Below are 137,102 nucleotides of genomic sequence, written 5' to 3' on the forward strand. Positions count from 1 at the left end.
GGCTCAGAGTTTACCCCAACCACTGCTGTTTTGTGTGCTTCTGACCCTTCCTGCCTCACAGGAAGGCCGCTGAGGACTGCAAAGGACTAAAGCATGCTGAGAGAGCATCTGTCAATGACTTAGATGTCAAGCTACCTAACAAACTCCACCTGGTACAAGCCGCAGATGCCACAGTGAGAATGTCACCTCACTCCTGTGTGGTGGCCAGGTATTGGCACTGTCTATTTGATAGGCTGTGAACAGAGTGGGAAGACTCACAATGCAGGTCTATCAAAATCGAAGATGTGTTTTGTAAGTAAAGATGAAAGGAATTCTGGTGGTAGAGAGAGGCTGGTAAAACAAAACGAAGATCAGCTCTTTAGAGTTTCTGTTTTCCTTTCTTCCCAGAAGATATACCACCATTCCATTTAACCTGCTCATTTAACTCAAAATCACTTCAAATGCACGACCAATTTCATTAAGTATGAAGGAATTTAGTAATAAACAAAACTAAGAGGAAAAAAGTTATAATTGTGGGCTAATAAATTTTTTTTCACTACAGTCCAAACAGTATACCATTTCCAGTGGCTTTGTTGGTCTTTTATTTATAGATGATTAAGAACCTTCTCAACCTAAAATTTTATTTCCAGTTTTCTCTTGGGGTTATTTCCTTTTGGAAAAGGTGGATAGGATTTGTTTACCTAGTTGAGGATCTGAGGCCAGCTAAAGTTCCTGTGTAACAGTTTCCTCTAAGATTGAAACATACTATCACACAGGGAAGCTCCTTAAGCATCTCAAAATAGCTTCAGGAAATCCCAGAAACTGACCAAATTCACTAGCCCTTCACTCCCTTCCAGAGTAAGCATTAAAGCTGCTGAGCAGTTACTCTCAGACAAGCCACGCTGGGGAAAAAAGACTCTCAGAACAGACTACCTGCCTGGAAGAAACAGAAACCAGCTTAGCTGCCGGAAGAGGTTCAGACGAGCTTAGGTACCTGAAAAGGACCGCAGGCCTCCAACATGTTGAGCTCCCTGCAGACCCAATATAATCCAGATTCCCAGGTTTTGTGAGCTGTCACCTATGCTGGGGTTGACTTTGGTGGCACAGCTGTTGTTGGGACACTTCTGTTCCTCTGAGTAACCCCTTACTCATATTCCTGTAAGTAACCCCAGTAAAACTCATGGTCTACCAAGCTGGACTTTGGTTGTGTTCATAGTTTGCTCTATCATGGGATTCCTATCTGGGGTGAAGGCAAATAGACAAGTGTGTTGTATCACTCCAGGTAAAGTCTTCTCTCTCTCTCTCTCTCTCTCTCTCTCTCTCTCTCTCTCTCTCTCTCTCACACACACACACACACACACACACACACACACACACAAACACACACACACACACACACACACACACACGAGAGAGAGAGAGAGAGAGAGAGAGAGAGAGGAGGAGGAGGAGGAGGAGGAAGGGGAAGGGGAGAGAGGAAGATGGACAGACAGAAACATACATAGAGAGTCAAGTATGCCTTTGTTTCGTTTTATTCCCACTTCTCAGTCCAAGAATCATTTCTTTCCTTTGAGACACTTCCAGCTTTTGGAAGATGAAAGCCCTTCTCCAAACCGATCCTAACTCCAGACTGATCCAGTCTAATTTCAAACAAACTCCTAGTCAAACTGGATCTGGTCACCTGCTGCATTTTTTTCTCTCTACCATGACCTTCCAAAGCACTGCCTCAGCTCTTGCTTCTCTGGCTCCCCATTCTGAGGTGGTGCTGAAGTGGAGGACTGGGTTCTTGCTCCCCTCTGCAGGAAGTGGATCTGGACCACACTTGGGAGTTTAGTTCCCCACCTTTCAATGCTCCTGTGGGAAAGCCAAAGACACGGTGGTAAAGTCTCCCAGTCTTGGCTCACAGTGTTTCTAAGCGCTGCAAGCTAGTGCATTTACATTGTAACACAAGAGTCTTTAGTTCATGGATGGAGAAAGCTTTGCTGTTCAGTGCACACTCTGATTTTTTAGCAGCAGGGAACATCTCATCAGAATCTTAGACAGAGGAGACAAAGTATGGCTTAATGGCTCTGCCTACATATGTGTTTCACCAGAAACTATTCTCTTTTCAGAAGAAAAAACCTTCATATATTATTTTAATAACTTGAAAATTATTCAAATAAGCATATTTCCTTATCTTACCAATTCACAAAAGCCAAGATCTGTATATGAAACTCCAAAGCCCATTTGCCTTTTTTCTTAAAGCTTTGTGGAGAAATAATTAAAAATTGATTGAAGTTACATTGCACAAACATGCCTTATATTTATGGCAATTAAATTTAGTTATAAATGTAACTACAAATAGTTATATATTTAATTGAAAATAAAACCCTCCTTAAAGACAAGATAAATTAGAACAATTTAAATTAATGACTGAGCTGATTTTCAGTTTATTGTGTTTATATTTTGTGATTGTTCCTTTTTTTGTTCTTCCTTTTCCTCTGCATGTTCCTTAAAATATATTTGGCCCAGAAGTAATGACGTGTCTATTCTAAATAGACACTGTGTCTCTCAATCTGACTATCAGAGGATTGAAATAGGCCCAAAAGAGATGGGATTTCTGCCAAAATTCACTTGAGGAGTACACTAGGTTTTGGGGAAGAAGAAAATGAGAGATAGGGGTGAGTGTCTCCAGGCTCCTAAAGCTTGGGGGAGCCATACACTCAGTAGAAACTTGGGAGGTTCCTGGGAACTCCAGGATTTTATGATCTGGAGGAGTGAGGGTCCTGGAGCTTCTGTGTCTGTTTTGGGCACTTCTAATTCAGAGGCAGCTAGAAGGTCACCTCCCCCGGCAGGACTTGGATGTGGATGGCAGCAATCTAAAAGGCCAAGGGCCTCTTAGATCAGAAAGTCTGGGAGGAAAAGATTAGAGAAGGAGTCAGAGGAAGATGGATGAGGAAGACTTGGAGGAGAGCAAAAGGAATTGGTGTCAAATTGCGTTTACACAGAGCACCAATAAAGTCTCAACAACAGGGTCCTCCGACCATGAGCCTTGCACTGCTCAGGGAGACAGAGGTCACAAAAGAACAGAGGTCTTAGTCAGACTGTTGGCTCTTTCACCTGTATAACTTAGAGGGTGTCCATGCTCCCAGATGCATGACTTCAGGGAAGGGGGAGGAGGGATCTCTGCCCAGAAGACCTTAAAAGGCAAACAGAGGAAGAGAGGAAGGCAGACTGTCACAACAGGATGAGACTGCCTTACTGGAACAGCAAGAGGTCTCAATGGGATGAAGATTGAGCATGTTTAGAGGGGCTGGGGATATACACACACACACACACACACACACACACACACACACACACACACCCCATACATATCATACACACCACACACATATCACACACACACACACACACACAAACACACACACACACCATACATATCATACACACCACACACAAATCACACACACATCACACACACACCACATTTTACACACACCATACACATATCACACACACATACACACCACAAACACACCACACACCACACATCACACCACACATACACACAAACTACACACAAAACACCTTCCCCAATACACATACCACATATCACACCACACACACACCACACCACACATCACACAACACACACACTATATACAACACACACACATACCACACACACATACACACACACACCCACTACATACAACACAGCCACATATACACACATACCACACATCACTCACCACACATCACACACCACACACATACCACACATCACCCATACACACCACACATCACACACCAAACACACACCACATACACACACACACTCTACACATAACACATACACACACTACACACAACACAAACACAAACCACATATCATACCCACCCACACACATACCACATATCACACCACATACACACCACACACACACATACTACACACAACACACACAGACACACACACACACACTACGAAGTTATATCCATGTTTTGTGGTTTGACTGGAAGCAGCCTAGGTGGTTTTGATACACAATGATATTGTTTCTGCGGGTGGAGCTGTCCTGTCAGGCTGGGGCTAAGCCATGTATGGCTGGGGCTTACTATCTCACTCAGTTCCTCATGAGCTGAGGTTAGTACCTAATATTGTGTACTGAAAATTATGATTAGTGGATGTGAGTCCTCATGTGAGATGGGTCTCTGGTTGTTTAAAGGTCTCAGAGACACAGGAGCACAGTACGGTTCCTTCTGCTTTTTAAAAAAATAATAGTAATGATGGAGGGAGAGAGGGAGGGAAAAGAAGGGAGAGGAAGAGAGGGAAAGGGTGCCCCAAACATATATATATGTGTGACATAAATATGACTATTATGATCTTCTGACAGTTTAAAACTTAATTAATATAATTCATATAGTAGGAACTTTATTTATAAAGTTTATTCTGTCTTTAACACACATTTTGAGCAAAGCTAAAAATAAAGAAATTAGTAACTTACCCTAACTATAAAAATCTACAGTTTAAGAACAAATAAAATATACCCATTTCAAAATTGTTAATGTCCTAATATAAAGATACCAATGAAAACTAGGAGCTAATCCTATGTCTAAAGCAGCATGATGTTCTTAAAGAGATTGTTTACTCTGAATAACATTTACTTGAGACAAGATTTATGTTTTGTCAGAAAGATTGTTTTATGTTTTCTGCTGTTTGTGTTTTCCAGTTTTGGCTACTCGGGAGACTGTCTTAACAAAATCAGAAGTCAGTTAGGAATCAGTCTGTGTTGACATATTCCTGTACATAACTGTTTTGTAAGTGTGAGGGTTTGCATATGCTTGGCCCAGGGAGTGGCACTATTAGAAGGTGTGGCCTTCTTGGAGGAAGTGTGTCACTGTGGGGGTGGGCTTGGAGACCCTCCTCCTAGCTGCCTGAGGATGCTCAATCTGCTCCTGGCTTTCTTCTGGTAAAGATGTAGAACTCAGCTCCTTCCGCACCACGCCTACCTGGATGCTGCAATGCTCCCACCTTGATGATACTGGACTGAACCTCTGAACCTGTAAGCCAGCCCCAGTTAAATGTTGCTCCTTGTAAGAGCTGCCTTGGTCATGGTGTCTGTTCACAGCAGTAAAACCCTAACTATGACAGTAAGTAACAATTTTAAGCTGATTTTAATACATTTAATGCTCTGTATATCTGTGGCTAAAAACATGTATAACCATGTATCTAAAGGTTGTATTATGCAAAAGTCACAGATTTGAAAGCGTGTTAGGTTCATACATACAAAGTTATCAACAGGTGGTATTACTCAGTGCTGTGTATTCTTCGCAGTCTGAGGTACTCCAGGAAAGAAACAGGATAATGGCATTAGGAGTCCATAGTTGCAGCCAGAGCCAGTCTGAGAATGGGCAGAACAGATCTAGCCCTGGGCCAGGTTGATGAGTTTAAGTAACACCACTCAGTATAAGAAATAAAAAAAACCCTAAAAAAACATGATAGCACCCTGAGGAGTAAGAAAAAGATAACTCACGGTGACTGGTGACTGTGAATTTGGAGAGGTAACAGCAATGGTCTTCCTATCCACATAGCTAACTTTGCACGTTTGAAGGAAAAGCTGGTACAAATGCTGGACTCTGCTTGTCCTGTATTGGACCTTGCCTACAGTTGCCTTTGGTTCCCCTGGATTCTATCTCCTGAAACCAGTGCTACCTGCTTAAAATGGACAGTGATGGACCTTCAGAGATGTACAGTTGATCTCTTAGTGTCTTAACAGGTGTGAAAAGGTATCTAAAACTTTTGCCATCCATACAATCTTACTATTTAAAACCTAGGTATATATCAATTCACTCTGACAAAATAGGTATTTTGCTAATATATACATAATATATACATATTCTTGTAAATACTCTATACTAAATAGCAATGTTCACAGAAACATAGCTTCTGACAAAGAAACCTGAACACTGTTTCTGAAATGCTAGAACATCACCCACAGGAAAAACAGAATATATTTCAAGTGTGTCTGACTTAAGTGCTACTCCTTCTATACCCTAGCTGCTTAAAACTGGGCCTAAGTGGCTTGTTGGCATGAACTTTTGACACTTGTCTCCTGCCCAGCCATAATATGGGATTGAATCAGACCAATCAGGATCAATACCTTTTCCTAGCATAATGGGGCAATGGAGAACACATCACCAGATAGTAAATCACTGATGTCTTTAGAGAATGTTGTTCAGAGGCAAGGGGGGAAGCTGTCAGAATTGATGCAAAGTCACACTGGGCATGGTAGTGTTCGCCTTTAATCCCAGGGAAGCCAAAGCAGGAGAGTCGTAAGTTCGAGGACAACTTCGGTTTCATGATGAGATGCTGTCTTGAAACATCAAGGGGCATTTACTGTGCCAGCTCTTCCCAAAGCAAAGCCGCGAGTTTATTAAAAATGGTTCTTTTTCTTTTTTTCTTTTCATCTCAGTATATCAATCCTGGAAAAGCCTAGACTCAAAATTTTAAATGCTATATTTTGCTGGTTTTAAGACATCGCTAGTAATAGATACACCATTATTTTATGAATGGCAATGGTAGGGAAATCTCAGCCCAACAAATTATGATGACTTCCTATAGGCAGTAAGCAGCATTTTATTTCACCTTGCTTTTTATTGGTTCTTTGTGAATTTCCATATCATGTACCCCAATCCCACTCATCTCCCCAGATCCACACACCTGCCCTCCACTCTTACAAATAAATAAATAAAGAAGGAAATATTATTGTGGAGCTTGTTGTGTGTCCCACAGTCTACCCTTTATCCACACTTCTTGGCTTGCAAATGTCAATCTCAATGAGTCATTGGTTTGAAGACCTCAGGCTTCTGCTACACTATCAGTTTTGGAAACTCATTGGGACTTCTCTTAGATATCCTGTTGTCCTGCATCATGGAGGTCTTATAGTTTTGGATCTGTAGGGCCAACCCCTTCAATGCAGTTCATTGAAGGGATAGATGTTGGGTTGGGGGCCAACTCAGATCCTGGATCTGGGCCCGAGAGGCATTTGAGCTGCCCAGCCTTTCAGTCCTCTTATACTCATATCAGCAGAGTGAGCTCAGACCTACCTCAGCTAGGTCATCCACTGCTGCAGCTAGCAAGGGGCAGAGGCCATGGGTGAGGCTGGCAGGCTCCTCTGCTGTCATGCTCTCTGAGCTGATTCACTGCTAACCTCTACAACCAGGGCCAGGTCTACTTTACTGCCCAGGTGAGGTACAGGGCCTACTCTCCCGAGTCCTGTAGACACGGAGGGACAGGGACAGTTCTCCTGCTCTCATGACCCCAGGGCCAGCTCTTCCACCTGCTGCAGGTCGTGAGGGGTGAGGTAGGTAGGCATTTTCCTCATCCTTGCTTCCACATGAGTGGCTGGGCCAGCTCTCCCACACACACCATCTGGCTGGCTCACCCTCAGTTCCTGCACCCAGGGCCAGCTCTACTGTGCTTTCTGGGTAGTGTGCTCCCAAGTACTGAAGCTGGCATGAGGTAGAGTCAACTCTCATTAAACAAACAAACAAAAACATGAATGCATATATATATATATACATATATACATATATACATATATATATATATATATATATATATATATATATATATATATATATATATATATATATGGTTCTTATGCATGGCTGCCTGGCATTAACTAAAAGGTGTTTTCACCTTGGCCCCAACTTCCATCCTGTTTATTATACTTGTTTCAGACACCAGCATGCTTCACTTCAAGGTTATGGTGTGAAAACAGAATGTGGGGAACTGTAACAGGCTTGACAGAAACGAAGACAATTCTAAGTAGACACTTCACCATCTCATTCTGACTAGCAGACTCTTGAAACAATAGACCCAAAGACATGGAAAAATTCTCCCAAGAATCTCTTGGTAGGAGAAAGAACAGGCATCAGCCAGAAGGGCAAGTTGTCTCCTAGAAAGAGAAGTCACACAGCTCTAACAATGAGTCAGACCACCTTACGGTTGAACCTAAAGCCCAGACAAGGATGGGTCAGTGTAGGTAGGACCACACTTTCCCTGGCACTGCTTAAACACATATATCTTTGGTCCTCTGTTTAAACTTTACCATCACTCCCGAACCCCAAAGACTGACCTAGGGGATTCATTGGGTCTCTTTCCAACATGGCTACATTGAATGAATCTCCTCTTTCTGCTTTCCACAATAGTTTGGCTCCTTTGATTTAGGATGAGTGACTGACTCTGGCTTGGGGCACGGTCTGCGGCCCCATAGGATTATTAAGAATGTCTACTAAAATGTGTCCTCTTTAAAAAACAAAATCGGGCTGGGGATTTAGCTCAGTGGTAGAGCGCTTACCTAGGAAGCGCAAGGCCCTGGGTTCGGTCCCCAGCTCCGAAAAAAAGAACCAAAAAAAAAAAAAAAAAAAAAAAAAGCAAAATCACCCTGGCACATTAGAGTAGTGTGGCATGCTTTATCGGACCTATTTTTGCTAAGTTTGGGAGTTATTTCTAATGAAGTCTTTGCAGCAAAGAAGTAGATGGGGTGTAACTCAGCACAGAAGAGCAAAGATGGGAGTCAGCGGTGGGAAAATGACTAAGAGGCTGGACGAATTCTTCACTAACCAGACCTTACAATGAAGGTGGACCGGAATGATCTTATCCAGGAAGCTGGCAGCGGGGAGTGCCCAGCATGATTCAGTATTGGGGTGGGCTGTGAACTCTGACTAAACTGCATAGGTAGGATCCCCATAGAGCTGGGTTCTTCAAGAACAGAGGTAGAAGCCCGAGTTGGGTCTCGGAGAGCTGAGGGCTGAGAGACCTGATCAAAGGAGAGGATCTTGGTCAGTCAATGCATAGGCTTTTTACACAGAATGACTCGGAGGAGACTGTGTATCTTTATTTGATTAGGTAATTTTAAAGTTAGATTTTTTTGATAAAACATTTAATCTGTAGCTCGCTACGTCCCTGGGAAAATGAGTGTTCCCACACTATTTCTCTTGCTGTGATCTAGCACAGATGAACACGGATGAAAATGGCCGCCAAGGCAGCTTTCAACAGCAGAGCTTTGTGGGTAGGAATCTGATAGCTTTCAGATAGCGAACCCTACTGTCTAACACTTTGGCGTTGAGGAGATACTGGGTATCTTCAGTTTTCTCCTGCCCTTCTGCCCCACTCTAAAACATGAAGAGGAAATTTCTGGTCTTCTCTGGGAATTATAAACCTCTTTGACCTCAGGATACACTTGCAAGCCTTCTGAGTTCCTCTTTGTTTAATGATAGCCTCTGTGCAACTGCTTCATCAGACTTAGCAGAAAAGCACAGCCTGTTTCCTGTTTCACTTCTAAAGCCTCCTGTGCCACTAAATACTAATTAAATAAGTGTGTGTGATTAGTGTGCTCTGTTGTAGAGGCTTCCCCCACAAACCCCACTGAGAAATCAGTTCTTCTACTTTTTCATTAGCAAGGTTGCTTCTGTGAAATCTAGTAGTGACACATCATTTAGAGTCCATCTCATGGTAACAGCAAAGTTCTGAGGGTAAGACACCCTAAATGTTGTGATCAGCACAGCGACTCAACTCTATCCTAGCCCATGAGTGGGTATCAGCCCACTCCTGTATTGGTCAGGTAAGGCCGGCCCCTCTTACCTCCGTGCACAGCTCTAGCAAAAGCTGCCTTAAATCTGCTCACTTGTAACCTCCCTGCATGTAGGTTGCATGAAATCGCATGTTTTGTTGGTTTTTGTTTCCCTGGTACTAGATGACAAATGTAATTAATTCAGGTATGATGCCCTGTGAAGTTTTTTGTAGGCCTTTGAGATGTGCGATCTTTGTTACTCAACTTGGTGTGACTGTCTACCTCAAAAAGTCAAAATTAGTAGTGGAAATCAGAAGAGGAGATTTATTTGATGTGATTTGGAAGAGGGACAAAAGATACAGTCATCCAAAGTAAGGGGTCCTGAGTTAGGATCACAGTTTGAATAGAAGACTAATGTGGTGTAAATGTAAGCCTTCCTAGTCAAGGTATGGTCCTGCCCACTATTGTCCCATCATTGCCTGGGCTTCGATTTCAATCTGTGAGGGGCTCTGACAAATTAGACCTGAGTGAGATCTCTTTCTGAGAGACAAATTGTTCTCTGGATGGGACTTTCTCCTTCTCCCAGCATGAGATTCCTAGAGAAATTCTTGTTTCAATAGTCTATCTAGCAGATTAAGAGACACCAGTGTCTTTTCAGAATAGGTTCACTAGACTCTAACATTGAGATTTCCAGGCAAACCACACATCCATGAACTCTGCATTAGCTTGTCCAACATTATCCCCAGGATACCTCTTGAGCATTTTTGCCAGATATATAGTCACTTGTCCCTCAGGATAGCCCACTTTGTTCTCTTGTGAGGCCTCCCTATGCCACTTTGTGCTTCTGCTTCCACAGCCATTTCAAGGCTCTAGCAAACCAGATGACTTCAAAGTGAAGACGCCTGGAATGGAGAAAAATAAATCCTGCCTCAGCTTCCTTTATCAGACAAGAATGAAGAGCCAGATGCCACAAAACACTTCCGGGATGCTGACCACAGGCAACTGAACAATAACAAAAAGCAGTGTGTGAAGAACCCTCACCAGAGACTTCCTTGTGTGGCCCTTTCCTCTGTCCCTCCTGCAGGCTGCTATACAAACCTTACCCAAAACTCTTCTGGGTATTCCTGCATCATTTTTTTCTATTAGCCTGTCCCTTGTCAATTAACTTACAGCTTCACAGCCCTGCAACCAGTAGAGTCTAAATTGCTAGAGAAATCTCAGCACTGTTTATTACAAATTGATTTTTTTAAAAGCATGATTGTAAGTCAGGGAGCCGAGTAAAGGTCTCCGTCTTGTACTCCCTAACTCTCCAGAAGTCTGCTAGCTTAGGCCTGGCCTTGACGGTGTGACTGTTTTCATTTCATTTGCACATACACCAGTTTAATTGAATATAGAATTCCTATACCAAAACATTTTCCCTCCCAAGGCTAGCTGGATATTTCTCAGTTGTACTTCTTTGATTATTGGTGTGTTACCAATTATTCTCTTTATATAAGTCCCTGGCCTACCTTCCTGATCTGTTTCAGATCCTCCCCCCACCCCTCAGATCCTCTAGAGGACTGAGGACTAATCTCTGTCTTTGGTGGCTCCATTGCTGGATGCCTCCTGGTTTAATTAGCCTATGGGAGGTACAGCAGGAGGGGGAGGGACCCATGATGCCTATCCTCACTGGTTCCCTGAGCAACAGCATCTCTGGCAGTGCCAGAGAAGTGCAGCTCCAGGCCCAGCACCCTTCCAGGCCCGCCTTCTCTGCTCTCCCTTGCTTTTTCAGCTCCAGCAACAACACCAACTGGTTCCCATTGTTGATAACCTCTGGCTTCCTTACTCTCCTTGTTTGTACTTCTAATCCTTTCATTAAGTACTAGACTCATTGAACCATCAGAGATTACCATCTGCAGAGTAACCTTGATCGGGGCTTTGTGACAGTCATTAGGGACAGCTGTAGCTAACAAGAATTGTTACGGGTTCACATCTCTTTCTTTTCGATAGCCAGCGAGTTCCCAGGACCCTAGCTCCCCAAGAAAGGCTTAAAAGCCACAATATTCTCCTATTTCTCACTTCCTGTTTCTGGAAGAGCCAAAGGGCTGTTTCTGGTTTGCCGTGTATGAGGCAGGACAGAATGGGGCCGGGAGCATCTAGGATCACTGTATTCTCATTGTTATTTCCTTACCCCGTTTGCCTGGGAATTGTAACTATTCTTTTAACTTTTGAATGTTAGGCTGAATTTCTTTGGACCAGCAAAAGTTTTCTTCTGATTAACACTTGGCTCTTTGTTTCTGACCCCTTAGGAGACGTAGGCTTTTTTATTGGATATCTGTAACACTCCGCATGTACATGTCCCCGAGTACTTCCATTATTTTAACGATTTTTTCAATGTCCTAGGAATTTTGATCATTTGTAACAGAGTCTTTTTTTTTCAACATCTATTGTCTGCTTGGCTGTTCCCAATTCTATTTTTTAAACTTGGTGTTCATGTTTTTTAAATTAAGCCATCTTCCACTACTTACTTAATTATTTATTCAAGTTATACAATCCTTGAATGCCTCTTGAATTGTCACTAGAAAACAAGTTAGTTTTTCAAAGTCTACTCAAAATGGCTGTTCTGGGCCAGATCACCCTTTACCCATAGGGTTGTTCTTTTTTACTTTTTTTTCTGTTGTCTTTTTTCTTTTATTTGCTTTGGTTTAAAGCTATATTTGTACATGATGTGATTTTTCTTTTCTTTTTTTTATTAACTTGAGTATTTCTTATATACATTTCAAGTGTTATTCCCTTTCCCGGTATCCGGGCAAACATCCCCCTCCCCCCTCCCCTTTGTTATGTTTCTGTTTACCTATCATTCATAGGATGCTATTTACTTTCCAGTGTTTGCTTATAATTAAGTAAAACTTGACAAGGATTGGTGTGTCTGTACAAAGCCTTCCTTTTAGAAAGGGTTGGGGGTCTTGGTAAAAAAGGAAATGAGAGAACAATTCAGAAGATATGAGATGCTGGATCCACCGTGGAGGAGCCAGGCGATCTTGAGTCTGAGTTGTTGACAGAAACTATATTTTATTCTTTTCCTTGTATTCACAATATAATGTTGTTTCAAAAATAAATAAATAAGTCTCTCTTGAATTGTCACTGGAAAACAAGTTAGTTTTCCAAAGTCTACTGAAAATGGATGTTCTGGGGCAGATCACCCTGTATCTTTAAAGTTGAAGAAGAGGTTGTTGGATGGGCAGATAAAGGAATGAATTAGTTCAAAGTTCGAGTCTTTAAAGTCATCTTCAAAAGAAAATTTCCATTAAGGCGAAGGTCAATTTTTAAAATATTCCTTTTTTTAAAACACACTGTCAACTCAACACAATTGTAAACGTGAGATCAATTTAATTTTTTTTAAGTAACAAAGTACCATTTATATTAAAATGCCAATTTTTTTTTAAAAAGTTCTGAACCAATACTCTTTCTCTCTGCAGATGTGGACTGAAAAAATATGCAGATGAGTCATCTGAATTGCAAATGGTCCATGGGAAGCATAGAGTGTCAAGGAAAGAGCAGACCACTTAGTGAGGACCAAAGTCCCAGTTCACCGTTTTTGCTGTACGACGTGCACATGCCATTGGAAGAAAGTCTCTAATTTCCTATGCGAAAATCTGCTCTACCTACTTCAAAAGAAGAGGACTGGTGTGCATATTAACTAGGAAGCACCATGCAATCTTAATTGTGGCTTTTATTATAACTTCATGAGTTGATTTGTAAGCACAATGTTCCAGTTAAAAGATAAAGAATAGGACTGACTAAAAATGGAGGGAGAATAAATCAAACAGACAAACAAATGGAACCCCCAATTGATCTGCATACTAAACATAGGACAAAAAAAGTAAGTTTAATGGAAGACTCGGAAGTTAAGAGAAATCACCTTCAGAATGACTAACACCTGAACCTGTGTCACCTTTGAAGTCAGGAAACTCTCAAATGAGAATTTCTCTGCTGATTGAAGTGAGGCAAGCAGATTCATGGAGTGAATTTGCTATATGGATAAACTTTATTTCTACAATGGAGAAGCCATGTTTTAAATGTTGAATTGCATTAAGAACAGTTTTCTAGTGATTGCTGTCTAATAACTTTCTGTGGTCTGCTGTCCCTTCACTTCATTCAATGCACCGTCTGTGCAGTATGTTCAAGCACTGTTGTCTCCTAGGTCATGGGGGTTTTCCCAGCAACCGAAGGCCATTGTTGAAAGATGAGGCACTGGCCATCTCTCCCTAACACTTTGCTAGAAGTGTGCAAATGATCTCTGTCTTCAGCCTGTCCTTTCTGCAATCTATCCTCTACTATAACGATTTTGTCACTTCTTTAAATCCAAGTTTCTAATGAGTTTCCAAATGTCCTTGTTTGGTTTCAACGGTTACATTTTCTAGCCTTCCACCTGTTAAGTATTCTAAGATCCTCGATTGCTGTTTGCCATTCTTTAAACTTCTGAGGAGCACATGTTGCGTACCTATGCCTAGAATGTTTGTTAAATTGTCTTTTATTCTTTTAGGCAATAGCAAGTCTCATTCCAGTGCATCCTTCCCTAATGGTCTCCGAGAATGTTAACTCTTATTCTAGGAAGAATGAGTTACTCCCCCTCTTCTGTTTCCACAGCATTCTGTACTTCAATGGCATCTGCTACGTGCATAGATCAGCACTGCTGTCTATCTCCCTACCACACTGTAAAATCCCCAAGCCCAGTGACCTCATCTTAAGCCCAGGGACCTCATCTTTTTGTTTTTGTATCAACCTCATTCCTCAACACGAATTGCTCTATCATGATGCAACTGGGCAAGGCTTGAAAGATATACAATTTCAGGGGATATTTGCCAAAAGTGGGTAAGTAGAGAAACACACAAAGAGCATCCATGATTCCCCGTTTCTTTAGTCTCAATCGGTCTTCTTGTGTTCATCTTTCTGATTAAGCGGTGATTTTATGGGATATGTTACTAGCTCTGGAGCCGGACAACCAGCATTTCAAGCATGTGCCTTGGGAAAGGCAGAAAAGGCTGGGAATGGTGCCAAGTCATCTGTTGCTGCCTGTGGTCTCCTTCCCTATATAAAACTGCCAACACGTACCACTTGCAGCACATGGTGCAGGGAAATGGCTGAAACACTCTGCGGCATCCCACGAGTGAGCGCTGTCTGATGAAACCTTCTCTCCATACACTGTGTGGCAGCCTTATCCATGTCATCAAGCAGGACCGGCACCTCACCTTTCAGTGCTGTTAGAAAGAAACAAAATAATAAATTTTATTTTGCAAAACATAAAGAATGAAAAACAGACATGAAAACAAAGCACATGGCAGAAGGAGAAAACTCTGACCTCTACAAATGTGTGCCCAAACACACACACACACACACACACACACACACACACACACACACACACACACACCTCTCACTTACACATATGGATAATGGATATAATTTTTAAAAAACTAAGGAAAATGAGCTGCCTTTGGAAGAATTTCCTCATTTCTCGATCATCAAATATGGGCAGAATTCCTAGCTGACAAGATCCAGTACAATGCTAGTTCTTAGTGATCAATTGAGTAGATTAGTGGCTGAGTTCAGTGGAGTTGGAACAAAGATTTCTGGTCTTTGAGATCTGAGTAAAGTTACATGATAAGCATTGGGGTAACTTCTATAACCCGAAAATATAAAGGGAGTGTATTTTTGTTTTTCCAGGATTCATTAATGCAGTCGGTGATTTGAAGAGTGAATTAGGCACTGTTCTAAGTGCTCAGCCTAAAAAGGACAAAGCAGAGAGCTCAGGAAGGGGTGGGGCTGATGTCTTAGCGATGACTTCAGACTCCAATCCTCTCTGAGTGCCGGTCTTGTAATGCAGACCACACTGCGGAGAAAGGATTTTCATGTACTGTAAACTTAAAGTCAGAAAAAAATGTTAAGTCACCTTAGGAGGAGAAGAGATACTGAAAAATAGTCTAAAATGTAATGGATATTTTAGTTATGAAATTAAGTTTGTCCTGAAAATATGGAAGTCCAACTCTTGTTATCACAATGTACAATAAGACACACACACACACTTACACACACACACACAGAGAGAGAGAGAGAGAGAGAGAGAGAGAGAGAGAGAGAGAATTTGCAAATATACTTTCTACTTCTGAATCTAAATCTTCCACAAAATATCAGCTAAAGAGCATAGGCAGAGGGTAGGTACGTGCTTCTTACTTCTCATCATTGGGCTTCACAGTCACTACACTGACTGAACTGAAAAAAATGCTAGGTAGAGAAGCTCTTCAGATCACCAACTGCCCATTTGAATTGTGTTCTCTGCTGATGTTGTGTAAGACTGGAAAAATCCTCTGGGTTCTTGCTCTTGTCAAGAGCAAGAGGAGCCAGAGAACCAAGGGTCACGCAAATTAGTTGGTATCCTGATGAGAAGAGCACACTCTACAACAGCAGGTCTCAAGCCTACCACACTCTAATCCCTCTTTCTCCAACAAGTTCATTGTAGTGTAATTCTGAGTGTGATAAAATGGATAGATAACACAATTCACTTCATGCATAGTTTTTCTGTAACAGATTTTCTGTAATACTCCAAATAATAATAATATACAAATTGGTAAAGAAGAAAGTTTCTATATACTACCTGTATCACTATGTATAAAATTACATATATGATGGTGGCCTGGCCAACGTATACATAGAATCATGCATAGTACATCCACTAGGAATAAAAATAGATTGAAGATGTATCATGGTTACATATCACAACAATTCAGCTTTCCAAAGTGTTTAAATCATAATTGCATTCTGGTTATATGCCTGGAATTACAATGTATATTAAATCTACAACCAACCAACCAACCAAAACACAATTATACCTATAGGCAAAATGTAGTCAGGTTCTCAGATTAGATGATGACGAGCAGTCTCTCAGAAACATGAATGTCAAGACATCTGAAAGTTCTGTGAGATGCAGGACATGTTTTAATTGAGTGGAACTGCCCTGCCTGCTGTAATACATTCTATTTTAGCTCCTAATTTCACTCACCCCATTACAATAGCAAAGCTTTTCTCCTGGTCCCTCACACTTGCAAAGTCTGTGGCAGATGGCACTTGTCCATGGTCTACCATTTTTAAGCTAGCTGAACACTGTCCTGGAGATGGGACCAGCTCAGGATTTCATTTAAATCCAGATGTGTGCTTAGTCAATCAGATCTATTTAAAGCACTGGGTTTGCAATAGGTATTTTCCGTCAATATCTGTAAGGAAGAGAAGTTTGACTAAAGACTTCCACTTCCAGGAATGCATTCCACTGATTATGTCTGCACATATTCTATAAACAGTTGCATGATAGGAGAATAGGGTAGAACTTTGATTTAAATGTCTACAGTTGCTTTTCTTTATAACAAGCATGTTTTAATGTTTCTTGTTCTAAATGTTACACTTACTCAATAAAAACTAATAAAAGCGACACCCGCGGATCCCGGCCCGCAGCAGCTCTCTGCTCCCAGACCCGGTGAGAGAGAGACCCAACCGCCTGGTCAGGTGGGCACTCCTGAGGCTGCAGAGCGGAAGAGACCACCAACTCTGCTCACCCCTGCCCACATCCCTGGCCCACGAGGAAACTGTATAAGGCCTCTGGGCTCCCGTGGGGGAGGGCCCAGGAGCGGCAGGACCCCTGCCTGAGACACCGCGGGAACCTGAATGAAACAGACCGGAAACAGTTCTCTGCACCCAAATCCCGTGGGAGGGAGAGCTAAACCTTCACAGAGGCAGACAAGCCTGGGAAACCAGAAGAGACTGCTCCCTGCACACACATCTCGGATGCCAGAGGAAAAAGCCAAAGACCATCTGGAACCCTGGTGCACTGAAGCTCCTGGAAGGGGCGGCACAGGTCTTCCTGGTTGCTGCCTCTGCAGAGAGCCCGTGGGCAGCACCCCACGAGCGAACTTGAGCCTCAGGACCACAGGTAAGACCAAATTTTCTGCTGCAAGAAAGCTGCCTGGTGAACTCAAGACACAGGCCCACAGGAACAGCTGAAGACCTGTAGAGAGGAAAAACTACACGCCCGAAAGCAGAACACTCTGTCCCCAGAACTGACTGAAAGAGAGGAAAACAGGTCTACAGCACTCCTGACACACAGGCTTATAGGACAGTCTAGCCACTGTCAGAAATAGCAGAACAAAGTAACACTAGAGATAATCTGATGGCGAGAGGCAAGCGCAGGAACCCAAGCAACAGAAACCAAGACTACATGGCACCATCGGAGCCCAATTCTCCCATCAAAACAAACATGGAATATCCAAACACACCAGAAAAGCAAGATCTATTTTCAAAATCATATTTGATCATGATGCTGGAGGACTTCAAGAAAGACATGAAGAACTCCCTTAGAGAACAAGTAGAAGCCTACAGAGAGGAATCGCAAAAATGCCTGAAAGAATCGCAAAAATCCATGAAAGAATTCCAGGAAAACATAAATAAACAAGTAGAAGCCCATAGAGAGGAGACACAAAAATCCCTGAAAGAATTCCAGGAAAACACAATCAAACAGTTGAAGGAATTAAAAATGGAAATAGAAGCAATCAAGAAAGAACACATGGAAACAACCCTGGATGTAGAAAACCAAAAGAAGAGACAAGGAGCTGTAGATACAAGCTTCACCAACAGAATACAAGAGATGGAAGAGAGAATCTCAGGAGCAGAAGATTCCATAGAAATCATTGACTCAACTGTCAAAGATAATGTAAAGCAGAAAAAGCTACTGGTCCAAAACATACAGGAAATCCAGGACTCAATGAGAAGATCAAACCTAAGGATAATAGGTATAGAAGAGAGTGAAGACTCCCAGCTCAAAGGACCAGTAAATATCTTCAACAAAATCATAGAAGAAAACTTCCCTAACCTAAAAAAAGAGATACCCATAGACATACAAGAAGCCTACAGAACTCCAAATAGATTGGACCAGAAAAGAAACACCTCCCGTCACATAATAGTCAAAACACCAAACGCACAAAATAAAGAAAGAATATTAAAAGCAGTAAGGGAAAAAGGTCAAGTACCATATAAAGGGAGACCTATCAGAATCACACCAGACTTCTCGCCAGAACCTATGAAGACCAGAAGATCCTGGACTGATGTCATACAGACCCTAAGAGAACACAAATGCCAGCCCAGGTTACTGTATCCAGCAAAACTCTCAATTAACATTGATGGAGAAACCAAGATATTCCATGACAAAACCAAATTTACACAATATCTTTCTACAAATCCAGCACTACAAAGGATAATAAATGGTAAATCCCAACATAAGGAGGCAAGCTATACCCTAGAAGAAGCAAGAAACTAATCGTCTTGGCAACAAAACAAAGAGAATGAAAGCACACAAACATAACCTCACATCCAAATATGAATATAAAGGGAAGCAATAATCACTATTCCTTAATATCTCTCAATATCAATGGCCTCAACTCCCCAATAAAAAGACATAGATTAACAAACTGGATACGCAACGAGGACCCTGCATTCTGCTGCCTACAGGAAACACACCTCAGAGACAAAGACAGACACTACCTCAGAGTGAAAGGCTGGAAAACAACTTTCCAAGCAAATGGTCAGAAGAAGCAAGCTGGAGTAGCCATTCTAATATCAAATAAAATCAATTTCCAACTAAAAGTCATCAAAAAAGATAAGGAAGGACACTTCATATTCATCAAAGGAAAAATCCACCAAGATGAACTCTCAATCCTAAATATCTATGCCCCAAATACAAGGGCACCTACATACGTAAAAGAAACCTTACTAAAGCTCAAAACACACATTGCACCTCACACAATAATAGTGAGAGATTTCAACACACCACTCTCATCAATGGACAGATCATGGAAACAGAAATTAAACAGTGATGTCGACAGACTAAGAGAAGTCATGAGCCAAATGGACTTAACGGATATTTATAGAACATTCTATCCTAAAGCAAAAGGATATACCTTCTTCTCAGCTCCTCATGGTACTTTCTCCAAAATTGACCATATAATTGGTCAAAAAACGGGCCTCAACAGGTACAGAAAGATAGAAATAATCCCATGCGTGCTATCGGACCACCACGGCCTAAAACTGGTCTTCAATAACAATAAGGGAAGAATGCCCACATATACGTGGAAATTGAACAATGCTCTACTCAATGATAACCTGGTCAAGGAAGAAATAAAGAAAGAAATTAAAAACGTTTTAGAATTTAATGAAAATGAAGATACAACATACCCAAACTTATGGGACACAATGAAAGCTGTGCTAAGAGGAAAACTCATAGCGCTGAGTGCCTGCAGAAAGAAACAGGAAAGAGCATATGTCAGCAGCTTGACAGCACACCTAAAAGCTCTAGAACAAAAAGAAGCAAATACACCCAGGAGGAGTAGAAGGCAGGAAATAATCAAACTCAGAGCTGAAATCAACCAAGTAGAAACAAAGAGGACCATAGAAAGAATCAACAGAACCAAAAGTTGGTTCTTTGAGAAAATCAACAAGATAGATAAACCCTTAGCCAGACTAACGAGAGGACACAGAGAGTGCGTCCAAATTAACAAAATCAGAAATGAAAAGGGAGACATAACTACAGATTCAGAGGAAATTCAAAAAATCATCAGATCTTACTATAAAAACCTATATTCAACAAAATTTGAAAATCTTCAGGAAATGGACAATTTCCTAGACAGATACCAGGTATCGAAGTTAAATCAGGAACAGATAAACCAGTTAAACAACCCCATAACTCCTAAGGAAATAGAAGCAGTCATTAAAGGTCTCCCAACCAAAAAGAGCCCAGGTCCAGACGGGTTTAATGCAGAATTCTATCAAACCTTCATAGAAGACCTCATACCAATATTATCCAAACTATTCCACAAAATTGAAACAGATGGAGCACTACCGAATTCCTTCTACGAAGCCACAATTACTCTTATACCTAAACCACACAAAGACACAACAAAGAAAGAGAACTTCAGACCAATTTCCCTTATAAATATCGACGCAAAAATACTCAATAAAATTCTGGCAAACCGAATTCAAGAGCACATCAAAACAATCATCCACCATGATCAAGTAGGCTTCATCCCAGGCATGCAGGGATGGTTTAATATACGGAAAACCATCAACGTGATCCATTATATAAACAAACTGAAAGAACAAAACCACATGATCATTTCATTAGATGCTGAGAAAGCATTTGACAAAATTCAACACCCCTTCATGATAAAAGTCCTGGAAAGAATAGGATTTCAAGGCCCATACCTAAACATAGTAAAAGCCATATACAGCAAACCAGTTGCTAACATTAAACTAAATGGAGAGAAACTTGAAGCAATCCCACTAAAATCAGGGACTAGACAAGGCTGCCCACTCTCTCCCTACTTATTCAATATAGTTCTTGAAGTTCTAGCCAGAGCAATCAGACAACAAAAGGAGATCAAGGGGATACAAATCGGAAAAGAAGAGGTCAAAATATCACTATTTGCAGATGACATGATAGTATATTTAAGTGATCCCAAAAGTTCCACCAGAGAACTACTAAAGCTGATAAACAACTTCATCAAAGTGGCTGGGTATAAAATTAACTCAAATAAATCAGTTGCCTTCCTCTATACAAAAGAGAAACAAGCCGAGAAAGAAATTAGGGAAACGACACCCTTCATAATAGACCCAAATAATATAAAGTACCTCGGTGTGACTTTAACCAAGCAAGTAAAAGATCTGTACAATAAGAACTTCAAGACACTGAGGAAAGAAATTGAAGAAGACCTCAGACGATGGAAAGATCTCCCATGCTCATGGATTGGCAGGATTAATATAGTAAAAATGGCCATTTTACCAAAAGCAATCTACAGATTCAATGCAATCCCCATCAAAATACCAATCCAATTCTTCAAAGAGTTAGACAGAACAATTTGCAAATTCATCTGGAATAACAAAAAACCCAGGATAGCTAAAGCTATCCTCAACAATAAAAGGACTTCAGGGGGAATCACTATCCCTGAACTCAAGCAGTATTACAGAGCAATAGTGATAAAAACTGCATGGTATTGGTACAGAGACAGACAGATAGACCAATGGAATAGAATTGAAGACCCAGAAATGAACCCACACACCTATGGTCACTTGATTTTTGACAAAGGAGCCAAAACCATCCAATGGAAAAAAGATAGCATTTTCAGCAAATGGTGCTGGTTCAACTGGAGGGCAACATGTAGAAGATCCATGCTTATCACCCTGTACAAAGCTTAAGTCCAAGTGGATCAAGGACCTCCACATCAAACCAGACACACTCAAACTAATAGAAGAAAAACTAGGGAAGCATCTGGAAAACATAGGCACTGGAAAAAATTTCCTGAACAAAACACCAATGGCTTATGCTCTAAGATCAAGAATCGACAAATGGGATCTCATAAAACTGCAAAGCTTCTGTAAGGCAAAGGACACTGTGGTTAGGACAAAACGGCAACCAACAGATTGGGAAAAGATCTTTACCAATCCTACAACAGATAGAGGCCTTATATCCAAAATATACAAAGAACTCAAGAAGTTAGACCGCAGGGAAACAAATAACCCTATTAAAAAATGGGGTTCAGAGCTAAACAAAGAATTCACAGCTGAGGAATGCCGAATGGCTGAGAAACACCTAAAGAAATGTTCAACATCTTTAGTCATAAGGGAAATGCAAATCAAAACAACCCTGAGATTTCACCTCACACCAGTGAGAATGGCTAAGATCAAAAACTCAGGTGACAGCAGATGCTGGCGAGGATGTGGAGAAAGAGGAACACTCCTCCATTGTTGGTGGGATTGCAGACTGGTAAAACCATTCTGGAAATCAGTCTGGAGGTTCCTCAGAAAATTGGACATTGAACTGCCTGAGGATCCAGCTATACCTCTCTTGGGCATATACCCAAAAGATGCCTCAACATATAAAAGAGACACGTGCTCCACTATGTTCATCGCAGCCTTATTTATAATAGCCAGAAGCTGGAAAGAACCCAGATGCCCTTCAACAGAGGAATGGATACAGAAAATGTGGTACATCTACACAATGGAATATTACTCAGCTATCAAAAACAACGACTTTATGAAATTCGTAGGCAAATGGTTGGAACTGGAAAATATCATCCTGAGTGAGCTAACCCAATCACAGAAAGACATACATGGTATGCACTCATTGATAAGTGGCTATTAGCCCAAATGCTTGAATTACCCTAGATCCCTAGAACAAACGAAACTCAAGACGGATGATCAAAATGTGAATGCTTCACTCCTTCTTTAAATGAGGAAAAAGAATACCCTTGGCAGGGAAGGGAGAGGCAAAGATTAAAACAGAGACTGAAGGAACACCCATTCAGAGCCTGCCCCACATGTGGCCCATACATATACAGCCACCCAATTAGACAAGATGGATGAAGCAAAGAAGTGCAGACCGACAGGAGCCGGATGTAGATCGCTCCTGAGAGACACAGCCAGAATACAGCAAATACAGAGGCGAATGCCAGCAGCAAACCACTGAACTGAGAATAGGTCCCCCGTTGAAGGAATCAGAGAAAGATCTGGAAGAGCTTGAAGGGGCTCGAGACCCCAAAAGTACAACAATGCCAAGCAACCAGAGCTTCCAGGGACTAAGCCACTACCTAAAGACTATACATGGACTGACCCTGGACTCTGACCCCATAGGTAGCAATGAATATCCTAGTAAGAGCACCAGTGGAAGGGGAAGCCCTGGGTCCTGCTAAGACTGAACCCCCAGTGAACTAGTCTATGGGGGGAGGGCGGCAATGGGGGGAGGGTTGGGAGGGGAACACCCATAAGGAAGGGGAGGGGGGAGGGGGATGTTGCCCGGAAACCGGGAAAGGGAATAACACTCGAAATGTATATAAGAAATACTCAAGTTAATAAAAAAAAAAAAGAAAAAAAACTAATAAAAGCCTTAAAGATGACATCGATGACTTGAATTTTAAGCTCGGTGTATTGTTGCCATGACACTGAACTTGCTATCTTGACATCATATTATCTGTGAACCACTTTAGAAAGGAAAATGTTAAATATTCTGTCTGTGTCAGCATATTCAAGCTTTCAGGCCATTTCCTACACTCATCCATATCTTTGAAATATTTTTGGGCAGAAATGAATTAACCAGAGGTTTTCCCTCTCTAAATGTGCGGGGAATTATTTAAAGTCAGACCTTCATGACTGTCTGCAAGAGTCCACACCACCATTGCTTCATATCATGCAAGGCGTCAGGTCAAAGATTTCACACACCAACCTAAGCTCTTTTTCAGCATTTGAGAGGCACATGAGATAAATATTCTGGAAATCCTACCTTCTTGTTTTCCTCCTGTTTCTTCTTTTTTCTTTTTTTCTTCTCTTTTTCCTTCCCCCTCTCCATAGAAGTAAAAGGTACTGGGAAAGGGAAGAGGACTTTCTCTGGAGAATGCAGAGTAGGGTAGAAATCAGAGCATTGAGGGCATAGTTGTAACACTGTACGACAGAAAATCTGAGACTCAAAGATTTTCTAAAATGACATTTGGCAATGGTCCATTTTCCCCATGTGCTCTCTTATAACTTTCACACTAAGAAACTGTCACCTCAATTTTTTCTACATGAGATCTTATTGGAGAAATTATGACTATCTTCTAAATTGATTTAGGCACTGAACTTTTATATTTAAGCCATCTTTCCAATACCTGGGAACCATATACAATACAGAAAGGAAGTTGCCATCATTTAACTCAATTCTCATACAGACATATAAGTTGTGCAGTCTTAAATACTAAGTATTCAGCTTTGAGAAATGTATTTTAAGAAGTAATCGATCACATGCCTTCTTGATTTTTATGAGCAAGCTACGTCCCCTTGAGTTGAAAACTTAGCATTCAGTAGGCAATAGTCTGTAGCATAGCACATAATAGCAATAACCATAGACGGATGGGCACTCAGAGAAAGGGGAGGATGCCATAGCCTCACAAGGTAGAGGGGCAAGGCAATATTTCTCAATCTGTTCTACAAAAGCAGGGCCACCAAGACCGACTCCACAGACATTCTTGCTTTTTAATGTCCTACCTTGAGCGTTAGCTCTTAAGACGTGGACTTTGAGAGACATTATCAATGACACCATAATAATCGTTTTCCCCACCCTGAGGAGTGATACCCCTTGGGCCATAAACTGATACTCCTTTCCATATATTTAGCCAACTGTTAAATACAGCCCATATTGTTGCCGAAGAGTTGATTATTCATACATCACAACCTCTTCTTTGGTCTTCATAAAAGTCACCCCAGCTCAAAGAGTCACAATTTATTTTTTGTTCTTTCTTGAAGTAAGCACAATAATTAAAATAGCCTGTGTGATTTCTTTTCCAAGAAGAAATCACTCGACAGTTAAGAATTTCCCCAGAGTTCTTTCCCAATGATTCCTGTGTTTATTATATTACTCAACACTGTCAGTGACAATAAGGGAAGCAGGGAAGATTAGTGTGAGCTCTACCTCTTCGAAAAGATAGGTCTGTACATGGTGAGCAAAAGTCTGGGCCATCATCAGCACAGAGAAGGTGTAGAATATCCTGAATTTCACCTACCTCTGCCTAAATTTATAGTTTTTTAAACAAAAACTTAAGGCAACCATTTTTATATCTAGTCCTTCATAAGGCCTGAACTAGAACTGTTTTCTTTAATGACAGATAAACTAGACAAAGCAATGTAATCACACACACCATTGGCTTTTGCAAATTCTCAATTTTTACTGAGAGCCCAAGTTCCAGATACCAGATTGGGGAGGGGGGGTGCTAGATCTGTTACTGCATGTACTCCTTTTTGCTCAAGACAGTCGTTGTCTTCTCTTTTTTAGGTTTCTACTCAAAATTGTAAAAACAAAATGAAGAAACAAAGAAATCACAAAGAACACGAGTGTGGTGGTTTGAATGAGATCAGCCTCCATAGGTGCTTAGGTTTGAAGACTCATTCCTCATTTGGTGGAACTGTTTGGGGAGGACTAGGAGGCATGGCCTTGTTGGAGGAGGTGCGTCACTGGCAGCTGGAATTGAGGTTTCAGAAGCTCACAGCAGTCCTGCTGTCTCTTCTTCTGCCTCATGACTGTGTTTCAGGTGGTAAACTCTCCACCATTGCTCGGTGCGCCACCTGGTTGCCTGACACCATGCTTCCTGCCATGTCCACCGTGCCTTGGAAATCTAAAGCCCCAAATAAACTCTTCCTTTTTAACGCGTTGCCTTGGTGTCTTACTACAACAATAGAAAAGTAACTAAGACAGTCTATTCAAGGAGGACTATGCATGACTAAGAAGTGTCTGTCTTCACTACCGGCTATAGTTTGCTGTTTTGACAGTGCTATCCTGCTGCTTATCCCAAGATTTTAGACTATAAATATTTAGATATATTTTTTTAGTCTTTTTAATTATAGAGTTTTGCTGACAGGTTTGTACTCATTTTATCAAGGGGAATAAAGGCTGTATTTACCTGGTTCCTTGCTGCTATATTTTTACACCCTTTGCTTGTTTATTCTGTTAGAACATGCTTCTCACACGGTTCGAAGGTACGGATGCTCCATCTCCTCATTACTGATCTTCTGCCTGGCAACAAAACCACAACAGAACACATTAGCAAAAGAAAATGCCTTCCTGTCATTTCTTGGCTTTCCTTGCCACTGCTCATCTGGTGTGTTAATGAAAGAAGGTGAGAAGGCGAAAAGGAAAGAAAAAAAATTTTCCCTAAGTAACACGGGTTTAGTTGTATGGAAAGATCACCAAGAAGCCACAGCTACAGTCTCCGCATCTAATAGAGTATCCTGAGGTGAAGGAGGTCCTCATCCTTCCTTCTCCATTCCTTCTTTTCTTTCCTGTCTCAGCCTGACGACCAGCTTCCCCATTGAAGGCAGCCTCAGGATGCAAACACCTTCTGATGGTGGCACGACCAAGAGCCTCCTGTTTCAGCAGCAGTTCGTGGTTCTGAGGCGCAGGCAGAGTCGATGTGGGTGGTTCTTTAGCCTGCCACATCACTGGCAGAACATGACACACCAGCAGGCATTTCAGACCGCACACTGCAGCTGCTAGAGCCTGGACTGCAGGGCTGCAGGCCTCCACGCAAGGCAGAGCCACTGCTGCGATACAAAACGCTTTAACACTTCCGAGGAGAGACAGCAACAGCTGGTGGAATTCTAAAGCTACCCTCTGAATTAAAATGAAATCCTGTCACCAGATCATTCCCTAAATATCTTTAATCATCCAGCATTCCAGCCCTATGTGAACGATTATCACCCCGCACACACCGAATTGACGTGGGGGCCAAACTTGGGCCCCAAACCCCAAACTCTAAAAGATGGTGGTGCTTTTGCTTTGCAGTCCCCGAATAAGGGGACCGCTGTCCATCACCTTGGAAGTGGAGGGGAGGCGTCTGGTGAGCCACAGCAAGTTGAAGGAGAAACCTCCATGTGTGTCCTCTTTGGGATCCACGGTTGTGTCAGAGACAGCCATTGCTTCTTGAATGCTCTGTGCCTAGTGTAAGTAGGAGCACATGGACTGTTGCAAATTGAGATCTTTCTTTGAAGTTTAAATATGCCACTTTAACTGTGTTCTCATCTTCTACATCCCACTGAATGAATAACCCAAATTACACAGAACAGCGGCAAATTGGCTCATCATAGCCCTGTTATAATTTTAAAAGAATAAAAGATCTGAAAAGCCAGAAAGCCTGAAGGAAGTAGTGACGCCTGCTAAGGAGTTGACAGGTCTTTCCTCAGAAGGACATGGGTTCTACATTCAACCTTGGTTTGTAGAGATCAAGGACCATTTACATTTCGCGTCATGTTTACACGTGTCCTTAGCGTAGTGTCCCTAATAGGAATGCTGACAGCTTTGCCTTTGCCGTCCCTGCTGTCTCCTCTGGGAGCACAGGACACACTCAGGGCGCGTGGGCTGTAAATCATTTCCTCCCATATAAAAGGGATCTCTGCAAACTGAAGTCCGAGGCATCAGAGAATACCTGGCCTTTCCCTGGTCAGATGCTTGCCTCTCTTTTGGCTTCCCAACTCAGAAGGAAACAGAACAGCTCACTACTGCCTGGCTGATGAGCTTGGGGCAGACAGAACTTGAAAAACACATATGCATACTCCCCCCCCCCCAAGAAGAGCACTTTCCAAACACCGTGATTCTCTCCATTTTAACAGAGCATCCCTTTGTGGTAATAAAACACCAGGTCACAAGTCAACGTTTGATTCCATTATCGAATGTTATCTTTAAACTCTGAATACAGTTGGTACAATTTACCAGCTGTCAGACTCTAGGCCTCTCATTCTGAACAGAAGAATAACTAACTAAACAGTAATAGCTTCTGTAATCTCTCTCTGATTAGATTAATACTAATGGTTCCCATCTACAGATCACTTCAGCCAGCCAACCAACAGACTCCCAGTCGTTATATATATATATATATATATATATATATATATATATATATATATATATCCATTCGAGACATAGACATACATACAGTGAAAAAGTTCAGCATACATCATCAGTTAGAGATTTGCGATGATTTTGAGACACGGATAACCATTAACATCTTTATTAGGAAATTGAGTTCCGTCTTGGAGAAAATAAAAGCTGGTGTTGATGAAGACTTATGTACAGTACCTCCCACAGGTTGTAAATGACTACTTCCTCCATATGTGATAGGGGCCACCAAGATGGTGGGTCAATATGGAGAAGGTCCTCTACATACTACCAGGACCTCTGTGTGTTGTACATCTCAATGACGCGGAACAACAGTGCGGAGCCACCCCAGTGGACAAAACACAGCAACATCCATATGAGCGCTTGCTGTCTGGAATCACCGAGGACCCCAGCTCCCTGACTTGACCACACAGAGCAAGAACTACCTGCTTCCTGGCTAGCAGGCAGTGCTGAGACTTCTCCAGAGTCTGGGGAGGGGGAGGGGGATCCCAAGAAAGGCAGTGTCCCCCCCAAATGTTTGCTTCTGCTAGGAACCTGAGGTGAGCAACCTCCAAAAGAAAGTGGCATATGATGAAGCCTCTTTCTCCTCTAAATCTTTAGAAAGAGCTCTCCTAATGCTGGAGATGTGTTGGAGGGGAAGCTGAGCCTGCAGACTAGGCGGCAGGTTTAAGGCTCTAAAGGTTTCCCACATCCATCCAATCCTGTGCATTTCTCCCTCTATGGATTGGTCTGTCAGATATTTGTTTATGTTTACCTACGACTCGATTGCTTCAGCTGTAGACTATCTCAAAAGGCCATCTCCCGACATGGAAATGGAAACTACTCTCTCTAGTGGAAAACAGTCTCAGGGATATTCAGACAGCTAGCGCTCTGCAGGAAGCCTTTCATCAGCCCGATCTGTAGGTAGGAAGATTTCAGACTTTCCTTCTCAGAGCCGGACTCTCCTCCCTGAATTCTGCAGCTTCCTCTACCCTCTACGTTCCTTCTTCCTTGAGGCTCACCTTCTGGGATTCTTGTCACCAGATTCAAAATAGGGGCCGGATACACTTAGCTTTTGGCTTTGGGTGGGGGTAGGACATTAGGGAGGACTGGTAAAAAAGAGGCCTTGTAGGATGCTGTTTGGGCTAGACGTCCTCGAATCTGAGCAAGGCGTCTTAAAATGAACGCCAAGCTGCTACCTTGCGGGCCTAGGAACTGAACGCTGTGCCTACAGCTGGGTCCCTGGAGCCGACGTGACGTGGCTCCGTCAGGTGGAAACCTTGCGGGCCGACTGGACCCAACTCTCTAAGGAGAACGAGGTCTAAAACGCAATTCAGCTGTAGCCACAACCGCCCGGTCCCCGGGGGCCCGGGCGGAGAATGGCCCCCTCGGCTGAAGCTGCGGGCTGACGCTCGTGTTTAGGGTTGCAATTCGCCGTGATAAATGTAAAGACCAATTAAGGTTTGATCCGTGCACACAGGAGGCAGACGGCGGCGGAGAGTGGAACCAATTAACGAGCATGTCCCCTAATTCCTGCGGCGGCGGCCGGGCGCACCGCCGGTCCCCAGGCTCCCGCTCCAGAAGAGCCCCCGCCCGGCGCGGCGGCTTCTCCCCGGGAGCAGGAGGTGCGGGGAGCGCCAGGGCTGGGGAGGGGGCGCCGGGCGCCCACGGAGCCGAGCTCCTGCGGCCACGGCTGGAGGCTGGGCGCGCCCGAGTGGTCGCGCGGGCCAGCGCCCAGGCGACGCCGTGCGCCCCGAGGGCGGAGGGCTGGTGGCCACAGCCAGGTAGCTGTGGGCTGGCGGCAGTGCGGAGGGGATGGTCGGGGGGAGACCGCACTTGGCTGGCCTTCCTGCCGCCGTGGTTCCGGGTCCCGACCGCCCGGCGCGTGACCTCCCGCGAGGTCCTGGCAGTGAGCAGCGCGCATGATTAACGGCCCCGAGGTCGCGGGCAGTGAGGCACGCGTCCCCTTTGGCCCCGCCAGGGTGGGAGGGCGTCGGGGAGCAGATCAGGGTGAGGCCGCGGGGTCGTCGGGACCCAGCGGTGGCAGAGAGTGAGGATGACACAGTGGACGCCGAGCGACAGGGCTGGCCCTCCTAGCCCCCGGGCCAGCGCCGCGGCGGGTACGGCTCAGCAAAGTTTGGAGCCGCGGGCGCCGCGCGCCGGTCCCTCCCCGCGCAGATCCCTTGGCGGAGTCTCTGCTGCCGCCGCTGCCAGGGCAGGACAAAGGCTCATTAACACGTGATGGGACCACGCTTCATAAATGGGACTGGAGAGCGAGCGAGCCAGAGACAGCGCGCGAGCAGAGGGAGAGGCAAGGGACCGCCAGCAGGGCGCGGCGACGGGCGCTCGGGCTGGCCCAAGCGGGCGGCCCCAGGCCGGCCAGCGCGGTCAGCAGGACTCCGGGGAGAGCCAGGGAACCAGGCGGGCCTGTCCGAGCCCAGGGACGCCAGTCCCGGGGGCTGTGGCGCACGGGTGCTAGAGGCCAGGGACGCGGGCGCGCAGACCGACTGACTTACTGACCGATCGCCGCGGGCACGCCCCGCTCCACCCCGCCCCGCCGCGCCCCGCGCCGCCTCCCCTGCTCGCTCTCTGCCTCTACCTTCTCCACTTCTTTTCCGCCTCCGCCTCCTTCTGGCTCCCCTGGCGCCAGAGCCTTCCCCTGGCTCAGGCGGGAGCCTGGGCTGTCTGCAGAGCTCTCGTAGAGTCTGGGGGCAAATTTCCTTGTAGCAGAGAGCCAGCCCCTTGGCTGGGCGACAGGTGCCGAGGGAGCTTCTGGCCCGTGGACCGGGGGATGAGAAGGGTAAGACCTGGCACAGTGGCGTTTGGGAATAGCTTTTCCGCCTCCCGCCCCCTCGATACTGGCCAGTGGTCCCCAGGTGTCCTACGCGGAGTTCGTGTTCCGTGTTCCAGAAGAGCAAATCGTGCTAATGTGGTGTTTACTTAGCTGTATAGTCCCAGCTTGTTACCTGTGGTCTAAGCTACTTCTGGAGGCTTCTACCATTTACAATTTACTGAATGTGCCCCTAGCTCTGCATACACTGATGTCTGCTTTTAGAAAATGTGTAATTGTGCATGTTTGAAAAACAGGCGCTGGAGTCAATGCTTGCTATCTTTTAACCGTTTCAGAAACTAAGTCTTCCGGGGGAATACATGTCTCTGCGCCGAATCTAGAAAACGACTCAACTAAAATATTAAGTGTAATGTAAAAAATCTGTGCCAAACGACGAACTTCTGATGCAGAGCGATAGCTACAGTAGCCATCTCTCTTTAAGGAAAAAAACAAATCTGCATAGTATTGATACCTGTGATTGAATGTTATAGGAACACGAGACTAAGAGCTGGCGCCAGGCGAATAAAGTTGATGCTTTATTTTCAAAAGACGTTTCTTGGTAAGATTTACAAGTCATAAATGGAGCGTCTCCTAAATGCAAATGTTTGCTGTGATGGATGAGAACTGTTGTCTGGCCATCTCAAAGTTTAAAGCAACATGCGTGTTTCTAATTGTAGTACATGGGTCATCTCTCAAAGGTTTCAAAGAGGTTAGAAAAAATTTAATAACCTATTTATGAAACATCCTATTCCTATCTTTTTAATTTTCTTCCAAATAGGAGCTATTAGCTCTTCCTGCCTTTGTTTATTTCTTGGCATATTAAACCTCCTTGGACATTTAATCCAATAAGAGATTAGAGCAGATTTACTGGCTTTAAGGATGTTGAAAGATACCTCTCCCGGTCCCATAACTTCTCATTTTTATTGCCAACTTAATTCCTTTGAACAATGGGGAGATGCACATGCTCAGGGGAGACTCAGCGGGTACTGATTATCTGTGGGGTCGCTCCTGACATCAGTCTGTTTGGCAGAAAATTGAGAAACTAGGAGTAGCCGACCTCCGAGGTCCCCACAGGACTGTCTGATTTAAAGTGCTGGTCTTCTAATCCCAGCTTTTGACAATTTGAAAGGGAGATAGATCTACTGATCGATTTTTCTCTGTCCCCTCCTCCCTCCCTTCCCCTCCCTACCCCACCTTCTCTAACTCAGTTAGGAGCAATTCTATCAAAATGAAAGGCCGCGAATACTTTCTTAACTGAGAGAAATATTTTTTTCTGATTACGTCCACAGAGGAACAGAATGCGTGCACCTCTAGCATGCTAAGCAGCACACACTGCAGGCTGTTGGTTTAGGCACACGAGCAGTTGCTGTGGCTGGGAAAGAGGCTTCATGTTGACATGGTTTAAAAAAAGAAAAAAGAAAAAACCTAATCATTTTAGGTCGTTAGGAGAACTTACTGTGAACAGGCTCTTTTATTTCTTCAAAAGATGTCTCCCATTTCAAGCAAGGAGCACCCATGGCTGAGGTATGTATGTATCAAGTGTCTACTGGGGGGAGATTTCATTGTGTTCCAGATCCTATGTGAGGAGGGGGCGCGATAATGCCACATGGCTTACTTCTGACCTTTCAAAATGACTTTGCTTGTGTGCTCATTGTTAAGAAGACAAATCTGATACCCCCCCCTGCCCCCCGATTTAATGGCATCAGTGGCTGTGTATAGAAATGCATGTTGTGACTAGAACCTTAATTAAGCCATAGGTGGTGTTTGTGAATCGTGTATGTAAAGTTTTAATTCTGCTGAAAATAAGACCTCATGGTGGAGTGGAGCTGGGCTTGGCTTTGTTTGCTCTCCAGTGTTTTCTGCTTCTTTTTCCTTTCCCTGTTACCCATCTCCCAGCGGACTGTGTTCCTTTCTGTCTTGCCTGGGAGACTGCTCCTCTCTAATAAGCCTAACTGCAGGATCAGTGTGTTCTTTTTGGCATTTGAAAATGTTAAAATAGTGAAATTGTTAAATGTTATCCAGATGAAACTGCTCAGAATTATATTCTCCAAAAGAACCATGGTATTTGTGACATGCTATGGGTTACAGACCATCCTGAAGGAAAACTCCACGAATCGTTTTATCTATTTTCTCAAGAAGGAAGCAGCCCCAGTTGATTGTGTTGATAAGTGTTTAGTATGCTCTGTCAGCTTATGAATTACGAAAGCCAAGCCCGTGAAACTCTCCAAAACAATCTATGGCATTCTCCTGCGTTTTGACTTAGGATGAACATTAGCTGCCAGGATGTGTAGACAGGTTCTTTGGTTGTCTTGTATATTGGTCTTTGAAATTAGACTTGGATTTACTATATGAGAAAAAGCTTTATTAAATAGAGCTTATCTGACAGTTTAGAGTTCATGGCACTCACCAAATGCTTCTTCCCAGAAAGCAGTTGGCCTGATACATAATCTCCTCTAACTAGCTATTCAGGAATTTACAAGGAAAAAAGTAACAAATTGAATTTAGATACTGATAACACATTTATACCTAAGAACACACAATTGGTAAAGAGCAATTTGGTCATAGCTTCTTGAATTTGGTCAGTGCAATGCAGTCTCTCCTCTAGGATACTGCCCGTTATTCTTGGGGGTAATCACGTTTGGTTAGTTGCATAAGGAACACAGTTCAGAGCTTGGGTTCCCAGCATTTTTAAAGGATGTTGGGTCTTCCCAGTTGAAGACTCTTCTATCCTGTTTTGGTAGTCATCATTTCTGACTGATCTGGTAGAGTGAACCCAGCCTCTGGATTTAAATTATTTATAATTCTGTTTTTTTTTTGTTTTTTTTTTACTGTAAACCAAGACTGCACAGTGCTTGAAACACTACCAGGGCTGAGTCACAGACTGCATACCTGCATATTTTCAGAGACACACAGTCGTGCTTATGTTTCTCTTACTGGGTGGTGGATAATGAAAAGAGCACAGGGGAATTAAAAACATCATTTATGTATTTGAACTCTGGATTTTGTATCTTCTTTCCCAGATCTCCAGTTCTTTCCCAATCTCGTTCGTATAAAAATGTTAACTTTATGTTATAAATGCACAGATTCTGTTTTGTGTGGGTTGGGACTTCAACACTTCCCCACTGAATTGCTAATTCCTTAATAACTATTTAATTCACTTAGCTGTATGTTCTTAGATTAGATTAGATTCGTCTTATAAAGTTCACTTCAGATTCTAAAGTATTTCTTGGACTAAAAGAAGTGATGTCATCCAGAATATCAATGCTTTCAAACTCTATACTGCAAAAGTTACAAAACTGAATGGGTAGGCACACTTTTGTACCTATGCACGAGCAAACTTTTTCATTGATGTGTATTATAGATAAAATAAAAAATGTAGGTACATTGACTTTTTAGATAGGCAAAAACACCATTCTGATTTTTAAATGAATACTGCAATTTTGGGAAAATGTCCAAGTTCAAAGCAAGTATACAGATGGACCCAGAAGACTCCAAGCAATGGAAAGTGTTCACATTGAATTAAAGCAAGACGGTTATGTTTTCCAGGGTAGGTGGAGATCTGCTCTAGTCTTGTGTGCTCTAAGAATCTTATACATAGTCTAGGACGAGGATGAGCATCAACACATTTGATTACAATTTTATCATAAACACCATTGTTTGTGATGGGTTAAAGACAGCTTTTTGCTAGTCTTGATAATTCATAGTTTTGGATATCAGATCTATACCAATTGGCAGGAAAAAAAATCACAAAACACGTGTTAAAGTAGCCCTATTTGCTTCATATTTCAAACATTATCATGTTATTACAAGGATGTCAAAATAGTAGGAAGTGTGGGAGAGCAAAAGAGGTGGGTTAACTTTAGTACCGACCATGACCTCTTACCATGATTCAATTGCTTAATCTTATAGGAATGTTTTCCTTGAACTTGGCACATGGATACTGGGTGTGCTTATGACAGATGGTCAATGACAGGTCAAAGTCATTCCTTGAAAGAAACCAGTGTGGTGACCTGTAATTTGGAGCAGAAAATACCTAGTAAAAGTGTTCCTGAGCTATGGTTCTTCCCCAAGCAGGGTATCTTGGCAGAAGAGAGCACATTCCAATATAGAATTTTCTCTAGGACATCTAGTTGGCAAGTACCAGAAGAGTTCTCCATCCCCCGCTGATACTTTCCCAGTGTTTGAGGACTTCTCCTCACACATGAGTGTTGAGCAATATTGGGACTTTAATTGGAAAGTGACCATGAAATTCTCGAGGACCACAGGAGTTGAGTTTTTAAAGTGTTTTTTTTTTCCTTTTTAAGGAAGAACCATTTGTTCCCCAAACATGCGTTAATGGGCCTGATGTTTGTCTTGGCAGTGACCCGAGTCCTGCTCCGGCCTCAACTGGAGAGATTTTTTTTACACCTGTACTTTAGGAATACTTTTGAAGTCTTGTTTTCTTTGTTTTGTTGTCATTCGTTTTTGAATAAATGTGTTGGAACTCTTCCTATGAGAACCCTTGTTTGAACAAGTGTTTGTGTTTCATTGTGTTGGTTGCATCACTGCCATGTATTTTGTACTTTTGAATAAATTTCATAAACGTGATTTTGCAATTTTTGGAGGGGAACTCAAAGGAGAGTTTTTCCCCTTAACAGTAGAGTAATTTATTATTTAATGTTACCTTCCTACTCTTGTTTGCATTCTTAGTTATGAAAACTGAACAGATATGATACTTTTGACTTGATTCCTTACTATTTTTATTAATCTTAAATAGCATTTAAAAACATTTTTTAACTTTGGGAGAGAAGGTGCAGTCTAATTTCCCATATTTAATAATGTAATATCTATTTTTTTCCAACTAGCAAATTCCATGCCATTGCTTTTTAAAGAAAAGCAGAAGCATCTTTCAGAGCTGTGCCAGGCAATCTGTTGTGGTGGTTTAATACACTGACAAACGCTCTCACAAACTGTATATGCATATTTAAATATAATTAAAATACAACATAATCAGGATTTTTTAGTTTTTCAGTTTGTGCTTCGATGGGAAGGTCCCTCTCTACCCTTTACCATTTCTTTAGCCATTACTTGGAGCCATATTTTGAGACAAGAAAATTGTAGTCAATATGATAATTGAGTTGGAAGGAGAGCTGCATTCAGACTGCTGAGGAATCGTAGTATGCTTAGAAATAATTTGAAATTGTGTCTTAAGTCCCTGCCTTTTTGGACATTTGTATTTGGCAATTTTACAACACTGATTTCTATAGCAAGTAAATCAACATTCCAAAGTTTGAGATCCCCTGTCTTTCCATTCATATTTGCTTTTCATTCAGCATTCTTTAAGAATCCAATCCATGGATTCTTTAAGGGACACTCAGCTGAATGCTGTGTGACTATTTTGGCTGGTTAAAATATCAACTAACTTCAATATGTCACTAGCCAGAATTTGTACATTTTCCTTACCCCTCCCACAAGAAGTGAGCAAGGACACGTGAAGGGATAAAAAGGAAAACTGGGTAGTTTAACATATAACTGAAATGGGGAGGGGAAAGTTTTTTCCAAGAATTCTGTAGTCCTGACTCTGTGGGAATTTGGCTTTGAGAATATTTAACTACCTTGAGAAGTAACATTTAACTTCTCATAAAACTAAGAGGGAATAATGATAGAGTAACCTGGGATTCATCTTCATTGAAATAATCTGGAAATGGTTGCTCAGAGTTTATACATTTGGATATTTTTGGATATATTTCTACATGCTTATAGCTCCTAGGTACTTATAAAAAGATACCAGTTGTGGTTGTACTGGTCTCAGATCCTAGCAGCAAAAGTCTACAGTGAGTCCCTGCCTCTGCAAAGTCTCCATGTTCCTTTCCTCTGACACATTACTTTATGGTTAGGGAGTAAAGAAGAGACACAAATGTTTCCCACATAAGCAAATGAGCTGAGGCGTTAATTTCTTTGACTCCCTAAAAACTCCTTTATGCTCAGCAGCTAAAGTTTTCTTCTCAGTGTTGTTTAAGAAATGTGTTGCAGGGGGTTGGGGATTTAGCTCAGTGGTAGAGCGCTTGCCTAGGAAGCACAAGGCCCTGGGTTCGGTCCCCAGCTCCAAAAAAAAAAAAAAAAAAAAAAAAAATGTGTTGCAGTCCTGTAAAACTGAATTGCGAGGTTTGTAAATAGAACTAGGGAAAAATGAGTTTCTTTGCTTACCTTTGCCTACTGGGTTGGTGTGGTTTGCATCTTTGAGTTACTTTACTGGATAAAATGTTACAGGATGTTTCCAGAAAAAGTCTAGAGGAGCCCTCCAATCCTACTCTGACTTGCTGGCTCGACTGCTGCTCCTGTGTTGCAGTTGGACAGGAGTATCCTGGCCCCTGCCCTCTGCCTCAGAGAGCTATCTTAGAATGTGAGAGAATGTTTCTTGTACTCGTCACCCATACTCACGAACAATCTGTCCTCTCACGCAGACTCCAGTCGTCTTAAAGCACAACCTCCACCCCCTTTTGGGCTTTTTTCATGGGTTTCATCACTTTAACCAGCGGTTCTTAAATTTCAGAAATATTTCCTGGAGGCCTTGTTAACAGCACAGATGTGGCCAACTAACCCTAGCATTTCTAACTCCATCGATCCAAACTGAATTTGCACTCATTAGTTCCCAGAGGCTGCCCTGCTGCTGTCTTGGAGAACACCACTGGCCCGTGCGTGAAGCGTGTTGCACGTGGAAACCACTGCTGACCTTCAGACTGGTCTCGAGGTGTGCAGGCGACGAGCTACCTGCTCAAGCTCACCTGTCCTTTTTCTTCAAGTCATTCCTCCCAAACACTGTCAGTTCCAGCTCAGTTCAGAATGTCGTAACTGTGCCACACGACTCCCAGAATCAGTTTGACCTTGTGTATGCACAATGGCATGGAGGTTCTGCCCTTTCCTGCACTTGCACGCTTCCAAATCCTATCATGGTGTTGCTTTTGCATTGTCTCCTGCCTAGTACTTCTACATTCCCGTGTAGCTAACCGTTTACGTCTTGTGAGCTCACTTTGGCTTATGTCTTGTGCTGCTAGTATGCACTGAAAAAATTTTCCGAACATTCCAACTAAAGTAACTAATACTTCCATTTGTAGTTTTAAATATATTTTAAAAAGGAAATCCTGGACTTAAATGACAATGTAATTCATTTAAAATTATGCCAACGAGAGAATAATAGGAAGGGAATTGGATTATTTAGAAACTTTCCCTGTTCCCAATAAATACGATTATTGGAACTAATATTTGCTTCTCTTGTGAAATATTTCATATTAGTCCTGATAATAAAAACATTAGTTTCCATTAATTTTTATCTCAGAGTTAGTTATGATCTGTGTTGATAATTTCATGTTTGCAAGTTAGATAAATATTTCATAAAACAGAAATGAGCTTCTTGCTAGAATTGAGGCTGAGCTCCTGAGACCTCCCATTTCACTTTCAGTATCTCTTGGCGTACACATATTTGTTTTCAGTAGAATTTTTCTTTACTAATTCTTAATTACTTTCTTGAGGCAAAATTCCAAATATTCACAATTAATTTTTATTAATATATTGAATTTTCTCAATGCCTCTACCTTAGAAAAATAATTAGAAATTTAATTTTTGTAGGCAGTAGTAATAGCCAACTTTAACCCTCATAACATATTTTCTTTATATTATAATTAATTCAGCTGTAAATTTATGAAATATTGCAGCAGGGAAAGTTACTCAACCGAAGTGAGAGCTGTGTCCAGTGAATGGAATAACAAGTTGATTCCCATGGGCTTATCAAGGCCACTCTATCTAGTGGCTGAGTTTAGTTTTCACATAACTTCTCTTGACAGGCCATTTGGGAAAGATCAGTGCTTAGCACTCACTTGGGAAAGGAAAAAAGTCTAATATAAGAACACTTCTATACGTCTTTAAAGGTATATCAGTAGCATGTACTGGGATCCACTCAAGGCTGGATGCATTGCAGGGATCTCTTTCACAGGGTAATTGTTTTAGTTTATCTTGCTTCAGAGTCCACAAGAACCAGAGGCAAAAGTGGGCACCTGATCATTGCAGATGACTTCTGCAGACCGCAGTGTAAGTCTGATTCTGAGAAGACTCACTCAGAGAGATCGTTATCGGCACATTTTATGTTGACATTTTACATCCTTTCAGGGGGACATTTGTAGGAGATCAAGACTAATGTTTAGTGTCCTAGTGGCCAATTGGCTTTATAATGGGGGCAACTATGTAGCCATTTTGCCAAGTTAGATTTGCACTGTTGCCAACGCATGGTAACATCCATTGACTAACTTGCTCTGTACCAGATCCCGAGGCAGGCAGAGGTCTTCTTGCAGGGGAAGATTGCTGGGAGAGATGGCTCAGCGCTGCCCACAGTTGCTTCTGGGAGGACTTCTCAAGGCACAATTCATGCTCTTTAGAACTCTCATTCCATTATTTTAAGCATGTGAAGGGGTAGACACATGCATAGGCTTTGCGATGTGCGGCCCAGGATAGAGTATTGTGTTCTTTGAGTCCTTTACTCAACCCATAGCGATCACGTCTCAGAAACATTTCAGAGTGATGTGTTGTGGGAAATGTTCATGACTTTGTGTGTAATGCCTGTGCCAGGCATAGAGTACATGCCTAATAGAAGTGTGGCGACTGAACCATGTGAAGGCACACATCCATCAGCCACATTCTGCAGTCACACAGCTGAGACTGACACAGGCAAAGAGTCTAACAATCCTTCATTTTGCTGGAGCATAAAGTTTACATAATTTGTCCGTGTCGATTGAGCTCAGAACTTGGGAATCGGCCTCAGGGATTTCCTCTGTGTTAAAGAAAACTCCACTGATGTTTGCCTGTAGGGAGTGGCTGCTCCGAGCTTTGCTCTACTAACTGCCACCATGTCTTGTTGTAAAGTGAGAGGGGATGAGAAAGGTGTCAGACATGAAGGTGGCCGTTTCATATCACAGCTGTGCCATAGAAGTGTCGTTACAATCAACAACCCTGTAAATTGACTAATGAAGCACAAAAAAAAAAAAAATCCACTCATACCTAATTAAAAACGGTGGTGACTTAGACTGCACTTAGTTCATCGTATTTCAACCACCAAGGTGCTACTCCAGAGTCGGGAGCTCACTCTACCATGTCCTGGTTTGTTATGCTTGTCTCTGAAGAATGTGGGGCAGGGATGCTTGGTAGGTGGTTTGGGCAACCTTTCTGCTGTCCTTGAATCTTCTGTCCCTTCAGATTTTAATCATTTGTTGAGTAACTTTTATGAGGTACTGCTTATCAATTATGTTGCTTGCCCAGATCATCAACTCTTCTATTTCAGAGAGAGAGAGAGAGAGAGAGAGAGAGAGAGAGAGAGAGAGAGAGAGAGAGAGAGATACATTTTGTGGGCCACGGAGTGAGGAATGTGGGTTGAAGTTCCACATTACCTTCCCCGGAGCATTTGCTCTGGAATATTTTAGGCAAAGCCTTGGCCTTCTGAACCTCAATTGTCCTTGTGCAGAATGGGGATTATAATACTATTTGTGGCACATAAATACTAAAGGAAAATAGTGTGTCACTCAGATTATTCTTAGGCAAGAATTTAGGGAAAGTCGGATTTTCTTTAATATGCATTTATTCATCCGAATCTAAGATTCAAAGCCAAAGAACATATTTGGCTTTTCTTTAGACTTAATTTATATGCTCATGGATTCAAAGTGAAAACACCACTTCATCTGCAGATGAAAGGAGGAAAACCTTAAAGCTACGCTACACCATTGACATCGGGTAGCGTATTTTAAACCATCGCTGCGAAGACCTTGATAATGAATGGTAAAGATAAGAGCCCATTAGCTAGGTTCTTCATAGTTTATGGTCTAAAATAATATATTGCTTTTCTACTTTTAATGAGAAAACCTCATGTACAACATAAAGACCACTCTAGGAAGCTTTTATTGACTCAAAAACTGTATATTCTTTTCTAGGAGAAGGCTGCTTCCCAAACCACATTCTTTCCGAACTCTGGAAAATATATCTCTTTGACCGAAAAGGTCAAAGACCTTAGTAGGCGCAAACATCTAGGCCACAAAGCAGAATTAAATGGTAAATGGAAATTAGCTCCCAAGCCAAGTTAATTCACAGCATCGCTGGTTCACCTGTGTGGAAGACTCTTCCTGGAGCACTGCCACCTCACGGTGCTTAGGCCCATGTGATTCCAAGGTCTCTCTTTCTTGAGCCCTGCAATTAAATTTTAACAAGCCTTTAAGTGTTAAACAATAGGGTACATTTCACATTAAGAAAATATAACCTTGGAAATATCTAATGTCACTAGTTCATACTAATTGATATTTTTAAAGAAGGGGGAACAACCCCCCCTCATACCTTTGTTAGTCAAGAGTAGACCAAGGAAAATAGTGTGTTTCATAAGCTCAATTTTTCTTTTACAAAATAGATGAAAAGCTTCGAGAGCCAATCAAGCATTACCAATAGAATGGAATTCATATATATGTATGTATATACATATATATGAGTATATATTTACATATGTGTGTGTGCATATGGAAAGGAACTGACAATAATACAAGGAAGAAATATCATCTACTTTTGACTGATTTATCAGGATAATTAAGCTAATTCTTTATTTCTGTAGCTGAAGGTGGAGAGGATGACCATAGTGAGGAAGCCATAGGTAAGCTTAGTTGTTTGCTCAGCTCTGCAGCAAAACATCATTCCCCGGACTATGCTGCTGCTCTGTCCATTGAGGCGGTGACTTAAGACGTACGGTAGTAACAGTAGCCAACTAAAATGTTTCCCTGATAACTTTGAAGACGTAGATGATCAAGGCCCTTCTCTTGAGCAAATCAGTAGAAGGCAGCTTATTATCAGAAGTAAATGGGAAAAAGATAGTGAATACATCCATCAGGACCTTGGTTCGGTTGAACACTTGGCCTGACACTTCCACATGGCTACCCAAGCAGGACACCCACGGCTCCAAACTCCCATATTTGGCCTTGACCCTGTCAGTTTGTATAACAGGAGCTTGTTACTGTCTCATTTTAGTATTTATAAGCTTGGAATACTGGGGCATATTGGTAGGGTGGCAATATAGTCTATAACCATACCAGGGCATACCCACCATTCTGATGCTTTTAGAGCTGTATTTATGGACACATGGCCTACAGTGAGCAAACAGCAGCCTATTACCTGTCATCCCAGAGATGCTACTCCGGTTAGACTTGCAAGAGTTTTAATACAGATGCAGCAGTGATAGGCACCCAAGTTACCGAAATGCCCCTCTTAAAGCAAACAAACAAAATAACAACAAAAACCAAACAGGTCCTCAGAGCAACTGCTGTTAAATTGTACAGACAGTCTTGTCAGCACTTGAGGCCTTGGCTTCAGGCTTCTTCCACACTTTGCCTAATTGGAACCATGGCTGACTTCAGATATTGTTTGCGATTTTGCTCTTTTAATTTAGTGACAGGGTCCTGCTGTGGGAGCCTATGTCGGGCTCACGATCTACCCATTTCATCCACCTAAGTGCCAGGATTATATGCGTGGACTCCCACATTCAATTGTACACACGACTGTTTTATATGCTATAGAATTAAGGACATGGCCCTTGGGTGTATATTTTTAAAAGATTATGTGTTGCCATCCTCACCAAATTCCTTTTGCCGATACCATAGTCAGCTTGTTAATAACGTGCGTTCCCCCGCCCCCCGGGGAGGAAGAGTAGAGGTGCAGGTGTATGCGCAGAGAGAGGAGACAAGAACAGATGGTGCCGACCTCAGAACCGAAGGAGGGTTCTCTAAAATAATAGCTTCAACACGTGTAAACATTTTTGTTGTTGTTACTATAAAGGCCCGGTTTCTATATTAAGTTGTGAGGAGGTTTTAGCTGCCATTCAGTCGTTCTTCCGCTACGACTGTAATAAGCCCCAGTGGCTTCTTTAACAGGCACATCTACACATCCTGTTAGAATTTCCAATTACGATTTTCCCATTAGCAAACAAAACCGAAAATTAATGGCAGCCCCGCCCCCCAAAGCCTAAGCCATATCACTAATGAACTCTCAAAGAAAATTCTCCATGCAAAAAAAAAAAAAAATAAGGTGGAAATGAGTGCAATAATCCAAATGTGGAAATAAGGCAAAGGCTTTCCAAGACGCAGGACGTTTTTGCCTCCCATTAGCTTCCCCAACGCCCTGCACGCAATCTGACATTCTGAAATTCACATTTATTTTATACTCTTCCCCTGACTCATATTGGACAGACATGGCAGCTACTGGCTGTCAGGCTCTGGCTTAGATTTAACATGTTGTTGTTAAGGAAAGTGTTCGGTTGCTTTGCCATAGGTAGTCTGGTCATATGTGGTGATCATAAATAAATTCAGCAAATTGCAGAGCCCTTTTGAGTTCTGATCTCTGTCCATCCCTAACAAATCATAATTCCCTCCAGTGCTGGCTGCAGTTTCAATCCTTGGCTTCCATGCCGGGAGGCAGATTTACCTGGAGGATTTGGGATTATCACGAACGACTATCGTATCGCCCTCACTCTGGAGCGTGCTGCCTTCACTTAGGTTTTAAAGGGCAGATAAGATTTGAATATACGATGCCCAATAGCTTTAATGTGGTTACCATCAAACCTCAAAACAGAATGTTCCAGCAGAGCTCCTGGAGTCCTTCAAACATGGATTCCCATTGGTGTTCTGGATAATTTACTAACTACCTACTGGCCTCCTGGGAAGTCGGGGTAGAAATAAGTGCCTGAAAGTCACTGTGTTAGTTTCCTGAGAGAATGTAGGTAAAGTTCCTCCAGTGCCTAAGCCCAGCTGCCAGGCTGAGACTCTCCTCGCCATGTTTGTGTCTCCTCTATGCCTTATACCTCTGTGCTGATACAAGGACACAACCAAGCAAGCAGCCTGTAAGCGAATTAAGATGATGTGTCTTCTTGAAATGTGATTAGCATATAATATAGTAGTCAGTCTGTGTTATGTATTCTTGCAATGTAGTTAGGATGTAGAATATGGTGACGAGCCATCAGCAGTACCCAGAGGGAGGACAGCAATGCTTACTGCAAACTTGGCGTTTGTGCCAGGTCCAAGTATGATTTATATCGAGTCAATTTCCCTAACAGTTGTGTGATTTAGGCATCATTATTAGCCTGAGCTTATAGATGAAACACTGCTTGAGTGGATGTGACCTGACAGCCCTGGTCATCCAGTTTCTGGAATAGTTTTCTCAGGGCTTTGCTGATTAGAGTGAGTAGGGAAACTGGGGGAAATAGGTCCCTCTCTGAGCTTAGAGAATGAATCGTGAGGCTTCAAAGCAGGAAGTTGGGACCCACACTGTCTAGTAGGCAGTTGATAGTTACTTTCAGCGCATGAAATGAGGTCCACACACCAGGCTCAGCCCCAGCTCTCTCAGCTCTCCCACCTACTAGATGTGTTAATGGTATATCATTTACCTTCTCTGTGCCTTGCATACAGAAATTACCTCATATGCAATTGTAGGAATACAATGTGCTGATGCATGGAAAAGGCTCAAAGAGTCTCCTGTGTGTAATAAGCTTTCTGTATGCCTTGGAGTGTGCGAATTGGGGCGGGAGGGCTAATGACACTTAAGAGGTACACCTGATTATAGAGGCCAAGAAGGAGGTGCTGTCACAGTAAGTCCAAGCTCAGGGTTAAGACGGTGAGAAAGATTACTCACAATAGCATAAGCAACGAGGAAAACAAGGTGGTTGGCATTAATTCATTGCGGCATTATCTGCAGTAACAAAAGATGGTTAAAAGCCCCAAGCCTCCCATCAATAGAAGGCTGATCACATTCATCTACCAGACCCTTAGGGCAGCCAGAGAATGAGGTGTGTATTGAAGTAGCATAAAGCTGCCTTTGGTGTGTGCTGCTAAATGGAAAGCTATATAGTACATGCAAACATTTTCTAAAGAAGTACAGAGGTGGTAAACACACACATGCACACGCACAGATGCACATGCACTCGGATGCATATGGACTTCCTCTAGAAAAAAGTAACAAGAATCTCTACGGCTCTGAGAGATGCACTTCTGAGACCCAGGTGAGAGGAGCATTATGGTGGATCTTCCAGTACTGTTTGAATTTGAAGCTTGTAAATCTAAATACATAACACATATAAAATGTGGTGGTGCATGCAAAGGGCCCAAAGAGAGAGAGAGAGAGAGAGAGAGTGTGTGTGTGTGTGTGTGTGTTGTGGGGTGCAGGAGGACTAGTGACACTGAAGAGGTTCTCCTGATTATAGAGGCCAAGAAGGAGGTGCGGTCGCCGTAAGTCCAAGCTAAGAAAGACGGCTCACAGTACCGTAAGCAAGGAGAAAAATAAAGTTGTTGGCATTAATTCATTGCAGCATTAGCTACAAAGTTTCAAAGTTAGCCTCCAAAGGGGAGATGTGAAGAACTAGGTGCCCGAGAGGAGATGCCTGAGGGGTGTGGTCACGGGATGCTCAAGATTAGGCTTCTCAGACAAACGACTACTGAGCTACTTTTATTTGCTTTAATTTTGAGAAAAGGAAATAGATACTAAGTCATATTTTAAAAAAATATCCCAGATAATGAAATTCCATGGCCATCTGAGCAGGTCCAGGTGAGCATTTCCCAGAGCTGTCCAGAACTAAAGAAGGCTATAAAATTTAGCTCTCTGTTTAGAAAACTACACTGTGGTTATGGAAGTAGATATGCAAATCTGTGCTTCAAGGATGTCATGAGGCTGGTGACAGAGGAATCAGGTAGGGTAGCTTTTTAAGCCTTCAGGCACAGAAGTAGCATTGGCTCCAGTCTAGGAAAATCTCTCTAGCCCACAGAAGACTAGGATGCGAGCAGTTTGATGGGGAGAGGGTCAGGAGGTAGGTGTGCCAATATGTTTGTATATGTTCAGGTCAGTGAGTCACCTTCCAGAGTTGGGGACTAAGCACCTACTTGAGAAAATGTCACAATGTCTCTTTGATCAGGGATAAAGGTTTTCATATGTAAATTGACTTGTTCTGCAAACAAGTTTGCAAAGAATGCTAGTTGACTCCTAAGGTAGGATACATTGTTATTGAAGAAATAATTGTGCGAGGAAGATATAATAGACAGAAACAGGGAACTTAAGGATGCCTGAGAGTAACTTGCAACCTGGCTGAGGCTGGGAACCTAGGAGAAGCATTCTTTTTGTAGAGAACTCGAGAAGCATCAGGCATCAAGCTCAGATCCTGGGCTTTAGTCTCATTCCTGTATCCTTCCTGCCTGCAGCTTCAGCAACTGGCCGTTGCCCCCGGCCACTATCCAGAGTCTGTTGGACTTAGCAGACAAACTGTATTCAGTATCACCATGAGCTTTATGTCTCACAACTTCTGCTTCTGGCCAGGCAGTCACCGATTCTCACGTGGGCCTTGCTTCATGACAGACCAGGGATAGTGTGCAGAACTGCTCAGATGAAGGGAGAAAGCTCACTTTCCTGAATGATGGGGAAAGTAACCGTCTTTTCGATAGTGCCTCTGTTGTCACCGGAGCAGCTATCCTGTTGACCAGACAGGGTAAGTGAGTGGGCGAGCCTGGCCTTCAACTCACCTGCCGCAGAGTACTGAGGGCACCCACGATCACTGCCTGCCTTGTTTCTCTAAGCACAGCTGCCTATGTCACAGCTGGGGAGTACAGGCCAGGTGGCTGTTACTGCCCATGGCACAGCTCCGGACTGCAGACCAGAGGGCTGTAAGCAGGCCACCTCACCTAGAACACCAATAACTCCCACCCAAATCGAGCTCTAATTTGAGTACATGTGTATTGACTTTTTGACCCCAGGGACAGGTGTGTGCCTTTCCCATTTTCATGGTGAGATCCCTTCCCTTAGGTAGAAAAGAGATGTTCTGGCCCTACTTGAAGACAATATTATTGGTTAGACAACTCAATCTTAAGCTTCTTTCTATGTGCCCTGCATGGTGGTGGGAATAAGGTCTCTAACGAGGTCCTCGTTGGACTTTCTCTGGAACTTGTGAGCAAGAAGCAGACCAGGAAAATGCTGTGATTCCAAAGCACCAAAGGTGGGACTCCGTCTGAGCATGGGAAGCAATGAGCTAATGGGAATAACAAATAGATAAGGGTTGTCAGGCAGGCAGAGGCAGGAGAGGAGTCACAGCATGAGCCTGTGTTTGTGTAACAAAACCCTATGTAGTACAGTCAAGCCAGGCTGGGGAGGGCAGGACTGGAGAGACTAGGGTTGGATCTCGGAAGGTTTTTGTACTGAACTTCTCCCAGGAAGCCTGTCTGTGAAAGGCTCTCAGGGCAAGCAGACAATGAGAGGGTGAGCGTGTTGGCCAGAAGCTCATCTGGGCTGTATTAGCTCTGAAAGGGAGCTCGCATTGAGTCTGCGTTTTGTCTTCAGTCAGAGAGGTTGAAATGAGAGACACAAAATCTTCATGTGTTTGCAAAGCCTCCCCCCCCCCCCCAGCGGATGTGCGGCAATGTTCAATGCTGGGACCAGAAAAGCTTCTTGGGAGGCTTGTGATCTGATCCTGGTGAGCCGTGTGGAGGTTCAGCCTTAGAGGCAGCAGAGTACAGAAGGAGGGCCATATCTATCACTTTACGCCTGCCCCAAATTACGTTTGCTTTTACAAAGGTTGTGAAACTTGAGGTATTAATTTAAAAATCTTTATCTTTGCGTCCTATCCCATCCCACACTCCTCCTACCTACTAGGCATATGTATCCTTCCTTGAAGTCCGCTTTACGGTCTACAGACTACGCTCCACAGTACCTTTCACCTGTTGGTGTAGCCTTGCCTACAGGTGCTGGGATAGCTGGTCCTCTCCTCTGCCAGATGTCAGACCCCTGTGAGCTCGATGCTGTTAAGTGTCTGGTGCAGTGTATGGTGTGCAATGGGTGCTCTGTCGTTTGCTGAATTGATAGTATATTAATAAGTGAATTATATTGATGGCTAGGCTCTCTGTATTTTAGCAGAAAGGCCTAGAATTTCAAATTTTGTTTCAAAAGATAATAGCTTTCTCCTATGTGTTTTACATAGAATCAATGGGTGACAAAATTATTGAAATGCATGATTATTCAACTGTCACGTGTATCACCCTGCATTTGTAACAGTCTTTATACACTAAAGAGAAAAATAACCATCTTTTACACTTGATCTTAGCCAAAAGGCTGAGAAGCGATAATAGCCATCTTTTAAACATTTATAAATGCTGAAATTGGTTCTCTTGCTGTATATGTTGAAAATAACATTAAATTGCTTAACTTAGAGTTGAAGGTCCCATTATATTAGCCATTGGTATTTCTAGCACTGTGTCCATGGAAAGCACTGGACAGCACCAGGGAGAGCTATCTCCTGCCCCTGTGCCAGCGCACCCAGGCAGGAGCTCCTGAAGTATCTACCCCTCTACCACTACCACCTTCCTCTTGGTAACCTTGGAATCCTCTGTGCGAACCTTCCTCCTATTTCCCCCTGATCACCGTAGACATTTTTTTCTTTTTTTTTCTTCTTCTTCTTTTTCTTTTTTCCGGAGCTGGGGACCAAACCCAGGGCTTTGCACTCGCTAGGCAAGCGCTCTACCACTGAGCTAAATCCCCAAACCCCCACCGTAGACATTTTTATAAGTTCTTATCAGCCATGCCACGATCCAAAACTCCCTTCCTCTGGGTGAGGAAGCATGCCTGGTGGGGAGCATCTTCCCGCCACAGTCTGGAGCTGTCTCTGGTTCTCTTAAATGGCTTCCTTTGCGATTAAACTGCACTGCTCATCTCTTGGTTCTATTCTGTCCTTTCAGTGATTGTCCCGTCTGTCCAGTCTCATTTCTCTTTAAGGGATCTCACAGGACAGAGATTATCATCACCACAGATTGCTATATACTTGATAGTAGAAGCTTGGGGGGGCAACTCTTCCCATGAGGTGCACAGTGATTTTCATTTCATTGGGCTTGGCACATTTGACTGTACAGATCTGTACAAGACCCACTGACTTTGGTTCAAAGACATCAAGAAATGAGAACCATGTGTCTCATGCATGGCACTCCATGCCCTAATATTTTTTAGCGGGGGAGTTGGGGCTCTCATCTAAATTAACCTATTTTGTTGACTGAACCTCTGTGTTCAGAGGTGACACGAATTTGTGGTGCCTAGTGTTTCTGTTTATTACCCTCCTGACTCTCTTACCTCTCAATATTTTTATGTTTTGTTTTCCCTCCTGTTAGGGTTCCCTCCCGGCATCTCTTTCTCAGTCACCTTGAGTCTGGCCTAATCAAAGACTGAGGTTATGAAGTCGATCCTAGATGGCCTTGCAGACACCACCTTCCGTACCATCACCACAGACCTCCTCTACGTGGGCTCGAATGACATTCAGTATGAAGATATCAAAGGAGACATGGCATCCAAATTAGGATACTTCCCACAGAAATTCCCTCTAACTTCCTTCAGGGGTAGTCCCTTCCAAGAAAAGATGACCGCAGGAGACAACTCCCCGTTGGTCCCAGCAGGAGACACAACAAACATTACAGAGTTCTATAACAAGTCTCTCTCGTCGTTCAAGGAGAATGAGGAGAACATCCAGTGTGGGGAGAACTTTATGGACATGGAGTGCTTTATGATTCTGAATCCCAGCCAGCAGCTGGCCATCGCTGTACTGTCCCTCACACTGGGCACCTTCACGGTTCTGGAGAACCTACTGGTGCTGTGTGTCATCCTGCACTCCCGCAGTCTCCGATGCAGGCCTTCCTACCACTTCATCGGCAGCCTGGCAGTGGCCGACCTCCTGGGAAGTGTCATTTTTGTGTACAGCTTTGTTGACTTCCATGTATTCCACCGTAAAGACAGCCCCAATGTGTTTCTGTTCAAACTGGGTGGGGTTACAGCCTCCTTCACAGCTTCTGTGGGCAGCCTGTTCCTCACAGCCATCGACAGGTACATATCCATTCACAGGCCTCTGGCCTATAAGAGGATCGTCACCAGGCCCAAGGCCGTTGTGGCCTTTTGCCTGATGTGGACTATCGCAATAGTAATCGCTGTGTTGCCTCTCCTGGGCTGGAACTGCAAGAAGCTGCAATCTGTTTGCTCGGACATTTTCCCACTCATTGACGAGACCTACCTGATGTTCTGGATTGGGGTGACCAGTGTGCTGCTGCTGTTCATTGTGTACGCGTACATGTACATTCTCTGGAAGGCTCACAGCCACGCGGTCCGCATGATTCAGCGTGGGACCCAGAAGAGCATCATCATCCACACGTCAGAAGACGGCAAGGTGCAGGTGACCCGGCCTGACCAAGCCCGCATGGACATTAGGCTGGCCAAAACCCTGGTTCTGATCCTGGTGGTGTTGATCATCTGTTGGGGCCCTCTGCTTGCGATCATGGTGTATGACGTCTTCGGGAAGATGAACAAGCTTATCAAGACGGTGTTTGCCTTCTGCAGTATGCTCTGCCTGCTGAACTCCACCGTGAACCCCATCATCTATGCTCTGAGGAGCAAGGACCTGAGACATGCTTTCCGAAGCATGTTCCCTTCGTGCGAAGGCACCGCACAGCCTCTAGACAACAGCATGGGGGACTCAGACTGCCTGCACAAGCACGCCAACAACACAGCCAGCATGCACAGGGCCGCGGAGAGCTGCATCAAGAGCACCGTTAAGATCGCGAAGGTGACCATGTCTGTGTCCACAGACACGTCCGCCGAGGCTCTGTGAGCCTGCTGCTTTTGTGGCTGCACAGAAAAAGAAAAAAAGTTTTTCTTTAGCTTAAAACTTAGAAGTCTGTTGTCTCATCGGTTACATATATATTTTTAAGTTTACCGTGTTTAGTAAAATAGTGACTGTCACCGTGCTTACTGAGTTTGCTGACATCTCAATAGCTTAGGTACTTAAACTCCATTTCCCAGGGGTTTACAGTGTAGAAAGCCTATTGCTTCAGTTACTCGGTGGTCCTTCAAAGTCTCTGAAATAGAAGGGAAAACTTTGGCTTCCAAATCCGAAGCCTAACTATCCATAGAAAATCACCATGAAATGAGTAATAACCTTTGTAACCACAACTTTCATGATGCTGTGTCTGTCCACAGTATTAAAGAGGTACATTTTTACCATAAGTATAGTGCTAAAGTAGAGAAACTTTGTAACCTGTTTTCTGTCCCCTGTTAGTTGTGTGTTGTGTCAGTGTTTAATATGTCAGTTTATTTATTTATTTATTTTTGTCTAGCTTAGCAAAACCAGAATGTAGCCCTCATAAGAGCGATGGCATACAAGAGTGATTGTGTAGCAGGGCGACCCCTGTTTAGATAGTATTACTGTCCATGATACGATTTTAGAAACCTTAGTATTTCTTCCAATATCCGTATCTAAAGTTAATATTGACATAAGCATAAAGGTTTATTTTTCTGTTAAAACAACAAGAAGAATTTGAAGACTGTTCAAAGTATTGAGCAGAATTCATGGACACTTAAAACTGTGTTAGGCCTGCATTTTCGTAGGAGGACATTTCAATATCTTCTGGACCACAGCTGTTCAGTTGGGTAATGGATTGTGATCAGAATGGAAAAGAGAAAGTAACACTGACTTTCAAAGCTGACGCCCTGACTTTCTGCAGTCGTTAGCTATAACTGGACCTCTTAAGACAGCATGTGTCAACCTTAGTGTATACTGTTATCACTGTGGAGTTGCTGTTCACCTGCCGTGTATCGCATCGTTATGTTCTGGATTTAAATAGATTTCAGGCCCGGATGGCCAAAAGACAGTTTGTCTTCTCCTTAATTGAGAAGAGACATTGTCTGGCTTAGTAAAATTGTGAGTGTGATTGTAAATGTGTATGTGTGTGTATGTGTGTGTATGTGTGTGTGTGCATGTGTGTGTATTCTATCTTGCAACTGTTACAGCCATGTCCCCACAGGAGAAAAACCGACCAAGTGTGAGACGTACCCCTTGCTGCACCCTTGCACATGGATTTAGTTGCTGCAATTGAGCTCTTTGTGAAATCCTGTTTATAAAAATTCTGACTGAAACTTCTCAGGAGTCTTCCCACCTAGGAGATTGGGTTGAGAATTCTCGTGACGTTTAGGTGTTCTGTAAGGCCAGCAGCGTTCAGCAAGAAGTAATCAGTAAGAGGTGCTGGAAAGTAGAGGAGTCTCCCAGGGAGAGGAGAGTGTGGGGGATGGTGGGCGCCTACTATTAATCAAAGTCCTTGCAAATGGAAATCAGTAAAGGGGGATGGTTCTACGGCCTTCTTCAACCCCACCCCCACCCCCACAGTAGCAAGTTTCAATGGTGCACATCAGCAGTGCAATCTCAGGTTAAGGAGCACCATGCCAGTTACCAGGGCCAGGCCATTTCATGACAGAGGATGAGTAGGACAGAGGATATATATAACAAATGGGCAGTGAAAACCTGGTGACGGCCCAGTACCTGGCTCTGTTTAGATGTTTGGGCAAAGCAAAAGGCAGTGCCTCTGCCTGCTGGTACCAAGATGTGCCAAAACATAAGGACAAGGGTGGCTAGCTTCGGTTCGACATCTCTGCCATGGTGCTCAAAATTTGGGCCCTTTTTCCGATAAAGAGAAGTATTGCTTTTAAGAAGCCACTCACTCCTGATAAATTCTATGTAGAGTCTCTCCTCATACAGGTTCTCCCCCGTCCTGAGGACTGCATAGCATGAAGTGGAGAGCTAGTATATGCCTGTGATTTCTAGTGTTTGGGGTTCCCAGTCTGATGGGGCAGTGCCCCTTCTTGCAATCAATGTGACCTGAGGGCCAAGCTAGGATATATCTAGATTTTTTTTCCAGCTGAGTCTCTTGCTTTTCTTCTCTGTGCACAGAGGAGGACTCAAGATGCTGGAGGATTAGTAACTCCATAGAGAAGGGTATTGATAGAATACCACCAGGGGCTAGGAATTGCCAGCCTCATCCTACATCCACCTGAATATCAATCATGTCTCTAGCTACCAGGCTGTACCACCTCTTCTCACAGCTACAAAGACCTGGTAGGACATTCTAGGTATAGTTATTAAAAAAAAAATCCAAGATTCACTTTTAGAACTGTATTTGTGTAAATGCCATTTTAGTGATAAGATTTTATAGTGTATTGAACTTTCAAGACCTAACTCATATTTAATAAGCTAAGGGACAATGGGGCTGATAGCACTAAACTTGGTGCTTATTGATACTCTAAGAAATATCTGTGAAATATCATCATGTGTGCGTTAAGCTACCTTCATTTAAAGGGACTTAAAATTAGGTGGATCCACTTTGGCTTTTCCCATATCATTTCCTAACCATATTGACCAAAACCTTTTCCCCAGTGAGTATTAGTCATTAGAATTACATTCATTAGTATCATTCATTAACCAGCCCCTTAATTAGATTCATTAATTTAAATGATTTTAATTTAATCATTTATACACTCTGGCATCAGGGTTATCTACTTCCCTCTGACGTTTGTCCTTAACATGCATTCTTCGGCCATTGCTCATCTTTAAAGGGGGCTAATTCCCAAACTACTTAACTTTGTCCAAATAAAGACTGAGTCCTAGACTATCAGTATCATTTAAACAAAGAAAGCAGTCTCTAAGAGCTCCTAGATTTACCCCTATGTATTAAATATATGTAAAAATAAATGTGCATCTGGGCAGCTTAGACATAAGTCTGTGCCAGATGTCTCCAAAGCTGTCTGATACTTAACTTTCAGGCTTAGCTGGTATCAAATGCCAAGGAATTTTTGCTACCTAAACCCATCTGCAGGAAATAGGCCCAACTACCAGATGAGAACTAGGTCTCTAGTTACCATTCATTTCATTCATTTCTGCCATTCCATATCCATAAACAGCACCACTAACATCATGCACAAGATTAGATTCCTAATATTCTTGACTGTATATTTGTATGATATTTTAAAACCTCCTAAATGGCCATTCACAGTTGCTTTGCACTGGCCTTCTGATAAAATGTTAACACACCTATTGTAATATACAAAAAACATTCTATCTACTGATTTGGACTGAATGTATGTACATAGGCTTTACAAAAAAGTCAGACGTCGAAGCAGTGGTTTACAGATCAGTGATTTTCAGATAGAGTTTCTTTCAGTTGCCGTGGAATCTTTCAAAAGCACTCTTAGTGTGAACTTACTGAACTCTAGGGGTCCTGGTGATCAGAGTCGCCTAGAGAGGAAACCTTTCCTTTTATTAATATGAAGCAAGATACCAGACTATCTTGATTCTCACTTCCAGTGTTTCAAGTGGAAAACGTATTTCCTTGTTGTCTCTGTAAATGGAACATCCTTAATTTTCCTCTTAAAGAATATTGTACTGTTAGATGTTTGTTGAACTGGTAGCATCATTGAGACTGCTGTGATGTCTTTGTCAGTAATCTGTATAATATTTTGTATACAAGTACTGGTAAGATTGTTATTAAGTGTAGCTCCAGTCATTAAATTACTATAGCAAAGTAGTACTTCTGTAATATTTACAATGTATTAAGCCTACAGTATATTTTATTTCATTGATGTAATTTTATTGTTATTTATTCAAGAGAAAGCAGTTCATCATGTCTATTGTCTAAAATTACCTGGAATCAAATAAAAGTTCTAGATTATCACGAAAAACCATAAAAGGCCATTGAATTCTGCCTTGTATCAAAGTCTAATAGTAAAACATTGGAGGTTTGAGTAGGTGCATTTTCCACTATTGTGGTTAGGTGAGGCAGCCCAGTTAGAGGTAAGGGATCCAAAGACAGGCAACAGAGTCAGAAACAGTCCCTGATTCAGTTGTTAGGGGTCCCACATGAAGACCAAGATATACACATCTTACATATGTGTAGAGGGCCCAGGTTTGTAGCATGCATGGTGGTTCCGTCTCTGTGGGTCCCTATGGGTTCAGGTTAGTTGACTCTGTGGGTTTTCTTGTGGTGTCATTGACCCCTCTGGTTTCCTCACTCCTTCCTCCCTGTCTTCTACAGGATTTCTAAGCTCCACCTAATGTTTGGCTATGGGTTTCTGCATCTGTTTCCATCAGCTGCTGGGTGAAGCCTCTCAGATGACAGTTTTGCTTGGCTTCTGTCTACAAGTGTAGTCAGATATCATTAATAGGGTCATAGGTAGGCTCTTTCTAACGGCCTGGGTCTCAAGTTGAGCAAGTCCTGGGTCCAGAAATACCCTCAATATCTGCTCCATGTTTATCCCAGCACATCCTATAGGCAGGGAAAACTGTGGGTTGGATGTGAGTAGGCTGGAATCCCTATCCTTCCGCTGGAAGTCTTACCTAATTATAGGAGGTGGCCATTTCAAGTTCCATATCCCCTACTGCAAGGAGTCTTAGTTCAGGTGACTTCATAGGCTCCTGGGAGTTTCTCTTGTCCTAGGTTTCTTGTTCATCTCGCCACCGTGCTTTCTTAAACAATTGTTTAACTAATGATTCTAATGACCTTGTAATTTATTAAAGCAAACAGCTGCAATACATAAGTTAAAATTTAACATACACACTGAAACATAAATCTTAAACAGGGCATGAACGTATACCTTGAGCCGCATAAAAGATACATGTCTTTTTCAATAGTTTGCAAAACTAGGATTTCTATTCAACTAATAAAAAGAAGCACTAGGAAAAAGTTTAACTTTTTGAAACAAAAGCATGTAATCAATTTTGAAGAAAGCATTAAAGATTTTGAAATAATGAATTAGTGAATATTTAAAACTAGGTTATTTTTGTTTTTAATAAGCAACCTAAATTAATTATTCTGCCTCTTTCATAATGCAAAAGCGTAATGTGCTGACAAAAAATAAATTATATCTATTCTTAGATATTAAATTTTATGTTAGTACATCAAAGGAAAAGAATACATATTTTAGTATTGTTATAGTGAATTTTAAAACCCCAATCTGGCCCTCCATCCACATATGTTTCTCCCTATATAGAAATATATATTTTAAATGATGTCAGATTAGAAATGCCAATGTAATCCACTAGAATTAATCTATGTTGGATTTCTTTGTGCTATTTTATTCAGTTTAACTTCTATACATCTTGCCCCTCTCTGCCTTTCCCTCCTGTCTTCCTCTTCCTCACTCCCTTCACTGTTTTTGAAACAGACTCTTGCTACACAGTCCACGTTGGATTCACACTTACAGCCCTCCCATCTCAGCTTCCAAAGTGCTGGGATTACAGGCACATGCAGACACATACAGGCACACAAGTTTACACCAGGTTTTTAGGTAATGATCGGAAATGAAACATCTATGCAACACTGTATCTAGCACCACTACAACATTGTATCTAGCATCGCCAGATGTTGTGCCATCTCTCCACATAGCACCTTATCTTCATGCTCTGTGCTGTGTCAGTTCTGTGATGTGTATGACACTGTTTGTGTATAGGTAAGAAGAAAGGCTAGTGAGATTACAGAGCTAAGACTAGGACCAAGGCTTCTCTGATCACAGGGTCCATATTACTTTGTTTATAACAGTACTTCCACCTACAAACGTATTCATTTTGTATATATATGCATTTCTTGATAATTCTCACATGCTAGCAAAGTTAAAGAAGAAGAACACTTACGCATGCCAAAAAAAAAAAAGGAGTGCATTAAGGGCTCTTTTCTCGTTTCTGTAACCAAGTATTCTACAAGCCACTGAAGAAAGGAGAGCTTTCCTTTGCCTCACAGCTTGGGGGGTGTAGTCCGTCACTGAGGGGAAGTTATGGCGGCAAGAGCGTTGGCAGGCCACATTGCCTCCACAGTCAGAAGGCAGAGTTATGAAGGCTCACCTTCAGCTTGCTTTTCAGTCTATACCGGAGGCAGTAGAATGGTGCTGGCCACATTTAGGATAGCTCTTCCCACCCTGAGGAACTCAGTCTAGAAATCTCCACACATAAATGCCCGGAGGTTTATTTTCACCCTGACTCTAAATCCTGCCAAGTTCACAGTCAACAATCAGCGTTCTGCCTCTGTATCTTCAGCACATGTGTAGTCTCTAACAGGTCCAATACCGTGCATAGAGAGTAGGAAGTTGCATTTCTTTCATGGAAACTTATGGTTTTGGGCTCTAGATTTTGGATCCCTCCCTGGAACTTGCAAAGGAATAGGAGAAATAAGAGTGGCGAATGACTCTATTCAGTTATTCAAATGACAATTAATAAACTTCATTATATCTATCTTGGTTGTCAAATAAATTTGTGCTCTTCACTGCTTACGGAACAGGAGCATGACTCACCTTGGTTAGGTGATGAGGTAATTGGGGGAAGTTAAATATACTTCACGACAAGTACAGCCTGATCCCACCCGTGCATGCTACACCTCCAACCTTTGCTTTCTTACTTACAGGAACATCTAACTTCAATTCACTTAAGGAAACAAATCTACCTCCCATCCTTTAGCTTGTACATAAGGCATCTAGAAAACATATTCTATACTAGTCAATGGAATATAGCTTGATGGGATTGTGACAACCACATAAGCAGTTTATGAACCTGTCTTGTACCTGCCACTGATAATAGTGGTTAGAATTGAGCTCATTAAAATAAGAGGCATTATCTCATTTAATCCTCTCACTCACCCTGTGAAATAGTATTATTCCTATTTGACAGTCACCTGCCTAAGGTCAAGCGACTAGTAAGTGGCCCGGCTTGAAAGTGGCCCCGCTTGAACGTACTCATGGCTTACCGGATTACTGAGTGAAGACCGGTGGGTTTACAGCAAATGACTAGTGCATTTATCCTGTATATTTCGAGCCCGTGTATTATCTACCATGCTAGATCATCAAATTACTTAATATCTGGTCAAAAGGTGACCCACCAAACCATCTGTATGTAGTACAACCAATAATAAAATGCAGAGAGCAACCGGAAGTAGGAGGGAAGGACACTGGAGCAGAGTGCAGACAGGAAGTAGCCTTGAAAAAGAAAAGTGTATACGAGCATGCTGGGAAACGGTAGAGTGAGAAATAATGGTAGGATGGGCACAACAGCAAGAGATGCAAGCTAGTATAAAATGTCCAGCGAATGGAACCAGTGCTGGGCGCAATCCTTGTTCTTGGTGAGGCATGCTGCAGCTTACTTTGCCCCAGCAGATTGGCGGAAACAGTCCACGATACCAGAGCCTACCCAGCCTTTTGGTAATCATGACGATTCAAAGGCACTCTTACAAAACATCACATACACATAAAGAAATTTCCCTTCCTGCAAGGCAAAGCAGAGAACTCAGTGGTGGAAGTGGGGCCTCCCTCTCTGTATTTCTTACTAGCTAGCCACATAATTTTTCCTTCTGACATTATCATCACTGAGAAAAGAACATTATTCATTTGGAACAGAAGGACATCAATTAGCTCCCCAAACAGTATAGTCCCCAGTCCCAAAGTGTTCTTGGTCATTATTCACCTGGGCTGGGGCAACCATTTGGTCTCAGAATGACAGGGGCCTTATTGAGCTCCAGCCCCTGGGGGCTCCAACCCTCTGCCCTTCTGACCTCCTTGTAAATAAGATTATTGTTGTTGCTTCTGTCTTGATTGCCTGAGGGAAATCCTTCAGGAAACAAATAGATAAGGACTAAGGGGGAAAATCTTTTTGAACTGTCTAAAGCAACCCTATTCCTGACCCAAACACAAATGATTTCATAACATACTGCTTTCAGATGTGAGTCTGGCTTGTTTCCAAGTTAATCACCTATCTTACGTTTTTAATCCCTTTGTGGATACATACATTCACGAGAATTTCTTTATGAAAATCTTGTGTCATTTTAAGAGATGAGAAGTATATCTTTTTATTGTAACAGATTTCATTATTTGAATTTATAAAGCCGAAATTTCTTTTCTGGCTTGTGCCTTATTCAGAATCATTGATTATTCCAGACAGACACAACCACCTTAGCCATACAATCTCATCTCTGATTGCCTGCTTTATTAAATCTCAGCCCATTTAACATGGGCGACTATGAGCTACTGTCACCTGGCCACCGAATATGGATACTTTCAAGTGTACATTCCCTCTCCCGAGGAGGAACTGGAGCAAGAATACTTTATAAGAAATACCTCTCCTAATGGCTTTGTTAGCCACCAATGAGAGGAGAAGCCATTGGTCCTGTCAAGACTCGATCCCCCAGTGTAGGGAAATGTCAGGGTGGGGAGGCCAGAAGGGATGGGTGGATGGGTGGGGGAATACCTTCATAGAAGAAGTGGGGAAGGATATGGGATGGGGATTTGTGGAGGAAAACCTGGGAAAGGGGTTCACATTTGAAATATTAATAAAGAATCCAATTTTTTTAAAAAAGAAATACCTCTCTTTCATTGTTTCTTAGTTTCTTTTCCTTTCTTTCTTTCTTTCTTTCTTTCTTTCTTTCTTTCTTTCTTTCCTTCTTTCCTTCCTTCCTTCCTTCCTTCTTCCTTTCTTTCTTTTTTCTTCTTTGTATTTTAGCGGTATTTCCTTAAATAGTGGGTAGAAATATTTGGAGTAGGTCTCATTTAACTGCAGAATCCTACCATCTCCCTAGAATAACCTTCTGAGAGAGATGAGAGTAATTGGGACATCTGTCTATTGTAGCAAATAGTGTTCAACAAAGATCACAGCTAAGTTGCTGTCCCTGAAGATGGGACACATGAGAATTTTCTTCTCTCAGAATGCCAACCATTACTACGTCCTGTGGAAGAGAAAATAGTGTTCAGTGTGGAGGAAGGGTGACTGTATGTTTTACCAAAGCATAAGAACTCTTGGTTCAAATTATACTATGCCTAAGCAGAGGGAATAGGAAAAGGAATACTTATTCTTTTTTGTGCTTGTTTTATTTTTTGTTTTTATTGGCTATTTTATTTACATTTCAAATGTTATTCACCCTTTCTGGTTTCCCCTCCACAAACCCCATATCCCATCCCCCCCTCCCCTTGTTTCTATGAGGGTGCTCCCCCCCCACCCATCCACTCCCATCTCACTTTCTTAGCATTCCTCTACCTTGGGGCATCAAGTTTCCACAGGACCAAGGGGCTCCTCTCCCATTGACACCAGATAAGGCCATCCTCTGCTACTGCTGGATGCCATGGTTCCCTTCATGTGAACTGTTTGGTTGGAGGTTTAGTCCCTGGGAGCTTTGAGGGCGTCTGATTGGTTGATATTGTTGTTCTTCCTATGGGGTTATAGCTCCTTCGGTCCTTTCTCTACCTCCTCCATTAGGGTCCCCATGTTCGATCTGATAATTGGCTGCCAGCATCGGCATCTGTATTGGTCAGGCTCTAGCAGAGCCTCTCAGGGGACAGCCATACCAGACTCCTGTCAGCAAGCACTTCTTGACATAGGCAATAGTGTCTGGGTTTAGTGTCTGCAGATGGGATGGATCATAAGGTGGGACAGTCTCTGGATGGCCTTTCCTTCAGTCTCTGCCCCATCCTTTGTCCCTGCATGTCCTTTAGATAGGAACAATTCTATGTTAATATTTTGAGATGGGTGGGTGGCCCCATCCCTCAACCAGGTCTGTGCCTAACTGCTGGACATGGTCTGTACAGGTTCCATTTCCCCTTTGTTGGGTATTTCAGCTTATGTCATGGGTGCTGGGAGCTTCTTGCTTTCTTGGCATCTGGGACTTCCTAGTGGCTACCCCCAGTTCCCCACTCTCCACTGCTACACACCTCCATTCAATTTCCAATTCCCTATACTCCCCCCAGTCTCCTCCCACACCTGACCCTGTCCTCCTTTTTCCCTCCCCTTCCCTCTCCCTCCCAGATCCCTCCCTCCTTCTACCTGCTGTGATAATTTTGTTCCTTCTAAGTAGAACTGAAATGTCCACACTTTGGTCTTCCTTCTTCTTGAACTTCATATGGTCTGTGAGTTGTGTCATGGGTATTCCCAGTTTTTTCCCTAATATCCATGTATCAGTGAGTATATACCATAATCTTTATTTATTTTTTGTTCTTTAATCTTTTTTTATAGTCCAGTCAGTCTTCATTCCACTCCTGGTCTGCCCCCAGACTGCTTCTCATCCCATACCTCCTCCCTCCCCTGTCTTCAAGACAATGTCCCCAACCCAGCCCCACCCACCAAACCTCCCCACTCCCTGTGGCCTCAAATCTTTCAAGGGTTACGTGTGTCTTCTCTCACTGAGGCCAGACCAGGCTCTGCTATATATGTTCCTGGGGTGGGGGTGGGGAGCTCACACCAGCTGGTGCACGCTGTCTGGCTGGTGGCTCAGTGTCTGAGATCTCAGGAGCCCATGTCAGTTAAGACTGCTGGTCTTCCCATGCAGCCTCCCTCCTCCTCGGCTTCCTCCAGCTGTTCCCCAATTCAATCCTGGAGGTCCCTGGCTTCTGTCCGTTAGTTGAGTGCTAGCATCTGTATCTGACTCTTTCATCTGCTCGTTGGGCCTCTCAGAGGGCAGCCATGCTAGTCTCCTCCCTGCAAGCACACCACAGCATCAGTAACATGGTCAGGTCCTGAGGCCTCGCCTTGAGCTGGATCCCAGTTTGGGCTGGTCACTGGACCTCCTTTTCCTCAGGCTCTTCTCCATTTTTTGTCCCTGCAGTTCCTTCAGACAGGAACAATTCTGGGTCAGAGCTTTTGACTGTGTCCTGTCCCTCCCCTGGATGTTCCCCCTCCCCACTCTAGAGCATTTCTCTCCTTTTGAGTCCTGAGAGTCTCTCACCTCCGGGTCTCTGGTACATTCTAGAGGGTTCCCTCCCCCACACACTTCCTACCTCCTGGTGTTGCCTGTTTTCATACTTTCTGCTGGCCCTCAGGGCTTCAGTCCTATCTCCCCTCAATACCCGATGTGTTCCCTTCTTCTCCTTGTCCTTTCTCCCACCCAGGTCCCTTCTTCCCTCTGCCCCCCAGTGATTGCTTTCTTTCCCCTCCCAAGTGGGATTGAGGCATCCTCACTTGGGCCCTTCAGCTTGTTAACCTTCCTGAGTTCTGTGGATTGTGTCCTGGTTATTCTGTATTTATTAGCTAATATCCACTTATTAGTGAGCACATACCATGCATGTCCTTTTGGATCTGAGTTACCTCACTTAGGATGATATTTTCTAGTTCCATCCATTTGCCTGCAAAATTCATGATGTCCTCCTTTTTAATAGCTATGTAGTATTCCATTGTGTAAATGAACTATATTTTCTGTATCCATTCTTCCATCATGGGACATCTGGGTACTTTCCAGCTTCTGGCTATCATGAATAAGGCTTCTACGAACATAGTGAAGCATGTGTCCTTGTTGTATATTGGAGCATCTTTGGGTATATTTCCAAGAGTGGTATAGCTGAGTCCTCAGGTAGATCTACTTCCAATTTTCTGAGGAACCTCCAGATTGATTTTCAGAGTGGTTGTACCAGTTTGCAATCCCACCAACAATGGAGGAGGGATGCTCTTTCTCCACATCCTGCCAGAATCAGCTGTCACTTGAGTCTTAGCCATTCTGACTGGTAGAAGGTGGAATCTCAGGGTTGTTTTGATTTGCTTTTCCCTGATCGCTAAGGACTTTGAACATTTCTTTATGTGTTTCTCAGACATTTGAGATTTCTCTATTGTGAATTCTCTGGTTCTGAACCTCATTTTTTGATTGGGCTGTTCGGTTTTTTGGAGCTTCTTGAGTTCTTTATATACTCTAGATATTAGCTCTCTATTGGATATGGGGTTAGTGAAGAATTTTTTCCCAATCTATAGGTTGTTGGTTTGTCTTATTGGCTATGTCCTTTGCCTTACAGAAGCTTTCCGGTTTCATGAAGTCCCATTTATCAATTCTTGATCTTAGAGCCTTAGCCATTCAGTTCTGTTTAGGAAATTTCCCCCTATTCCAATGAGCTTGATGCTCTTTCCTACTTTCTATTCTATTAGATTCACTGTATCTGATTTTATGTGGAAGTTCTTGATCCACTTGGACTTGAGTTTTGTGCAAGGTAGCAAATATGTATCTATTTTCATTTTTCTACATACAGACAGCCAGTTAGATCAACACCATTTATTGAAGATGCTTTCTTTTTTCCATTGTATATGTTTGGTTTCTTTGTGAAAGAAAGTGTGCATAAGTGTGCGGTTTTATTTATGGGTCTTCAATTCTATTCCATTGATCAACCTGTCTGTCTCTGTACTAATACCATGCTGGTTTTTTTTTTTATCACTATTGCTATGTAATATAGCTTGAGGTCAGATATGGTGATTTCCCCACAATGGAGGAATCAGAGAAAGAACTGAAGGAGCTGAGGGGTTTGCAACCCGATAGAAAAAAACAATAATATTAACCAACCAGAACCCCCAGAGTTCCCGGGGACTAAACCACCAAACAAAGAGTAAACATGGAGGAACCAATGTCTCTAGCTGCATATGTAGCAGAATCTGGCAACAATAGGAGGAGAAGCTCTTGGTCCTGTGAAGGCTCATTTCCCCAATGTAAGGGAATGCCAGGTGTTGAGGTCAGAGTGGGAGGGTGGGAGGAGGAGCATATTCATAGAAGCAGTGGTGGGAGGTAATGGGAGAGGGGGAAAGAAGGTAACATTTGAAATGTAAATACATAAATTTTCTAATAAAAATAAATAAATATTAAAAAAGAATTGTTTCACTGTTCTGAGTTTTTTGTTTTTCCAAACGAATTTGAGAATTGTTCTTTCCATGTTTTTGAAGACTTGTGTTGGGATTTTGATGGGGATTACATTGAATCTGCAGAGTGCTTTTAGTGGGATGGTCATTTTTACTATGTTAATTCTACAAATCAATGAGCATGGGAGATCTCTCCATTTTCTGAGGTCTTCTTCTATTTCTTTGTTGAGAGATTTGAAGTTCTTGTCATACAGATCTTTCACTTGTTTGATTAGAGTTACTCCAAGATATTTTATATAATTTGTAACTATTGTGAAGGGTGTTAATTCTCTAATTTCTTTCTCAGCCTGTTTATTTTATGTATAAAGGAAAACTACAGCCGAAATCAACCAAAGGGAGACAAGGAGAACAACACAAAGAACAAACAAAACCAAAAGATGTTTTGTTGTTGTTATTGCTGTTTTTTGAGAAAAATCAACAAGATACATAAACATCTAGTTTACGTAACTAAAGGGCCCTGAGACAGCATCCAAATCAACAACATCAGAAATGAAAAGGGAGACATAACAACAGAAACTGAGGAAATTCAAAAAATCATCAGAGCCCACTACAAAAGCCTGTACTTCCAACAAAATGATGAAATGGATTATTTTTTCTAGATAGATAAAAGTTAAATCAGGATCAGATAAACCATCTAAACAGTCCCTAGGAAATAGAAGAAGTCATTAAAAATCTCCCAACCAAAAACAGCCCAGGGCCAGATGGCTTTAGTGCAGAATTCTACCAGACCTTCAAAGAAGAGCTAGTACCAATATTTCTCAAACTATTCTATAAAATGGAAACAGAAGGAAAACTACCTAATTCATTCTATGAAGCCACAATTACTCTGATACTAAAACTACACAAGGACTCAACAGAAAAAGAGAACTTCAGACCTATTTCACTTATGTATATCGATGGAAAAATAATAATATTCTCACAAACTCAATCCAAGAACACATCAATATCATCATTCACCATTTTCAAGTAGACTTCACTGCAGGGATCCAAAGTTGGTTCAATATACAGAAATCCATTGACATAATCCACTATATGCTGAAAAAGCATTTCACAAAATATAACACCTCTTTGTGTTAAAAGTATTGAAACAATCAGGAACTGAAGGTCCATACCTAAACATAATAAAAGAAAAATACAGCAAACCAACAGCCAATATTAAATTAAATGGAGAGATACTTAAAGCAATCCCACTAAAATCAGGGACAAGACAAGGCTGCCCACTCTCACTATATCTATTCAATATAGTGCTCAAAATTCTAGAGCAACAAGGCAACGAAAGGAGATTAAGGGATGGCAAAGGAGAGATCAAGATATCACTATTTGCAGATGATATGATAGGTAAGCAACCCTAAAAATTCTACCAGAGAACTTCTCCATCTGATAAATTAAGCCAAGTGGCTGGGTAGAAATATTGATTCTTAAACATAGAGGCCCACACTTAAGCTTTTCAAAACTAAAAAGGAATTAAAAAGAGCTTCTGCGTTTTATCTGAAGGACAGAGGGAAGTTGTCACTAATCAAACCATGCCTTTTTTATTAGGTGTAAAGAAGGGTTAGTGAAGAGAAGAGCTGTCAAACAAAGGTCTTGTTTTGGCAACTGTCATTTCTAACAGGAAGTGGTACAAACGAATCTGAAAAATTTAGCTCTACCTTTCTATCAAGGGCTCAAATACTTTGAATGAACCTAAAGCATGCCAAGCAGGCAGCCAAGAGAAACTCAAACGTAGGCAAAAGCCATTTACTGTAATTTGGTTTTTTAAATCTAGTTTAGTTTTCAAGCTCTGGTATGCTTGTACTAGGACGCCGAAGTCATCTACACAAGTGACAGCAAAGTAGAAAATCTTCGGAAAATAAAAATATGAGCTTTTGTTCAGGAGCAAATGGAGACATGAACAAAAGAGAATATGACACAAATTGACACGGTCATTTCAACTTTTTGAATCAAGATAAAAATTCGACAGGCCAGGGATTTAAATAGTTGAAAAGATACCAGATTTAGAAGTTTTAAACAAAGCAGACAGACCTCTTTATACAAATGTAAATAAATGAATGGATTTGAATGTGACTTTAAGCAGATACTTCTAAACCTGGCTTTAAGTTAGTTCACTTAATTTTCTTCTATATATGTACTCCTATAGAATTGTAGAACTTAATCAGGTGTGTCTCATTGAAAACCTCATTGAATACAATTTATTATAAGCAATTCTCAGCTTTGAAGTTAGACACAGCACTAAAGCTTATAATGTTCTCCTGGGAGAATGAGCCCTCATCTACTCCATAAAAACCATCTTAGTAGGAGTGTCTAGATAGGTGCTTTAGACAACTGGATGTATTAAAATTGAAATTATGAGTAGATGGATGATGAGGAAATTATTTCTTCATTTAAACACACTGCCCTGAATAAAAGCTAATGGTATGGCATGCTTTAAGAAGCAGATACTCCCCTGACTGATTCAAATGTAACCAAGTGTTTATAAAGCTAATATACAGAAACCTTTAAGAAGCATCCTTATTATTCAGAGTGAGACATTCCTACAGCCTTAAACTTCCTACTCATCCCACCTGACCCTATACAGGAGTCTCTATTTTAGGTATATATGCATGTATGTATGCATGCATGTGTGTATGTATGGTATATATGTAATATATGTGTGGTATGTATGTATGTATGTATGTATGTATGTATGTATGTATGTATGTATGCTAAAGCCCATTATTCTTTGCTGTCAATATATGATGTGCTGAGTATGCTCATCTCTTCAGGGCATAGGGCTCATCTACAAATGTGTGATTATACTTGGGCCACAAGCAACTCAGTTATTACAGTAATAGTGGGTAAGAAGGAGTGAGTCATGAAATTTTTGAAAAGTCCCCAGATTACCAGGTAGCCAAATGCAAAAGGCTCTATCCTGATCAGTGATCTCACTTACTGGTGCTAACAAGCAGATAGAAAGGTGACCTACCATTCTCTGAGTTCACTCATTGTTCTCCATTTGCTGATGCCAAGCAACCAGAGCTTCCAGGGACTAAGCCACTACCTAAAGACTATACATGGACTGACCCTGGACCCTGACCTCATAGGTAGCAATGAATATCCTAGTAAGATCACCAGTGTAAGGGGAAGCCCTGGGTCCTGCTAAGACTGAACCCCCTGTGAACTAGACTGTGGGGGGGAGGGCGGCAATGGGGGGAGGATGGGGAGGGGAACACCCATAGTGGAGGGGAGGGGGAGGGATTAGGGGGATGTTTGCCTGGAAACCGGGAAAGGGAATAACACTTGAAATGTAAATAAGAAATACTCAAGTTAATAAAAAAAAAGAAATGTAAATAAGAAATACTCAAATTAATAATGAAAAAAATAAGTGTAAAATGATACATTAAATTAAATATAAAATAAAAAAACCCAAAACAAACAAAACAAACAAACAAAAAGAAACAAAGAAATAAAGGTGGACATATTGTCAGAGGGTGGATAGCCCATTCCTGGAGTAGAGACATCCCGGAGACTACACAATTAGCTCCTAAATAACAAGACCTTCAATGAAACAGGAGCAAGGTGGAGGGGTTTTACCTCCTGTTAACAAGGGTTTCTTCATATCTGTGGAATGCCAAACCACAGAACCCCTTAGCTCAGCATAGTATGTTGATGGCTGCCATCACCAGCCACATCTTTAGACAGTGGCTCCTCTGAGGTAGCAGGGAGTCCACAAGGCTACCATGGTGCAGGGGAAGCCTAAGTTCATGGCCTGACTTTACAGTTGGCTTTCATGTGGACTCTACTTTTCCCCCCTTCCCCACATATGACACTGAAATAGTCCTTCTAGTTGGCATGATGAAATAGGCTTGCTATTGTGTGAACATATGTGGTGTTCAGTGTAAGGAACTGGATGGAATTTATTCTGGGGAGTTTAGAAAAGGAGAGAGCGGTCAAATAATGCTGGATAGACTGTCTTCCCATGAGTCTGCCCTCCCACAGTCCTTTCATGTAAGCCCATTCTCTGAGTTTTTAATCCATCCCTAAACCCTCAAAGAGCACAGCAACTGAAAATCTTGAAAGCAGAAAACCAGCAGATTTCTGTTGTGTAGCTGCACTGTTAGGAGAATTCTTTTAAAATATGATCTATCTTCTGTGATCAAATTCAGTGCCATCCAGTTCCCCCTGGAGGCTCCTAGTTACTCAGCAGCAGGCAAGCAACACGGAGAGCTCATAGACAATGCCACATTCCATGCAAAACGTATATTTCCCACAAACACCACACGTAGGTAAATAATTGAAAACACTGAAAATGGGGGACTAAATACAATTGATTCCTGGTAGATTTAAAGTTTTGCTGGAAAGTTGGAGTAGCTCGTGTTTCTGTCTCAGAATTACTTTTGGATCTGACTTTGACAATCAGTATAACATAGACTGAAGAACTGAAACATACGACTGTTCAAAGAGAAGAGGGCTGTGTAACGATGTCAACTCTTACATCTTCCGATTTTTAATTCAAGTTCCAGTGAGGCCAAGGCACCATGCAAAGAGCAGAATGCTTGATTTGCATCCTTGGCACAAGTCAACCAGAATTTGATTGTTGATTTATACATCTACTAAAGGATCTGGATAACATGAATTGATTACGAAAGAGGAAATGAAGATTTATTCAGCTAGAGAGTCATTCATGTCACCAAGATCCTGCAGCAGATGGTAAACTCTGGCACATTGAACATATCAGTCATTATCAGTCATTTCTACCTTAGCATTTCTTTAGGCGTGACTTCAGTTATACATACACACACACTCACACACACACACACACCTATATACATACATATTCACATACCATATATATATACATATATATAATATACATTTTAAAACCTTTTAAAAATAACCATATGAAAGTGTGTGCCTGTGTCGGAGAATATGCCAGATGATGTCAGGTACCTTAGAGCTAGAGATGTAAGTAATTGTGAGCCACTTAATGTGTGTGTTGGGATTCAAACTCTGATCCTCGTGATTGAGTAGTTAGGTCTTCTTAACTGCTAATTCATACTCTGGCCCTAAATTAATACGTCTGACAGATACTTTTGCTTCGTGTGACATACGCTTACTTCAAAAAACCATTTCTTCAGTCATGGTTAACCAATCGGAGTAACCACGGGGTATACTCAGGAGAACTCTTCCCCAACTTCAAACATGCCGTTCTGTGCATAGAAACCTCGTTTGTGTGTTAGAGTAGAGGAAGGCTGGAGCCCCTTGTGCCTGGCTGAAAAGCACTACCCCTTTCTGTCACCAAGAAGAGGAAAAAAAACAACTGATCACTCACAATCCATTTTGGCTCGTGGATCCATCTAACTTAGGAAGTTGACGCTCATCAGACAGAAAGCATGTGACAGTGGGGCAGACAGGAGTTAACAGATATCAGTGTGGAATAGGGGATTTGGAGGATGAAGCTTATTTTGGAAGCAGCTGGAAGGCTTTGGTCAATGAAAGGAGAGTAAGAGATCCTCACAGGCTTTTAGCCTGTCTGAATATGAAATATGAATCTTTATTTTTTCAGTTGTTAGGGTATCGTTGGACAGATTTAAAAATAGGATGGCTCTAGACTGTACAGGAAGAATGTTATCATTTCTGACTGAACCGTGTATGTTTAGGCGATGTGCTGTACAGTATGGAGTTTCTGCATCGGAATAGACGTAGGATCAGTTAACCCCGCATTCACATCTTAGTCATATCTGTAAGAATCTCTGTGCTGCCTTCACCACCTCAGTTCAATCTCTGTAAGTGTCTGGTGACATCAATGGAATTGTGTGTCTTCCGCACGTTGACACTTAGATTCTAAGTATAATTTTCTGCAAGGCATTTTTCAAAATAGAAGTATTAAAGGTGATTTCAATGTGTTTCAGTGAAAGAAATTCTATGTTACTTTTTGTCATGTTTAATTGTGTTTTTTTCCCTATTTGAAAATTATTTTCTAACAATGTATGAGTTTCAGTAATTTAAGTGCATTTTCTCTTGGCTCTCCGTGATTCTGATTGTTGACATGATCTGTCCCTTTTCAGGACTTCATGGCCCACTGCCAGAACCTTTCATTTCTGTTTTCACTGATACAGCTTTTTGACCCAGGAAGCCAAAAATCATTCACAAACAAATTGATTTTTAAAACTTCATCATGAAGCAGCCATCACCTTCCTGATGTATCTGCTTCCATTCACCAATTCACTCAGGAATTCCTTAGCTTTATAGTCAAGTATAAATATACCATAGATGCAGAAATTAAAAGATTCTGGGCACTCTAATACACCTTGGCAATGAATCGACTGTTGAGAAGAAAAACATTTCAATGAAATTCTTTCACATTAAATCAACATGTCTCAGAGTTTCACTCCATTGTAGCGAGTTTGTAGAATAGTGACGCTGTCTTAGTTATTTTTTCTTTTGCTGGGATAAGACACCATGATTAAAGCAGCTTACAGAGTAAGGAGTTTATTTGGGCTTACAGTCTCAAAGGGTTAGCGTTCACAACCATCGCTGTAGGGAACATGGCGACAGGCAGACAGGCATAGAACTGGAACAGTAGCTGAGAGCTCCCATCTTGAGACACAAAAATGAGACAGAGGCAAAAGCAATGGAAGTGGCTCAAATCTTTTGAAACCTCAAAGCCAACTCTCTGTGACATACTTTCTCCAACAGGGCCTAACAGCTGGGCTCTAAGTATTCAAACATCTGAGCCCACGAGTGCTATTCTCATTTAAACCACCACAGAAGGGAGACACAAAAGCCTGGAGCATCTTTTAGTCTGTAAGTCCAAAGTGACTTAGGGGTGGTTAGTCAGGGATGTGGCTAATTAATAGTTCATGCAGTAGGGCAACAGTATATCCCAGTGGTAGATCCCTGTCCTTTGTGAGTGTCATAGTTTCTAGGTTCAAAACTCAGTTCAACCACTTTGTGACCTTGACTCAATTCCTTCTCTTTACCTATAGTCTTGTTTTGGTTTGTACTTATTTGATACTGTACTCATTAAGAAAATGCACATAGACAACAATATGAGTCAATCATTTGAGGGATAAAAACTAATTATTCATTCATTGGGGCTAGAGAGATGGTTTAATGTGCTAAAATATTTACTGTGAAAGCATGAAGACCTGGGTTCAAATCCCCATGATTCATATAAAAACCAGACATGGTAGTATCTACAGGCTGGGTGCTTCTGGCAGTTTGGGAGGCAAAGATGAGAGAATCTCTGGAATATTAAGGGCCAACACACAGAAGAAAACTGTGACGTAATGTGGAAGGTAAGAATTTGACACCCAAGTTTGTCCTTTGACTTCCATACACACAATGTGGTATGAATGCACCTACACACACACACACACACACACACACACACACACACACACTCATATACACACGCACTCACACACACACACACTCACACACATACACACACACTCACATACACACACACACTCACACACACACTCACACACACTCATATACACACGCACTCACACACACACCACACACACTCACACACACACACTCACACACACACATACACACACACTCACATACACACACACTCACACACACATACACACACTCACACACATACACACGCGTGCGCACACACACACACACACACACACACACACACACACACACCAACTTTTTCATGTCTTCCTTTTTATCCCGTTTTCCTAAACACCAGAGTCCTGTGCTTAGAAGCTTTAAACTTTAGTGATATCATCTTTTGTCATGAGGCATCTCTTGGCTCTGATGCAACCAATCCTAGACGTATGGGAATCCCTGCTCCTGAGGGAAAATTTTACAAGGGGCATTTTCTTGGGGTTTGTTTCTAAAAGAGACTCCAGGTGTGCTTATAATTTATATTAGAATATCCATATCTTGCATTAGTTGCAATATTCTGGCTACATGCTTTCCAGGAGTCCTTTTAATGAAGAGACCAGTACCCCCATTTTTTTAGGACCACATTACAGTTTTTCCAAATAGATGGCCCTTCTCTACATATTAGTAACTTTGGTACAGAGTGCCAATATTTTACGACAAGTGTTTTCTTACCTTACCCAATGTGGAAATGTAAAAGTATTCCACCTTTGCTGAAGGAATGAATCTTCATTTTACATTGCTGTCCTTCTTAGAATGGATAAAGAGTCACTAAGGAAGAAATACTCCAAGTGTATCTCTCCCCATTCCTTCTAGCTAGTGACTGCGACTAATTAAAGTAGAATGGTTAATAACATTCTACAAATACAGTATGTGGTGGCCTGGAAATTTTCCCCTGATAACAAGATAACTATAGGTAAATTTCCCCTCAAGCCATCTTACAAACAAGTTGTGCATATGTAATTGCCTCCAGAGCAACCTCAGCCTCAAAGATGTTGCATTTATCTAGAGCATTTGTGAGTTTTGGTTAGGTCAACAACTTTACCTTTTACCTCTTGAGGTGAGCAATTCTAGCGTGTACACTGTTAGGAAAAATTTGAATGTGGTCCTAAAGAAATGGGTGTCTCCAAGTCATCTCGGATCAAGTTGTGAAACAGAACTGTCCCTGTGCCCTGGTATGTTCTGAATTTATGGACAGGCAGATAGATCATTTGGGACATGTTAGAAAGGATTGTCATTAAATGATGTCTTCAATATATAGTTGAGTATTTCTTGGAGGAGACTCAAAATAGAAAACCACAGGTTGTATTGTCCTAATTTTCGTGTCCAGCTAAAGAACAAAAGCCCCTGAGGTACACACTGACTCACAAATTCCATGCTTTTAAGAACAGCAGGGCAAGGGCCACCATCTACGGGATGTGTTGTTGGCAAAGCCAGTCTATGTGCATGACTGACCCTCGCTCCTGTTCTTTTTTGAGACCCTTTCTATGTCCTTTGGATGATTGTAGAGTTCCTTGCTAGCTACAGCAGGAACATATTTTATTTCCCTGAGGGTAACAAAGAGGGGAAATCAAACATACTATAATTAGCTATTGATTTCTTTCTTAAGATTTTACCAAGATGCAATTTAAGGAACAAGTCTTTTAAACCTAAATTAGTCTCCAGGAAAAAATACATGAGAAACTTAAGGTTTAATGAATGTACCTGAAGCCAAGTATTTCAATGGCTCCATTCAGATCTGCCAGGTAGGTTTTTTTTTTTTTTACTTCAAGGAAGATCTTTCATTAAACATCAAGAGGTAAGAGCTCAGTGCCATGATTATCAAATGCTCTAGGAACTTGACAAGTGTTCATATTCATAGACTCACACCATGCTTAAAATTTTATAGTTTTTCTATTTCTTTTACTATAGAAGAAACTAAAATTCAGGGAGATAAACTGACTTGGAAAAGGTTTCATTATTAATGGGTTACAGACCAAAGATGTAAATCAGGCAGCCTCCCCTCCAGGGTCCCAAGTCTGTTTCATAACATGGCCTTCTTACATCCTTTGAACCTCACAGGATGCTTGTGGTCTAACCCAGTTTCTTTTTTTTTTTTTTTTTTTTTCCCGGAGCTGGGGACCGAACCCAGGGTCTTGCGGTTGCTAGGCAAGCGCTCTACCACTGAGCCAAATCCCCAACCCCTCTAACCCAGTTTCTTTTCCTTCACTCCTACATCCCTCTGTTCAGCTTTGTAAAGTTTTGCTTACTATGAACCTTCTCCCTAATGTCTATCTCACATTTATGGATATAAAAATGACATCCTTCCTTCAAAACTCATCTCAAGAATTTCCATAAAGCATTTGCTGATTAGCTTCTGCTCATTCAAGCCCAGTAGATGGGCTTAGCCACTTCCCTGTTTAAATGATCATCACACCCCAATTTAGCTGTGACACTTGGTAAGACTTCAGGACTTTTGTTCTTTAGAATAAAAGTACCATAAGGTCAGGAGCTGGATAGGTCTTAACTGACTTTGCTATCTTCAGAGCCTAGTATGGATTCTCAGAAAGGACATTATGAAATATTGCACAGACTCCCTTATTCTGAGAATATTTATCATCACTATTCAAAATAAAGCAGGTAAATTCTTATCACACTAAAACATATTCTTGAGTGTTTTTTTTATGTTAGTTGTTGCTGTTTTCATTTCCAGAAGTTCTATTTAATTCTTTTAAAATCTACACGACCTCAAATTCATCATGTTCAAGATTTGGATAGCTAATTTTCACTTGTTTTTAATGCCTTGACTCTCCTTCATGGTGATTCATATCCCCATGTGGTTTGTAATTTTGTAATTTGTGAACTCATCTTCTGCAGGGCCTATTTTTCCCTGGAGAGCTGGATGTGGAAGGAAGAAAGGAGAAAGAAAGACAGACAACCAAAACTGTTTTCGAGTTGTTTCAAATGTGTTTTCATTACAGATTTTAAGGACTTTAATGGTACTAAAACAGCTTCTCATGCAAATTTCATGACTTAACTTTTTCATATTGCTGACTTAAATACATTCATCTTCCATGCCTACATGTGGCGTGGCATGCATGTGGCTTAGAATTTATCATAACTTGCTCTCCCATTTGCTTCGGTGAATAGTAAGCCTTTCTTTTTCTTTTTTTCTGAGTTGACTAGCAGAGTTCTAATAGATGTCTTTCCCCTAATAGGATAGGGTTTTAGTTGTGCACTGTACAGTTACTTCTCACTCTCCCAACTTCATACATACCCAAGGCTTCCTTACCTCTCCAACCCTGAGCTCCTAGATGCTCAATACACTTCAAATTATGTTCAAATCTCATTTGGCAAATGCCATCAGTGCTGGGTTTTGTTCTGGCTCTGATTTATATCAAGTTGACTCTCAGGCTTTCCCTTTGGGCCTCTGGACAAAGTTATTGTATTGGGATTTTGTTTCTATAACAAAATATCTAAGATGAACTATATATAAGAAAAATGTATTTTTCTTCATGGCTTATAAAGGTTTCTACCCATGGTTGGCTCTGTTACCTTGGATCTTTAGGTAATCATGGAAGAAGCATGTGAGTGAGAGGCTTGTTCACCTCATTGTGTAATTAGGGAGCCAAAAGAAAAGGGTAGGGTAGGGGGTCCCAATAGCATACTCAAGCTTAAAATACCTTTAGATTGGAACCCCTCCTTTTAAGACAAGGTCACACTGTGTAGCTCTGGGATGTCCTGGAACCTCCTATTTGAAGTGGCTGAAGTCAAACTCACAGAGATCCACTTGTCTACTACATGCCGAGATTAAAGGTGTGCACCACCACACGTGGGGACTGGGCTCCTTTAACAGTTTCATCTCCTGCCAGTAGCTCCCCATACTGGAAAGCGAACCACAGAGGAGCACTTCCAAACCAAATGCAGTACCAAGCAATTTGTAGAGAAACGTTTTCTCTTGTGCCTGTATCTGTAAGGAAGTGGGGAGCATCTCGGTCTTCTCAATCTGCCGTGTTGCTGGAAGTCTTGCTTAAGATTTCAAGAATACTTTCTCATGCCTTCTCAGATGATCCACTTAATGGTTGACGTGAAAGATTTACCTGAACGTTGTCCATGTGGCTGCAGCTTAGGGTTCTTACTTAAGTGATGTCTGATAATGTTCCCCTGACTGTTTTGAAACATGACTCTTCTTATTGAGCCTATGACTGTGCACATAGGGTAAAGGTTAACATCGGGGAGTAGCTTCTCAAAGTAAGACCATTAATTCGCTTTGCTGTGATCTTGTCCCGGATCTAGGAGATTCTCTTGTATCTCGTAGTTGGTTGCTCCACAAACCTCCACTGTTCACCCTACATCTTGTATGAATATCTGCAGTTCCCAAGTTGATTAATATGGTCCTTTCTACGCAGCTTCCTTCTTTCTCTCAAATGTCATGAGTTTATCCCAAGCCTTTACTGTCCATAGGAGTCATTTCCATTGTCTTAATGGCAGTGAAGACATTCCTCTTCACTGCCATCCCAGTGCTTCCACTCCACTCCTTTCTAATGCACTTATCTTTCATCCTGCTCACTAGATGAGATTAGGAAGATAAATAACTTGGTCCACTTTGTACCACTCTGAAGTGGAAACTTTAGGTCTTTTGGAGAGTCAGTCCTATTGGATGGTGTTTTGCTGGGGTAAACACATGAAGGAGTGTTTTCCTGAATTGGACACAGGTGAAAGACTAAGGCAGACCCATGAAGGAACATTTCACTGAGGCAGACACAGGGGAGAGGATGTTCTGCTAAAGCAAACACATGGAAAGACACATGAAAAAAGATATTTTGCTGACAACTGCTGTATTGGTTCACCTTACATTGCATAGTTGAGCCTACATTGCATAGTTGTCAGGACTCCTCAGATTCTGGCTGATTGCATGCACATGCTGAGGCAAGACTTGTGCTGAGGCAAGACACATGGAGGACATGTGATGTCTGGAGGGTATAACTAGGACTCCACGGAGTGATGCAGACAGAGCTTGGCTTGCTGGTACAGCTAGCTGTGCAACACTTGTGTGTCTCGAGTCTTCGCTGATCTTCACTTCCCTGAGGGAGGCACAACCAAGAACTTGCTGGTGTTTCTCTTGGTCGTTCTTGCTGACTCAAGCTGAGGCTGAGGCCTAGCTGTCTCTGTTAGGTCACGCCACCACTGTTGCTAACCCAACTCTACAGAACTGGATTGCTGGTGTATCCATGAAGTGTTTGGGAGTGGACCGAGCTACTGCTGCCTGCTAACCTGTGAACTGCCAATTTCCAGACAATACAGTTGGGAGTTGCTCCAGGGAACCTTTCTAAAAAGGTCCACTTCCCCCATATCCTTTCTTTCCTACTACCTCTGTTTGGTGGTAGGCTTAAAGGGAGTGTTTATGAACCATCATTGAAAATAATATTAAAAAAAATTAAAGTTATACCACTTGAACAGAATGCCACATTCTGAGTAATCTATGAGGGACAGATATCTATTTTCTTGATGTTTTAGGCTATGGAAAGTCCAAAATCAAAGCACCACCATCTGCTTTGACTCATCTTAAAGGGGCCAACAAGAGCCATGCTTTTGGTCCTCATGTGGTGGACGTGAAGAAGATAGCACACTTCTCCTTTGTGACCTAAACACTTTCATAGAGGTCTTGCCTCCAACATGGCTACAACACACAGGAGTTTGTTCACAGCAATGTAAATTACAGTAAAATAACCTAATCGTCTAACCCATGGGTCTAGGCCCTTCATAAAATTATGCTTCTTTTCTGCATAAAAACATGCTTTTGCCTATGACCTATATTTTTATTCCTCAGGATAAAACTGTCTACATATGTAGTGTGCTTTCAAATTGATCTGAGCGCCATTATCAGAATCCGCATATAGAAGGGAATTACATTAATTGCTTTGAATCAACCTCTTCCAACACACTCGATCCATCAAAGGCTACAGGTACCCCTAAATAGAAAAGCTGAGAAGCAGAGTCTGATTTGGAAAGCAAACTGTTTTTCTTCTACTCACACACCATAAAACTCTGATGCTAAATGTGTGTATGTGGTGGTAGTTTTCCTCACACACCAAGCAAGCCATCAGTCCTGTAGTGGAAACCATCTGGATGTCCCTTAACTTAATTGGATTCTGGCATTGTATACTTGGAGATGATGCGAGATCCTTCAGTTTGAGGATCCAGTCTCAAGACGGCCTGTACTCACTTTGGGTATCCGCTGTTTACATGGATTTCTGATCCGATATCTATAAACTGAAGCTCCCACTAAGCTCCCCCTTGGATTTGACTGATTTTCTCACACAGAACAAAACCCAGGGAAACACAACTTTGTTGGCTTTAAAGGAGGTTACAGAGAAATACAGGTGACAATTGCACAGGCTGAGGAATATGACAAAGAGTACAGAGCCTCCCTGCCCAGCATGACTGTACTGTCTTCCATGTACCCCCTTGTGATAGCTGAAGATGGCTACATGGGTCCCTTTTTTTAAATGCAAACTTCATTTTGTGGGCCTGACTTAAGCATGGGCAAACAGATCAAAATGCAAGATGACAAAAAAGTTCATAATGTGCCCGTAGACTGGGCAGGTGAACCCAGTTAGGTCTTTCTACATTTTTCTTGGCTTTCCTAGCCTTACTGTGTATTGTTCTTGCCTTTTAGGGATATCTTCCAAAGTAGAGGTCAGTCCTCTACCATCAGACAAGGGGAATGAAAGACAGGTTTATGATCAGCTCTGAGGCAGCAGCACAGAGAGATCCAGTTTCTTATAAACTGTTTAGAGGAAGAAAATTCTGTTTTCTATAGTCTGCCTTGGGGAGGAGTGAGTCATCGCAAACCATGGATGGAAACTACAAAACATAACACAGAATCGGAGTCATCTCAGGGAGCTTTGTCTCGTTCTCTTTAAAACGTCCCCCTTGCTGAATTCCCTGGGCTCTTGGATTTGCCATTCTTAAAAACTGCCCTCTTTTCTTGATTAGGTAAGTTTTCTTGGCTTTGGATATAAGCTCTGGAAATTTTCATCATCTTGTAGCTGTGAGACAAAGAAACCCACTGTTAGATGATAGAACCAGAAGAGTCTCATCTTTAGCCCTTCACACATGAAGGGAGATCCAGCCTTCTCTCTTTACCCATGAGATGTAGGTAGAACAGAGATCATGAAGCTACATATAAATCCTACAACAAATACTGAAGCTGAAAAAAAAATCCACCCCACACAACCGAAAAAGCTCATTCTAAAGCCAATCAGGAATAGCACTGGCCTCAGATGTGAATAATAGAAAAATGAAAAAGTTTAAAATATGTACAAAGACCACCAGAGGCATAGACACTCTCAGGCATCAGCTTTAGCGTGTCTTGCTGATGGTAAGCTTTTGTCCTCTTCTTGCTTAGGTCTGTGTCTGTGAGGTAGAAGCATTTGTTTTTCTGGGATTTTTTTTATCAGTAGTAGAAGACATTTGCATCAAAATGGGACATTTAAAATGATCTCCTGGCTGAAGATGACACTTGTCACAGTTGATTGCTAGTAACAAGGGAGAATTGGTGCATATAGTCTAATGTCTGCAATGTATTTCATTATCGTCATAGAAAGCTGAGTTAAACATACCCTCTTATTAGAGTATATGTCTGTTGTCCGTTTTTCCTTCTAGGCTGCCATGACGAAAAGATGAAAAGAGAGTCACCTAGCTGTGGTCCTAGGAAATGTGAGGACTAGACATTATTCCTTTTAACCTACTTTTGTTTTGTCTGTTTAACCAAAGAAAAACATTCAGGAAATGTCGATTAAGCAATGGATAATCTGGCTGTAGACAATTCGAATTGTTGAAGGAGCAGAGATGACTCTGAGGGCTCTATACTGCATCGTCATCTCGATTATGTTCTCCCATATGTCTTTTAGACATTTGCTGTTATGGAAACCAGCTTGGGACGCAAAGGTTGTTTTCCTTCTTCCTCAGCTTCCCTCCATAGAGCCGTGGCTTTCTGGTAATTTGGATGCTTCCTTGGAGACTCTGTAGCTCTGGTCAGTAAGTATAGCCAGAGAATCCGAGATGTGTGGGGAGAGAGCAAGGAGGCTACAGACCATGACAATCTTGTCTAGCAGGAGGTCATTTATATGTGTCTATTGGGGGCAGTGGAGGACATTGTTGATGAATGTTAGCATGCCTGCTCCTGAAATCAATGCTTTCTTCAGGATATAATATTGCTTTATTCTGGGACGCTGCAGGATTTCTGTGGCATTGGGCTTTGTTTGAAAATGCAAAGAATTCTCCAATGGCAAGCTTAGCTGTTCTAAAAAAAATAATCAATTAAAAACTCAAGTGCTTTGGATACTATGAAAGCAAGTCACAAATGTTCCTGGTTTGCATCTGAAACAAAGAAGAGAGAGTGAATGTTATTTTAGATCAAGGACAGCTGTCACCTAATGGGATTAATTCCTTCCACAAAGAAACTACAAGCAATGGAAAATGCCAAGGTCTAGCATTGTGCTAGCAGACAAAACCAAACTGCAACAGATTCTAAATATTTTACAGTGTGGTTAGTTTTATTTTGTGGTTTGTAGGTACTGAAAAGATGGAGAGAGGAGTTTTGGAGCACCAGAGTCTGTAGTCCTAGAAATTATGTTAGGATTTTCATTATTTGGTCCCACTGACCTCCTGGAGAGGTCCCCCCAAATCATGTGCTTTATTCTTCCCTGTGCATTGACTATGTCAGCCCGACCTAGCTGCCCCATTTCTTATGTTCCAGCTTTATCAACATGAGAAAATAGTGTTTGCTAAAACACAGCCATTTTTCTGTAGCCTGTTCTGGAGATGAGGTCCGAATCAGTCTTCCCGATGATTCTTCTCAGGCAATGAGCATGAAAGCGTCATCTTTGTTGGCAAAGTGACACTGACTGGGTCCTAAATGGAATGTTCTGCTCAAGGTTACTTCTGCCGTGGTGTTAGAGAACACTCCCTCCAGCAGGATCCACCACAGTTAGAGCTTCAGAAAGCAGCAGAAGCTTTCATGGTACTGGTGTCTGTGTGTTCTGTGTGCAAAGAAACCCATTCAATCCTGTGTATGAAGTTCCTAGATTTAAGAAAAAAATTAAAAAAAAATAACCATCAAATATTCTAAAAGGCTGATAGACTGACTGGAGAGAGTTGGGATGTTACACGTTGAGAGCCCAATTATCTTAGGTTATCCTAGTCTCTTAACTGCTGCCAACTCATTACCATTTACTGTCTACCTCAGTGTTTGACCTAACATCCTTGTGACTTCCATTCCTCTTTAGAATATACAAATGGTCCCCTGATTCCTACCACTCCAAAGACTAGGAATGACATCAGAAAACATCTGAGGTCTATAGCCCAGACTTCCTTGTTTTGCTTTCGCTTGTCTATCTGAAGTTTCCACTGCCAAGTTGAAGGTCTTTTTGATGTAGCAGAACTCAAAGTAATAAAACTGATCATATAAAGGGTTTACTAGTAGATTTGCTCAGGAGACATTAATCCAAAATACCCTCAAGGCTAAGTAGAATGCTAACCTGACCTGTGAGTGATGGACGAAATTACTCTGCTATCATGTAAATGTCTGTTCGCCAGGATTCACCACCCCTATCCCCAACTAGGCCCATCTCCAATGAACGAGCCTCTAACCAGCTGCTCAAGGGGTGGCACAGGTCACAACTAATGTTAAGCCCGGGCTGCTATAGAGTCCTCAGTTCTCTTCTTGAGAAAAACATAATCCTGCTAGATGGGCAAGAAGACACCAGGTAACAACTAGATGAAAAGAAAGAAAAAAAACCCACATGCACACTTACAAGAAGTTTGGTTATGTCTTTGTGTGTCTGTCATCTGCATAAGTGGCCAGACTTGCGGTGTCCTGAAGCAGAAACTTAAGGGTTCTGTGGAAAGTCAGTTGGATGGTGTTTTGCTGGGGCAAACACATGAAGGAACATTTCTTTAAAGTGGACATGGATGTGAAAGGCTAAGGCAGACTCATGAAGGAACGTTTTGCTGAAGCAGACACAGGAGAGAGGATGTTCTGCTAAAGCAAGCACATGTAAGGTCACGTGATAAAAGATACTTTGTTAATGACAAGCATGTGGTGGTCTGCCTTCCACTGGGTAGCTGAGCTGCATGTGTTGGGATGCCGTAGAGAGAAATGCACCAAGAAAACTTCTGGTGGTACACTGCACTTTGTTGCTGCTTCCAACGACTTGAGCTGATTGGATGCTAGTACTGGGGCAAGGCACATGGAGGACACATGATGTTTGGAGGGTATAGATAGGACTCCACGGAGTGACAGAGACAAAGCTAGCTGTGCAACACTTGTGTGTCTCGAGTCTTTGCTGATCTTCGCTACCCTGAGAGAGACAAAGCTGAGAACTTCTGCTGGTGTCCCTCTTGGTCCCTACTGCTGGCTCAGCCTGGCTGAGGCCTGGCTGTCTCAGCTAGGTCCAGTCACTAACCTGACTCTACCGAATTGGTCTGCTGGTGTATCCATGAAGTGCTTCGGAATGGATTGAACTGCCACTGCCTGCTCACCTGTGAGCTGAACTGACGATTTCCAGGCAACATAGATGGGAGTTGCTCCAAAGAACCTTTCTAAACAGGTCCACTTCCCCCATATCCCTTTTTTTCTACTACCTCTGGTGGGTGGTCAGCTACAAGGGAGGTTAAATCATTTAAGAACCATCATTAAAAATAGGATTTGAAAAAGTTAAAATTACAGTCTCCCATCTTTGCTCTGTTTATATTGTCCAAATTGCAACCTTGAGTCAGGACCTAGAAAGCGTTAAGGATGACAGCATATGTAAAATGCATAAGCCTAAGGTGTTTGTAAGTTAACAAAATCATCTATTTCAAGCTGGCTCTTCCTCTGACGTTAGCTACAGCTGACCGCATGCTATCTTAGCAGAGACTTGACGTTTCCTCAGTCTTTGAGACTTTGTTCAGTCTGTGGAATGATTTCTCACTAGGAAGGCATATCATTTCTATGTCTTCTTTAATTATGGTTCTCATTGTTGTTACTCTAGAAGCCTCATAGAACTGCTACTACAATGGAACGCAGGGTTTGGAGTACCCTAATTCTCTGTCCTGGGCCATGGCCACTTGTATTGGCTCCATTATCAACAATCTCTTATTGTTTTTGAGGCGAGAGCTGGAGTTTTGCATTGACAACCACTTTGACCATAGATGAGCAACGGAGACATCAGTAAGTATAAACACATGTCCAAAATTATAGTAAAATGGGACTTTGGGTCCACACAGTCTGCCCTAAGCTTATTACTCTCTAAATTTTATTGAATACACATTGACTAATGTCATCAAGGCAGAACATAGGAACATTAAAAATGAAGATCATAAATTGTTCTAGCATTTGGAAACATAGACCAGGTCCTAGATTCTATAACAAACAACAATGATTGACAGAAAAAGACAATGACTTTGACCTATAAGAGCTGATATATGTCAGAACAAGTTGAGTGACACTGGGTTGTCTTGGTGGTGGGGGTGGTGTTGGTATTTATGTGTGTATGAATGAGAAAGATATGGTCTATTTTCTCCCCAGATTTATTTCTCTACAGCTTCAGCTTCTCCTTTATAATAGACCTAAAACTGTCATAAAATATATTTGATAGTGAAAAATAAAACTGCTACATCTTCAATTCTGAATGGCTACTCTACAGGTGTGTGTGTGTGTGTGTGTGTGTGTGTGTGTGTGTGTGTGTGTGTGTGTGTTTGGGTTTCCTCAAATTAAAAAATAATTTAAAAGAAGATACAAAGTCCTATAAGCAAAAAATAACAATTGACATGTCAAACCACCTTATATTTGCTGGGAGCTCTTTTCTGTATGCTTTCTTCAGGCTGTACAAACTTTCTTGCATGTATATTTATAAAGAATGAGTATGTGCCTCCTCCTTGGAACCAATTTTTTTTATTTATTTATTTATTTATTTATTTATTTATTTATTTATTTATTCATTTATTTTGCTCTTGTGAGTGTCTTCTCATCCTTTAACACTTTCCTTAGAATCATGTTTATTTACCCTCTGAGCCTATTTTTTTTGGTAGTTCTCCTCACAATTAGGCTAGGCTAAGTATTTAAGCTCAGATTCATGTCCAGTGACCCTGGCTTAGTACCTCTGCCATTTACTTGATGAGAATAAATTATCTGAAGGTAGAAATTGGTAAGACTAGACCCAAATGAGGAATCCTAAGAGAAGAAACATTGAAATCTAAGTCTGAGGAGAACAATGTATTTGGGTAAACAGCACCAAGAGGCCTAGGAGACTTCAAAGAGATTTTTCTTAATGGGGTGGCATTATGGTAGAAGTCTTTACTGAGAGAGAATTCAGCTCTTGGTAATATCAGACATAGCCAGGGTCCAGCAACTCCTTTGGGGTCCATTGTGTTCAGGGCTTGTATATTAATACATCAGTGCTGTACCCAACTCTCAGAGTGTATTCCTTCTGCAGAAAAACTGACTTATATAACTTGTGAAGTTTAGTGTTGCTATTATTTCTTCCCAGGAGGAGCTACAACAACTTCTACCCCTCCTCTGAAGGTCCCAATGGCAAACAGAGACACTCTGGAGAACCAATCAGTTTATTGGGCTTCCTTATAGAGCATAGATGATGGATTTCCTACAAGAAGTTACCGCAGTTGGAGCCCATCCCCTAGTCTTTCCCAGCATAGACTCCATCCCTTCTCTGATGCCATGTACCATTTAGGGGGAGTTGCATACAGTAGGTAGTATGGAGCAGTTAGATATGCAAGTGAGGGCCTTTCGACCCTCCATAATCCATTAGCGGACATTAATAGTCAAAAAGTCCAGCTGGGGTAATCCTTTTTCAAGGGCAGACAGTTGGACTCCCCAAGCTGATTGTCGTATGTACAACACTTGGTGTCAAATGAAAAACTAGGATCCCTCATTTAAAGAATCCTAACACCAGAGGTTGGAGCAATGCCTCAGTGGTTAAAAGCATTGCCACTCTTACAGAGGTTGATTCTCAGCACTCACATGGTGGCTCCCAACTGTCTGGAAGTCCATTTTCCAGGACATCTGATCTCACCAGGCATTCTCACTGAGCATATACATATCTGAAGGCAAACATTCATGCACATAGAAGGAAGTAACTATTTAAAAAAACTGGAATCATGACAACAGAGTATTAACTCAAGCGTCTAGTCTTTATAAACAGAGCCCATGAGCCTGCAGAGGCCATGTTCCTGTAAGCCCTACCTTACTCGAAGTCTTCATTAAAAAAAAAGTCTGTTTCTGTTGGAGAGCTGGCTATTTTACAATTGATAATTGGGTTCTGCCTGTGGGGTCCATAAAGGAGAAGACCTGTGATATGCCGAAAATTCTGTTGGAGAACTTGACTTAAAATATGAATGTTACACGCAGCTGTCAGAGCATACCAAAAAGCATGTAATGAAGTTACATGAGCAGTTAATCATCTCCGAGCAGCCGCAGCTACCGTTTCTCTGTCTGCGTATGCTTGCAGATAACTTCACATCGAAAGGGATCTCCCTTGAGGCCACAGAGTTAAATTTAAAGGTTGGAAAGGAAGTAACTGACCAGCATAATTTTAAGGGACTAGATGAGAATCAGAAGGGAGCTGCTTGGCAACATGTGGCTTCGTGGGGCGGAGAGCAGCACGTAGGAAACTGTGAAAATGGAAATGGGTAGGCAAGGAATCAAAACAAATCTTGAAATCCTAATGATGTGGCTAGGATGATTGGTCAGTGGGGTGTGTGGTTGCTGGGGAACAGGTTTGTGAGAGCCATGATCAGTAAACCTGGAAGTTCCTCAATTGGTGACTTATGGAAAAAATTGGAATTTCTTCCTCGTTAGTTTGTATTATATAAAGCAAATTATACCGGCAATAAGTAGTAAAGAACTGGCCAGTTTGCTACAGCAAACGATACGACTGTATTATTGAACGTAGCACTTTCTCTCTGTCAGTTGCTATTATGAAGCACAGAGAGATTCTTGGATGAAGAATGGTATAGAACCACCCAGTATTGAAATTCTGATTGCAGGTCAGATGATCACAAATGAAGAAGACATAAATTCTATTCAGGAATGTGTGTGTGTGTGTGAGAAAGTCACTATGTGTATTTATTAATATGGGAAAAATTGATCGTTTCTTGGTTCAAAAGAGTATGCTGGTCGCCGCTGGGAGAATAGCAAACGTACACATTAGTTCTGTATAATGTATTTTTATGGCTGCTATTATAGGACCAGTCAGGGCCAATGAAGGTCAGAGGACTGGCTAACAGCTGTTCTTCAAGTTGGAATTTTGTCTGCCTCCTGCTGGCAACCTGAGCGGAAGTGGTTAGAATTCTAATCAATGTACCAGAAGGACAAGAAATCTGTTTAGTGTCCCTGGGCTGCTGGTCACTAGGGAAGGCTCCAAAGAAAAACATCTATGGACTCCTGCAATCTGGACTTTGAAAGACCCTGGAAAGAAACCATAGCCACCCCAGAATGTGACATGTGCACAAGGAAAATTTGTCTCTTAGGAAATGGATGTTTACATAATATTCTGCCTCTCTTCTCTTGACATAGGTATAAGTAAGTGTTAGGGGGTTGGGGGATAAGAGAGAGCATGTGTGAGTGTGTGTCTGTGAAGAGAGAATGTGTGTATATTTTGTGTGTGTGTGTGTGTGTGTGTGTGTGTGTGTGTGTGTGTGTGTTTATTCCGGTGTGAGTGTTCAATGTGAGCAGTAGGGTTTGGATAGGAACTACTCTATCTACCTTCCTTGGCCTAAGGAATTGGCCTAAGAAAAACAAAATTTGACATATTCATTTCATTTTTAAAAGAAAGGGAAGCAAAGAAATGAGCACTTGACACCGAATATGGATAAGAAAACAAACTGGCATTTGTAGAGCCAGGACTCTGACAACTGTCAGCGGCTCAGATAAGACACAGATAATCTGGATTTACAAAAGGATTACACCAATTGCTGCAGGGATACAGGGTTACATATGTCGGCTCACACGTTGCCCCCTAACCTTCACATTTGAGTGAAAAGCTCATTTATGGCTAAGCCCTGCTCGTTTCTGCATCGGGATCTGTAGTTGTTGTGATAGAGAATGGCTTCTGGGTTCACACTGATGGAATCATAATCCACCATATATGGTAGTAGACGCAGGTAGCCAGCAGCCGGTTTGCAAAAGATTATTTTTTAGGCTTGGCATCTTTGTACAGTAGGCTGGCCTTTAGGTGCCCTCTAGGATGGATAAAGATTAAATTAGAATTAGAAATTTAACCCTGCTGCAGGCTGATCCTCAAACTGAAAATGGAGACCATAAAAAAAGAAAGTCTGTAGAGAAATAAGGTAACTGAACGTGAAGGGCGCTGGCAAGGCAGCTAATGGTACAGATCGGCAGCAAAACATGGCTGCCTTCCTCAGCCCTCTGCTCTGGGACTTCCATTTCCATGTTCTTTACAGGAATGGGGAGAAAAAATACCACAGAGTGTGAGAAAAGCAAAGAGTAAAAGACAAGTCAGAAATTAAAATGTGGCTGACGCTCAGTTTGCACTTTCTATAGCCATGGAAAACACATAGCTGAGGAGGGGAAATCACTGGGTGAATGTTCGTTCTCCTCCAAAATTCAATAGGCCTTATAGGATTGACCAATCGATGACCGATCGATCGATTGATTTGAAATTAGATTAGTTTCTCTGAAACAAGAGCAGTCTGGAGCTAGAATGTTCAGACTGGCGCTGAGCGCACAGAACTCCTCTTGCATCAGCTGCTGAGTACTGGGCTTATGGAAATACAACATCATAAAGTTTTGTAAAATACTGGGAATGAAGCACTAATTAGATTTCGCCCAAATTTTCCAAATTTGCACAAATTTTATTTTCTGAGAGGAGCTTCCTTCTCTCCTATCTTCTATTTTCTCTCCCTCTTACAGGTCACCCCTCAAAGGCCTGTGTATTAAGGCTTAGTTTCTAGTTTGGCGCTGTTAGAAGATGATGAAAATAAGAGACGAATGAGAGGTTTTCTGGTCAGTGAGGCAGTTCCTACCCCTTCTTCCTTCACTTGCATAATTCATCAATGGGATGAGTGGCTATGCTCTACACATACTTACACCATGGCGTGCTGTATTCCACAGGCCCAAGGTAAGTGGAACATTCTATCTATCTATGTATCTATCTATGTATCTATCTATGTATCTATCTATGTATCTATCTATGTATCTATCTATGTATCTATCTATGTATCTATCTATGTATCTATCTATCTATCTATCTATCTATCTATCTATCTATCTATCTATCTATCTATGTATCTATCTATGTATCTATCTATGTATCTATCTATCTATGTATCTATCTATGTATCTATCTATGTATCTATGTATCTATGTATCTATCTATCTATCTATCTATCTATCTATCTATCTATCTATCTATCTACCTACCTATGTACCTATCTATGGATCTTGGGGGAAAATAATATGTATTTAATATTAATATATTATCCAATATAATTAATGTTAATTATTAACATAATCATACAATATAATCAGCCTTAATTATCATTAATTAAAATGTTATAATTATAAAACATAATTATAATGAAATATAATTGATTTAAGGTGCTAATGGTAATATAATATAATTAATAATATATTGAATACTTTTTATATGCATTGTACAGTATATCATATAATATAATTAATATTTATATAAGTAATAGTAAGTAATAATTAACATCATAATTTAGTGTGAATAAACACCAAATGGACATTTATTACTTTACTTTGTGTCAAGGCCTCAAGTTATCACAAAGATTGCTGAAATGTGAAATGTTCATTTATAAATGTTTATGTCATTTATATTTACCCAATTTACTCATTTTTGATCATTAAATTTGAATTGCTTGTGGTAAACAACTAGGCATTTGAGATAGGAAAAGGTATTTTAATGAAATCTAAAGATCTTGAGAAAGCAATTAGAGATTAGATATAGGATACTCTGAAAATAAGGAACTCTGGCATGAATACCAAAGGAAAGAATAGAATAGTATTCTAGGACAGAAAATATAGATTCGAATCTTGGTCTTTCATCCTGATACTCGTATTTCTTTTGGCCAATGGCTCCCTCAGCTCAGTCCATTCTGTCTACCTTGAACATTGTGACTACCTTAAAGAAGTTGTTCATAGGACTGGACAGAAGAATCCCTAGGACTCATTTGCTACTCAGTAATTTCCCCTGAGGAGAAATCAAAAGAAATGATGATAGGTAGCCCTCAGTGGATCTCTGCTAGTTGGTAAAAATGAATTTCACATAGAAGGTGTGCTGGTTTGATTCTTACATATCACTGTTTCAATTTTAGTATGTTGTTGCTGTAAAAAAAAAATCCCATGATCAAGGCAACTTGCAGGAGGAAAGGATTTATTTAGCTTATACTTCTAGGTGTAAATAGTAGGTATCACTGAGGGGCCATGGCAAGAACACAAGCAGAAACTATGAAGGACAACTTCCTGCTGGCTTAGTCACAGGCTTTTGTTGGCTTTCTTAGACAGTCCAAGACTACCTGCCCAGGAAAATGGTGCCATCCACAATGGCCTAGGCCCTCCTTTACCAATTAGCAATCAAGACAGTCTCCCACAGACACAACCATAGGCCATTATGCTCCAGGCAATTCTTCAATTAACACCTCTCTTCTTAGATGAGTCTAGGCTGTGTTAAGTTGTCAGTTCAAGTTAACTAGGTGAATCCCCTTAAGACCAATGTGATAATAGTTTGGGCACCAGTCTATGGCACTACTGGGAGGTGGGAGGAAGGAAGTTAGGCCATTGCAGAGCATACTCTTAATGGGAATGTTAGGTCCCCACTCTGACCCTGGCTGCCATACTGAGAATGAGTTTTTGCTCATTATCATGTGCTTAAGTTGTAATGCCATGCTTCCCCCCAACCCCCAAAGCCCCAAAGCAATTGCAGTCACATGATCATAGACTAACATTTCTGAAACCATACGCTAAATAAACAGCTCCTCGTTACAAATTGATTGTTTCAGGCATTTATCACAGAAGCGGAGTTGACAGAGGAGTGGAAAATTATGATCCAGGATGTTTACAGCTGCATTACAAAAATTTGGTTGGAGAATCTGAGAACTGAAGCTTAGAATGCTTTTAAATAATTTACCAGCTGTAACTTATTTCTAAGTGACTGAAACAACAAAATCACCTTGGTGCTTGCATTCAAACCCGTGTGGCATTTCCTCAACTTCCTGTAGAAGGGCAGGCATAGCTAGGCAAAGCGAAAGAGGATGGGGAGTTTCTAGATCTGTGGTCTCAAAGGCACAGAACCAGAAAGAATTGAGCCTTAGGCACGATGAGACAGGGAGCTGAATTGCTTTGAGTAGACCTGCACTAAAACATCTAGCTTGTCTGTGAACCTCAAGGAACCTGGGAGACAATGAGTCACCACAGCCTATTTAGTATGCATAGAAAACTTGGAACAAAATCAATTCAGCAGTGGAGACTGGCCAGTTACCTGGAGAATGGGGAAGTAAAGACTGTTTCTTATTCAAATGGCAGCTGATGTTATTCTCCAGAAGCCAAGTGCAGGCAAGGAGAGAGGCAAATAAATTTTTCTCTGCCCTCTGGAGATCTCAGCAAAGCCTTTGGCTAATGTATTCCTATAATTTGCTGAGACGATTGTTCATATGCTTCATTTATAACTGACCATATACATCATCACTCCCAGAGATGGTATTGCCTAAAACTCACACATATTCACGGGCAGAAGGGCCTGTAGCAGATTGCACGTGCAGACATAGTCCATGAACACTGCATACCGTAGGTATACCAGTACTCTGATTTTGCAAGACTGGAGAGGCATGCCGAGCACACACAGAATAAAAGCAAAACAGAAACTCTTTTTCCTTTTCCCACACCATACTACTTTGCTACTCGTGATTTCCCTATCTTCAGTGACCTTGGTGAGATGTGGGCCATCTAGGTTTTCTTTCTTGATCTATTGCTCTGTATAAGACTGGTGCCTGATCTTGATGGCTGGTTTACATACTCTCATACCGTAAGTATGGAGAGAGAAGTTCAACCAACATCACCCACCATTGTTTTTAATCACTAAGTAACAGTGCTGGCTCTGTCCTGGGTCATACATTCAGGCTTATACCTATACTGCCTCTACTGAGGGTAGAATACCTTAGTCAGGGAAAACCTGCTCATGCCCTTGGTCCCCAGCAATCTGAACAAGGCCCAGCACCTTCACACAATCTGCCCCATCACTCTGACATCTCTCTGTTCTGTGAAGTCAGTAGACATGCTTGACCCTGTAGTTTCATGCCTGAAGCTCCCCTTGCCTGGTCTTCTTCAGTCTGTTCAGACTTCACCTCCTCATGTCAACCTGACCATTTTATTTGCTACAAAACTGCCTGTTCTCTGCTAACACTTCTGGTAACCTTCATCTAGTCTGAATGTACCTTTTCCCCATAATTATTATCTAATTTACCGCATAAGTTAATTGCTTGTTATCTTTGTTGACTGTCTCTGTGTAAGGCCCATTAAAGCAGAAGTCTTTTTTTATTGGATGATGTAGCCTGTGCATAGGTAGTTTGTGGCATGTAATAGGTGTACAGTAAATATTACCGAAATAAGTCAAGGTACCTAGCTTTGTGTTGGGCACATTTCAAAGAACATGGCACTGATTTAAATGTGTCACTGGACAGCAGATTGTACTATTCTCATTTTCCAGTTGAAATTAAGGCTGAAGTTAACATCACAGATCAAGAGAACTTCACTACTAAGGAGTGGACCCAGAATGCAAATCTGTGTTTTGTGACTCCATATTATATTCCCTCCTATATGGCCCCAATGGAAGCCCAAGTCTAAAGGGACAACACTCTTGAAAGGGGAAGAGTATTTCTCGCTTGCTCTATTGCAGGATAATCTAGATGCTCTCAGATCTTGCTACTACAAAGTGATTTTAGTAATGCTTTCAGAGTCTGAAACTATGACGAGGGATGAATATGCTAATAACTGTAAATAGAAATTCCATTTACTAAGCATATTAGTGAGTCTCTAGGTTCAACAGGTATTAAAATATGCTAATGCGGTTACTGTAGAAATTGTTGACCCCCAAAGCATTCAATTTGGAGAGGCAAACCTATTATCTCAACTCAAAGTTATTTGCTAGTGCCCTGGTTTCTTTTTGATATGTTGATGGCTTAAAGATGCAAACCTTTCATTTATTAATTTCAGCTTGTTAGATTTGAAAAGAAAATGGCATATTAATTTTAATTGTGTGAATTAAAATGAGACACCCATACATAACATGAATAGCACTGTATGTTTCTAATTAAGCAAGTGTCTAGAAAAAGCCACTAATATTAACATAAAGCACATGAACAAATAAGAGAATATTGTGAGTTTTAAGCTTCATTTAATATCATAAAATAGCAGATGTGTTCACAAACATAGTCATATAGTCATTTAGGAACATGTAAGAGATAGGAAATCCAGATAACTGGGGTTTTTTTTTTATTCTACTCAGATTATAGAACAATATATTTAATTTTCCTCTTATTATATACTTTACACTCTGAGTTACATTTTATTGTCCTTTCTAAAATATAACACTAACACTGCTAAAAAGAAAAATCATTACGTTAAAAGTTGTGTGGACTTCCAAATCTTATTTTCCCCTCAAGACAGCTTTGCAAGGTTTACTCATGCTGTAGTGTTTAATGGCAGTTCATCTAGTTTGCTGTTAGCACCCACAGTATGAACATATCATTATTCATTTATCTCTGATAGGCATGTAGTTATTTTTAACATGGAGCACTTTAAATATAGTCCTGTAGATATTTGTATTATCTTGTTTGGCATATATTTGTTTGCATTTTACTCTGTGCATACTTGAGAACTAAATTTCTAGGTCATAGTTATAATTATGATTTGTTTTATTTGATGATACCTGTGCATCTGAAGCAACCCTTGAGTCGAGCAAGCATTGAGCTGTTTACTTAGGTAGTGATTCCAGGAAGCAGTGGCTGTAAAGATAGAGACTACAAAATGATGCTTTAATGCCTTTTCAAACAAACTGTCACTGTGGTAACCAGAGCTTAATAGCATATTCTGAGTTAGCCAATCAAGGGTGGATTTGGGTATTTTCCTACCATATCTGATATTTCTTGAGGAGTACTTTGGTTCAACACAAATTGTGGGGACAGGAGTGGAAGATGCTAAATCTCTGGCTTGCCTGTGTGCCGAGAGCTTCACTACTGACCTAGCTAAACATACTTGGTTAAAGGCGTAGCAGTGAGGAGAACAGGTTAAAGTTAAATGCCAAGGAGACAATGCCTAACTGCATCAGCTATGACAGCTGAGATCAAGAAACAAAGAAAGAAGCCCTCCATTGTAAAAGTAGGAGGTACATTAAAGCTGAGACAATCACGAGGAGGTTAAACTTCTGCCCACATGTGTTTGCGATTAGACATAGGCTCTAGGAGCTGAGAATCAAACACAGGGGCTTGGCCCATGTGAGGCTGGAAATGAATCCCCGTATCAAACAAGGTTTATAAACCTTTGTCCACCAGCATGGGGCAGGAAAATAGGGAGAAAGACAGCTTGATGTTTGTCCAGGAGAGCAAGGAGTGGGGCACTTATCACCTGTCAACTGTACTAGCCTGTGCCTCCGTGTAGATGAGGCTGGATCAATACTCTAATTCAAAGCATTAGCATCAGAAATTGGTACAGGATCAATAGTACTTCTTGGGTCTCCGATAGAAGTGAGTCTGAAATCACTCTCATGTTACTAAGCAGATTCTTATTACTGGCATCTGAAACTCAATGCCAGCAGCAAACATTGGAAGTGGACATAGGCCAAGTGATCCCAGCTGAGGGGTGGACTGTTGGGAGAGTTCCTGATGAGCTCCATCAATCATTACTAGACGCAATATGCTAGGTGATGCTAATTCCTCAAGTTTTTCTGTCTGCCCAATGTCCATGTAAAGCAAGGCATGGCACCTGACGTAGCCTTCAAACAGGGAGCTGTGGGAGATCTCTGTAGAAACTGACAGGCCTGAATGTAAGGGAGCAGGGGTTGCTGAGCAGGCACAAGGAGAGCACCAGATCTGTCTCTTACACTACTGAATACTTTGCTTTCCAGACAAGCCGGATCATTTCCCCCTCACATCCTATTTTTTCCATCAATTAGTATGCTCCCCACCTTTTATTTAAGATATGCTAGTGAGTGGTAGTGAGTCATGTACTACTGTGCCTTTGTTCTGTGGTTTTGTGATGATGACTAGAAAGAATAGGAGCTTCTCATGTGAGGATGATGAACCTGTCTTGTTGAGTTGAAACTATTTCTTGTTTTCTGGATATTATGTTTCCCCAGCCATGTCAGACACAAACATCTTCACCTTAGTGGCTTTTCCTTTTACAATCTCAATGATATCTCTTGATAAGTTTATCTTTAATTAGTTTATGTAATTGGTCAATTAGTTCCTCTGTGATTGGAAGATTTTTGTTTACAATTATTTGCTTATTCAAAACAATGGTAGGGTTTGGGAATTTAGTTTAATGGCAGAGTGCTTGAAATATTTAATTTCTTTTTCCTCCAAAAGCATGAGGATACATCTTAGATACTGTAGTAAATTTAAAATTAAAGAAATTTCTACTTGTTCTTGTTAGAAGAACTGACATGTTTTGAGTTGGCTCCTTGTGTCTCAGTGGTATTTTGCACAGCACATTTTGTTAACATGTGTTTTAGCTAGCACTGGTACACACTTTCAATATGATTGCTAAGTCCCTCATGCTAACATTGGACATTCTGATTCTGCTGTCTTCTGAGTCACGCAAGATTAAATGAATAACTTCAGTGTTACACACATTTTATCAGTTTCAACTCATCACACAGGTAATCTGTGACTAGTATTTATGAGAATTAGCTTTCAAATATTCCTATGGGCTTGTCTCTCATCTGCCTCAGGTGGTACATCTATGAGGAAGCACTTCTGCTCTACGACCAGGTGAGTAGGTCTCAAGGAGGAAAGTTCTTGTTTTTTCTCCATGCACTCCAGAACATCTATGATGAAAGGGGATAATTTCCAGTTGGCTTAGCCAACACTTATGGTAGGCTATCCAGTTTTTACTTAAAAATATCTGTTAACAAGATGCCTGGAGTCTGAAACATATGAATCACCTAATCTTGAATTACTTGCTTTTGAGTTCTTATACAAAACTCATTTAAGCCCAAGAATTAAAAGGAATTGTGGAGGGAACTAATTGCTCATTTCTAGCTGCATAATGTAATTACTTTAGAAATGTAAACACACACACACACACACACACACACACACACACACACACACACACATCTCACATCGTCCCCAGATCAATTGATTAGTGAGGCTCATGGTCTAACATTATGTTATAATGCCTTTTGATCAGTGTAAAACTGCATGTTGATAGTTTATTAGTTTTACTCCTGTAGAAGTATTTTTACACAGATATCATCTTTTATTAAATATGAATTTAAGAGTATAAATATGAACAGCAGTTTATGTCATCTATAATCTAAGGCAATAGTGTTTATAATATAGTTCATTATCCCTGATGCAAAGGACGATTTGTAGTCACATGGCTTCACCTACCACTCTTATCTGAGTGGCAATGTTGCTTGCCCTGCCAAGGCCTTTCTCCTCAGCCAACGGCACAGCCCTGCCTAGTTATGCCACAAATAGTTCAAGTCTAACACGCAAAGTTGATGATCACCATTAATATCTGTTATTTATATTACCAGGAAAATATTTGCTCCTTCTTTGAGTTCGTAGTCTCATTGATAAAACATTAAAAAATGGACTCTGAAAGAATGTTCACAACCATTTTATTAGATGTTGGATAAAACCAACAGAGAAGGCAATCTGTCAATCTTGGTAGCTGCTATGGGGAAGGAGAGAGAGATGAAAGCCATGCCTTCTGAGTTAGGGTCCAAGAAAGCTTAGTTCCCCAATTGAGGTAAGCAAGAAGCTGCATAGCTGAAGGGTTATCTTAAGAGAAAGACTGAGAAAGCCTAGAGTGTAATCTAGGCTTTTTTCCACCAAGAAAAGCCAAGGGCCAGTTCCAAAGCTCAGTATGGGAGGGGACAGGAGTTTCAGGAAGACCCTTACCTGTGGTAGTGCTCACCCAGGAGAGGAGGGACATTATAAAAAGCTGGAGCTACCTTCTGGGATGCCTGCATCTGGCCAGGACAGAAACAGACATTTCTAGCTTCTGATCAAGAACAGGGATTAGAGCTGTTTGCTTTCAGGGCCCCAGCACCTAAAATTGGCTTAGCATCCCTATCACTTGCTCCTATAGGTTACCTACCAGCCTTTGAGTCACTCAGCAAATATCATCTACAATAACTTCAGGGAGAAGCTTGGATCATCAACATTTTCCATGTTTCCTCCAATCAGATCTCTAAGTTTGCTTCTCTAATGGCACTCACACCCTGCCCATTTCAGTGTCTGTTTCTGTCTCCCGAGTTCATTTCTCACCTGGATTCCTACAAAAGACCAAGACTATATTTCTTGGTTCTACTCTTCTCTAGTTTATCTTCATAACACTTATGAAACCAACTTTTATTAGCAAAATACTGCTTGTTGCTATCATGACATCCTGATGGCTCCTCTAGGGACTTTAGAGTAAGGTAAAGCTTTTTGGATTAAATTTAAATCTTTTTAAAAATCAATGAACTGCCTATCTCCATATCCTCATATCTCACACCTTACATCTTCCATGTTCCAGAATGGACAGCATCCTCAAACACATGCTATCTTTCCTGGGCTTTTCTGTTTCCACCGTTTGCTTAAAATCATCCAATTGGCTGCCTTCCTCTTTGGAAACCATTCCTTTCTTAAAGCCTCTGGCTCCCCTAGGCTAGTATATTATGTACCTTTCATTCCCTAAAGCACCAGAATTTACTATCACATTATATCCACAGAATTTATCTATCTCATTACATCCCCAATGTCCAATGATACACTTGTCTTTACTTTCAAGGCAACTTCAAGAAGAAAGTATTTAATAGTGGCTTACAGTTCCAGAGGTTGAAGTCATGACAATCTTTGTGGGGAGCATGGCAGCTGGCAGGCAGGCATGGTGCTGGATAATTAGCTGATAACTCTCATTTGACCTAAAGGTAGGGGTAGAAGAGAGAGGGGAGGGAGAGGAGAAGGGAGAAGGGGAAGGAAGGAGAGGGGGAGAGGGGGAGAGGGAAAAAGAAAAAGAGAGTGAGCAAGAATGAGAGAAAGAATGAGAGAGAAAGCTAAGGAGGGAGAGGGAAAAGGAAGGAAGGGGAGGGGGAGAAAGAGAAAGAGAGAGACAGAGACAGAGACAGAGACAGAGACAGAGACAGACAGAGAGAATGAATATTGAATGGCATGGGCTTTTGACACCTTTCCAAATAGTTCCACCAATTGTGAACCATGAACTCAAATGTATGAGTCAACTGTGACCGTTCTCAGTTAAAACAACCCAGTAGGAAATAAGAGGAGAGATAACTAACAAAAAGTCATATGGAAACATTACTGTAGAATCTTCATAAAATATACTTATACACAGATGGAAAGAGTTTAAATGGGGTTACTTTAAAACAGGACAACAAAGATTCTACTAGACAGCAGAGGCTATTGAATAACATATACACTGCAAGGAGCGAGTTACCTCTTTTGGAGGTGATGGCTAGTGATACCATAGGGGAATAGTTACCCAGATTTTTGCTTACCTTCTGGAACTTAGTATACTCGAGTCATAGGACATGGAAAAAATCAAGTGGGGGCTTTATTCCTGATGGCTAGCTTTCATAGTGCTAGAAGATTCTATGCACAATCCCAGAAAAGTAACCACCATTCTCACTAGTCTGTAAACCCCAAAATCTAGAGTACATGCCCAATGGAGCAACCGTAATATGAATGTCTTGGAAAAATTAACCACTTTTTGATTAGCTTTACGGCCTACTCTGCAAGATGAAGCCCACACTTGGCACTGTTGCTGGTGTCAAGAACCTGTGACTAAACAGATCACAGGCCCTAAAAGAGCACCTACTACTATTGTTCTGCTAAATTAGCATAGTATTAAACAAACCCTAATGACATCATTATACGTAGACTAGTGCATCTCTCAAACCTCATCGTTGATACTTCTTCCTTTCATGGTTGATGATTACCATACAACTAGCCAAGGTACAAAGAATAAGAACTGGAATGATTAGTTCTAAACAGGCCAACATCTGTACCACAACTCCTCCTCCCAAAGCTCAATGCAAGTATCATTGCAGAAGAGGAGGCAGAAAGACTGTAGGAGGCAGAGGCTACAGGAAAACAGCGACCTCTGTACACAGCAGGACAGCTGCACATCTGTACTCACAGCCAGTGTGACAGCATGCACAGGGCCTGTGCATACCCAAGCATTCAAAACCCCAGTATAAAAGGGGCATAGAGTTAATTGCTAGCTGAGGAACTATTGCAACTGACAACTGTTATGAAAATAAGAGTTGGTTCTCCTTAAGGGTTTAGCCTGGGTAGGTTGACCATGCTTTAGTGGAGGGCCAGGAATCAAACCATGTATGGACAGCATAAGTTAGATTTGATGTATGTGTGTGTGTCTGTGTATGTATATGTGTATATATATGTATACAAATATATACTTAAATATATATATTTAATTTTTATTGGTTATTTTATTTACAATTCAAATGTTATCCCCCTTCCTGGTTCCTATTCAAAAATTCTGCATTCTAACTCCCCTCTCCCTACCTCCACGAGGGTGCTTGCCCACCCACCCATCCACCCCTGCCTCACCACTGTAGCATTCCCCTATGCTGGAGCATCAAGCCTTCATAGGACCGAGGACTTCTCCCATTGATGACAGACAATGTCATCCTCTGCAACACATGCAGCTGGAGCCATGGGTCCCTCCATGTGCATTCTTTAGTTGGTGCTTTAGTCCCTGGGAGCTCTGGGGGGATCTGGTTGGTTGATATTGTTGTTTTTCCTATGGGGTTGCAAACCCCTTCAGTTCCTTCAGTTCTTCCCCTAACTCCTCCATTGGGGTTCCTGTGCTCAGTCCAATGGTGGACTGCAAGTATATGCATCTATATCTGTAAGGCTCTGACAGAACCTCTCAGGAGACATCCATATCAGGCTTCTGTCAGCAAGCCCTTCTGGGCATCAGCAAGTGTCTGGGTTTGGTGTCTGTATATTGGATAGATCCCAAATGTGGCAGTCTCTGGATGGCCTTTCCTTCAGTCTCTGCTCTACTCTTTGTCCCTGTATTTCCTTTAGATAGGAGTAATTCTGGGTTAAAATTTTATGAAGGGTGGGTGGCACCATCCCTCAACTGGAGCCTGTGCCTAATTTCTGGATATGGTCTCTGTAAAGTTCTCTCTCCCCTTTGTTGAGTATTTCAGCTAATTTCATCCCCATTGGGTCCTGGGAACCTCTTGCTTTTCTGGCAGCTGGAACTTTCTGGTGGCTACCCCTAATTCCCCATTCCTCCATTGCTACACACCTCTGCTCAATTTCCTGACCCTCTGTACTTCTTGCCTGTTTCCTCCCATACCTAATCCTGCCTCCCTTTTTCCTCTCCCCCTCCTTTCTTCCTCCCAAGTCCCTCCTACCCTATACCTCCCATGATTATTTTGTTCCCCCTTCTAAGCAGGACTGAGGCACCCACACTTTGGTCTTCCTTTTTCTTAAGCTTCATATGGTCTGTGGATTGTATCATGGGTATTCCAAGCTTTTTTCTTAATACCCACTTATCAGTGAATGCATGCCATGTGTGTTCTTTTGTAACTGGGTTATCTCACTCAGGATGATATTTTCTAGTTCCAACCATTTGCCTGCGAATTTCATGAAGTCATTGTATTTAATAGTATACTCCATTGTGTAAATGTACCACATTTTCTGTATCTATTACTCTGTTGAAAGACATCTGGGTTCTTTCCAGCTTCTGGCTATTATTAATAAGGCTGCTATGAACATAGTGGAGCATGTGTCCTTGTTATATGTTGGGGCATCTTTTGGGTATATGCCCAAGAGAGGTATAGCTGGATTCTCAGGTAGTTCAATGTCCAATTTTCTGAGGAGCCTCCAGACTGATTTCCAGAATGGTTGTACCAGTCTGCAATCCCACCAACAGTGGAGGAGTATTGCTCTTTCTCCACATTCTTGCCAGCATCAGTTGTCACCTGAGTTTTTGATCTTAGCCATTCTGACTGGTGTAGGGTATGATCTCAGGCTCATTTTGATTTGCATTTCCCTGATGACTAAGGTTGTTGAACATTTCTTTAGGTATTTCTCAACCATTCGAGATTCCTCAGTTGAGAATTCTTTAACTCTGTATCCCGTTTTTTAATAGGGTTATTTGATTCTCTGGAGTCTAACTTCTTAATTTCTTTGTATATTTAAGATATTAGACCTCTATCAGATGTAAGATAGGTAAAGATCTTTACCCAATCTATGGGTTGCCATTTTGTCCCAATGACAGTGTCCTTTTGTTTCATTAAATAATAAAAATGGGGGCACCGTCCCACACTATGCAGGGCACTGTTGGGCCACATGTCACCGGTGGGCTGTTATGATCTCGGTGGACTTTTTGGCCTGGAGCTCCCAAAAAACTCTCCAACCCAATTAGCTAAGTTCTCACGTGGGACACTATCATGCCAGTCCCACGCATCCAAAAGCTGAGGCTTGCTGGAGTGCCTGGCCACTTTCTCTGGAACTCAGTTGAGTTGTCATGTAAAGGAAAACACCACACAAACTTAGTTTAGAATCCAGAGGTAACTCAATCTCACTGGGCACAACTACTAATATCCTATTAGTAAGCCATACTAAATTAAATTCACAGGTAGCAGATACTGGCCTCTAATTCTTTATATCCCCTACCCCAGTTGCCCCCCAAAACAACCCCAGTAAGTCCCTTTTCTCCTTCTTTCTTTCCCCATCTGACCTGGAAATCCCGCCTACTCCTTGCCCAGTAATTGGTCCCCTGAAATCTTTATTCATTAGGGGAAGGTCCTTGCCACATCCTTTGCCTTACAGAAGCTTTTCAATTTTACGAAATCCCATTTGTCTATAGTTGATCTAAGACCCTGGGCCATTTGTGTTCTGTTATGAAATTTCCCCCTATGCCAAAGTGTTCAAGGCTCTTCCACACTTTCTCCTTTTTTTCCCTTCATCTTTATTAACTTGGGTATTTCTTATTTACATTTTGATTGTTATTCCCTTTCCCAGTTTCCAGGCCAACATCCCCCTAGCTCCTCCCCCTCTCCTTCTTTATGGGTGTTCCCCTCCCCACCCTCCCCCCATTACTGCCCTCCCCCAAACAATCACATTCACTGGGGGTTCAGTCTTGGCAGGACCAAGGGCTTCCCCTTCCACTGGTGCCCTTACTAGGATATTCATTGCTACCTATGAGGTCAGAGTCCAGGGTCAGTCCATGTATAGTCTTTAGGTAGTGGCTAAGTCCCTGGAAGCTCTGGTTGGTTGGCATGGTTGTTCATATGAGGTCTCAAGCCCCTTCAAGCTCTTTCAGTCCTTTCTCTGATTCCTTCAACAGAGGTCCCGTTCTCAGTTCAGTGGTTTGCTGATGGCATTTGCCTCTGTATTTGCTATATTCTGGCTGTGTCTCTCAGGAGCGATCTACATCCGGTTTCTGTCAGCCTGCACTTCTTTGCTTCATCCCTCTTATCTAATTGGGTGGCTGTATATGTATGGGCCACATGTGGGGCAGGCTCTTAATGGGTGTTCCTTCTGCCTCTGTTCTAAACTTTGCCTCCCTATTTCCTCCCAAGGGTATTCTTGTTCCCCTTTCTCTTCTATTAGTTTCAGTGTATCTGGCTTTATATGAAAGTCCTTGATCTACTTGGAGTTGAGCTTTGTACAAGGCGATAGGAATAGATAGATTTGCATTCTTCTACGTGCTGACAGCCAATTGAGCCAGCATAACTTGTTGAAAATGTTGTCTTTTTTCGACTGAATGGTTTTGGCTCCTTTGTCAAAAGTCAGGTGACCATAGGTCTGTAGATTTAATTCTGGGTCTTCAATTCTATTTCCTTGATCTACCTGCCTGTCTCTGTACCAATACCAGGTAGTTTTTATTACTATTGCTCTGTAATAGAACTTGAGGTCAGGGATGGTGATTACCCCAGAAATTCTCTTATTGTTGAGAATAGTTTTTGCTATCCTAGGTTTTTTGTTGTTACAAATGATTTTGAGAATTACTCTATCTCTGTAAAGAACTGAGTTGGAATTTTGATGGAGATTGCATTGAATCTGTAGATTGCTTTTGATAAGATGGTCATTTTTACTATGTTAATCCTGCCAATCCATGAGCATGGGGGATCTTTCCGTCTTCTTTAATTCTTTCTTCAGAGACTTAAAGTTCTTGTCTTATAGATCTTTCACTTGCTTGAGTAGAATCACGCAAAAATATTTTATATCATTTGTGACTATTGTGAAGTGTGTCATTTCCCCAATTTCTTTCTCAGCCCATTTTAACTTTGAGTTGAGGAAGATACTGAATTGTTTGAGTTAATTTTATATTCAGCCACTTTGCTGAAGTTGTGTGTGTGTGTGTGTGTGTGTGTGTGTGTGTGTGTGTGTATTTCTTTTTAAAATAGTATTATACAATGTTATGTAGACAAGAAGTAGGATGTGAATCTGGGAGGAACTGAGGGAAAGTGTCCAAATATTATCAAAATACATTGCATGAAATTCTCAAGAAACTAATGCAATTTCAAAAGATACAAGTGAAATTTTAATGTGACCTTTTTAAATTAAATAAAGAGAGCTACTTTTTAAACATATGACTCAAAAGCTAGTAAGTCTGGAATCAGTATTTGTCATAATTGCAAACTCTTATCTTGGACCAAAGTTTCAAATCAGAAATTCCAATACCACAGCTACCATTTCCATCCCTGGTAACCTGTTTTTTCAATCCTTTCATAAGCACATGACCCTGCTGCTTGTTGTACAATGTGTGACCATTTGAGGCAATGCACTATGGTCTTTGCAATCAAACAGAACTTGAGATCAAGCTTTGGGAGCAAGCCTGCTGCCCTCGCTTAGTCATGCATTGTTGGATAAGCTATGAAACATCTCTCAACTCCTGTTTCATCATCAGTGAAGCTGGGTGATCATAGGAGTGCTGGGATGAAGATGATCCATGGTGCTTTCCTCAACAATGATAATTTAGAGGACAACAATTACGGTTAGTGTCTCTCCCATTGCAAGTGCATTGGCAGAAGGGGAGGTGGTACATTAGATAGAAGTAGTAGCATTTATGTGTCCACTATCTTTAAGGCAGTGAAATGCCTACCACATTAGCACTTGTTCACTACTTAGTTTTTATTTTGATTAAGGACTCCAGATAGCTGAGTTTTCTTTTACTTTTATATGATCATTATAGTTCTTTAAATTTATTCTTTTTATGTCTTGTTTTTCACTTACCTTGCCTTAGTTTTATACATTGATATTCCCATTTTAAGGTGATGACGATGATGATGAGGAGGAGGATAGTGTTGGTGATGGTGATGGTGATAGTGTTGGTAGTGGTGATGATGATGATGATGATGATGATGATGATGATGATGATGATGATGATGATGGGTCCTGTTGCTATCATCTTTGTATATAGATATAGGGCCCTGTCTTTTTCCTCTAACCAATACCATTAATTCTCTCATCCATGAACTGACAATCTTTAGTCCTCTCTTCTTAAGTGTTACAAGGATAGTTGAGGATTAGACGCTAGGTATTTGAGGCAGTAAAATACATTTGCCTAATAAGCAAATGGTGGCATCACCAAATGACAAATAGGAAGGCGGCTGAGATGCTGGCCAAAATGTAGCACAAGGACACAGAGAGGGTTTGTGAGACTGAACTGAGAATATGAGTATCTTGGGACTGTGAGCATCTGAAATGAGCATGATTTAGATGACCTATTGCAGAATGTCGGGCACTGAAGGCATCTTACTAAGTTGGCATTTTTTTTTGTCTCTTGCTATCTAATAGTATGCTTAGTATGAACTTGGGTGGTCTAGAGTTTGGAATATGTTTAGGATTATAATATCTTTTTGGTTAATTGTTCACTTGATCCTAATGAAGCATTCTTATCTTTTTGATTACTTTAAACTTGAAGTCTATATTATCAACAAGCTTTTTCTGGTCTCATTTGTTTGGAATATGTTTTTTTTCCCATCCTTTAAACTTTAAGGTGCTATGCTTTGAAGGTAAAATGAATTTCTTATAGACCTCAAGGTGGATTTTGTTCCTTGATTTATCTAATTAGCTTATGTGTAATAGATTGGAGAGTTGAGGCTAGTAATATTTAAATTTATTATTGAAAGGCATATGTTATTTGCTCTCCTTTTTTTTTCTGTTTCTGTTCTTAGTCCTCTTCATTCTGAAGTATTGTCTCTGGTCTTCTTTATAGAATTAAATTGGTTAGTTTTACTGGATTCAGTAGTCTGCTTTGGCATCTGTGATATTGGACCCTTTTATTTGATGTTCGGTGTTCTTATATCTGTATGGGTATGCTTTTCCTTAGTTTGGGAAAGTTTTCTTCTATGATCAAGGTTGAAGATCTGGTCTATGCCATTGAGCTGGGATTCTTCTTGTAGACCTAAGATTTGTAGATTTGGTCCTTTCTAGGTGTTTCAAAGTGTCTTTACATTCTTTTTACATTTTTTTAATAAAAATCATTTTTTTATCCTTGGACTAAGTACTCAAATTCCTCTACTTTGTCTTTGAGCCCCAATAGTCTGTTTTCTATTTGATCCGTTCTACTGATTAGGCTTTCCCAGCAATTTTTTTCAATGGATTATTAAATTTTTTCAATGGATTATTAAATTTTTTCTTCCATCTTAACTTGAATGTTCTATTTCTACCTCGTTTTTCAATTCAGTTTTCAACTTCTGAATTATTTCCATCATTTAATTCCTGTATACATTTCTGTTCCACTGAACTTTGCTCAGGAATTTATTCCCATCTGTTTCAAGTTCACAAGGTGTTTGCATCTTCTTTAAACTCCTTGAGACCTTTGATTAGATTCATGGCTGTTCTTTTCAATTCTTAGTCCTGGGGTTCAGCTAGGTGATTATCACTGGAGAACACGACCAGTAAGGTTTTCTTTGCTTTGTTTTGTTTTGTTTTTGAGACAGGGATATTATCTTTATCATACATATTGCTTATTTTTGTGATGTGACCTGGGCATATGAATTTCTTTTGTTGGTTTTGTGTCTGATGTAAGATTCTAGCCTGCCTTAGGCTGGTAGGTGCAGGAGCCAACAGAAGCTGAGTCATGGTAGATAGATCTCTATTGTTGAGACAGTGAAAACTGAATTTTTATCTTTTTAATGAATTGAATTGTGCCTGAAATCACAACACTATTGGGAGGGGGTATTCCTTGGTAATCTTTCACCTTATTTTTTGAGACAGTGTTTCTCATTGAACCTAAAACTCATCAATTCTGCAAAAGTAGATGGCCTTAGGCATCCCAGTCTCAACTGCACCAGCACAGCTGAGATTCATATGGGTGCTAGCCATCTAAACTCAGATCCTTGGGTTTATATGATAAGCACTGTATTGACTGAGAAACTTCCCTGGTTTTATATCACAAATTCTTTCATGTGCTACAAACCATGTTCCTAGGAAACCACAAAATCACAGTGCTCAATACAAGTGTCTTACGGCAGCCAGGATGGTGGTCATGCAATTGGAGGAAAGTAAGTCCTAAGAGATGAGGGCTGGAAGTAGGATATTAGGGTGGTTGAAATTTTGTAAGATTCTAGCTTGGGTTGCATAGAAAGAAATTGAGTCAGAATTCCTTGTGGGCTTGTTTAACATTCTGGTCCCTAGTTGTAAACTCTTGTTTGAATGGGTCTATAAATTATTATCTCATTATTTCAATATTTTCTCATCAAGGGAAATGTTTTAATGGAACGGGGGAAAGATGAAACACATTAACCTATTATGTGTCTAATAATTTAACTGTTACCTAATCTGTAGAGTAGGTTTCATTTTTCCAGTGATTACAGAGTCCTTCCATGGCATCTTGTAAGTAGATCACCAAGTATTGATGTGAGACTCATTTAAAGAGAAATAATGAATAATCACAATAAAATGCATTAAGCTTGTTTGTTTTGCCATGATATGAACGCACTGCAGTAAATTTTAACACATTAAGCACAAGGCAAGAAGAGGCTGAATCATTTATGATCACATTTTTACAATTCTCTCTCATTCTCTTATTCTTGTGAGACTTTTGCCAAGGTTTATAAAGAATTCAGAATTACATGCTCACACATTTATTAAATCATGCATAATTTTGGTTAGGGTGTCATTTCTACTTACTGTTCAACATGTATTATTTTGCTGAGGAAAATATGCTTCTTTTCCATTTTTCTCATTACACAGAGGTTGTCATGGTGAATCTAAGGCACCCCAGCTAGTTTCCTTACATTGATTGCTAACAGGATGTAGTCCTTTCTTGTTCACAATGGTTAGAAACATGTCTGCAGAAGAACTGCAAAATTATGATGTAATTATGATGTAATCCTGTAAAGCAGATTGGAACCTCAGAAGCTCATTTTGTCTGAGGAACCAGAGGAAATCCCTCTACCACACCAATGCCTGTCTCTCTGGCAGCTGAACTGCTTTCTTTCTCCCTTGAGCCTGTCTCCTTGGAATTTCCAGTTTTAACACCTTCTACTATGAAAGGGAGGACAGAGAGAGCTGAGTCATCAGCCACCTGTCTATAGGGGCCTCCAAAGTACTTTATAAATTCCATTGAGGGAACCCTGGGACCTATCTATTATGATGAGGAAAGGCAGGTGCAAGGGGGACAGAGGACCTTCCTTAATCAACCCTTCTCCACCACTGAAGTATCATGACTTCTTTTGCAGAAATGCCTTAGGTTCTAGTAGACCTGATGTAGCCCATTTTCTAAATCTTCATTCTCATATGAGTGGACTACTGCCAGATTCTTAATGCTGTTTAACATCAAGGAGAGACATTTTATTCAGGCAGTTTAAAATGGGTAGGAGAACCTCTGCCAATGCCTCAGGGAATGCTCAGAGTCATCTTCAGGATGAGGACCTCCTGGGACCCTCATGATGAGGTGGGTTCATAGAGACTGAAATGTGACTGGGAGGCTCTTTTAGACAGCATAAAAGAAGAGGGTAGGAGGGGCATAGATATGATAAAGATCTCACAGGTATTTTGGGGACCCAGGGACATTACAGGTCACTTTTACATAAGAATCTGAGAGGCCTTTTGTCACCCCCCCCCTCGCCCAGAGCAGCTGAGAACCAGTGGCAGGCCAGACCCAAGGGGATATCAGGTGCATGTGGCAAGAATGACAGAGCTTTGTTGGTATGAATGCTTGGAGTGTTCAGAGAAGGCCAGTCCAGAGCTTATAGAGCAAACTGGACAACTTGGACCATGAGCTGGTTGTCCCAAGTCTTTACATAATTTTGGGTTCTAATCCCTATGAAAGCTATATTTTTCTTTCTTTCTTTACAATTTATTCCTTTTATTGAAAATAAAGTTGTTTTCATGTGTTTAAAGATTCCATTTTTGTATCTACTTTGCTCCTCAGAGCCAGCCGAATTTTGCCATTTAACGGGAAAAATCTAGACAGTGGGAACTTCAACTTGGCCACGCCAGGGATTTAGAAGCTCTCTGACAGAGCTAAACAAAGAATTCACAGCTGAGGAATGCCGAATGGCTGAGAAACACCTAAAGAAATGTTCAATATCTTTAGTCATTAGGGAAATGCAAATCAAAACAACCCTGAGATTTCACCTCACACCAGTGAGAATGGCTAAGATCAAAAATTCAGGTGACAGCAGATGCTGGCGAGGCTGTGGAGAAAGAGGAACACTCCTCCATTGTTGGTGGGATTGCATACTGGTACAACCATTCTGGAAATCAGTCTGGAGGTTCTTCAGAAAATTGGACATTGAACTGCCTGAGGATCCAGCTATACCTCTCTTGGGCATATACCCAAAAGATGCCCCAACATATAAAAAAGACACGTGCTCCACTATGTTCATCGCAGCCTTATTTATAATAGCCAGAAGCTGGAAAGAACCCAGATGCCCTTCAACAGAGGAATGGATACAGAAAATGTGGTACATCTACACAATGGAATATTACTCAGCTATCAAAAACAACGAGTTTATGAAATTCGTAGGCAAATGGTTGGAACTGGAAAATATCATCCTGAGTGAGCTAACCCAATCACAGAAAGACATACATGGTATGCACTCATTGATAAGTGGCTATTAGCCCAAATGCTTGAATTACCCTAGATCCCTAGAACAAACGAAACTCAAGACGGATGATCAAAATGTGAATGCTTCACTCCTTCTTTAAATGAGGAAAAAGAATACCCTTGGCAGGGAAGGGAGAGGCAAAGATTAAAACAGAGACTGAAGGAACACCCATTCAGAGCCTGCCCCACATGTGGCCCATACATATACAGCCACCCAATTAGACAAGATGGATGAAGCAAAGAAGTGCAGACGGACAGGAGCCGGATGTAGATCTCTCCTGAGAGACACAGCCAGAATACAGCAAATACAGAGGCGAATGCCAGCAGCAAACCACTGAACTGAGAATAGGTCCCCTATTGAAGGAATCAGAGAAAGAACTGGAAGAGCTTGAAGGGGCTCGAGACCCCAAAAGTACAACAATGCCAAGCAACCAGAGCTTCCAGGGACTAAGCCACTACCTAAAGACTATACATGGACTGACCCTGGACTCTGACCCCATAGGTAGCAATGAATATCCTAGTAAGAGCACCAGTGGAAGGGGAAGCCCTGGGTCCTGCTAAGACTGAACCCCCAGTGAACTAGTCTATGGGGGGAGGGCGGCAATGGGGGGAGGGTTGGGAGGGGAACACCCATAAGGAAAGGGAGGGGGGAGGGGGATGTTTGCCCGGAAACCGGGAAAGGGAATAACACTCGAAATGTATATAAGAAATACTCAAGTTAATAAAAAAAATATAAAAAAAATAAAAAAAATTCAGGTGACAGCAAATGCTGGCGAGGATGTGGAGAAAGAGGAACACTCCTCCATTGTTGGTGGGATCGCAGACTGGTACAACCATTCTGGAAATCAGTCTGGAGGTTCCTCAGAAAATTGGACATTGAACTACCTGAGGACCCAGCTATACCTCTCTTGGGCATATACCCAAAAGATGCCCCAACATATAACAAAGACACATGCTCCACTATATTCATAGCAGCCTTATTTATAATAGCCAGAAACTGGAAAGAACCCAGATGCCCTTCAACAGAGGAGTGGATACAGAAAATGTGGTACATCTACACAATGTAATATTATTTAGCTATCAAAAACAATGACTTTATGAAATTCATAGGCAAATGGATGGAACTGGAAAATATCATCCTGAGTGAGGTAACCCAATCACAGAAAAACACACAATGCACTCATTGATAAGTGGCTATTAGTCCAAATGCTTGAATTACCCTAGATGCACAGAACACATGAAACTCAAGACGGATGACCAAAATGCGAACGCCTCACTCCTTTAAAAGGGGAACAAGAATACCCTTGGGAGGGATTAGGGAGGCAAAGTTTAGAACAGAGGCAGAAGGAACACCCATTCAGAGCCTGCCCCACATGTGGCCCATACATATACAGCCACCCAATTAGATAAGATGGATGAAGCAAAGAAGTGCAGGCTGACAGGAACTGGATGTAGATCACTCCTGAGAGACACAGCCAGAATATAGCAAATACATAGTCGAATGCCAGCAGCAAACCACTGAACTGAGAACGGGACCCCCATTGAAGGAATCTTAGAAAGGACTGAAAGAGCTTGAAGGGGCTTGAGACCCCATATGAACAACAATGCCAAGCAACCAGAGCTTCCAGGGACTAAGCCACTATCCAAAGACTATACATGGACTGACCCTGGGCTCCAAACTCATAGGTAGCAATGAATAGCCTAGTAAGAGCACCAGTGGAAGAGGAAGCCCTTGGTCCTGCCAAGACTGAACCCCCAGTGAATGTGATTGTTGGGGGGAGGGTGGTAATGGGGGGAGGGTGGGGAGGGGAACACCTATATAGAAGGGAGAGGGAGGGGTTAGGTGGATGTTGGCCATGAAACCGAGAAGGGGAATAACAATCGAAATGTAAATAATAAATTCTCAAGGTAATAAAAAAAAAAAGAAAGAAAGAAACTCTCTATTTTTGACACCATATTAGCCTCGAATTTAAAACTTTCCCAGAAGACAAACATAATTTTATACTCCTTCAATAAAGAATTGATTTAGTGCTGGCCAGAAGAACAGAAGAGGATTGGAATGAGGGAAAATGGTTGCTTAAAAGTGGGTTCAACTGTGTTAGCAAAAAGTCAAGCATCTTGGGTTCTATTTGTCCCAGGGTAGCATCAGCTTGGGCCAGAGAATATTTGCTTTCTTCCAATCCCAAGAACATCATGTCAGGTTCAGAAATTCCTCAGGTAGCTAACTGCTTTAGAATCTGGGTGACTCAGTAGCAATGACTTTAATGGAACACAAGAGTACTGGCTCACCAAATGCCAGGATGGTCAGAAACCTGGCAGAACTTAAAGTCTAAGTCTTCCAACTGGAAACAAGGATAAGTGTCAATGTGTATATAGAATCTAAGAATGCCTTGACCACTCTATGTTCAAGGACTTTCTACAAGGAAAAAATCCATGGATTTAAGCAAAATCTCTAGAGTTAAACAGACTCTAGAGCAAAAGACATAAAGCATATCAAAGAACTCGGCAAGGAAATTTGGAACTTCTAGAGGCTCTGCTGGACCCTAAAAGAGTAGTCATCATGCATTGCTGGGGATACAAGAAGGGAAATGACACAGTTGCGCTGTGGATGTTGTGAAGTAGATCAGGAAACAAATCTGGCCACCTATAGAGGAATGGATGGATGGGAAGAGTCAACAGCTTGAACTGCCACTCTGCTCCCCAGACTGTTAGCTAAATGGGACTGCAGCAACTCACAGCATAGGATTATTTTTGAGGCTGAAGTGGAAACTTTCTCCCCGGTGGTGGTGGAAGTTTGAGGATGGGCGATTAGCAATCCCCAAGACCTCCCTCCTTGTTCCTCTCAGGAGTTCCATCAGCTTTCAACTGGTACTGGTTCCAGTAGCTTTCAAGACTACTCTGGGTCAACACTCTTATATTCTTCTGCCCCTGGCATCTCCAACTGGTGCATGAACACTGTGAAGACTGTGTCCAGAACAACCTGTAATACGGATCTACCCACATGGAAAAGGTGTAAGAGGCAATCCAACCTCCCTTAAAGAAGGTCTTCCCTTCAATTCCTATCACCAGGCGATGGGCCTGTGTTTGTGGTCAAGGTAGCTAAACTGTTCTAGAAATTGCTTGTGTCATTCCACCCTCAGAGCTCTGGGAAGGTAGAGTGCATGAACTGAACATTAGCTGCAGTTAAGCAAACGATGTCAAAGTGACTCACTTACGCCAGCTGTTGCCAATTGATTTGTTTAGAATTAGCTCTATCCTTACCAAGCAGATAGGTGTTCCTCCTTATGAAATTCTTCACAGATATTCTTCTCCCATTATTAGATATATGTGGGAAAAGAATTAGGTAATAGCACTTTAAGACAAGAGATGCAGGTTCCTGGCTCATCTTGTACATCACTGTGTGTCCACAAGTCTGTGAACTTGACCATGGATACCCACCTCTTTAAACCAGGAGACGCAGTATGGGTTAGAGAATTGAAGTAGCCTGAAATAGCTCTGGAAATTTCTGCTCACTGTTGCCTTATCCATTTTTACTGTATAAAGGTGGCCGGGGTGATTACATAGTTATATCATGGTACAGTAAACACAGCTTATGGAAAGTATTTATATGTTCCTGACCTATTAACACTGTGTCATCTCACTCTACAGAGAGGCCAATTGGATATTTCAAAGGATCTGATGAACCAGAAGATGACAATACCCAAGGATTACATCTTTGTCCAAGTTACTCGAGAAGTTGACCAGTCTTCACACAGCAGATGCTTAAAGAGTCACCACGTCAACCACCAGGTGCATAGTGAATGTATTTGACTCACTGTGGTGCTTGGCTACCCTTTGGCATTATCTATTGCTCTGATCATCACTTCAGCTTGCACAGTAGTTTGGCAGAAGTGGGCCCAGCCAACTGAACTTATGACGAATGGTTCTGTGCTGGCTAGTTTTATGTCAACTTGACACAAGCTAGAGTCATTTGGGAAAAGGGAACCTCAGTTGAAAAAATGCTCTTACCAGAATGACGTGTGGGCAAGCCTCTGGTGTGTTTTATTGACCAGGTGATTGTTCTGTCCCAGCTCACTTGAGGTGGTGGAAATCCAGGGTAGATGGTCCTGGATGGTTATAATATGGTAGACTGAGCAAGCCATGATTAATAACCCAGTAAGTGGTACTCCACGATGGCCTCTACATCAACTCCTGCCTCCAGATCCCTGCTCTACTTCAGTTACTGTCCTGACTACCTCAGTGATAGACTGTTACCTGGAAATGTGAGATGAAGTAACCCCTTTCCTCTCAGTTGCTTTTGGTGACTGTTTTATCACAGCAACAGAAAACATAACCAAGAACGGTTCCTTTTAACACCCTTTTTTCTTCTTTGGGGTAGGATTTGTAGCTACTGTTTACTGTTACACCTTCCTCTTAAGGTTGTTGCATCCATTCCATACAGTATGGCCTCGGCATAGTCCAATCCTTAGCCTACCACATGATTTCTCTTGCCAACGGAGAATGTTAGGGGCTGTCTGAACAACAAGACTAAGTATTCTATCTGCCAGTAGAAAAACCAACACACTGTTTGGACCCACAGTACTTCCCTAGTGGAGAATAGTTTATGGTCCGGCACTCCTGAGATGGGTAACATTTATTAGCTGAGCCCAGATCCCCACCTGCCAGTGTCAGTACTTCTGATAGGTGTGTGGCTGTTAGCAATAACTGTTTGCTGATCATCAGTTATGGAAGCCTTTCATGAGCGTGGAATATAGGCTCAATGATAAATATAAGTGTCATAGGCCTCAGCTTGAGCCTTGTGCTCCAGTGATCACTGGGCTCACTGTCCCACTTGGAGCTGTGTTTGTTGGGCCACATGGAAGGACAAAGAGAAAATAGTGCTTCTCCAAAAGTGTGTTATCACTTCCAGCTGTAAATTTAAAGCCTGTGGCCCCCTCAAATTTACAGCCATTAAACTAGAAGACTTGAAATAAAGAATGTCCACAAAATTGAGTGAGTGCAAACACCACACACACACACACACACACACACACACACACACACACACACACATACCCCTAAGAACCATAGTATAGCTTCAAGAAGGTCACAGTTCCAATTCAGGTTTCATCTCAAGAAGATCCTTCATTCCTGTTATGGAGAAATAAAACCTTCTTCTCACCATCCACCACACCAAGAAACCTGCTTTTATACCTGGCAGGGATAGCTCGAATGCTAAAAGGTTGCCTCTTGTTTTGTATTTGGAGAAACTAACATGGGAGACTAAGATCCTTGGGAGGTTCAGAGCTGTCCCTTCAACCTTCTGATGAAATGTGTTTGGTTGCTCAAAAACCTCAAACACTGGGAAAAATTTCATTGCTCAATGAGAAAAATAAATCAATATTTCTATTGGGATTGTGATCTATCAAGGTCAAAGATTTTATAACATACCTGCCCCAAAGACCTGATGGCAATGATTCCCAAACCATTCAGAGCCAGTTCTACAGCCCTGTCTAACGTTTTTCATCTTTGACAGGTATGGCACATACTCATGCCATATGGCAAGCTGTGATGGGTGTGTTGGTGAACAGTTTATACTCTGCTTTTCCCAAGCTGGGTCATGATTCTATGTGTTGGGACCTTCCTGTTCTCTCTTGCCAGAGGGGTACAGTTGGGAACACAGGTATGTGAGGACTAGGGAACCTGAATGAAACAACGGGCCATGTAAATTGGTACTGGAAAGATCATGAATACCTCCTTAGGTGTTTAATCTATTATGTGGTCCAACCACATGGGCAGAAGAGTGGTCCTGGGATTAGCACGCTCTTGTATATATCTGAAATTGTATCATCTGGTTACAAGCAACAGTTATAATCATGACCAATAAAACCACCAAGGCCCTTAACATTTTAGCATATCTATCGAGATGCACAATATTATGTAATCTGCTTAGCTTTGGAGTGTCTTCTCACCTTTGAAGGGGGATTCTGTGGAATTTAGTCTTAGCAACTACTGTTTACAAATAGTTGATGACAGAAAGGTCACAGAGAAAGAACAAACACAAATACACACACACACACACAAAACCCCACATAGACAAGATGAAAACATTGCTGTATCCTGGTTCAGATCTGGAAAGTTCAAAACCCAGATAACTTATCTGGAATATGGTTTTCAACTTGGGGGAGAGTCAAGGCCCTCACAGTTATGCATTTGATTCTAGGAGCCTGCTAGACTTTAGCTTGCACAGACAACCTATGAAATGTAAGTTTGTTTCTGGTCTCATAGATGCATGGTCAAAAAAAAAAGAATGGCTACGCACATTATGATGTTATAGAAACATAAATCTCTAAACTGAGATGGTGCTTTTTAACACCCACACAGACTTTTTTCCATAAAAGGGATACTGTGATAGGAAACCCCCATATGCTAAGAGGAAGTAAAGCAGAAAAGAGTCATTTTGGTGGGTGAGTGTCCTTGTGTGTACACACAAACCTGCCACAGTGTTGTATGTTTTTTGAAGGTTTGATAGACTTCTGTGATATATTTTTCTGATACTGGACTTTTAAAAGTTGGGTGATTTTTAATAACTGCTTTTATCCATCTAATAGTTATCAATCTATTCAAATCATTTACTTCACCTTGATTTAATGTTGTTTATAGTTTTCTGATGAAACAGAGGCCTGGAATTGGGCCATTTGTCCCTTGGTACGGACCTCTACTCTCATCTTTAAGTGGGTGTTTGGATCTTTGTTTGCTGTTACCTCAACGTGCCGTTTGTGGACTAGCCGAATGATGTTTAGTGTTAGTGTTAAGAGATCACTTTGTGTTGCTGTGTGAGTGGGGTGTCAGAAGTGCTCTCAGCTCAGGACTGGGCATAATTCCTTAGCCTAGAATCAAACTTTCTATAGGCTTGGAAAATTCTTGCTGCTGGTCTTCCACGGAGAACAAGTAGTCCTAATACGAATTTAATTGAGGGAAATATATTTAACTTTTCCGTATATTTTGATCCTGTTCCTTTTGCTCCCTCAACTCCTCCACATATAAAATTTTTGAACATTTTTTTTACTGATTCAGGTGGCCCAGTGTGAAATCGAAATGAAAAGCGTTCTCCACAGACTCATGCATTTAAGCTTCATCTTCAGTTGACAGCATCGCGGTAAAGCCCTGTTGGGTAAGTATGGGACACGAGGGTTTAAAGGCTTTTCCCACTTCCTGCACTGGGTGCAGCAATGAGTGTGCGATTTGCCAGCTTCCTCCTTCTCCTGCCATGTTGTACCTTTCTCACCACAATAGCCTCTATTCTTCTGTAGCTGTATGCCAAAGTAAAGTCTTTCTTCCTTTCGTTGCTTTGAAGGCTGGCATTTTATCACAGTAAGAGAAAGTAACTAATACACAGGGGAAACTTAACAACAGCAACAATAGCAAAAATGAGCCACGCACTTGTTTTGGGATAAGTGCTGTTTAGGCTTTCACATCTAGGAGGATTTCAGACATAGCTCACTTAGTTTGATTTGTGCACAAAGGAATGAGAGACGAAAGGACAGAGGCGGATTTCTAGGTCTTCTCAGTGGCAGACAAAGAGGCTGGTTGGTTTCTCTGACGAGAAACTCAGCAGCTGTCTGGGAAAGAAGTTCTTCTCTTCCCAGAGACATGTGAGAGATGGTAGAAATAGAGACCACACAGCAGAGCCATGAGAGATAAGTCACAACCAAGTGTCCCAGGAAACCACAAATCCATCAGAAATGAAGGCTGATACAACCACCTTCTCAGGCAACGGGCCCGATGGGAGATCACCTCCAGATCCAGACTGAACAGACTAAGTGCTGAAACACTGTTCAGAGATGAGAACTTGGAATGGAAATGTAGGTAGAAAAGAAGCTGGAAATCCCTGCTCTTGGCCGCAGCAGGCAAACGGTATCCCTGCAAAGCAGTGCCATCCCTGCCTTTGACCCCTTTGGTTTATGACTGCTTTGACATTGTCTAAACCTACGAAGTTGCTAAGGAAAAAAAATGCATTTTTATTTTCCAATTTTCTGAGAAGTACCTGCTTTCTTACTTTAGGAAAATTGTTAGCTGACAATTTTATATGTGCAGACAATGTATCTAGATCATATCCAACCCACTCTCCTAGACTTACCAGATTTTCTTCTTCTTTGTCCTCCTCCTCCCTCTTCCTCCCTCCTCCCTCCTCCTCCCTTTTCCTCCTCCTCACTCTTTTTATAAGCCATTCAGTCCAGTTAAACCTGTCTGCCTGCAAAGGAACATGGGTAGACCACCAGCAGCCCCACTCCTCAAGAGAAATGGGAGCCTCCTCTAGGATCCATCAGTTGCCAGTAGCTCCTCAATCAGGGGTGGTAGTGGGGTGTCTCATAATTCCGTCTCTGATCTGTGGTAGAATATTGGCATGCCAAATCTCACGAAAGTCTCGTGCAGACAAAAACAGCTGCTTTGAGTTCACAACTGTAATGGCATGCATGTCCAGAGAAAGCATCTCGCACTCCCCTGGCCCTTAGCTCCTTTTGTTCCTCTTCCACGATGTTCCCAAACCTCATGGTTCAGGGGGTGTGACCTAAATGTCTCACTTAGAATGGAGTCCTCAGTGGTCATTTATTCTCAGTACTTTGACCAGTTATGTCTTGGCATTGACTGCTGTCCAATCCAAGAAGAAGCTTCTCTGACCAAAGTTGAGAGAAGCACTAATATATAGGTAGGTAAATAAATATTTAGAAAGCAGTTTAGCAAGATGTCCCTCTAATAAAATATCAGCAATAAGTTCACCATACGAGATCCTATGACCTCCCTAGCCAGGGACTTTAGACTGGTTTACGGCAGCAGGCATGTTTTTTCCTCCTGTGGAGCAAAATCCAATCAGGGACAGGACGTTAACTGCATAAAAGTTGAGGAACTGTTTCACTAGTTAGCACATCTTGACTAATTCCTTCTTTTGGAAATTCTTCATTTAGTTTCATACCCGACATTTGACTAAGTAGCTTGTGTTCTTGACACTTGGTTTCTTACATTCTCTGTATAACCTAGATACCAATTCTCTGTTGTTTCTATACCCAAAATTTTTATCTCTGTGTAGGCTGTCTCATTATTTGATTGACAGGTTCTTTGCTTTGTAGAAGTTTGCTTTACAGACAGTTTCTTGCTGTACAGAAGCTTTTTACTTGCATGATATTCCATTTGCCGCCGTTCTTATTTCCTGAGTGACTAGAATCTTATTCTGGAAGTTTTGGGCTGTGATTATATCTAGATGTTTACTACTTAGTTTTCTCTAACGGTTTCAGATCTTACGTTGTGATACTTGAACCAACTGAACTTGATCTGTGCAGGGCCAGGGATAAGGATCAACTTTCATTTTTCTTCATGTAAATATCCAGTTTTTCCAGTACAATTCTGCCCTTTGTGTGTTTTTGGTCAAGGAACTGTGGATCTTCTTCATTCTACACGATCAATCTGGGCCTCTTTTTGTATCAGTATCAAGCACGCCATGTTTATTACTGTGCTCTTCAGAATAACTTGAGATCAAGGTAGGTGACACTTCCAGCCCCGCTCTGTTTTGCTAAGGATGGCTTTGGGGCAGGGTTGAATTAGTTGCTTTTCTGTTGCTGGGATAAGGCATCATGACCAAGGCAAGTTATAAAAATATAAGAGTTTATTTGGAATTGAGGCTCCAGAGGGATGAGTTCATAATGGCAGGGAATCATAGTAGCAAAGGGCCATCATGGTAGCTGGAATATCCGGGAGCTCACATCTTGAAGAAGGCAAAAGAAGAGTGTGAGGTGGGAATTTTTTAAACCTCAAAACTTTCCCTAAGCGATATACTTTCTCCAATAAGGCACAGCACCTAAACCTACTAAAACAGCACAACCAACTGGGGACTAAATATTCAAACATCTGAGCCTATGGGGAACGTTCTCACTCAAGCCACTGCTTCCATTTAATATTATTTTTCTTCCATTTCTGTAAAGAATGTTGCTGGAACTTTTATTGGGATTGCATTGAGTCTGTAGCTTACGATTGGTAGGACATGTTCTTTATAATATTGATTCTTCCTAACCACGAGCATGGGGGAACTTTCTATCTTCCAGTGTCTTCTTGAATTTATTTATTTTTTTTTTAGTTTCAAAGACTTTTATTTATTGTTTTCTTTTTTATTGGATTTTTTAAAAATTTACATTTCAAACGTTATCCCCTTTCCCAGTTTCCCGTCCATAAATCCCCATCCCTTACCCCTCCCCCTTCTTATATGAGGTTTTCCCCCCACCCATTCACCCACACGTTCCTGCCTCCCTGCCTCCCCGCCCTGATACACCCTTATACTGGGGGGGCGAGGGGGTCAAGCCTTGGCAGGACCAAGGGCTTCTCCTACCAATGGTGCCCAACCAGGCCTTTCTTTGCTACATATCCAGCTGGAGCCATGGGTCAGTCCATGTGAACTATTTGGATGGTGGTTTAGTCCCTGGGAGTTCTGGTTGGTTGGTGTTGTTGTTCCTATGAGGTTGCAAACCCCTTCAGCTCCTTCAATCCTTTCTCTAAGTCCTCCAAAGGGGACCCTATTCTCAGTTCAATGGTTGGCTGTGAGCATTTGCCTCTGTATTTGTCATGCTCTGGCAGAGCCTCTCAGGAGACAGCTATGTCAGACTCCTGTCAGCATGCATTTCTTGGCATCAGCAAAATTGTGTTTGGTGGCTGTATGTGTATGGGCTGGATCCCTAGGTAGGGCAGTCTCTGGATGGACTTTCCTTCAGTCTCTGCTCCAAACTTTGTCTCTGTATCTCCTATGAATATTTGGCCATCTTTCTTCTTGAGCTTCATGTAGTCTGTGGATTATATCTTGGGTAATTTGAGCTTTTGGGCTAAAATCCACTTATCTCCAGGTGCATACCATGTGTGTTTTTCTGTGATTGGGTTACCTCACTCAGGATGATATTTTCCAGTTCCATCCATTTGCCTATGAATTTCATGAAGTCATTGTTTTTGATAGCTGAGTAGTACTCCACTGTGTAAATGTACCACATTTTCTGTATCCATTCCCCTGTTTAGGGACATCTGGGTTCTTTCTAGCTTCTGGCTATTATAAATAAGACTTCTATGAACATAGTGGAGCATGTGTCCTTGTTATATGTTGGAGCATCTTTTCAAAGTTTTAATTGTAGAGATATTTTTCATATCCATGTTTGGTTTATTAAAAGGTATTTTTTAGGCTATCGTGAAAAGAATTGTTTTCCTAATTTTTAAAATTTGTATCCTGCTACTTTGCTGAAGCTGTCCATTAGCTGTAAGAGGGTTTTTTGTTTGTTTTTTGTTTTAGTTTGTTTATTTGGATTTTGGAAACTTCTAGGTGTCATCTGTAGAATCTTAATAACTGCAAATAGACATGCTTTGAGTTCATTTTCTATTACATCCCATTTATTTATTTATTTATTTATTTTAATTTTATTGTTTTAGCTAAAATTTCCAGTAGTATAGTAAATAAGAGTTGAGAAAAAATATCCTTGTCCTTTTCCTGACTTAAGTGCAAGTGTTTTGAATCCTATCATAATTTTATTATAATGTGGGTTCTAGGTTTATCATATATAAACTTTATTATGTTGAAAAATGTTTCATCTTTTCCAAGTTTATTCAGGATTTTCAACATTAAAGGATTTTTTTTTTTATTTTCAAAAGACCTTTCTTCATCTAAACAGAGGACAGTGTGATTTCTCTTTTTGTGTCTACTTACAAAATATACAAACATCTTTCATTTATGTATACTAAACTATCTTTGCATCTCTGTAATATAGACAGCTTGATTATAGTGAATGATTTTTTTTTGATATTTTATTTAGATCAATTTACAAATCATGGACTGACCCAGGGCTCCAACTGCATATGTAGCAGAGAATAGCCTTGTTGGGGCATCAGTAGGAGGGGGAGCCCTTGGTTCTGCCAAGGTTGGACCCCCAGTGCAGGGGAATGTCGGGGGGGTAAGGATGGGGGAACACCCATATGGGGGAGGAGGTGAGAATGGGGACTTATGGACAGGAAACCGGGAAAGGGAATACCATTTGAAACGTAAGTAATGAAATATATCTAATAAAAAAAATGTTATACAGCATATTAAAAAAAGAATTTTTCTTGTATAGGTTTCATCAAGCAAACTTGATGTAATTTTCTTTGGCTGCTGCATCTTCCTCTCTCTCTCTCTCTCTCTCTCTCTCTCTCTCTCTCTGTGTGTGTGTGTGTGTGTGTGTGTGTGTGTGTGTGTGTATTAAAGTGATTGTAACTTCATAAAAATTCTTTTAGTTTCCTTCCTTTTCTATTTCATAGGGTTAGTTTTTCTTTGAGGGTTTAGTAAATTTTGAAGTTAATCCATTTAGGTCTGGGCTGTTTAATTCAGGAGGTGTTTAATTGCTGCTTAAATCTCAGTGATTTATTGATATATTTAAATTTTTAATTTCATATATATAAAGATTATTCACTTCTTTTATGTTTTCCCAGCTTAATATTATGTAGGCTTTTAAGGTAAGACCTAATGACTTTTTAAAATTGTATTGGTAACTGTTTTAATGGCTCCCCATTCCTTTTAAATTTTACTAATTTGTTCTTTTCTCTCTCTCATTTGGTTTGACTGAGGGTTTGTAAATTTTGTTCATGTTTTTAAAGAGCTAACTCTTTATTCCATCCATCAATTTTTTGTATTGCTTGCTTCCATTTCATTAATTAATGCTTGATCTCAATTTATTTCTATTTACTGATTTAATGTTTGCTTGTTCCTCTTCTTCTAGGGCCCCCAGGTGTGTCGTTAAACTGTTTGAGATCTCCGATTTCTTATGAACAGAACTGCAAACTTCCCTCTTAAGAATGCTTTCATTATGTCCTATAGGTTTGGGAACATTGTGTTTTCATTTTCATTTTATTCTAGAATTTTTAAAAGCTCCTTCTTGGTTTCTCTAAAGCCTGATTTATCACTGGTACAGTGTTGTCTAACCTCCATGAGCTCTCCTATGTTCTGGGGTTTCTCAGTTGCTTGTTTACAGTCTTTTCCCATCGGGATCAGACAGAATACAAAAACTAGTTCAAATTGCTCTATCTGTTGAGACTTGTTATGTACTAACATATTATCTATTTTTGAAAATGTTCTCTGGGTTCCTGAGAATGTTTTGTGTAATGAAACATTTAGATGAAATCTTCTGTAGATGTCTGATAAGACTATTTGATTAGGTTGTCATTTAATTCATATGTTTCTTTTTTGTCAGGAATACCTGTCAGTTCGTGAGAACTGGACAGTAAAGTTATTCACTACCATTGTCCTAGGGTTAATCTTTGGCTTTTATATAACTTGTTTCATAAAATAATTACACCATGTTCAGGGATTTCTTTTTGAATCCGAGTGTTCTCTTTTTTAAGTAAATTTGTTTTTAGATATTTTCACACATGTATGTAATGCACTGACCTGCTTACCTCCCACTTCCCTATCATCCCTATTCACCCATCCCCGTCTCCACACCTCTCTCTGTGTGTTCATGCTGATTGTATTGCCTATGACTTACTGGTACCAATGAGGGGCATCTTGTGGCCATGAGTTTGGAGCCACATGTTGGAGCCTAGAGGGGTCACTGGTGGACACACAACTGAAGACGGAATTCCCCTCTTCCAGAACCAATTTCCAAAAATTCAGAGATGAAGGGAAAGGTCCCGTTTGCCCTTTACCCTCCCTTGATCAGTAGCTGGGAGAGCTTATCTTGTATGGGCCTAATTTAACCATAGTTATTGCGAATTATTAATCAGAATGTCCACTCTGTGACTAGAGAATGCCTCCTCTTCTGCAGTGTTCTCTGAGCTTGGAGATGGTAGTATAAGTGTCTTGTTCAGGGCTGGTTGCATATTTGGTGTTTATTCTGTGAACCCAGGGCAGTTAAGAGGTTGTGCATTCACCACTGTTTGTTGTAAAGACAGCCTTCTCTGACGAAGGCTTGTATCTATGAGCACGAGCAGAGGTATTTAGAAGGCAGCTTACTGTGAGGTAAGGTGTTTTGTTTTGTTTTTGAGAAATGTGGTAGACCTTTGGACTTTGGAGTAGAAAAACAATAAAAACTGTTAGCTGAATTTAAGGGGATGTCCTAGGAGCTCAGAAAACAGAGGTGAGGACAACATCGACCAGGGACAACCAGCTCAAGAAGTTTAGGGAAGGAAAATATTAGCAAATGGACCATTCTTGCAATATTTTCATTGGTAGTTGCTTTCTGTACATATACCAAAAACTTGTCTGGGGATACATTTTAAAGTAAGAGACTAAATAAATTTCTGGTAGAGGAGATTTCAAAACATCTAAAACTGACTCTTGCATGGTTATTCATAATCACTCTGTTGCAAGCTTACAATAAAAAAAATCATACACATAAAACAAGTGGAGCAGAAAGAAAAAAATACAGCATACCCAGTTTGGAAAGTAAAAGGACAAGTGGAACATTTAGACAGTCAAGGATTGTGCTGAAAGGGACTGTTAGGGAGATTAATGCCACCAAGGAGGAGCTATTGAAATAAAGGGAAGGATGCTCCCAGGCAAAGACCACAGGCAATTAATCTTTCGGCTTGTGAAGACAAAGTGTCTGAGGGATCTTCTGCTCCCAGAAATAAACAACAAACTAAAACATCTGAACATGTCAATCAAGGGCCCAATGTTCTATACCAAGCTGGCAGCAGAATATGCCAGAGTCATCCACGAAGTGGGACCTTAGACTCATGACAGGATACATGAACAAAAGGGTCCCAAAATGTTCCTCCACATTATGGAAAGCCATTTCTCCTTTCAGCTCTAGGACCACATCTGGAACAGACCCATTCCCAACAGCAGAAACTATCATGTAGGGTAGTCCCTAGCATAAAGGTCTGAGCTGGGAGGAGACTATGCACGAAAGCTATTGCAAGCAGCTGTGAAGGTGAAGCTTGAGTTGTATTGGAGACTCTAAGATGTTAAAGGTGCCAGAACTGAGAGTTCTTCTAAGCAGAGCTACACAAAGGGAGTGGGTCAACCCTAAGAGATATATCTTGCAGGCATCAACGCTGGAACCTTTGAAATCAGACATGGAGCTATAGGACGGAGTTAGCCTTGGTGCTAGGGTCAAATATTTGCTCATCGTGTTGCCTTCCTCCCATTTGGAGTGGGAATGCACATTCTGTGCCCTTGTGCCTTGAAAGAATGGAATTTACTCCTTTATTTTACAAGTGGTTACAGTTAAGAAATTGTCTTGAGTCTCAGAAGAGGGACTGGACTTTTGACTTTTAAACAGTCAAGACTGTGAAAGACTTTAGGGATTATTTAAATTTTTATTTTTTATTATTTATTTTTCAATACTAAAATGGCATTTATTGAATTATTTAAACAGTTAGAGCCTTGAAGATCACATACTTGAAACTGTAAAATTATAGACAGCAACAGAGTTTATAAATAAGACAAATAACTTTGGGCATGGTGACTTCTTACCAGTACTCTTCTCATATCCTGAGCCATTGGGTCTTCGTTTAATTTGACATGAGCTATGAATCTGTTCATTTCTATTTGTCCAGTAATTTATACAGTTCACACTTTTTTCTTTTATCAAAAATAGATTTCTCATATAAAATATCCTGATTAAGGTCCCCCCCATCCAATTCTTCCACACTTTCCCGCCCACCCAGATTTACCCCCTTTCTGTCTCTCATTAGAAAACAAACAACAGTAATACCAAACACACAGAAATAGGACAAAACAAACAGAATGAAAAAAGCCCAAGAAAAGGCCTAAGAAATGCAGATACACTCACTCACGAATCCCATAACAGCACCAAAGCTGGAATCTATAATATATAGGCAAAAAATATAAACAAACAAACAAACAAACAAGGCAGACAACCAGAAGTCTTGGTCTGACATTATAAGGCAGGGAACCTCCTTTAGGACCCCGTCTGGTACAGACACAGGTAGGCCCCATAGGCCTAAGTCTCTGTGATCTCGTGTGTGTGTTGGTCCCATTGATTTAGAGGGCTTTGCTTTCTCGCTGCCCTCCATCTCCACCAACTCTTACACTCTTTCTGCCTCCTCTTTCACAGGGTTCACTGAAACCTGAAGACAGGAAGACAGGAGACACACTGTTTAGGGCCAAGTGTTTTGAGTCTTATACTCGCTACATACTGTCTGTGAGTTTCTGTAACTGTTCTCTCTGTTGCTGAAGGAGGCTTCTCTGGTAATGGCTGAGCACCATTCTGATCTATGAGTATCGTAGGATGTTATCAGCAGTCATTTTATTGCAACGTCTCTTTAGTAGAACAAGAGTAGCATTGGTTTTACCCTAGGACCCTGGGCTACCTAGTCTTAGGTTCTTGATCACTCAAAGCAGCATTTAGTACGGGCTCCATTTTTTGAAGTTGGCCTTCAGTGGAATCAGATATTGGTTGGTTACTCCCACAGACTTTGGGCCACCAGTGCTCTAGATTGTCTTGTAGCCCAGACATCTTTGGAGTCAGACGATTTTCGAGCAGGGTTTTGTGTTCATGTTCCTTCTTTGGTTATGTGCAGAGTATCTTCTTATATCCAAGACAGTAACCCCTGGCTGAAAGTGCTGAGTAGTTAACAGCTGGATGTCTCGGTGTTCAATGAATTGTATAGGTGCTGTCTTCAGCAACAGGTCCTTGTCATAAGTTTGTGGAGAGCACTCTATATATAGTCTTGGCAAGAGCCTGGGCTGTTTAGGGGTTCCTATCGGACTCCTTTGGACAACAGCTAAACTCAGTGTAACCCATTCCTGGTATTGGAATCTTCATCTGTTAACAAGAGATGTCCATTTGGGGCTCTGTCTTTCCCACTGTTTGGCAAGTTCATCTCGATCCCTTTCATCTAGACCCCCTTCATATATGCATATTTTAGAAAGCTTCTGCTGTATTAGGTTTCCATTTGAGGGATAGACTTTGAAGATGTCAAAGTTGGACTAAATGAATCTTGTTTTGTATATGGACACGAGACTATCGGGCCAAGGAGTACAGTGTTGTGGTTTGAATAAGACAGGTCCCATATCCTCAGGCATGTGAACACTTGGTCCCTGTTGGTGACAATTTGGGCAGGACTAAGGGATATGGCCTTGGTGGAAGAAGTATGTCACTGGGGTGGTGTGGGGGGAGACTCTGAGGTTTTGGAAGCCGGGAGCTGTTTGAGGTGTGCCCACTGGGCTTGATGCTTGTGGTTTGTGTTGTGGTCCTTCAGCCTCTGGCTGCCATGTCCGTTACCAAAACTACTACCACCAAAGCATCTTACAGGAGAAAGGGTATAGGGAGTTTTGGTTTCAGAGGTCTGTAATGGTGATTGCAGCAGGTAACGGACATGGCAGCCAGAGGCTGAAGGACCAAAATAAATGTTAAATAGAATGGTTTTTTTAGACGTATCAGAGAACCTAATACACTTAAAGCACTAGGGGATTGTACTGGCACTGTCAGAATAACTAAAAGTCCAGAGGTAGGCCAGCTTAAAGGTTAGCATAGGGAAGTACATCTCTTTTCTTTACCATTGGTTCCTGTGGTGGTTTGAATATGAATGGTTCCCATTGGCTCGTATATTCAGATACCTCAGGTGAGGTAGGACTATTAGGGAAGGATTAGGAAGTAGGTGTGGCCTGTGGGGGAATCATGTCACTAGGGGTTGGGCTTTGGGGTTTCAAAAGACTCCAGCTGTCTCTAGTTTCGCTCTCAAACTGCTTCCTAGTTTTCTGTCAGGATGTGAGTTCTTGGCTCCTGCTCCAGAGCCTTGCCTGGCTGCTTCCTTCCATGACGGTCATGGATGCTAACTCCCTGGAGCCAGGAGCTCCAAATTAAATGCTGTCCTTTAAAGCTGCCTTGGTAATGGTGTTTTGTCCCAGAAATTGAAAAGAAACAAAGGCAGTTTCTATTCTCTGCATATGCCATATGTTAGCCTTCTTCTTGAGAGGGAATAACATGACTGCAGTACTTCTGAGCCACATATCCAAAACCCCCAGCAAGACAGGAACAGTAAGAACCACAACAGAAAGCTGTTTTTTCCCCAGTAGTCTCTTTGAGATGGGGAAATACTTCCCAGAGACTTTTCAAATGTCATACGGCCACATCTGAACCAATCGTATCTATTGGCTATGCCATACCATTCCCCAATCACTGAACTGCTATACAATGTAGGGTCATGAAACAGTGGTCAGAGAGGACATCATTATATCAAACCACACCATCATTGTGCCAAGACTGCATATAAAACTCTCAAACAAAACTGTAATATTTTTAGCTGAACTGAAGCGTCTTGATCTTGAAATTATTGAAAATAATTGCAACAATAGAAAAAATAGCAAAAAAGAGAAAACAACTTTGAATCTTATAGTAAGGCAATTGCCAAACATGATATAGTTGGTATCTAGATAAAGGACATCAAGAGACTAACATATGATTTCCTGGACTGGTAAAGCAGAGATGAGTTCTACTAAGTTCGCTTTCTCAACTTACTCTTTGAGGATGCTGTAATAAGAAAAGCAAGATGTGGCTGTCTAAGCATACTATTAGTGGGAACACACACACACACACACACACACACACACACACACACACACACACACACAGCCAAGTGATTTAATGTGGGTGAAGAGTCACACTGTAGGGTTTCTGAATGGAAGTTCTGAAAACAAAGAATGAATATTATTAGGTTGACTCAGAAAAAGAAACACTCATTCCAGCCTTATGATATTCCTTCTATAAGAACTGATTCCATAACAAAGTTTGTATTGATGAATTCAGGGGATCTTAAGGAAGCAAATTTATTTGAGTTGAATACTGTACAGAAGCAGCTGTGATTTTGGGATGGGTTGCCCCTAGTATGTCTCATCTTGAAAGTGCCAAGAACTAAGCATGAGGTAGAATCAGTGGTGGTTTATATTAGGCAGAACTATGCTTTGGCTGAAATGGATTCTTATGAAGTTACTTATGTTTAGCACAAGAACAGTCTGATGGTGAATGTCAGGTGAGCTGTTGATTATCAAATCTCTACCTCAATTTCCAAGAGAAAGTTATATCATTAATATAGAAACTCACATACCAAATTTTAAAATTTTGGCACTCATTTTGAACTTGAACTTTAAAAAAAGGTTAAGGTACAAAAGTTGCCAGAATGGTAAACTAAGGTTTGAGAAATTCATTATGCTTTTTTGTTGTGCAGTGGTTATAAAATTATTTTTAGTTCTATTCAAACACAATGAATTAGGTGTAATTATAAGTAATGAAAAAAATCCCGATGGTGAGTACCCTTGCAAAGTTCACATATAAGCTATGTGCCAGAGACACATTTTATCCCTCATCCCTCTCATCATAAATTCTGTATTTACTGACAAATGCTGATACCGTATCAAGCACCTGCTATTTTTTACTATAAATGTAAAACAGGTATTTTAAAAGTCACAGCATAGAAACAGCAGTAATAATATAGAAAGTAAAATTTTATAAGAAAGCATTTAAGGTACTATAAAGTTTTCCTTGTCTCAGATTTAAGAATTTCTGTATATTTACATAATGTTCTTCCTACTTTGCTGTTCTTTGAGCTGCCCAAACTAACTTGCTTTTCCATAGATTTCTAGTACAGCTGATGAGTAAAACTTATGTAACAAGTTTCTCCAAAACACAGCAAGGACCCCACCTGTGATGTTGTAAACTAACGATCAGATAATAAAGTCACTCACCAAGACAGCACACAGTTCTCCTCTCCTGGTATATAGAATGATCACCAGGGATCCCAGGGAGAAATGGTGGCTGCTTCGAATGACAGTTCTTTTAGGTTTCCTTTTCATGTTACCCTTAGGGAGAACAGTTCATAGAAGATGCCACCTGGACAGTAACATTTCCCAAGAGCCAGGGTAGTATTTTATAAATTTTATCTCGGGTTATCCAAAAGGATCACAAGTACTAAAGGAAGGGTTTAGTCCTTAAGGTGAGAATCTTTTCCTACATTAATTGCCCTGGGTTCTAAATTTTTGCATTGCCTTCTAGGATGTGGAAGCATCAGGAAAAGACAAAAGTGTTAAAGTAGTCCTCAGGATTGGAAGGGAGAAACAACTGGGCTAGAGAGAGATTAGCCATTCAAACACTAGCTGAGCCATCTCTAGCCAATCCTAGGAAAGTTGAATTTTAGTGTTAGCTGGTGTTCACAGTTATTGGATGATGCCTGACTGGTGTCTCTATAGAAATGGCTTTCTTCATAGGTCACACTGCAGGCTGGGCCATGTTCCCATGACCCAGACAAAACCCATGCCCCTCATAGCTCCCCCAACACATACCCCTGTTTCTGTAGGAGTTCATTTCATCTCTTTGTGGAACAATTTATAATTGGGCTAAAGGCTATATGACCCTGTCTTACCACCAAAATACCATTTTGTTTTGATTCATGTCCCAATGTTATTTGAAAGCATAGCGCTGATACAGCTTACAAACCTCTACTCACTGGGACAGAGAGGTGGGTGAGGTCAACGTCACACGGATGTAATCATCTCCATTATCCAGGTAAGGCAAAAATAGTTGATATTGTCAATCATTATTTTTTTTAATGGTGGTTTCTAGTATCTCCTTCTTTGGAAAGAAAATCTCTGTGGGAGGTCCCTTAGACCATAACAAAGTCATTTGTGACATTATTATAGTTAAATCAATATTACTAATCAGCTTAATAACTCAGAGACAATTTTTGTTAGTGAAAACACTTTGGCATGTTTAAAACATCCTACTTTACCCAGTGGGAGATTCTTGATGTTCTGACCAACACCACAGACAATCCAGCTGTTTTCTCAGTGAAATTAGCACCACTTGAAGCTGTGGCTCCTTGCTTAAAATTGCTAGCTAGAAACCCTCTTTTGTCACCCGCTCTCATCTTACTCTTCCATTTTATTAGATTTTATATTATAAGCAATGAGATCTGTGCCTTGTGCTTCTTTTACCTTCTCTGTGGCCGGCTTATATAGCTGGGTTTTGCCAATTTCATCTAATGTGTCTTTATCTATTAGCGATGTAAATTACTCCTTAACTGTCTGCTCCAAGTTATTGCCTATGGCACCCACGTTCCATGTCCCTGCTTGAGAAGGCCATTTCTTTGTTTTCACATGACTCTGTTTATGTAATCTCTCACCTTTCTAAACGGGGTTTTTCATTTTAGTCTCAGCTTCAAAACAAGGTTCCCACACTCCTGACTATTTACACAGAATCCTTTGTTTCTGGAACTTCTTGCTCTCCTCCTTTTCCTTTTTCCTTTTTTCTTTTTTTTTTTCAGGTAGTCAACATGGGGACCTGACTCTTTTTTTTTAACTAGCAATATAGTTTCTTGAGTTATGACCTTCAGGCTTCTGATGCAACACAGAGCTTTTATTTCATTTCATTAAATGCCTCAACACAGTTTCTATTTGATCACATTCAACATCTACCCTATATAGTTAGATGCATAGAGTATTGGGTTGCAAATGTTTGTCTTAAAATTGAAAATGGCCTTAGTTTTGTCCAAAAATTTCCTCTTATATTACTGTCATATAATCATTTAGGCATTATAAAGCGATAGTACATGGGAAGAAACTAAACGTGAAGTCAGAAAACAAGAGTTAAATTCTATTACATCATGAAATGACCTTCAAACTGAGTTCATTTCTTCATGTTGAAAAGGAGTCTAAAGTTAACCTTGTACAGATGATGTTAGAGTTTATGAGTGAATAAACTTCTAAGGTCTTTTGTTTACGGTTATACCCAAGGGAATCTCACATAGCATTGGAAAAGCTTGTTGAAATGATTTTAGGCAAGCAGTATATTTAAGAGTAACAGTGTACCAACTCTTCAGCTCTGCTGGAGTTTGCAATGTTCGTTGTGCCGTAGCATAAGGAGGGAACTGTTTCCACAGCTGCCATCATTCCATGTGTGCATCAGCCAGGCAGCAGAGAGTCTTTCCCAGCACTGCTCTCCATCCTCCAGTTATTACATTCTTCATCCACACTTTTCTGTGATGTTTCCTGAACCTTGGGAGGGTGAGGGTTGATTTAGATGTTCCACATATGGCTGAACAATCACTGCTGCCTAGCTTTCAGCCCTTTGAACAACTAGGAGCCTCTGAATTAAAAGCTTCTGTGACCAAGGCTGACAAAGACAGCCTTGAACATAAAGGGAAGTATCATTTTCTTTCTCCTTCTATCTTTCAGTCTTCACTTGCTACTTAACTCTTAGCATCATTCACAGGTTTTAATTGTGAAGCTGCCTTTACCATTTTCAGAGTAAAAGAGATTGTAAAAAGGGATCAAGTCATGTCGTGACTCAAATAAAATCCTTCAATTCCTCTTTGACATAATAGCTTAGGAGGAGGTAGAAGAAGGTGGTCTGGGAAGGGCATCCACTCTTGTCCAAGTGGCTATTTGGGAATTCCTCATCTCATCATTGCTCTCTTTCTTATAGGGACAGCTATAGCACAGGTATCAGATAGAAGTCCGCCTTCCACTTGACCTTCGGGGCAATGAGAAAGCTGGGATGAGGTTGTTAGCCTTGTTGCTGTAAGGAATGACACCACCACCAGGAAAGTTCCTCCGGTGTTCAACACCCTGAAATGTTGATAGTGTTCCATCACTGCATAACATCAGGAATGCAGAACTGAGGCTCTAGAGATCAATGTGAGTTGGAGATAATCAAGGCATCTGGAAGAGTTAGACCATAGGAAAGGGATGACAGAGAGGGGGATGGGAACAGAGCTACTGAAATACAAGGGGGGATTTGGACAAATAGGAACCAGCTAACATGGAAACAGATGAGAGAAAAAGCAACTAGAGAGGTAGATAAAATTTGGCCCCAGGGTTCATGTGCCTTTTTATTAACTGTGATAAAGTTGTTCACATTATAGACAATAACTTGTCTTTTGACTGTTTCTGACTCTTACTGAAAGCAAAGTTAGGTGTTGAATATTTTTTCCTTGCCATTTAAAAGAAATGCTGAAAAGGATATTCAAATTCTACACTTTGTAGAATAAATAATAGATATTAAAGTTTTCTATTATGAAGAAAATTGGGCAATTATTTAAATTATGTAAATCATACTTTTATAGACATATATGCTAGCCTATTATTCTTCATAGCTGTCCATATATTTCTCCCTATATACTTACCTGTCATTTACCTTTAATTAATAGTGTCTGTTTTCACCCAGAATGAAGCACTCATGCAGCAATCCGAGAGCAAAGCTGGCAGGAGAAAAGTTCATAGGCAGCAGTGCCGGCTGTTACTTTCTACAATGACAGTAGGATTCTTTCTAGAAGAATGCAGTTTTTAAAAGTTTATGCTGACCTAAATATATGCTTACAGAATTTTTCAGTCACTCATATATATGTTTTCTCCATGAAAATTGTATGTGGAGGGCAATAGAAACACTACAACTTTACTTCTGTATATCAATATCCCCTTAACCTTCAAAAATAAATATGGCTTTCTTCCTTCCAAGAATTACCGAGACAAAACTCAAAAGTTTTTCAGACAAATGGGTTAGGTTTAAGCCATCAGAGAACGATTGCAACATCTGTATTAGTATGCAGTACCCCAAGGTAGCACCAATTTGTGTTCTCTAAGGAAGAGAAATCACTCAGAGTAATGAAATCATGTCCTTCCATAACAAACAGTATAAAGCCCTAGAGACAGACAGGAAAGAACATGGTGCAGGACACATTCTTTTGAATACTCTGGGGAAAGAGCTGTGCAGCATACAGTTATTGAGTTAGGAAACCAAGAAGTACACATGCTGGGTGTTTGTGCAGCTGGAATAGGGGCTGTGCTGATGTGTTTGTGTGGGACAGTCTGGAGAACAGGATCATGTAGGATGCTATCCTGAAGTTCTGAGAGCCTGAGGCTGATGGTTAAAGATTCCAAGGAAGGAGTGAGGATGGGAGCTTCAGGAGGACACAGAAGAGTGGTAAGCAGTTGCAAAGTCATGCGGAGGTTTGTGGAGAAGACAAGCTAAAGGGATAAACAATCTGAATAGCAGGAAAGAGCATCAGAGTTGGTGGTAACATTTGGCACACTTGAAGTACAGAACTGGAGAGAGAAACCAGTGAAGAGAATGGAAATCGAAGCAGGCTATGGTGATTTAGATGGTCAAAAATCTAACTTCATTCTACAACAAGAGAAACTGTCAAAAACAGCTTTCTCTCATGCAATACTCTAAAATCTAACTTTGCTCTCAAGAAGAGTCAGAAACAGTCAAAAACAGTTTTCTCTCCTGCAAGTCATCACATAAGTAATAAGTGATAATAAAATGGCATAAACCTTACAGCCTAATAACTCCATAATTGGTTCTATTATTTTGAAAGAGCTGATGAATCACTTCACTGAAGGGTGAAAAATTCCAAAATGGCAGTCCATCATAAAACAAGGAAAACTACCTGAGGATACATGTTAAAGTACGAAACAGATCCATATGAAACAGATCCAACATAGAAAACTCACCTTAATTTTAAAACACATGAAACAAAAATTATGTAAGATTCACTTGATGGATTTGAAAGCATTATTTTTGATCATTCCAGTTTCTGTCTGTGCCTGAGCTGACCCTGTGCCACAGTTCTTTGTACCCAGATCCTGCCAGGAAAAAGCTTTTCTCCCAGGAGCGCTGACACACCTGAGAGCAGAGGTGAGACTACCTCTACTGCTCAGAGGGACCTGCCTGCAGCCCTTGAGATGCAGGAGCTGAGGAGCAATCTGGGACAGATTTCCGTCTGCGCCCAGAGCTGAATCTGTGCCACAACTCTCTGTACCCATATCACCAGGAGACAGCTGGTCTCCTAAGAGTGCTGACATACAGGCTTACAGGAGGGTCAAGCCACTGCCAGAGACAGCAAAACCAGCTAACACCAGAGATAACCAAATGGCAGAAGGCAAGGGCAAGAACCTAAGCAACAGAAACACAGGCCAATTGGCATCATCAGAACCCAGTTCTCCCACCACAGCAAGTACTGGTTACCCCAGCACCCTGGAAAACTAAGATTCTGATTTAAAATTACATCTCATGATTATATTAGAGGACATTAAGAATGACATAAGAAACACAAGACAACACAGATAAATAGGTAGAAGCCCTTAAAGGGGAAACACAAATAGCCCTTAAAGAATTACAGGAAAACACAACCAAACAGGTGATGGAATTGAACAAAACCACCAGTATGGCTTTCTAGTAAAAATGGAAATAAAAAAATAAAGAAATCACACAGGGAGACAACCCTGAAAATAGAAAACCTAGGAAAGAGATTGGGAGTCCACAGACACAAGCATCACCAACAGAATACAAGGGATAGAAGATAGAATCTCAGGGGCAGAACATACCATAGAAAACATTGACACAACAGTCAATGATAATGTAAAATGCAAAAAAGTTTCTAACCCAAAACATACAGGAAATCAAGGACACAATGAGAAGATCAAACCTAAGGATACTAGGTATAGAAGAGAGTGAAGACTCCCAACTTAAAGGGTCAGTAAATATCTTCAACAAAATTATAGGAGAATACTTCCCTAACCTAAAGAAAGAGATGCCTATGAACATACAAGAAGGCTACAGAACTCCAAATAGATTGGACCAGAAAAGAAATTCCTCCCATCACATAATAGTCAAAATACCAATTGCATGAAACAAGGAAAGACTATTAAAAGCAGTAAGGGGAAAAGGTCAAGTAACATATAAAGGCAGACCAATCAGAATTACACCAGACTTCTCAACAGACTATGAAACTTAGAAGATCCTTAGCAGATGTCATACAGACCCTAAGAGAACACAGATGCTAGCCCAGGCTACTATATCCAGCAAAAATCTCAATTACCACATATGGAGAAACCAACATATTTTATGAAAAACCCAAATATATATAATATATTTCCACAAATGCAATCCTAGAAAGGAAAATAGATGGAAAACTTCAACACAAGGAGGGAAAATAAACCCTAGAAAAAGAAACTAATATTCTTTCAACTAACTCAAAAGAGGATAGCCAGATAGCCACACAAACATAATTCCACATTTAACAACAAAAATTACAGGAAACAACAACCACTGGTCCCTAATATCTCTCAACATCAGGATGCAATTCCCCAATAAAAAGGCATAGACTAACAAACTGGATACTTAAAGAGGACCCAGCATTTTGCTGCATACAGGAAACACACCCCAGTGACAAAGACAGATACTACCTCAGAGTAAAAGACTGGGAAAAACTTTTTCCAAGCAAATGGTCCCAAGAAACAAGCCGGAGTAGTCATTCTAATATAGAATAAAATAGACTTTCAAACAAAAGTTATCAAAAAAGCTAAGGAGGGACACTTCATACTCATCAAAGGAAAAATCCACCAAGGTAAACTCTCAATTCTGAATATCTATGCTCCAAATGCAAGGGCACTCACATTCACAAAAGAAACTTTACTACAGCTCAAAGCACACATTACACCTCACACAATGATAGTGGAAGACTTCAATGTACAGATCATGAAAACAGAAACTAAACAGAGATACAGTAAAACTGATAAAAATTATGAACCAAGTGTATGTAACAGATATCTATAGAACATTTCATTCTAAAACAAAATATACCTTCTTCTCAGCTCCTCATGGTACCTCTTCTAAAATCAACCATATAATCAATCACAAAACAGATACAAGATAATAGAAATAATTCCATACATCCGATCAGATCACCAGGGACTAAAGCTGGTCTTCAATAACAATAAAAACAACAAAAAGCCCAAATACACACGGAAGCTGAACAATGCTCTATAAACTTGGACGAGGAAGAAATAAAGAAAAAAATTAAAGACATTTTAGAATTTAATGAAAATCAAGGCACAATGTACCCAAACTTAAGGGAATGAAAGAAATGCAAAGAGCTAAACTCATAGATCTGAGTGCCTCTAAAAAGAGACTGGAGAGAACATAAACTAGCAGCTTGACAGAACACCGGAAAGCTCTAGAACAAAAAGAAGCAAATACACCCAAGAAGATTAGATTGCAGGAAATAATCAAACTCAGGGCTGAAATCAACCAAGTAGAAACAAAAAGAACTATACAAAGATTCAAGAAAACCAGGAGCTTGTTCTTTGAGAAAATCAACAAGATAGATAAACCTTTAGACAGACAAACCAAAGGGCATAAAGCCAGTATCCAAATTAACAAAATCAGAAATAAAAAGGGAGACATAACAACAAAAACTGAGGAAATTAAAAAAAAATCATCAGATTCTACTACAAAAGCCTATACTCAAGGAAACTGAAAATTCGTGTTGAAATGGACAATTTTCTATACAGATACCAGGTACCAAAGTTAAATCAGAATGAGATAAATCATCTAAAGAGTTCCATAACTCTTAAAGAAATAGAAATAGTCATTAAAAGTCTCCCAACCCGCCCCCCCCCCCTAAAAGCCCAGGACCAAATAAATGAATTTAGTGGAGAATTCCATCAGCCCTTCATAAAAGACCTAATACCAATACTAAAATATCTGATACAGAATGAATACTCTCTAAAAATCTAAAACAGAAGGAATACTACCCAATTCGTTCTTTAAAGCCACAATTAGGCTTATACATAAACTGTACAAAGACCCTACAAAGAAAGTGAACTTCAGACAAATTTCCCTTTTGAATATCGATGCAAAAATACTCAATACAATTCTTGCAAACCAAATCGTAGAACACACCAAAATGATGATCCATTATGATCAAGTAGGCTTCATCCCAGGGATGCAGGGATGGTTCAATATTTGGAAATCGATCAACTAATCCACTGTATAAACAAGCTCAAAGAAAAAAAAACCCACATGATCATTTCATTAGACGCTGAGAAAGCATTTGACAAAATTCAACACCCCTTCATGATAAAAGTCCTGAAAAGATCAGAAATTCAAGGCCCATACCTAAACATAGTAAAAGCAATATACAGCAAACCAGTAGCCAATGGAGAGAAACTTGAAGCAATCCCAGTAAAATCAGGGACTACTCTCTCCATACTTATTCAATATAGTACTAACCAGAGCAACTAGACAACAAAAGGAAATCAAAGGTATACACATTGGAAAGGAATAAGTCAAAATGTCACTATTTGCAGATGAAATAATAGTATACTTAAGTGACCCCAAAAGTTTCATCAGAGAACTACTAAGCCTGATAAACAACTTCAGCAAAGTGACTGGATACATAACATTACCTCAAACAAATCAATAGCCTTCCTCTACTCAAAGGATAAAAAGGCTGAGAAAGAAATTAGGGAAATGACACTCTTCATAATAGTCCCAAATAATACAAAATACCTCAGTGTGACTCTGAACAAGTAAGTTAAAGATCTGTATGACATTAACTTTAAGTCTCTGACGAAAGAAATCAAAGAGGATCTCAGAAGCTGGAAAGATCTCCCATGTTAATGGATTGGCAGAATTAATATAGCAAAAATGACATCTTGCCAAAAGCCATTTACGGATTCAATGCAAGTCCCATCAACATTCCAACTCAATTCTTCATAGAGTTAGAAAGAACAATTTGCAAAATTATTTGGAATAACAAAAACTCAGGATAGCAAGAACTACTCTGAAGAATAAAAGAACTTCTGTGGGAATCACCATCCCTGATGTCCAGCAGTATTGTAGTGCAATAGTGATAATAACTGTATTTTATTAGTACAGAGACAGGCAGGTAGATCAATGGAATACAACTGAAGATCCAGAAATCTTAAAACTATAGCCCACACACCTATAGTCACTTTTCTTTGACAAAGGAAGTAAAACCATCCAATAGAAAGAAGACAGCATTTTCAACAAATGGTGCTGGTTCAAATGGTGATCAGCATGTCAAATGCAAATTGACCCATTCTTATCTCCTTGTACAAAGCTCAAGTCCAAGTGGATCAAGGATCTCCACATAAAACCAGACACACTCAAACTAATAGAAAAGAATGTGGGGAAGAGCCTCCAACACATGGGTGCTGGGGAAAATTTCCTGAACAGAACACCAATGGCTTATGCTCTAAGATCAAGAATTGACAGAAGAGACCTCATAAAATTGCACAGCTTCTGTAAGGCAAAGGACACCGTCAATAGGACAAAACAGCAACAAACAGATTAGGAAAAGATCTTTACCAATCCTACATCTGACAGAGGGCTAATTATCTAATATATACAATGAACTCATGAAGTCAGACTCCAGAGCAACAAATAATCCTATTAAAAATGGGGTATAGAAGCAAATACAGAGGCGAATGCCAGCAGCAAACCACTGAACTGAGACTAGGACCCCCGTTGAAGGAATCAGAGAAAGAACTGGAAGAGCTTGAAGGGGCTCGAGACCCCTTATGAACAACATACATGGAGAAAAATTATGGAGCAGAGCCTGAAGGAATGGCCATTAAGAGACTGCCCCACCTGGGGATTCAACCCATATACATACAGTCACCAAACCCAGACAATATTGCTGATGCCAAGAAATGCATGCTAACAGGAGTCTGATATAGCTGTCTCCTGAGAGGTTGTGCCAGAGCCTAACACATACAGAGGCGAATGCTCACAGCCAATCATTAAACTGAGAATGGGGTCCCCAATAGAGAAGTAGAGATAGTACTGATGGAGTTTAAGGGGTCTGAACCCCCATAAGAAGAAGACAATATCAACCAACCAGACCCCCTAGAGCTCCCAGGGACTAAACCACCATCCCAAGAGTACACAGGGATGGACCTATGGCCCCAGCTGCATATGTAGCAGAGGATGGCCTTCTTGGGCATCAATGGTAGGAGATGCCCTTGGTCCTGTCAAGGCTTGATATCCCAGTGTAGGGGGATGTCAGGGTGTGGAGGTGGGAGGAAGTGGGTGGGGATTAGGGAGCACCCTCATAGAAGCAAAGCAAGATACCAGGTTTCTTGTGGTGAAACCAGGAAAGGGGGTAACATTTGATGTAAATAAAAATATCCAATAAAAGAAAGAATGTAAAAGAAAAAAAGAAATCATTATTTTGTGAACCGGAGAAAGCTGTACATTACAGAATGAGCACCATTATCTGCTTCTTTCCACGTATGGCCCATATTATAGAAAAATCTTATC

General features: G+C 41.3%; 1 protein-coding gene, 1 long non-coding RNA gene and 1 pseudogene across 9 annotated transcripts; 1 reads left to right on the forward strand and 2 right to left on the reverse strand.

Annotated features, from left to right (window-relative positions):
- Positions 1-1,495: 1,495 nt before the first annotated feature.
- On the reverse strand, positions 1,496-30,715 carry LOC120102853 (uncharacterized). 3 transcript variants are annotated; one of them, XR_015620790.1, is made up of 5 exons: positions 30,608-30,715; positions 26,039-26,151; positions 23,890-23,993; positions 14,634-14,779; positions 1,496-1,833 (listed from the first exon to the last, which is right to left on the reverse strand). It is a non-coding gene; the product is annotated as an uncharacterized LOC120102853 (long non-coding RNA). The 3 variants fall into 3 exon arrangements; XR_015620788.1 differs by lacking the exon at positions 1,496-1,833 and having other exon boundaries at positions 12,889-14,779; XR_015620789.1 differs by lacking the exons at positions 1,496-1,833; positions 30,608-30,715 and adding an exon at positions 30,529-30,559 and having other exon boundaries at positions 12,889-14,779.
- On the forward strand, positions 28,783-54,402 carry Cnr1 (cannabinoid receptor 1). Of its 6 annotated transcripts, NM_012784.6 has the most exon segments (3): positions 30,293-30,808; positions 32,128-32,362; positions 49,015-54,402. In NM_012784.6, a coding segment is annotated over 1 exon segment (1,422 nt). In that variant the 5' UTR covers positions 30,293-30,808; positions 32,128-32,362; positions 49,015-49,076; the 3' UTR covers positions 50,499-54,402.
- Positions 47,842-47,980, reverse strand: LOC120103344 (U2 spliceosomal RNA; annotated as a pseudogene).
- Positions 54,403-137,102: the final 82,700 nt, after the last annotated feature.

Source organism: Rattus norvegicus, chromosome 5, assembly GCF_021556685.1.
Source record: "Rattus norvegicus strain SHRSP/BbbUtx chromosome 5, alternate assembly SHRSP_T2T, whole genome shotgun sequence".
Taxonomy (NCBI): domain Eukaryota; kingdom Metazoa; phylum Chordata; class Mammalia; order Rodentia; family Muridae; genus Rattus; species Rattus norvegicus.

Excerpts from the sequence above, each read along its gene's own strand:
- Cnr1 (XM_087660386.1), top strand. The coding sequence starts at position 49,077 with ATGAAGTCGATCCTAGATGGCCTTGCAGACACCACCTTCCGTACCATC.